A 125837-nucleotide genomic window follows, 5' to 3' on the forward strand; every position below is an offset into this window, starting at 1 on the left:
AGCGTTCCCCTTCTACCTGGGCTTCTCTCGATGGTGGCCTGGTGCAAAGCCCTTCTTCCTGCCACATTTTACTACCTTCCTTCTGTTTTGTAAATTTGTAAAACTGAAACGCACCGTTGCAGGAGCACCTGCTTCCCTCGCCGCTTCACTTCGATGCCAGAAGCAGCTCAAGTTTTCTGTTTCTTTTACTGCCTCTCTGCCATGTAACCTTCATTCCTTTCTCAAACTGCAGTGTGGGAAAGGGACAGATAATTAACTTTTGATAGGTGCATAATCTACACTCAGGTGAGCGTGGGTGGGAGCAACACAATCAATTAACTCTGGATAAGTGGATGATCTACTGTGTAGATTCTACACCAACTGCATTGGGAGGTGAGCTGACATTTCCGGATGTTATCTCATTCATGCTACTGCTGCAGCTAGAGGTATTGAATTGCCTTGCTCTGGCTGGACCAACGCAGAGGTGTGCATTTTGTCCACAGAGGTAGAAACGAGAACCAGGCACAATATAGTGCATTTGGGTCCCACAGGCTTTGTCAAACAACCTGGCCATCCTCTTGGGCCAGGAATAAGCTGCACAAGGGAGAAAACCTAAGCCTGCACTGAATATGAAGCAATGGCATAACCAGCAGTGGGAGTCCAGTACTACAGGTTATGGAGCAGAAGCTTGAGCAAAAGCATTAGCTAAGCATTAGGCACAAACCTCACCATTTGGAGGGGTAGCAAGGAATATTTTTCAGCTCGAAGACCACATTCCCTTCTGGATGGGCCACATGCCAGGGGTAGACAGAGCTAGAGGCAAACAAGGAAAGGAGCAATAAATGTAAATTTTACCTTTCTACCATGGTCTATGTTCTGCACACAGTCACTCCTTTCTGTCCTCCATACAGGCAAGCAAAAGGCATTGTTGTAGTTCAAGGACACATTCCAGCCAGGCAAAAACACTCAAGGATGGCACGGAGCAGAGACAGTGATGAATGTGGTTGGGGGAGAGGGATTGTGGCTGTGGAGGCAGTATGGCCAGGAAGGAGATGTCCTTTGATTCCGAATGGACAATAGTAGGTTACTTCTAATGCGTTGAGCTTCTAAGACTCCAATTCTAAAAGCCCTGTATTGGGAAGGTGTATTTTTTAAATAAATTTTATTTTCCATTTTTCAAAAGTTTACAATCGTACAAATTACAAACACACAAATCGCATACATTTCCAATACGGATATATGTTTGACTTCCCTCCCCTCCTTTTGTGGTTTCTTTTGAATTTTAATTTTTTTATACTGCATTTTCCACATTAATCCATTTTTAAGTTATTCTTTAGTTTCTCTTGATAATATGTTAAACGGCTTGTTTTACGTAAACCCTGCTAATGAACTTATTTGCATACAAGAATTCTTCAAATATCCCACAAATTTTCTCCAATCTTTAATAATTTTCTTCACTTCTTGGCTTCTTATTACACCTGTTAGTCTTGCCATTGCAGCATAAAATATCAGGAAGTTTTTAATGTTTGACTTTTATTTTTATTTTATTTTATTTTATTTTATTTTATTTTATTTTATTTTATTTTATATTTATTTTATTTTATTTTATTTTATTTTATTTTATTTTTTACTTTACTTTACTTTACTTTACTTTACTTTACTTTACTTTACTTTACTTTACTTTACTTTACTTTATTGCTGAAAGCTGCCCAGAGTGGCTGGGGAAACCCAGTCAGATGGGCAAGGTATGAATGTTGTTGTTGTTGTCATTTTAAGAGGAGTTAAAAACTAAATTAACTGCTTCTGCTTGGGAGAAAGACCTTGACAACAGTCTGAAAAACAAGCCATACTAGAGACAATCAGGAATGTGATGGAACATAACAAAAATATCCTGTCTCTGTGGAAAGCCATATGGAGATCTGTGGTTGTGCTCATCACATATTCAGAACTATGAACTCTTCTCATCACCCTGATCTCTAAAGGCTCACCTGGCACCTTCATTACATATCTTTAGGCACCAGGGGAAACCATTTCTCTTCAACCAGGTGTCCAGCTGATTAACATTCTGTGGTTTTTTAATATGCTTGTGGGAGGAGGGGTTATTGGCTCATGTTGTTGTTGTTGTTGTTTTATTATGCATTTTGTATTCTCATTTTGTATTTTTCTGGGATCTTTGGGTGAAGGATGGTGTATAAATTTAATAAATAATAATAGTTGTAGTAGTAAGAATAATGATAATAGTACTAAAGGATACCTTATAAATGCTTAAAAAGTACAGCGAACACCAACAAAGTTATTAGGGGTTTTCGAATGGCATCTATAAAAGGATCGAACTATGCATGTTGAGGAAAGATCTATTTGCTTAAATCTGAGTCTGCCCCAACTAAAGCCAAAGCCTTGTTTTTAAGAACAAATGCAGCACATTGGGTGAGGAAATCGGAATCTTCCCTTTCCCAGTGGTCTGTTTCCCCACAGTCTATCACTGAAATACCTCTCTTCTCCCCTAGCTAGGCTGTAAGTGATCTGAACCAGTGCCGTAGCGTGGGTTGTCAGCACCCGGGGCAAGGCAAGTAATTTGCGCCCCCTAACCCGTGGATTTGCGCCCCCTAACCTGTGGATTTGCGCCCCCTAACCCGTGGATTTGCCCTAACCCCCAGATATTGCGCCCGGTGCGGCCGGCCCCCCCTGCACCCCCCACGCTACGCCACTGATCTGAACCCACTGTGTTCATGCAGCACCACTCTCAGGCAGGCAGCTGGTTTTTGCACTATAAACAAGGGAGAAAAACTGAGCCTGCACTGGGTAGGAAGTGTTGCCATAACCAGCAATGGAAGCCCAGTGCTACTGGTTACTGAGCAGAAGCTTGAGCAAAAGTGTTGGCTGAGCATTCGGCACAAGCATCACCATTAGGAGCAGTGGTGAGGGATATTTTTCAGCTCAAGACCACATTCCCTCAGCTACCCATTTATCAGGTGATCACTAAGACGGGCAACAAGAAAAGTTATTGCCAAGATGAAACTCCATCGGGGACACCATTCCTAGGTCTAAAGAGCCCATGACTGAAAGACCACAGACCCAACTGGAAGGCGGGTGCAGAAGGCAAGAAATTGGAACCATATGGGGCTAAACTGGAGGCTCCTCTGAGCAATGAGTTGCCCAAATAGAGAAAATAGAGAGGGCCTTAGAGGATGTATAACAAGCTGGTTGACTCTCCCAGAATACAGTATCAGAAAGATACAGTTCATGGTATCTACCTACAATTCACTATTCCAAACAGCAGCCCGGGTACTGCAAGGAAAAAAGAATCAGTAACTGGTCCACATGGTTTTTCTGGTTTAAGACTCACGGTGCCCAACACCATTCTGCTTTGATACCCATCGTTATGGTTGTCCCGGACCTTCCCCACCTTTCAATGTGGGTTTTTTCAATCCTTGGGAAGTCCAAAACAACAACAAAACCCTCATTTAAAGGGGGGAAAGGTGAAATCATTGCACTGCATGTTTCCCAGATCCTGCTAGTTCCCCCCACCTGCCGCCCACAACCAGGAAAGGGCCTGGGCTTAAAATGTAATGTTGTTATCCTACACGTTTCTTGTTTTACTTGATGTTTGCAGAGCTTTCTGTGCTATTCTTCATATTGTCTAGTTCTGCCCTTGGACAGTTGCCAGGCAAAGAAGACTGGGCTAGCATATTCATGCGTGGGCCTGATCCAGTCTGGCATCTTCTGTTCCTAGGCCCACTTGTCACAATGGATGGGACATGGATGCTTAAAAAAAAAAATCATGGATAAACAAGAGGGAGTTTAAAGTAAACCTGAGTCGGAATGAGCTTGTTTTATTCTTTGCCATTGGAAGCCTACCCAGAGAACTTTCACAGTAGAAAGAGAAAAATAAAATATAAAAACCCAGAATGAATTGCCAGACCTTTCCTCAGAGACTCCAGTAGCGAAGTGAAGAGATAGATATGGCTGGTTGCCAAGGTGATGTTTTCCTTTTAAAATGTAGGCGGCGAGGGGGGGGGGGAGCTCACAGACTATTTAAAACAAAAACTCACACATTGCCCCTGAGATGCCTTGCAGATGTAAAGAAAATAAACCTATCTATACGCAATGAAGATCCAAGCGTAGACATGACATGGGGAGGCTCTGCATAAGGCCCTCTGGGCGTCTGTTCTGCCCCTGGTGCCGTACTTCTGAGGGGTGTATGATGTGTGTGTGTGTGTGTTATCCTAACATATTCCAAGCCCAGAGCAATCTGAACTTCTCTGCTTATTTCAGTAAAAAAAACCTGTGTTGGACCTATAGCGAATCTGACCACATTGCCATCTTTGTAGCTGCATTTCATTGTAATGCACCAAGACTTCTTACATGTCCTGTCCTAAGGCATGGCCACATCTGGCCGTGAAGCAGAGACTTCCTCAGCGCGCACATTTTTCTTTTCTTCTTTTGACTGCTAACGCAAAACACAATAAAAAATATGTTTCTCTACACAACAGGGGGATTCAAAGGTGCTTCAGATGCGATCCCTTTCTTATAGTTTATGAATAATTGTAATAGACATGCTGTCTCCATGGGAAATGCCATGAGAAAACACCGATGGTGTTAGTCCATGCCGGTGCTGCAATGTTGAAAGATGCTTTATCCATGCATGAGACCAAATGCAAGCTGTATTTCTACACACTGCTGCTTCTCCGACATGTGTACTAGCCAATATGTGGGCTAAGCTCCTCTTAGGATGCAATCCTGTGTACATTTTCCTGGGAGCTAGCCCCACTGCACACATTGTCTCTGAATCGGCACTTTAGGGATGTGCTATTAAACATTTGACCAGATGCATGGAATTATCCTACATGCTAGGGCTTTTCAGCAGTAAGGGATATAGGATGCATCATCTGTACTGCAATAGTGTATAGCAGTGGTGTAATGGTTAAGAGCAGTGGACTCGTAATCTGGTGAACCAGGTTCGCTTCCCCATTCCTCCACATGCAGCTGCTGGGTGACCTTGGGCTAGTCACACTTCTCTGAAGTTTCTCAGCCTCACTCACCTCACAGAGTGTTTGTTGTGGGGGAGGAAGGGAAAGGCGATTGTTAGCAGCCTTGAGACTCCTTAAGGGGAGTGAAAGGTGGGCTATCACATCCAAACTCTTCTTCTTCAGTCAAAGAGCCTTTGCCTGTGATTACTCAGGCTCAGATTCCCATTTCTCAACACACAGCCTTCTTGGTTGTGGTGCTTTGGGAAATGTCTTTTGTATAGTTTCCTTCCTACTCTCTTTTTCAAGGTGATTGGAGATGTCTTTTTTTTTGCAGAAGGGGCCTGACACAGCCTTCTGCTTGGTTTGTTGTTGCATGCTGGTTTAGATCTCGCTGCTGTTTAAGTTGCAATAATTTTGTTGGCCCTGTTTTATTGGCTCTGTTCTTGCTTATATTGTTCTTAGACTTGCACGCTGCTATGTTGTTGTTTTTATGAACAGCGCTGCAGAAATCATTAAATGAATAAATAAGCAAACGGAATGCACAAATCAGAGGCTGAGTTATATTTAGGGATCATTTTAACAAGATAAATGATTGTGTAAAGAGGTCCTTAGGAGTAAATTGACTGTAAAATCTTTTAATAACCCAGTCATCGGCACACCATCAGCTGAAAAGCTTTACAGGCAGCAGTTCTGCAACTTGGAAGAAACAGAACCTCTTTTGGTGAGTCAACTATGGAGCTCCCTGAAAGGGCACTGCTGTATTCATGAACATCTAACCTCATTCTCTGGCAGGCAGTCAATATTTGCTTACTTGCTCAGTGCCTTGGGGCCCTGATTTGCAACAAGCCAAGGTATGTTAGCAAGCTAGGGCTGTGCATTCTCCAGTTTCAACTCACCATCAAACCCTGAACCAGAACCACTTCTACACGAAGAGTTTTGAAATTCTCAGAGGAAATGCCATTGAGTATTTCTTTACTTTCACATAATGCAAGGATATTGAAGGGGGATGAAGGTGAGGAGATAGAACTGATTTGGTCTATGGCAACTTCTGGAGAAATTTTAGGACTACAACTCCCATCATCCCCGACCACTGGTCCTGTTAGCTAGGGATGATGGGAGATGTAGTCCCAAAACATCTGGAGGGCCGAGTTTGGGGATACCTGGTTTATGGTGAGGGTTTGTACCCATTCCCCAGAAACATCAATATCTGAAAGCAGGATAATGGTCTGAAATCAGGCATTTTAAGTAAGTGTTTCTTATTTTATGGTTCATTTTAACTTAGTTTGTTCTTTGCATCTCTTTTGTAACTTCATTGTATGCCACTTAGAAATGGCAGTGTTAGGCGGGATAGACATTGTTGAAATAAATAGGCTCAGCCTTCCACAACATTGGGTCCCCAGATGCTGTAGGACAACAAACCCCATCATCCCCAACCAGCATAGCCAATGGATGATGGAGGTTGTAGTCCAACAACCTCTGGAAATCCAAGGTTGGACTGTGGCATTGGGTCCTTCTGTGCCCATCTTCCTAATTATGAATGAACTAATTTAAAATGTCAGAATTTCAGTTGTGATACTAAGTGCTGGTATGCAATGTCTGCTTGGTTTGTAGGTTACTGTGCATAACTTTCCAGCATCTGTCATTCACACACACACACACACACACACACACACACATATATATATGGATGAGCTCATATTAATATCTAAAACTAAGCCAAAATCCACTGACATTTTGTACCGTTCATTAATTGTGAGTGAATGAATGACAAGATTAGCAGATGTGCTTCTTATTTAAAGCTATTTTCAAACATCTAAATTAGATCATTCTTTTGACATCCAAGCTGTGTTGATTTGCGATGCCATCTCTCCCTGCTCACTCACCTCTAAACTCATTTGGGCTTTTCAAGTGTTCAGTAGGCATGCAACTAGGTTGGGAGGGAGCTCAAGAGTCATCCAGTCCAACCCCCTGCAATGCAGGAATATTTTGCTCAACGTGGGGCTTGAACCCAACACCCTAAAATTGAGACTCATGCTCTACTGACTCAACTATCCTGGGAAAGGTGACAATTTTCTTGTGTAACGCCATGCCCATGTTGCCCTGGCAACCTCCCCCTCAGTTACCTGTAGGGTCTTTTGTCTTGTGGATGGCTTAATGGCAGGGCCAGCACTGAATAATCTTAATCTAGAGGGGGAAATGTGGAACCCAGGGATATGGGGGATCCCTGTCCCCCCACTAACCCATAATATTAGGTATTTTGGTGTTTTTATACTGTAAACTGCCCTGTGATCATCAGATGAAGGACAGTATAGAAATAATAGAAATAGAAATAGAAATATAGAAATAGAAGAAATTGAAGAAATTGAAGAAATTGAAATAATAGAAATAATAGAAATAATAATAGAAATAATAACACTTACGTTCTTATGTATTATTGCCAGGGTTTTCTTGTTTGATAAAATGAAAACTAATACATGGGTTGCATTTTTCTTTCTTTCTTTTCTCTCCCCCTCCCTATTTTTTACTGGAAAACTGATGAATTGAACATAAAAAAGAACAAGCTGTGACAGTTATTCTTTATTTAATAAGCTTTCCTGAGTAGCAAGCATCAACTATAGCAAGACTACAGAGTGCAGAAAGCATATAGAAAGCTATAATGTAATCTCAAGGAAATGTAAGGCATTGCTCTTTTAGGGTTTGGGTTTTTTTTGCATTAGGATGTGTGTATTCCCCCCCCCCCTCCTTCCTAGCAATTCCAGCTAAAAAATTTATGCAGTGTGTCCATTTATTTTTCTGCTGTAGGCTTTCACAGCCTGTACCTTCCCTGCCGCGCACTGTTGACACTTTATCTGTTTGCATTTCATTAATGTATTTGCATTGCTCTGCAGAAAGGAAGAGTCACATTTTTACCAAAACTGAATCTTGGGAAAGCTCAGATTTTTTTTCTGGATCCAAACTTACACACACACACACACACACACACACACACACACACACATTCATTTTTAAAAATATCAAACTTGAGGAGTGGCCTAAGATTTTTTGGGTGCTCTGGACAAATAGAATCCATACTTCTCCTTACCTATTATGTTTTGTTGTATGCTGATCGAGAGCAATAGCAGTAGCATATTAAGGAAACAAGAGCTGATCAAGATGCTCTTTTCTCATTTTCATTTTTTTATGTCTGTCACTTTACTCCCCCCCCCCCCTCCTTTAAAACTGTATTCCTATCAGTGGTTGGCCTGGCCATGGCATAGGCTGTGTGCACATTACTAGCTTAAAATGCAGATAGGTTGTTCTTTCTCTTCATTTGGATTGAAGCTGGTTTGCAGGAAAATGAATCTAAACACAGTATTTCATTAAAAAAACAACAACAATAGGACAGATAAAGGATAGATTGTGGCTAACTTCATTTGTTCAACCTCTTCCCAAACCAGTGGCAGGAGTGCATTAAATGCAGCATAGGAGAAATAGCTTGCAAAAAGTGTTATATTAGGCAAAATTGCATTCAAAATGTGTATATTAGGAGAAATGTGCACTTAAATGTCGGTAAGAACTTAAAAAATAAAATAAAAACTGATTTAGAAATGTAGAGAACTGAATGTAAAACTGGAAAAATGTGAAGAAATTTGCCCATCCTTACACACCCATCGTCCTCCGTCAAGGTAAGCAAGAGGCATTATCACAGTTCATGAACACTTTCCATCCTGATCGCAACACCTGAGGAGGGTGTGGAATGGGGCTCATGAGCAGCACAGCCAGGAGAGATGGTGTCACCTAGGAAGGCTCCTGAGGTCCAGATGTTGAGACCTATAGGGGTGTCTTTCATCCCCAGCCCTTAGGTTTCATTGAGTCTTTGAAGTATGGCTGCTCAGTCCAGATCTGCCCCCAAGGTTGACACTGCCATAGATATTGTTTCAAGTTGCGCGGGAGAGAAAAAATGTAGAAGAAACCAAAGTGAACATATCTACTAAACTGAACGGTTCAATCACACATGGCTTTGTTATAGCAGGTTAGCAAAGATCTGTTAAATTAAAATTCTTTTCTTTCTCTCCATTACAAATCAAGCCCCTTTTCTTCAGACATATCTACTTTCTGTCTCCCTTCCCAGCTGTGTATATAAAGTTCATTTGGTAATCACTGCAGTGCCTCAAAGCTCACTAAAACATTTTATCTTTATGTTTTTGATATAGATTTCCAAGATCTTCTGAAAACAATTTGTATGGCATTATCATGTTGAATGAATGAATGAATTTTATTATTTCAGTCACAGACTAGTTCCAGCCCACATACAATATCAAGGGAGTCATAAAACACGATAGGGATACATTTGAATTTGCAATTAGGTATAAGTGGGACAATACAGATATAGCAACAGTTTAAAAATATATAAATTAAAACATAGTCACTAACATATAATCTAAAATTATCATTTAAAACCTTAATCATTATGATAGCCCAGCTTGTTCCCTAAGTTTAATATGAACTCTGTGGCCATTCTTTTGGGTGAGTCCTTTACCATAACAAAGGAAAAAGACTGCGATTTTTTAGGGGCCTTGATGATCAGCAGCAAATAGTTACTGAAGCCTCTTCACCACAAATGGTAAGGCTCCTGCTTTAAATCATGATGAATCCCTCTGTTCCACTAATTTCATATAGCTTCCAAGCTGAAAGTCCAAAATTTAAACATCGTTTTTACATCAGTTCTCTCCTCATAAAACATAGACAGTTACATTCTTACAATGAGGAATGTGCATAAATCAAACAGTGCATAACTGAGGAAAAATCCTCCTATTTGTCAAACCTGCATTTGATTATCTATATAGCTTTTTGAATATCATAACTGAGGAAATCTGTATGCTTGCAACATATGGGGCTAAGTATTAGCAGGTACCAATGCACTGTTAAGTGACGCAGAATGCAGAAGTATATATTTCCCCCCAATCTGGTCGACTCCCTCCTGCCATGATTAAGGAATAACACTAAGCCATTTTGAGGTAAGTCTAAATCTGTGCCTCTGACAATTGTCTTGCATATTATTAGTTGCAGGAACACGCAGCAGTAGTGTGCTACATCTGATTTGTGTGAATTATCAGAAGCTTTCGCTGCAGCAAGTTGTGTGACCTTTCTTAACTATAAATGGAGTTAATTTCAGCTGGGTAGATATATTCCAATGTGCATTTAATGATGGGATGGAGGAGAGGCTGCTGTAACTGTTTTCTCAGGGCATAATTGCTTGTGGGGAAAGACCTATATCTCTGATTATTACAAGGAATTTTTAAAAAGGAACCACAAATGCACTGCTTTTGCAATTAAATCTGGATAAAAATGCCTTTGACCCCAACTGTGAAGATTTCCCTTGTTGAAATTTGAAATAGCTGTCCCTGCTTTAGAGTTGCCCTTTTGTTGCAGTAGGTGGCAAAACAGGAAATGTTTCTGATGCCACTTACTGACAGGAAATGGCCATAAATAACAGACTGAAATAAACTAAATTAGTGTCAGGTGCAATCTGCTCATCAAAAGGATTGATTGGCAGTTGGTGGTACCATTCCTTTACTGTCTTTTAAACCATTTTTTATGGTACAGACACTTTTCATATGCCACCTGATGCTTAAGCCCCTTTGAAAATGACAGTGTCTGACAGAAAGAGGCAATAAGAACTCTGCTTCTTTCCAACGGATAGAACAAACAGAAATAAACCTTCTCCTTGACAGATTTTCTCCAACAGCTCGTCTCTTAGAAGCACCAACATGGCGACAGGCACAGCAGTTAAGGAGAAGGCCTCTCTTCTATTCGGGGGGGACGGACCTCCATCATGGCCTCAAACAGCTCCATTTTTACCTCAGACACCTCTCAGGTAAGAAACACCTATGCAAACAAGGGGGTAGTAGTTTTGCTCCTGACTACAATCATGACACCTATAAGGAGCCTTATGTTTGTTCCCAAACCTACTTGCTGTCTGCAAACAATGAAAGCCCCTCACTATTATCTATTCTGCACCATCCAAATCCAATTTTAAAGCTTGCCTCTGCAGTTGAAGTGGCTCAGCAGGGTATATTGGACGTCAGTGGAGCAACCTTTCACTCAGCCAGCTCTGCCTGTGCCAGTTTGGCATGACAGCTGAGGAGAAGGCAAAGTAGTGTAGCAATATAGTGGAGCTGGGGATAGGTGGTGGAACAGATGTGTATTGCTTTGGGTCTTGTTCTATAGAGTGGGTGCTCCAAAGGGGATCAACTACTGATGACCCTCTTGCCATTTTTGTGTGAGATAAAGACACTATCCCACATTTTGGGATCCGCTGGAAATAGAAGGTTGTTTCCAATTAAGTCATACTCAGAGTAGACCCATGGAAATCAGAAGACCTAAGCTGGTTGTTTCTATTCATTTCAGTTAATCTACTTGGAACATAACTAACACTGTTTTCAAACCTACACACGTCTGCTGTGAGTGTTAAATTTAATAATTTCACAATTAATTATTATTTTAAAAATCTAACAGGATGAAAAGAGCATACACACACAGACTTCAATTACAGTGGTACCTTGGTTTTCGAACGGCTTGGCTCCTGAACAAATTGGCTCCCGAATGCCGCAACCCCAGAAGTGAGTGCTCTGGTTTGCGAACATTTTTTGAAAGCCGAACGTCCAACGCAGCTACCACTTGGACCGATTGAATGCAGGAAGCTCCTGCAGCCAATCAGAAGCCACACCTTGGTTTTCAAACGGTTCCAAGAGTCGAACCGACTCCCGGAACAGATTAAATTCGACAACTAAGGTACCACTGTACAATGAATGGGCTAGTTTCACCTAACAAACTGAATGTGTGATTAAGAGAGAGAAGAGTTTTTAGTGGAAATGAGGCTTTGGACTAGGGCAGGGGGTCCCTGCTGTTGCTTTGGGGGATCTGATATAGGTTCCCTTGCATGTTATTTAGGTGTCTGCAGACTCTGTCTAATATTTGGAAATACTAGTATGAACTCACCAGTCTGTTCTTGCATCTCAGAAAACTGTACACTTTAGTGCTGCTCCTAATCATCTCACCCCTCATGGCAGTGAGAGGATACTTGGGAAAGGGCTGCAGCTCAACAGTGGAACATCCCTGGCACCTCCAGGCGCAGGAGAGGATGTATTTATTAGATATTATCCTTCCTTCTCCACATTTGTGAGTTCAGCAGAGTGCCACCCATTTGCTTAAAGGGCAGCTTAGATAGGCTAGTTTTAGCCTTTAAGTAATCCAGAGTGCTTTAAGGCAGACTGGGTTTTCCTGGTATTCCCCACCCCCCCACCCCCTTAAAACAATAATCACACAAACAGTCTTGTAAAAAGTAAACATAACATTTACTCATTCAAAATACTTGTTGAAGAGTAACAGGTCGAGCAACTTTTTCCAGGCAGGCTTAAAATGGTAATTCATTTACAAGGACATACTGAAGTCTGGTTTAAGATGGAGTTTGAGCATGTCGCTCTGACTTAGCAGGTGTCTTCACATTGCTGGCAGAGCAGAAAGAGATGGAAAGAGAGGAAGAGGGTGAGCCCAGACAGGCAGGAGGATATATAGCTATGCCCTCCCGCTGTCAGGGCACAGTGGGAATGTCTCTCACAGAATTCTCTCTAACAAACTTACAGGGAAACTTGGTGAGCTTCAGCTCCTATCATGTTCCTCACTAGCAAAACATGAATTGTTGGTTTGACTGCACTTTAAAACCGTATTTTTCACTCCATAAGACGCACCTGACCATAAGGCGCACCTAGTTTTTAGAGGGGGAATGCAAGGGAAAAAATATTATTTAAAGGGAGTGCTGAGCAGAGCCTGTATGCATCCCAGGCTCTGCTCAGCGCTCCCTTTCACGAGCTGCGTTGAGCATGTGTGCGGTGCTTGCAGGCTGTTCCCCAAGGAGGGAGAAGGGATACTCCCCGTGCCCTGCGGAGGCTTCGTGCGAAGCTAGAACAGCTAGAGGGAGCGCTGTGCAGTGCTCCCTCTAGCTGTTCTGGCTTTGGGATACCCCCGCGAAGCCTCCGCAGGGCAGCAGGATGAAGGCTCCCCGTGCCCTGCAGAGGCTTCCCGCGGCTAAGCCAGAAGCTAGAACAGCAAGAAGGAGCGCTGTGCAGTGCTCCCTCTAGCTGTTCTGGCTTCTGGGATAGCCATGCAGCCTGCATTCGCTCCATAAGACACACACACATTTCCCCTTACTTTTTAGGAGGGAAAAAGTGCGTCTTATAGAGCGAAAAATACGGTAACCCACAAGCTGGGTGAGACCCCTCCCTGAAACCCTGGAGAGCTGTTGCCAGTTACTGTAGATAGTGGCCTGACTATGCGTAAGGCAGCTTCCTGTGTGTGTGCGCATGCGCAAACACATGTTCATTTAGATTCCATTGGGTAAGCATTTTTCTCTCCTATTAAGTAATATTTAATACCGAACAGGTGCACAGAAATTCTCATTTATCTCTTAATAAATCACACGGCTCTTTCAGACAGATTATACTTACTCATTTGCTTGTATAGCAATTGTTTTCTAAGAAACAGGGAGAAAGGCAATAATGGTAGAATGGATGGTTGTATTACTGGAGTTAAATATTCTGCGCAAAAATAACGGCAATGTATTTCCTTCGGAAATGGTGCTTTTTGTAGCCAGAAAGATTAATGAAATTGTTGTTTGTTGTGGAAAGCGTCAGGATCCATACATTTCAAATACAGTACATTGCTGAGTGTATTTAAACTAAGTATAAAAGCAAGAAACTGTATGCAAATTGGGAGGGGAATAGTTTGCTAATATATGTATATGTTTATGTTCATGTAGGCCACAAATAATTGAAAGACCACCTCCTCTATAGGCTCTCTCAGGTGTTAAGATTGGGAGGGGCTCCTCTTGGCAGTCCCATTGCCCTCAGAAGTTGTGGGGTGACAGCCTGTAGCAACCCCTAGCCCTTGGAATTCCCTCCCCACAGAGGTGCATCTGGAACCTTCATTATACTGTATATAGTTTTTGTTGTATGCTGAAGCCACATCTCCTTACCCTGGCCTCTGACACTTGAAATATATTTTTTGGAGCTACCCTCTTCTTCTTACTGTAAATTGTTTCAATGGGTTTTAATATTTAATATTGTATTTTTTATATTATTGCAACTCATCCATGGACCTTATGGTGAAAAGTGGTAAGAAATACAACAAGGACAACCAATAGATGCATATATATATATATATATATATATATATATATATATATGCTTTAAAAGTATAGGTGTTCACTGTCCAAAATTACATACTGCAGGGTATAGAAAAATACATAATAAATTTGATGTATTTTTGCTATCCTGCAATATATGTTAAGATTATGAATATTAAAAAATTGAAGATACATATTTCTACATATACATGTAATCTAGAAGCTAATGTTTCCTGTTAAAACAGCTTCCACTCAAATGCCAAGAAGCAGATTTTTAATGTATGGAAGAATCTTGGGGAAGTGATTAATTTCTCAGCCTCAGGTTCCCCATCTGTAAAATGAATAACTTATATAAGCTACTTTGTATACATTGGATACAATGTTTTCCAAACAACATTTAAGGGGGGTAGGATGCAAAAAATATTGCATGCTGACTGGGGGTGATGGGAGCTGTAGCCCCAAACATCAGGAATTTGGCAAAGACTGTTCTAAAAGGAATATCCCTTCCTGCCTCTAAGCCAGGCATAGGCAAGCTCGGCCCTCCAGATGTTTTTGGCCTACAACTCCCATGATCCCTAGCTAGCAGACCAGTGGTCAGGGATGATGGGAATTGTAGTCCCAAAACATCTGGAGGGCTGAGTTTGCCTATGCCTGCTCTAAGCATAATTAACAGGGCTGTTATACTATGGTCTACAAGCAAGAACATATTTATCAGAGAGAAAACATTTGAGGATTACTTTGACTAGTGGGTCGTCTCCAGTGGTCACCAATTTTGATGCCTTCTAAGGAACAAAAAATAAAGCACAGCATCTTAGACGAGTGCTGAGACATCAGTTTAAAACACCTCGGGTCAATATGCCTCACATTTATCTGGCTGTATTAAATATACATATATAGTGGGCAAGGAATTAATATTGTACCGTAAATATCTTTTGATACAAGCTGCTCCCAGAGCAAAGGTTCTTTCACACCTTCATCAGTTTGAAACCGGTATACCCCATGAGGCAGATAAGGTTATAATTCTGGCATGCCAAGCCTAGATAGAGACAGTGGCTGATCATTATCTACAAAGAGATGGACTTCTTTAAATATAAAAAGTAATTGTACAGCACTTTTAAGCTGTGCAGCCCAAGGAGCTGTGAGCGTTCATCTTTGTGGTGATTCTAAAAATAACTAGTTTGCCCTCTTTAAAAAAGAGAGAGAGAGGAAAGATTAAAAAATAAGGTGTCTTATTGCTTTGAAATCAGGATCATCCAAAGCATATTTGCCTTGCCCTCAAGACAGAAGTCACTGGAGCAACTGTTCTGGCATAAAATCAGTATGGCTATAGCCTCAATATTACTAATCGCAAGGTTTAAATGTATATTAATGTCACAGAATTGTAGAGTTGGAAAGGAACTCAAGGGTCATCTAGTCCAATCCCCTGCAATGCAGGAATCTCAACTCAACATCCATAACAGATGTCCATCCAATCTCTGCTTAAAAACCTCCAAGAAAGGGGAGTCTACTCTACCACATTCAAAGGGAGCCTGTTCCACTGTCGAACAGCTCTTACTGTCAGAAAGTTCTTCCTGCTGTTTAGTCGGAATCTCCTTTCTCATAACTTGAAGCCATTGGCTCAAGTCCTCCCTTCCTGAGCAGTAGAAAACAAGCATGGTCCATCTTCCATGTGACAATCCTTTGGATATTTGAAGATGGCTATCATATCTCCTCTCAGTCTTCTCTTTTCCAGGCTAAACATACCCACCTCCTAAACCATTCCTCATAAGGCTTAGTTTCCAGACCCTTGATCATCTTGGTTGCCCTCCTCTGCACACGTTCCAGCTTGTCAACATCCTTCTTAAATTGTGGCGCCCAGAATTGGACACAGTATTCCAAGTATGGTACTGCTATTTACCTTCATTTGGACACTATACTTCTGTTGATGCAACCTAGAATAGCATTAGCTTTCTATGCATTAAGTCCTTCTCCCTCACTGCAAATCAAAAAATTATATTGAATCCTCTCTTTACCCTTTTTCCATCGGGCGCTTCACACTTTAGAGGTCACATTTCCAAAAGCGTTTTTTTGTCTGCAGTTCTGCAGGGCAGAAAACTTTTGAATTCAAAATGAAAACTGAAACTCCTGTGCAAACCCATTCCAGCAGAAAGGAATCAAAGGAAAATGCTGTAAGAATCATACATTAATTACATTTAGTAGGGTGCTCCACCCTCTGCACCCATCACTGCACCATAATGGAAGAGAATGGGACTCACTGGAAGTGGGACCCCTCTAGACCATTCAGCCCCATTCTGTCTTGTGCAACTAGTGAAATACCTTCTTGCACACAGTGCAGTGACAGTGCATGGTGTGAGAAGCAGATATGGAGGTTGCGTCTTCCAACTCCCAAACAGCAGCCATCATCCCTGACAGAAGAAGACCCATTTTTGAGAGAGGTGTGCTGCTGTTACCTTCACTGTGTCGTTTTGCCAGTGCTCAGCATGCAGGTCCATAGCCCACAGCACAAATAAGAACTGGTCTGCTGCCCAGAAAGTCCCTTGTAGAGATGGATTGTGCTATGACTAGTAACACAGAATTGCTACCACTGTGTATATTTTAATTTGCGGCAGAGTCAAAAATATATTATTCAGACAAGTGTGTTCCTCTGATAGGCATCCATTTTCAGTATACGCAAGCAGGCCACAGCCACCCTGTAAATCCCAGGGTGCTACTGAAGTAGAATGATTAACAGAATGCCATTTCTAGAGAGTTGCAAAATGTGATTATGTGCAGCCCCTGATTTAAGAGCAAAGTAATGGTGTAATTTAGTAATTGGCTCACAAACACTTGCAGGTACAATTCCATCTCTGGCCATAAATCGTAAAACTGAATGTGTGGCCCCAGGTAATCCACACCACCTGTGTGCCTCAATGCCCTACTTTGTAATATATAGCTAACACTGGTGCGCCTCGTGGATTTTCCTTAATTGTCAACTAAGGCCCTATTTCCAATGTTTCTCTTCCTTGTAATGCTAACTTTCCATCAGGAAACTGCTGCTAAGTCCCAGTCTCATCAACACATAGTATAGCAAGCCTAGGTATGAGCTGATGGAATTGTAATGAGTCATCTGGTCTATGCACACGAATAACATGAAATATTATGTGTGTCTATATTAACAGTGCTGTGAACAACTCAGTCATGTCAATGAAACCTTAAAAAAAAAACCCTGAAGAATATGTAACCTGCGCAGAAAATCATGAACAATTCTGTAATGTCATATCTGGAGAAGTCTGCAAACGTCATGTTTGTGAGCTGGCTGGCAGGTAACTGGAGTTCTAATCAAATATTTTCATCCATTCTTGGAAATGAACTGCCTCGCCTCTGGTTCCTTTACACAGGAAGCCACCTCGTACCAAGAAAAACAGTCCATCACCATCAGTAGGCATTGTCTACACCCAGGGTGGGAACCTGTGGCCCTATGGAAGACGTTGGACTCCAACTCTCATCAGCCCTGGCCACATTGGCCCATGGTCAGGGATGATGGAAGCTGTAGTCTAGCAATATCTGAAAGTCCACAGGTTCCCTGTTCCCAGAATGCACTGACTAGCAGTAGCTCTCCAGGATTTCGGATAGGGTATTTTCCCAGCCCAACATAGAAAAGCCAGGAACTGAACCTGGGATATATATTTTTCTGCAACACTCACACTGTGTTTGACTGCTCAACTGCAGCCCTACTGCACATGAAGTGAATCCCATAATCTTCTAGCAAAGCATAATGTATCAGGTCACTGCAGCGCTGTGAACTTCATGCACTGAGCATCCACATGTCCAGGATATCGACCACAATACCGCTGGCATGGGCAAGGAAGACATGATATGGGAGGAAAGCTCTTGCCCATCAATGGATCTCTTTTCCTTGCATTCGCCTCTCTTTTACACCTTCCCTGTCTACATAAATCAGTTAAAAAGGAAGCAATTTACTGTTATTCTGGGATAATTCCTGTAGGGCGTGATTTCAGGTATCGTATCGTAATCAAACTTGTCATGCCCATGGGACCTCCTCTTCTTGGAGCCTGCGATGTGTATTGCAGAGGACTCAGGGAAGGTATGACTTTAGACAGCTAGCCTGCCAACTGTGTGTCTCTAAAGGGGAGAATGTCAATCAGCGAGACAAATGCTTATTCTCCAGCCTCCCTTAGGTATACAATTACATCTTTTGCAACAAGAATGCCGTTTCGCAACCATATCCAAAAATAGTTCTTTCACCATTAAGCCTAATGTGCCACCGATGATTCTTTTCCTGTTATATGTGTCTCTGTTTTGCTATTCGGTTGATGACGGGGTTCAATCCCGATGTAATGAAAATGTAACGAGTCCCAGCGCTGTGTGACAAAAGTGTGCGATACTAGCATATTCTATCGCTCTGGGGTGCTACAAATGTCGTATATTATATAGGTTAAACTACGGGGAAAACATGAAATACGTCACTGTAATGAACAGAGTTTCATGGAAAGGCTTTTCTCTTGCGACAGATCAGGTTGGTTTGGAAGATGATGCGCGTCTTCCTAGTTTCCCCTCTCTAAACCAGCCTGGGAGATGATTTTGTCCCGGACCTGGAGAAGGTAACCCGGGCAGGGCCCAGGATCAATTGTTAAAAGTAGTGGGAGGGGCGTAAAGTTTCCGGGTGACGTCAGCCGCCCGTGGCCCCACCCTTCTTGGGCGGGCCCTTGTCAGTTTCATCCTTTGTAACTTTCCCACTTGGAACTCAACTGAGATGCTCAACTTGCGAGGAGCCGCGGAGCACCGAGCGCTCTCGGCTCCATCTTCAGTCGACGGGATCCTACGGCGGATTCGGACGCCACATCTCGCCTTGCAACCCTGCAGCCACCCTCGCCCCGGGAAGAGCCGGGCGGGCTATTGAGGTGGGCCGATCACCACGGAGAGGGCGAGAAGTCCCCGCTGCGAGAAATAGGGCAGCTCCCCCCCCCCCCCGCCGCCGCCACCGGAACGCTTCCCAGCCCTCTGATCCCTTCCAGCGGCAGAGCAGATTTGCAGGTGGGTCTTGGCGCGGGGCCCCCGTGGCTTGCTGCAGTGAGGCGAGGGGAGGAGGGCCCCTGCTGGAGCCTCGGCGCCGGAGACGGCGGGGAAGACACCCGGGCATGTGCCTTAAGAAGCTCGGTCGGCAAGCTTTCCCTCGCGGGGTCCTGAGGCTGCGGCTGTAAGGGGGAAAGGTTGCGCGCTAGGAAGTAGCCGCCTGTCCCGCGGCGGAGCTTGGGGAGAAAGTGGCTTCCCTGCGGCGATCCAACCTGTGGGGTCGACCGGGCTGCGCGCGAACGCTCCCCTTCGTTGCCGCCGTGAATTGCTCGGAGTGTTTCTGCGCTGCACCTTCACTTCGGCAAAGTGACTCCGAGCTGAGTAATTGCGGATCTTCATTCCCGCACCCAACCACCCACCCACTCGCGCTGTCTTGATTTCCCCAGCCCGTGCAGTGAGCGCGCTCACACATTCAAATATTAATTGGAGGGGGGGTCCGCGCGCGAAAAGGGGGTTCAGAGTGGGACGGGGGCGGTGGAGTCAGGAGGCTGGCGGAGGGTTAAGAAAAGGAGCAAGCTCAGACCCCACGCGGAAGTCGATCTGCAGCTGCTGCAAAAGGAACGGGCTTCTGGTCCCTTTGCTGCTGATCGGGGAGTCTCGCTTGGGCCCGGGGCAGAAAGAGGCACGTCGCCCCCTGTGGGGCGGGAGGTGCTGTCGTCGTCTGCGCGCTTCTCATGGGAGAGACTCGGCGAGACTGGCTTCCCAGCCTTGCGCAGAGAGCCATGGAGGCGCGGCGCGGGGTAGGGGCAGCTCGGATTCGGGCTGGCCACGCGGCAGATGCGCGCGGGCGGGGGGGGGGTCTGCTTCCGAGTCAGGCGTCCCCTCCTCCCACTGAGACTCTTTCGGGGTCCTTCTCGCCTTCCTTTACTGCCGTGGCAGAGAGAGGAGGCAAAGCTTCCTCGGCTTCACTTTCCCCAGCAATCCATGCGCGCGCACGGGGCTGGTGGAAGCAACGTACAGGTTGCAGCTATGCGCTTGCAAGTTTCGTGCCTTGAGAAAGGATGGTGCTGCTGGCTAGTCCGGATGGGACAATCTGCGGAAGCCCAACTGGAGCTGGTGGCATTAGCCGGCATTAGCAACTGTAATTCCACACGCACACATCAACTCTTTCTCGCTGCCGCCCGCTCCCCCTCTCCCCGGGCAGATTCTGCTATTTTGATTTCCTTTTCCCCGCCCATCAACTCGCTCTCTCGCGCTTATTTCCATGACAACAGCGAATGTCACAACTAAAAGATTCTGTCTTAATTGCAGGTTGGAGAGTGCGGGGGGGGGTGTTGTTTTGAGAACAGGAGTTTTTATGCTTCGATTCAGATCCAGGCTAAAGATGCCTCTAAAAAGGGAACGATCTCCATAGACTAGAGGATCTGCGCTCAGACGGTGCTTGGGGAGGCATCTTGTAAGTTTAGCGGTTGTGTTTTGGCGCCCGGGTGGAGATGCTGCCCGCCTCCCCTGGCCTTGTGGGTGGGAAGCTCGACCTGCGTTTTCTCGCATGTGTGTTCCTCGGGCTACGGCGTGTCCCTCGCTTTCTTGTCCTTCGTTACAGAAACCCCCGGGGTTGGAGTGCGCAGCGCCACCAGCGTTCGCTGTGGTTCGCAGAAGAGCGCCCGCGGGGCTGCGTTAGCAAATGGAACTCATCCGCAAGGAAGGAGGCGCGCTCAACTCCTTTGCCCTGGCTGTGGGTTTCTCTGTGTTTTATTTAATCACCCGATAAGCTGAGATTCGAAGGGGTAGCTGCTGAGGCTTTTAAATACCCCCAATATGCTCTCATATCCAGTTAACATTATTAAGATCCGTACAGAACTTAGAGTTCATTTTTAATAACAGAGTAGCCTTTTTGACTGGGGCTCCAGAGCATGGATAAAACAACTCACCAAGAAAACCTCTTCTATAGATATATATTTGGAGTGGGGTGTGAATATCATCTGGCATTGTTTTGGACCAGCTCTGTAAATCTTTGCTTTTCACAACCATAAACATTGTGACTAGCCAAAATAAAAAATCCCGATTTTTTATTTTATTTTTTGTTTTAAACCCTCAAACTGATGCCTGTATTTGGGATATATTAAATTCGTTCGCAGTCAGTTAAAACCCATATAATCCCAGTGCAGGGTGGGAAGTATTTCAGAGCCCTCCTGCTTATATGGGCTTTTTCAGAGCCCTGTTGCCATATCCTAAAATCACATCCGCCTTAAACATACTGGATTACTTGATGTAGAACACCATGTCAAACTAGGGATACAAGAAGGGCTAATTAATACATGCCGAAGAGGGTGGATCTCACTTCATATGCCTGTTGGCACCCTGAAAGAGGAAACTATGCCGTCTGAAACAGAGATCTCTTTCCTGCCAATTCGAATTGGATTCCTTTCCCACCTTTGCTGTATTAGCATCATTTGACTGAGCTAGGGATATTGGAGTTGCAGAAGAAGACTCCTTCCACCTCTGTGCCTCCCCAAATGCTCAGGGACTCTGAGCAAACCTTGTAAACAAAAGTAAGAGAACTCCATTTGGGCTCACCCCTAGGCTTTGGGTTCCAGCAGCTGCAAATGACATGCACTGTTTTCATTATCAGTAGCCGTGTGAACCAATTAAAGGATTTTTAGTTGATTGATCACCTGCCTCTTTAATTAGCAGATTAACTATAGCTAGTTATAATGTGATTGAATTTTCATATTACAAAACATCATTAATAGGTGCCAAAGAGCTACCACTTGTTCTTAAAAAGACAGTCTTTAATATTTTTCTTGTGACTCTTAAAGGTATTAACAGGATGAGATGAGTTGCAGTTACATACTAGAACCAAAATATTCTCAAAAGTGGACAAGTGTGCCATTCATCTGAAGTCGCCTGATTAAAAATTACACTCTCTGGTTACAATTGGCTCCTGGAAGCTTTAGATAATTGGTCTACTTATTAAAGCATGTGGCCCTTGCTGTCACGTTTCACTTTCCACAGAGCTGCCAATGAGCCCCTTCTGATTCCTCCCTGTGGCCTATGCCCATTGTTGGTTATTCCCAGAACTATGTTGGATTTGCTGCCTTCACAGTGATTGTGTGCCCCAAAAGACACTTCAGCTCAGAATTCCTTAAACCAAAAGGATATATAGTGGGGGGGTTTAAGTAAACACTTTAATGGATCATCTATTAAGGACTGAGCTTAGAAAACAAAACAAAAAATGGCTGCACAGATGCACTTTTAAAATATAATATGTGGAGTCCAATCCTATGCATGTTTACTCAGAAGTTAGCCCTCTTTTGTGTGGTTCACTCTCTGAGAAGTGTGCATAGGAGTGCAGCTTTAAGAATTAGTTGTGCCACAGTAGCACCTTCCTGTGACAATGAATATGGATCTTACTGAAAAATCTGCCACATGGGTGCAGACTCATAACATACATAACCGGTTCATCCTCCCCACAGAATGTCCTTTCAGGTATATTTTATAAATGCTGGAAAGTTTCCGGAACCAAACCTTTCTTTGGCTTTCTGCTTCAGGACATCTGCTCCTTCTCCCTTACATTCTGAAAAGGAAAGATGGCTCACCTAGTCTTACTAAGTTAATTGAAAGTTGGGTGCAAATGAATACAAGTGCATCTGGGGTCAAGATAAGAGAGAATCCTATGTTGGATGGAAATCAGCTTTAAAAAAAAGTACAATGTTAGGCATAGCACCTTGTACACAGAGAGAGATGGGGAACCCTTGAGCCAGCAAGTGCCGTTGCAGCAAATACACACACAATTCCTGGAATGGTCTGCACGTTGCCCTTTCAGCTATCATCTATGACTTGGCAGAGCTAGAATTCCCCAAACCCACCTCCCAGCCTATCAACTCAAATCCAAACAGGCATGTGGAAAAACATGTCATCTTTCAAAATTCACATGTGTTTTATAAAGATTTGTGAACTGGAATGGGCAAGTCACCTGGTGGTGTGTGCCTTTTCTGCAAAATCTGCCTGGATCCTTCAAGTTGTGTTTTCACATGCATTTCTTCATTAAGGGGTTAAGCATTGCTATGAGCCACAGTGACTGCGTACTACTATCCAGTATCAGAGGTAGAATGCTTTTGAATTCCAGTTGTTGAAGTGCACAAGTGGGAAGAGTGGTGTTGCACTCATGTCCTGGTTTGCAGGCTTTTTGTAGGCAATTGGTTGGCCACGCTGGAAAGCAGGTTGCTCAACAAGATAGGCCTTGGGGTCTGATCCCACAGGGATCTTTTTGTGTTCTTATGATTCCATAGGATTGGTCCCTAGGTTCCATAGGTTTGGCTGCACATTTTTTTTTAATTCATGAGCTTTCTGATATAGCCCCTTCCTCCATCATCCTGCATTGTGAATGACAGTTGAGTTGTATTCATGCAGATGGATTGTGCAGTTGGCACATAAAATGGCTTCAATCACATGTGCAGATCAACTGATCTCCTACTGTGATGGAGGGTGAGGGGAGGACCTGTTCTGCCCCTCATTTATTTTAAAGCCCAAACCTGTAGCTCAGCTTCACAAACCTTGGTGTATTTTGCTTTCATGGCCCTGGGGTGCCTTCTTTCCCCCAAGGCGCTTAAGATAAATACTGCATACGGAGCTCTTGACGCATTTCACAGACAGAGTTCACTGTTGAGATGAAAAGCCTTCAGCTCAGGAATAGATTCAGGATGGAGACGGTCTTTCTTTCCGCAGTTGAAAGAGGTTTGAAATAAAGGTGGCTGCTTTTGGTGGGTACATTTCATCCCACTTCTGCAGCCACTAAAGAGATTTTGCAAGTTCCTGTATTGTTTTTTTAAAAAACCCCGACCAGAATTCAGAGTGAGTCAAAAGAAACGTGTGGGCAGCGCTTGCAATGGGAAGTGATGCCTCTCTAAAACCCATGCAAAACACTCTTTTAAAACAATTCCCTTTCTCCAACCTCAGTTGGATGTTGGCATCCCTTTGGGGTAGAGAAATGCACAGGTAGGGAGAGATATTTGCTCCACGTAGCTGCCAGCAGATTGACTTATGTGGGGATACAATCCTTGCATTAACTTGGTTCTTTTCCTAAGTGTCTGGGAACACAAGAACATAGGAAGCATCACAGGAAGTCAAACCAATGGCCTCTTGAGATCTGTCGTGTCTATACTGGCAAGAGGCTCTCGTATTGTTAAGGCCCATCTATAAACAGCAGTTTCCAGAAGATGTGTGAAAGAAGGCAGGGATGGTTCCTTGCAAAACTCTACAGGTAGAGAGTTCCAGCTGATCCTCAAGGGCTTGAGAAACACCAGAAGTTCTCCATCAGAGGATCTCAGTGGCAGAGGTGGAGCATAAGGAATCAGACGGTCCAATGTTGGGTCCAAGCTGTTGGGTCCAAGCTGTTTAGGGCTTTGTAAATTAACACAAGGACCTTAAACCTGGCATGATAGCAAATCAGCAAGCGGTGCATATCTCTTGGCAGAATAGCATGCTGCCCGTAATCTGCTCTTGTGAGCAGTCTGGCTGCTGCATCCTGCACTAGCTGCAGCTTCTGGACCCCATACAAGGGCAGCCCCATATAAAGGGCATTACAGGAGTCCAGTCTTGAGGTCACCAATGTATGGACCACTTGGGTCGGATTATTGCCCACCTCATCATTTTCCATTTAATGGAGAATCAAAGCCTTCAAGGAGAAGCAGAGGAAAGCCATCTTGGTGCCCAATCTGTGAACAGTTAATGTTGTGGGTCTGTTCAGATACTGCCAAGTCTGTGTGCTATCTCGGCACCTGGTGTGAAAACCACCAGCTCAGCCTGGCCTTGCTGGCATGCTTGAGTTCCTGACAGAGATAGGTCTTTGCCTAGGCAGGGGGAGAGCAAGGCAGAAGGGTTTGAAAAGACGTGGCTTGCGGAAGATACAGATATACATGCATGTCAGTAATCTGCATATCTGTCTGCTTGCCTGTTTTGTTATTAAGATGTTGGGGAAGGGTTAATTAATTAATTATATATGCTTCAACTTTGATCCATCCTGGTTTATTAATATGCAAGGAAACATGGTAAAGGGCTAAACGAAGGAGAACAGCCCATTTTTAAATGTCTAGGCAATTGCTCTTTATTTATATAGTCAGCCCACTTGAGAGAATCATGAAGCCCTGAGAATTTGGAATTTAGTAATGCTGTTGGCTTCCCTCCTCCTAGGGCAGTGGTTCTCAAGCTTTTTTCTCTGGGATGCATTTTCAGAATAAAAATTTGCTTGCGCCTCTCACTTAATTTTTTATTGATAAGAAATACATTGGAAAGCAAAAAGTAACAACTCCTCGCAGTGCTTGATTTATAACATAGAACACAACTACTTTATAATGCGATCATGGGACATGCAGAAAGTATAAAAACAATGCAGCTACATTAGATCATGAATCATTCCCAGTGAGAGGTGTGAGCTTGCTTTTGCCGGGTAATCTCATTTATATTAGGTCTAATTTGAGACAAACAAACTCTTGTCTCCTCATCAACACAAAGAAGCTCTTTTCTCTTTTCTGATCTTTCATATTTGTCAGAATTGAAAATCCCTGTTCAGAACAATATGTCATGGAGAACTGTAGAAGAATAGCCAATGTGCTTGAAGAGAGGTGTGGACATATTTAAAATTATTTTGAGACTATGCTATACTATACTATACTATACTATACTATACTATACTATACTATACTATACTATACTATACTATACTATACTATACTGACATGTTGAAATGTTTCTTTGATTGTCCTTGAATCTTACTGCCACACTTGCCATCTTCTCCTGCCACACCAATGTGGCGTGCCACACCGTTTGTGAACCACTGTTCTAGGGGAAAGCCATCACTCAGGGAGGGGGTCTGGGCCTCTGACACTTCACAATGAAACCTTTTGCTCCTATCTCTGAAACTGCAGTTTAACATTGGAACGGAACCTTAGATAAACAAAGTTCCCACTTAGGGTCAGCTCTACTAGGACATCAGGTGGCAGATTTTTGGGGTAATGGTACAGAAAAGCAAAATGTCAATCAATAACTTAGTTTGATATATTTCCCAAAATGGGATCACCACTTGGCTTTTCTGCCAGGCAGCAAAATGTCTCTAGTTATGATGACCAACAGCAAGCTTGCTCAGTAGCATGTTACATATTTGATGCCTTGCAGAGCCTCTTTCTTCATAAAGTCTATAGAAGTGGATTGTGCCTTTTCTTCTCGCCCGATCCTGGCAACAAAGAATGTAAAACTTAATCCACAGGACGACTCCTGCATGGAATGTGATGGGTGCATAAAGGTGACCATGTTTTGTTTGGAAAAAATTCCAGTGGGGTAGCGATATGACTTTTGTTACAGCAAAAAGAAATGCCTTATTAGATAAGGTGTCACAAGACACCTTGAGGAAATGTTTATTTTAGCTGAAAGGATAATTCACAAATCACAAGCATAATTCACAAGTGGACTTTATGTCCGTGGATTTCAGGATGCAGGCTGGAGTGCTTATGGTAGTTCAAGATCAAAAAGGTCTATTTGATTGCTCACCTCCCTGTAAAAAAATTATTTCCTGTGATACAGGATTCACACTTGTTCAAGGCTCTGGGTCTGGGAATTCTGGCTGCAGTGACTCATTACAACTTGTTAAAAGAGGTCCAAAGGGAAGCCAAATTTGCAAATCTAAGGGCATGCAGCTATTTGAAATGAAACAGTCAAACTTAAAGTGGCTTCTCTCTTGGGTACAGATAATTTATAAACATGGCTGAAGATCAAATGTGCCAGCCGGCATCTGATCTGATCTTAAGGAAAATATCCCCCTAAGAACTCCTTCATGAAGCACTCAGCCATTTAAATTCAATCAAAGTCAATATATTGGCATAATGAGTGGTACAAATGTTGGCGAAGTGTGACAGAATGCTACATTCGTCCCCCAAAAAAACCTGCGATGGGGAAACACGAAGTAGATAGGAACAACCTATACGCAACAGATTTAAATCCTTTTGCTGTGACCGGAATCTTTTGTGTGTGATTTAAGGAGGGTGGGCTCATTTATTCCACTTTGTAGCTTGTTTCGCTGATATACTCAACTGATTCTTGGAAAACTGATTCCATTTTAGGACTTTTATGTTCAGACTATAAATGTCAATTGCTTTGTTCAAGCTCATTTGTTCTCCTGAGGTACGTGATTCAGTTATGACTCGCATTACAAAGTATACTAGGTTGCCTGCCTGCTACCAATGTTTTGTTTTTGTACACTGCTCTGTTAAAAAAAAGGTTTTCATGTTCTTCCCTGAAGATAGACTGATTTATTTTCAAGTTAATTGAGAGCCAAAGTGATAACTCAGTTAAAGAGTGTTATAGATTTAAATCCCTGCTCAGCCATGAAGTTCACTGGGCAACCTGAGGCTAGTCACTATGGTTGCTCTACATACTTACACATTCTTATATGTCAGGGCTTTTTTCAAATAAACCTGAAAACCAGTTTGATGGGGCTGGGGGTGTTTCAGAGTCTCTGTGCAACCTTAGCTCCTCGGAGAAGGAGTGGAAGATGGATGCTTATTCTGAATAATTACTAGTGTTTTCTCAAACTGGGATGACGGGACATTTTCCCAGGGCTCAGGTTCAAGTGGAAGAGTGGGCAAAGGCCAGGCCTAAATGGTACCATCACTCCATGACATTTGGAGTTTTCACGCCATGCCTTTACTTGTCTGTAATGTGCATATCATGTGCGGGTGGTGTGTTGAGTCTCCCGCTTTCCAGCTCAGCATGGCATGCTGTTCTAATTGTGTGGGAAGTGAAACATCACGTGGCACATGGCATGGAAGGAATTTTTATTTGTCTGCCAGAGCGGTTTGTGCAGTGGCCAGAAGGCCAAGCTTATGAAAACAGTCTAGCCCTCTTGCTACCTATCATGGTCTGTAAAAGCACTTGCACAAAGGGAGGGAGTCCAAGGTCTGCCTGTGCAAGGTAGCTATATTAATTAAGGGAAGAGTCTATGGAAACAAAAGGCAACCTTTCAATGCTGCCTGTCTCTCTTGGTATATGATGCTTCCACACAACACACACACACACACACACACACACACACCACAGTAGACTACTGTGTAGCAGATATGGAGAGCCTGTGGCCTCCAGATGTTGTTCTCCAACACCTGCATCCCTAACACCAGGCCATGCTGGATGGGCCTGATTGAAGTTGGGAGCCCAGCAATATCTGAACGGCCATGGGTTCTCCATTCCTGATGCAGAGCAAACACCACACTTGTCAACATTACACTCCAGTTTCTAAACTGGCACCTAGCAATGCGGTAAGTGTAACATTTAGACCTAACTGAAGACCAGGTAGTATCTGGAGGATTGAGGGAACACAGTCAGGGCGTACTGTTCTTTCTTCCTCTCTGGCACAGCTGTTCGGCGCCAGGATCACTTGCTAAGCAGCTACTGCCAATTCCATCCTTTTCCCCAATCCTTGTATGTGGCAGTCATGCAGAAGGCGGGGGAAGGAAAGGCAAAGCCCAGAGAGAATTCTCTCAGCAACAATGAGAGCTAGGTGGGGGTAGGTGTGCCTCTTGCAGTTATTAATATTGCACATTTGGAGCAATAGGATGAATAAAAACCTGACTCTTCTTGGAATAAAAATTGTCCAGACCAAAAATATGGTTCCAAAGCTTTAATAACAGAACTTTCTTCAAAACAGACTTACAACAATAGTGATACGTTCAAATAGTTGCAAAAAATATGTGCTTGTCCAAACAAATGTACATCTTCTTAGAAATGTAAAATTACTCCAAACAGAACTGAAATCAAAGTTATTTCTCTCCATGCAGCCTGCATTCCAGCCTGAGGCTGTTCTCTCCAAGAGAGAATCATCAGTGCAAGGTGGCTTGAGAACAAAGACAACTCCCACAAAATGGAGATTTGCAACTGAATACCCCTCCCATGTAATCTAAGTTAAACAGCACATAAGAGAGTAGCAGAGATACATTCTCAGTTAATTATCAGCCTGTTTGGTGCTCAGAGAGCTTCACTGGAAATTTCCATGCTCCTTTTAGCAATACACATACAGAGATATTTTCCATTTACAATTAAACAATTACGCTTAACAGTGCCCCCCACAATTTGAGTTTTGAAACAGCAACCACAAATCTCCAGTGTGTGTGGTTACTAATTACACAGTACTTGTTAAAAGCCTATCCTCTGATGAAGTTCTCTGCTAATTCAGTAACTCTGTTAATGACTCATTTTTGTCTCCCCAAACCTGATGCCCTCCAGGTGTTTTGGACTACAATTTCCATCGGCCTCGGTTGACTGGGTCTGATGGGAGTTGTAGTCAAAAACACCTGGAGGGCACCTGGTTGAGGCACACTGGCCTATAGTGTGGTGCCAAAATAACTTGAACCAGCCCATTGCTAGAGCAGTGGTAATTCTCCTTGTATGCAATCATCTCTCCCCACATTGCCCTGATGACTCTCAGTGTTCCTGCTGCCTTTTCTCAGCATGTTCTCTTGCTGCTAAGCCCAGGGGAACAGTAACGGAAGGCAGTGTTTGAAGTAAGAACAAGCTGCTGATTTATAAAACAGCATCTTTCTGCTACTCCTCTCCTTAGTACTGCCTAGCATCCAACTTGGTGGTGTGGTTTTTTCCCCCTGTTGGCGCGCCTATGATTGATGTTAGCAATGCCATTAGATTCAGTCCAGGCTATTTTGGAGGGGTTCGTGTGTGTTCTGTCTCTGCCTCTTGCTATTTACCTCTGAACTCTCAGAGCAAAGTTAAGACAACAGCATGTGGATAGGATACCAGCAAGGAGCATCTGTTCAAAGAAACACAGTGAGGAAATTCCAGCATGGGGTCAGTGCTGGAGCCCCAAGCCTCTCTCTCCTCACCCCCCCCCCCCGCCTTCACTGATATGCCAAATTCATTGTTTACACTCACCTGCATACAGTGTACGCAATGTGTGCCTTCCCACGTGAGCAGATTTTAGGGCAATAAATGCACGTTTGTTTCTCACTTCTTACTCATCAGCCCAAAAAGTTAGTCACTCTTAAGGATATTTAATAATATTTAATAATAATAATAAATAATAATATTTAATAATATTTAATAATAATAATAATAATAATAATAATAATAATAATAATAATAGATATTTTCTTTTCATAGCACTATAATGGCAATATTTTGCAAAAAGGGGAGATGTGATCCTGTAGAAAAATCGCTTTTGTATACTCATTGGAGGTTTTATGAGATAAAGGTTTTGCTTTTATCTGAATTCACATTGTGGAATGTACAGAGTTAACTGTCTATATGCTACCTTTACTTGCTCCTAGGACATGTAAGAGGTAAAAAGTTTCCACAATAGGGCTGCAGTTGGCTGGACTGTGAGTTACATTCTGTCAAAGCAAGCACTGAGTTAAGAGTGGCCAGGATCATTAGCTAGAGGAAGAACTTAGTATCTCAGAATTATCTTTTTAACGTTAAAGCAACCTGGTAGAGTGAACAGTCTGATTTATAGTAAGAGCAGCCAAGTTAAGTTTATTATATATTAAATTTAAAGCTAAGCATGACCACCCATTTTTAATTATTTGTTGATCAAAGACAAAAGACATCTTACGTACATTGTTTTACTTAGAAGTGGTGCCTGTACTATTTTGTACCGTGCTTTGCCACAGCTATTAACGGGTGAATAGAGGTTTATCATTAACTTGCAATTTAAATATATGGTGGCAGTGAGGAAACAGGGTCAAACAAATAAGTAAAGGGGAGTAAGAGCTGGAGTGGAGTGGGATAACAGGAGTTAATCCTTGACAGTTTGGTGGCAGCAAACTAGGATTATAGTAAGAGTAGCTATAATAATCTTTTAACAAGTGGTGGCATCACTGTGGGATAATGAGGAATCCTTTACAGATTCTTCCTGGAGCTATTGCATTCATTGCTGCTGTGATGGCTGTGCTGGACCACATATGTTTGATGGTTTATTTGGGAGGGGAGGGTAAGATACGAGGGCCTAACTGTAGCATAGGCCCCCTACACAGTCTGTTGTTGCATCTGCACATAATAGAATATTTAGAGGATATTGCCAGGATCACTAAAATGGTACCCATGGATGCAGATGTGCCCATGGAAGCTTTCCTTGATGCCTGCAGGGTCCCCTTTCCCCCCTGAAATTAGACATGAAAGAAGCACTGTATTACAGCCAATATACTTGCTTGCAGTCTGTGCTTGGTTGCTGGTGTATGTGGTGCCCACAATAGTTTCTTTGATTTGCAAATCTGCACAGGGTAGAGGATGTTGGCATTAAAGCAGTGAACACTGCAACCCAGTGCATTTCTGCTCAGCGCTACGTCCCACTGTATTAAATGGAGCTTGCTCCCAGGCAAGTGAGGAATAGGACTACAGTCTTAGCAAAGGTACAATACAAAGAGTTACCTGCCATTTGGAGTACAATCAGAGCCAGCCCTCCCGTGAGGCAGGGTGAAGCAACCGCCTCAGGTGGTGGAAATGCAAGAGGCAGCGCCCCGCCCACCCCACTGCCTCTGGAGAAGCAACCCAGGTAAGGGAGGCTGAGGCAGAGTAGCACAGCATTCTGCCTCCCAGCTTTGCCACCGGTCTCCCCCCACTCCTAGGGGCAGAGAGGCACTGGCGGCAAAGCTCTGGGGAACGCCTCCCCTCTCGCTGAGCTGCCAAGGCAGGAGGCATTCTGCCACCCATCTTTGCTGCTGGGCAGGAAGGGAGATTCTGCCCAATCTTCCACGCTCAGCGACAAGGCTCTGCAAGGACTTTTCCTTGAGGGGGAGCCCTTGCAGAGCATCCCACAAGCACACCAATGCGGGGGTACTTTGCCTCAGGTGCCAAAACATCTCAGGCCACCCCTGAGTGCAGTTGGGCTGATCATTCTAAAGAAAGAGCCTTAGAGTTGAATGTTTTTTCATCCTTTCCCACCCATTTGTGTCTGAAATCCACCAGGTAGAGAGTGTGCCTTTCCCTTACATCCTCATGCTGATTAATCTCCCAGACTGACTGTAAAACTGAAAGACAGGACGCTGTTTTCCTGTCATGTGGTGAGAAGGGTCTCCATCTTATTGTGTTGCTAGCAAGAAGGCACGGATGTTCTTGCAGGCGGCTTGGAAATGGTTTTAGACAAAATCATTTCCATGTCTCTGAATTCCAGTTGCTTAGGTGCCACAGCACAGACCCGTGAACCAAATGTGCATGAAATTTGCATATGCTAATTTATATGTATGAATGCCTCTGAGAAATTGAGACGGTGGGTGCCACAAGCCCTGATCTAAAGTTTGACATGGGGGAAACAGACAAAGGAGAGGAAAATGGAGGGAGGGATAAACAGCCAGTGAATATGCCGCTATTTCCATTTGCGAGTGCTTAGGCTTTGTTACAGTAAGAGTTGCTGTAGAGAGCATAGGAACGAGTGGCGTTGGGTCAAAAGCTGCATGGACAAGGTGGTTGTGGAGGAGGGGGCATCTACAGGTGTTCTGGCAAGCTGCTCAAGGCACAAGGACATCAAAGGTGAAAGGGGGTGTTTGAGGGAGCAGGCGACCAAAGAGGAAAATTGCATCATCTGAAACAGGGATTCCCAAACTTGGGTCTCCAGTTGCTTTTGGACTACAATTTCCATCATCCCTGACCACTGGTCCTGCTAGCTAGGGATGATGGGAATTGTAGTCCAACAACAGCTGGAGACCCAAGTTTGAGAAACTGTGATCTAAAAGCAGAGGATACAGATTTGAAGAATGCAAACAAATTAGTTAAATTTAAATAGAGATACATCTCACTTAGCCTAATGAGGAAGACTGTGACCAGGTGACTCTGTGTGCCCACTCAGCCTTCTCCCCTGGTGCTAGTGCTGATGGGGAACTTCAAGATCCTCCTTCTTATGGTTCTTCATCTTTAAGGTGGACTTGAACTGGACAACCCTTCAAATGGAGGACTCGCTATTGTAAAGCACGTGGCCACCTTATGCAGGTGATGAAGCAGAGGAGCAAATGACATAAGAGCAGCCAGGTGATGGAGGGGCAAGGGAGGTATTTCAAGGTAAAGATGAGGAGCTCAGACTGGGTCCAGGAGGAGACAGGTAGCCTGAAGAGGGATGTCACAGTCTTCAGTAGATAGTCCTATGATCTCATCTGGGCTACAGCAAGACTTCTCCTCTATAAATATTTAGATTAGACTTCCACCGCCACCGATCATTTTTACAGCTCTGTCCCTCGATTTATCAGTGTCTTTCAGGAGAGGCAAGGCAGCATCGCAGCCCAGCTTCCCTGGTGAAATAGCTGTAGAGCTGTGTACAGCAGGGCTGATGCTTCACACATTCATGATGGAATGCTTCCGCGTTAGCAAAATGACACAGGCTGTTATTTTTCTTTTTTCAGCTATATTTCATCCCTGGAAATGCAAGCAGTGGATTTTTTTTCTTTTAAAGGATTCTAAGCAGTGCTGGGGAATTTTTAGCGCAGCAGCAGCAGCTGGGGATGGAGCAGGGAGTGGGTGGACCCTGACTGAAGCGGCAGAATCCAGACTTCCAAAGAAAACCAGACAAAGATGGGGCTTATTCACTCTTCCTCTGGTCCCGCTGCTCGTCCCCCCGGAGAAACGCTCAGTCGGAGCAAACAGCAATTCTAGTTTTCTCTGGATTGACGTTTGCTCCCATTTAGAGCTAAAGAAAAAGTTTTTCCAGGGAAAGCAGCAGGGAATTGGGAAAACTGCTCGGATCCATGCTTTCTAGGCAAGGGATAAGCGGAAGTGTTGGCGAGCCCATAGATGGATGAAGTACCTAACTGAGCAATCCTATGTGAATTAAAAGCAAATCACGCTTTAGGGCAATGGAAGACTGATTTCGGTCTTGCAGTCTATCATTTTACTGTCCCAGTGGTTCAACAATTGTCTTGGGCCAGATTCAATGAAATAGTTGAGCTAGCATGAGCCAGTACAATGCATCCTGCTAGAGCAGTGGGTCTTTCCCCCTCTCCCCAATGTGTCCTCTCCCCAAGTTGGTTCTGGGCTGTTGGGATAACCCCTAGAGCAGCATGGAGGGGGAGGAGAGGGGAGATAATTCCATCAGCAGAAGCAGAAATGCCGGCGCTAACAGAGAAGTTGGCCTAGTGCAAGAGTGAATTCTACCCCTTTGAATTTACAAAGCTAGAGTGTGTTCTCCAGATCAGGACCAACCCAAGGCAGTTTGTTGCCTGAGGCGAAAGACAAGATGGCACTCCTGACTGCTGCCACGCACACACAATCTAGATGGACCTGCTCTGCCTAATGCTGGGCTGCCCCTGTTCCAGATCTCCTAAAAGTAAACTTTTAACAATCTTACTGCTTAACAATCTTACTGAATTGGACAGATGTTCATCATATCCAACATCCTTTGGAATCCACAGGATGTGAACCTTCTTAGCCCTGTGTCATTTTTGCCGTTATTAATCAATCCTCCCATTTTGCACCATTGTCTGCCACACCCACTTGCTAAGTCTTGTTTCAAATAGAATGGTTAAATACTGAGGATAGATGGGGGGGTGAGAGAGAGAGGAGAGAGAGAGAGAGAGAGAGAGAGAGAGAGAGAGAAGTTGCTTATATAGGCAAAGTAGCTCTTCAAACATCAAACATATCCCTGGGCTTTTATACTGGCCGTTACAGAAGTGCACAAATTACCCCTACATATTGAGTCTTTTTCAATACAGTCGTACCTCGGAAGTCAAACGCCTTGCGAGTCAAACGGTTTGGCTCCTGAACGCCGCAAACCTGGAGGTGAGTGTTCCGGTTTGCAAACGTTCTTTGGAACCCGAACATCCTGCAGCCAATCGAAAGCAGCACCTTGGTTTCTGAACGTTTTGGAAGTCAAACAGACTTCTGGAATGGATTCCATTCGACTCCCCCAAAATAAGGGCCATAAGCAGACGTCCAGTCCAGATAAGATGGAAGTGCTGTGCATAGTGGTTTGTCTGCCCAGGGGAGTGATCCTACACTAGACAAAATTGCACTCCCCCTGAAGGAGCAGGTTTGCAGCTTGGGAGTTCTCCTTGATCCAACTTTTTTGTTAGAGCTACAAGTTGCTTCTGTGGCATGGAGTGCCTCTTACCAGCTTAGCTATGCCAGGTTTGACCCTACCTGGACGGAGATAGCCATGTGCCATTATTCATGCTTTGATAACTCCAGGTTGCACTCCTATAATGCACTGTACTTGGGGGCTGCCTCTGAACTATGCTTTCTGCTGCAGAATGCAGCTACTAGATTGCTGACTGGATATTATAATCGTAATATTATGATATTATGCCTGTGCTATGCCAACTGCACTGGCTCACACTCATTTCAGTTCAAAATGCTCTTTTTTCCTTTTTTTTACCTTTTGAAGCTCCTCATGGTTTCAGACCATCAGTCTCTATATTTGCCTTCCTATGGAGGCCCTTCTGTGAATGCTCTCTCCATCGAAAGTGAGTTGGGTGGATACCAGAGAGCCTTCTAAGTGGTGGTGCCCCAGTTCTGGAATACTCTTTCCAGAAGGTTTTCCTGGCACTTTTTTGTCATTTTCACTTTCTTGGTGTTATTAGATGTGGGGGGTTTTCCTTTCTTTTAGAATACAGCTCACTGTTGTATGCTGCTTTTATAAGGTTGTAGCTTTCAGCTGATTTTGTTGTAGTAGTTGTGTTTTAATTGTTCTTTTTCGTAAAACCGCACTGGGAATACGATTGAAGGATGGTATAAATATAAGAAAGGAATAAGTAATAAATACACACAACCCCCGAGTGATTCTTCTGGCAGCCTTTCTAGATCACTTCTCATCTCTTTTGGCCTTTTGAATACACTTGTATTTCTGCTAGTCCCTGTGCCTTCACATTTGGTCTTTGGCACAAATTGAATTAGTATGCCTCTCATGCCTGCTTCCCCATCCTTAATGAAGATGTTAATGGGGCTGGAGCTGAACCCTGATCTCTGCTAAAGTTCTTTTTCTTTAGTCTTATGCATCAATGCTAAGCATTATCCTGTAACCTTGGGGCTGTCCCTGGAGTCATGTCTGAGTTCAATGGAAGCAGAAAGCATTAACCTCTCATCAGAAACGAGTGTAGATAACATGCTGCATCTGGAGGAAACCCTATTCAAGCCAACACAATCAAATTCTGCAAGTGAGGCTCCCTTCAGATGCACTCAAAATGCTGTAATAAAATTCCGGTCTATTAAACCATCCTGCTTCTACTTGGCCACTAATTCTGTAATTACAGAAAAATAAAAGCTGTCAAATTCCCTGGCAAGATTTATTCCTGGTAATCTCCTTGTGCAAGTTTTGGCTTACGGTTCCATTATTCTCTAATAGCTCAGAGTCATTCTCCCCCCCCCCCCCATGTGCTTTCGGTAGGGTTGCTACATTAGATTTGCAGGGCATCAAATGGTCAAGGGTCAGTGTGCTTGAAAATCAATACCATATTTACTTAGATCTGATCCCGGATTAGGTCTTACTGAAAAAGTATGCTCCTGGGAGGTAGGGTGGGGGGTGGGTGGGACACAACCTTTCTTGAATAACACAATGTCGGGGTGGAGAACCTCCAGGCTGCAGTCCAAATCCAGACAGCCAGACGTCAGAATTTGAACAATTAAAATCTCTCTAGATCATGCCCTCCCGTGATGAAGTGGACCATAAGATTGTACCCTAAGTCTGTAGAAAGCCTAAACAGGTCCCTTTTGCCCTCTGTGTCCGCCTCTACCTACTGGAAATGCTTTGGTCACATTCATAACAGCCTCTCAAATGGAATATAAACCTTTCATGTGATGCTGAAACAACCCACCTTATATTTTTTCAGATGTTCCCATTTACGCACCCACAATTATTTATATATTCGCATTTATGAGAGATTTTGTTCCTCTCCTCCCCTCCCCATGCTGGATGCTTTCCTCTTATGCCTTACCTTCTAGTTGTTCTGTTACAAAATCTGTTTTGCTCTGGGCTCCATGGGATCTTATTGGGATATATCAAAAAGTTTGAATGAGAATTTTGGGATCATAGAATATATGCCAGGTATAGAGGAACAGAGGTGGCAGCTCCTCATCCAATTAACTTTTTTTCTTTATGGTGAATATTGCTAAAACAGAAAAGGGTGTTGGGATTTACTTGTGGACGTGTCTCTTGGCCCAAATCTAGAAAACAGTTAATTGTACTCGGGTTCTGCTAAAATCAATAAAAAATATATAGTCGAGTGAGAAATCAATTCATTTCAACCGTCATTGCATGCAGTTGACTTTCTATGGGTTGAGCTTATGTGCCTTCTTCTGCTAGGCTCAGAAAGTGAGATAATTATAGTCAGAAAGTCTCCATTTTTTGTGTACTCTAATATTATCTAGATCCCCCTCTGTTTTGACTAAATGCAACTATTGTTTATGCCCACTTCAGAATCAAAGCTGTCGGTGGAACAAAGATCACTGAGCAACCATAAAGTGTGCAGTTCAAGGGTTTATCTGTTGAGCCTACTGTAATCTGTGTAGCCCCACTTTGTGTTCCATTTCTTGGTTACACTAGAGCAGGCATAGCCAAACTTGGCCCTCTGGCTGTTTTTGGGACTACAACTCCCATCAACCCTAGCTAACAGGACCAGTGGTCAGGGATGATGGGAATTGTAGTCCCCAAACAGCTGGAGGGCCAAGTTTGGTCATGCCTGCACTAGAGATGCAGCCTAAGGATTGGCTCTTGTGGTAATCCAAGTCTCTGCACAAAAAGACACAGGAGAGGAGAGTTATCTGGTCCACTGACCACAGGCATCTTGGTTAGTCCAGCTGCAGTTCCCATTTGGGTTGTGGTGGTCACCACTTGAGATCATAATGCTGCTGCAGGTGTGACCAAGCCCATCAGCTGTCTGTCTTGATGCTTCTTCCCTAAAAGCTCCAAACAAAGCCTGTAGCATATTTTTAGTTTCTTTCCGAGACCAACATCCTGCCAATTACTTTCAGGGATTCTTCAGATTTGGAGGGCTATCTAGACCATTACTACAGCACACAATTATTACTAGGAGTCATAAGTCATTATTGTATTTATTCTTTCTTTCTTTTCCCAGTAAATGCCTGGCTCTCTCCATTAAAAAACGAAAACAAAAACAAGCCTTTCTCCCTGACCTTCATGTAACAACATTAATGCATTCCGCTAACATTAGCTTCTCTCTGCTGGAGATGCCACAGGCTTTACTTGCTTCTGACTTCCCATCTCACATACTGGTGTCACTTTCTAACCCTGGCTGTGTTCTCAGCCCCCATGTAACCATACAATCTGTCTCTCTTGGTTTCCCCCCCTTTGGAAGAATCTGAGCTTAGCTGCACTGTAATGAGGCTCCTCTCTAGAATGAACAGACTGCAGTTTAGCACTTCCTCCCACTGTTCTTTTTATTCACACGGTTTATTCTCAAAGCTTTCCAAAATTCCGGCTCCCTTACAGATTTGCTTTGTGCAACAACTCTGCGGGGCCTCTAGCGAAGCTGAGCTTCGTGTCCTTGCTCAAGAGGAGACACCATTTCTTCCCTCTCGGACATTATGCCGTCCGTGCCTGTGCTCTCATCTTAATACTGCCCAACAAGCAAAAATAAAGGAGGCAGTTAAGCATGTTGCTGCTGCAGAATAGGCTGGCCGAATGGGAAGATGAACAGGGCTTCTGTACTATTAATAGTGGCATGGGAAAGGGAATTTCAGCAGGTGCAGCTTATCATGCAAGAGGGAGAAAAGCAATTGGAATGTTCTCATCTGCTCAGCTATTTATGGTACATGTGTCTTATCCTCCTTCACATCTGGTCAACCTACTACTTAGCAGGAAGCGAGAACAAAAGTGCCAAATTGTTCATTTCCAGATGTTGGCCAAGGGTGGCTAAGTATACAGTGCTAACACCCATGACAACAATCTATCCATCTTATGAATTTTGTTTGTTCCAGAAAGACACATCCATCTCCATGTTTTTTGAGGTGGAAGAAAGCATAGGTAGACAAATTGACAGAAACATTGAAGTCCACACTTGGACAATGTCTAGGACCACCCAAAAATTTACAAAACAGGGGCAAGCTTCTGAGTTCTACAGAACTCTTCGTCATCAGGCAAAGATGTTACACAACACAGGAAGTAAGAGGATGTAGGCTTGGGGTTTATTTAAAAGAAGCCAAACGCCACATAATTAAGCTGGATGTTATAGCAATAAGGCCAGCTTTTAGGCTTGGTTCCTACATGCAGATTTCAAACTGACTAAGTATCTGCTAAGTTCTACAGGTATGAGGATTCTGGAAGCAAGAAGCAAGAAGCAATGGCTGTTCCCCACAGTGAAAGGTCAGCTGCTACCCAGATCCATCCCACGCTGTTCACATAGTTCTCCTGATGCCCTTTTGCCCTTCCTACACCTCCCTGTTTTCTCTTGAGGCTTAGTGTCTAAGCCTTACCCCTCCTTGTTCCCCAGCTACGTTGCTGTTCCATGATGGCACTTGCAGGCTTTCCTGACTCAGCTGTCACTGTCCTGCAGTCCTGCTTTATAGCTGGCTGTCTTCTTTGCAATGTGATATGGTGCGCTAGCACTTTTTGCCTGTGCGGCGTTGTCAACTGGACACATGATGCGAATGAATCAGCAAGACGGTTTACCCGTTGTGACCTCTAGTATTCTTGGCTCACAGCCCAAGATACTTCACACCTCCTTTTGGACTTCAGAGCTTCCCACAGTACTAGGTTCTAGGTCAGATCCTAGTGGTGGGCATTGCAGCCACAGTATAGAAGAGCGGTGGTTATTTTTTGTTGGCAATAGAAACCAGCAGGCAGCAAGTCCCCAGCCTCACTTCTCTGAGAGAAAGAGAGAGCTAGAGAACCTGATGTGCTTTCTTTTGAATTCTGATCTAAAACGCACCTGGCACGAACTTCTGTGAACTTCTCAGGCAGGAGAGGTGTGTTTTTATTGCTTCATAGAGAATTTCTGGAACTGATCATTTCAGCATGAGTATTTGCTGTAGCCACTGTGCACCCTCGTCCAAAAACTTAAGCATATGAACTGGACTTTATCTATTCTGTGCATTGGGAGCACACCACAAAATGAAAACTACCTTCGCAGTTTTTCTAGCGGTTGTGGTTATAGGGAAAGCTACTGAATATGCATCTTCAAGCTATTGTAGACTAAAGTGATAGAAGCAAAGGCCCACAGACCAGATTGTGGGGTGGTCTGGATGGGACAATGGGGCTTGATTTTGAGTTAGAGTGTCCCCTGCCAACATTCACCACACATATATGTACAGCAAATGATAAGAGTTATTCACTAAGTAATGATAAGGAGGAAGTGAGAAAACTTGAGTATTTTTCAAGACTGACGACATGACTCTATGCCATCATCCAATCTAATGAAAGTACTGTTAAGATGCAGGTTCTGCAGGGGTTTCAATGCAATGGGATAGTTCTTTGCCTGTGTATGGCTTGGAGGGCATCCCATTTTTCACCATATCCTAGCTGCACCTGAGCGTGGAATTTAAGAAATGAGTGTCAATTGCAATATGCTGTGAAAGAATCACAATCTACCCCAGCTAGGAGACCACATTTAATCCCTTTGTTTGTGTCAAGGGATAGAGCCAAAATTTATCAGCCCTAGGCAGTATGGCTTACAATTGTGGAAGAGCCCTTTCTGAGCTTTCAATCCAGGATCTTCCTTGGCCTGTTTTTTTCTTCTTCAATACTGTATTGATATTCACCACCAGCAAACCATCTGTCTGTAGCTGAGTTGCTGGTCAATAAAATAGCAAAATTCCAGCTTAATTAAGAGAGCGTGTGAGCATTTACCTTAACTAACTGAGCCTTGGTAAGCAGAGTAGAAAAGCAACCCTAAGTATCTGTAGCAGCACTGCATGGTAAGTTTTTAAAATGGGATTGTAGCACATCAGGCAGTAGGAGAGGGGCTGCATTTAGAATGTTCTCCTTTCTCCCCTCCCCAGAAACGCCCACACACACCACCTTGCATGTAGAAAACTAGTGTGTCAGGGAATGAAGGTCTCAGCCTTGCCTTCTTCCTGATATTTTAATGTGTGCAAGGTGGCTCTGCCAGCTCAGAATTCAGCACTACGTGTAACCACACCTTCCACTCTCTCACACGCTTGTGGGCTGAAGTGGCAAGGAGCAAAGGGCAAGGCAAGTGCTGTCAGGAGATTCTCCAGCTTTACTGACAGCTGGAACAAGGCTAATGTCGGAAGTGTCCCACGGCTGTGACATGGACTAGGGGAGCACTCAGTCTGCTGACAATGCATGGTGTGTTTGGGAGGCGAAAGAGAGAGACCACTCAGCAAGAAGAAGATGCAAGGTCTCAGAGCGAGATCTGTTTACTACAGTCACCAGGTCAGCATGGGAGGCTGAGCAGCTAATTCCAACTTCCTTGCCTCTTTATTAGCCCCATAAACTAGCCAAGCATTTCATTAAGGGGAAGGAAACAGTAGGCTATGCATGCCGAGATGGTTGTGCAACAACACCTGAGGGATGCATAACAACGGGCTGCTTTTCAGGAAGGCTTGTGCATCTGTCAGGAACTCAGGGCCGGACTAGCTGAACCAGCACATTTCTTGCCCTCAGATGGAGAGGGGAGGCTTAGAACACAAGAAACAGCCTTTTACTGTGTCAGACCACCGGACCACGCACCTCAGTATTATTATACACTAGGGGTAGGGAAGCTTCTTCAGCCTGAAGGCCATATTCCCTCATAGACAAGTTTCCATAGACAGTGCTAGAGACAAAAGAGGGGTAGAGGAGGTGTGACATGTGACGTTGGCACTGGGCTGTGGTCTGGGGAGAGTCTCAGGGGCCACATGTGGGGGGCTGGAGGAGCTGCATTTGCCTTTGGGGCCTGGGGTTCTCCATCCTGGTCTGTAGTGACTGCCAGCAGCTCTCTAGGATTTCAGACCAGAGTCTCTCTCATCCCCAACTGCAGTTGACAGAGATTGAACCAGGGACCTTCTGCAACCAAAGCATATGCTCTTCCTCTGAGCTACAGCCCTTCCCTGTTTGTGACATGAAAGAAGAAAGGTGGAGACAGGAATTGATATGGATAGAGCTGAAAGCAGTATGAGAGGAATCGCTTCCTCAGGTGTACTGTATTCACATTTTGTTTTACTGTCGATTCTGTGCAGGCAGGTTTTGGGGGAAAATATTTTTTAAAAACATATAAATCCTGTTTACTAGAGGTGGCAGGATGTACCCACCATCATGAACTTCTTTGAAACTGTCTTCTGGTCTCTTTTTAAAAAAAGAAAAAGCCAGCTCTTTGCAGGCTAAGTCCACTAAATTTTACATTGGTGCATAATCTGCAGTAGCTGTCACTACTCTGACTCCTATTTAGCCCTCAAGAAAGAAGTACCTGGTTACCATATTGCATTGTATCTGGGGAATTTGTGTGAAGTCTAGGCAAGCTCTCTCGATGTTTGCATTGAAAAAGAAGATGCATATAGATCATTTTGCCGTTCATTAACCCAACAATTACCCATTCTCAGCACTGTTGTTTGCCTTCACGAGGGTAAGCATAGTTAATACGTTTTGACATCACCACCACAGGACCGGGTTTGTCTTCTCCATGAGATACCCATCTTCTCTGTTAGGATAAAATGTGTATTTCTGCAGCAGCCAGAGCAGCTTTTAGAGAAAATAAATTCCAACAGTGTTTTCCACAATCCCCTTTAGATAATAGCCCTAGAGAGCTAATACAGTGTAATGGCTGAGACATTGCACTACAAATCTCCAGTTCACAACTTGCCTCTGCCATGAGTTCATGGCAGTCTCAGGTAGACACTGCAATATGGGGGTTTTATTTGCCATATAAGATTCAAACTATATATTTAAAGCAGGGATAGGCAACCCTGCAGATGTTGTTGTACTACAACACCCATCACTCATGGCTATTGGCCATGCTGGCCTGGGCTGATGGGTGTGGGAGTCCAGAAGGACCACAGATTTCTCATGCATGCTCTAAAGTCTAAACTGCTACTATTACTATCAGGAATATCATAATCAGATCAATCCTTCATTGCTTGTGTTTTCCTTTTCCAATGCTTCTTGACATATATACACATCTTCCCTTAGTTCTTTTCCATGATCATTGCTCCCATCTTAAGGAATATTATAGTGCAAGACAAGCACAAAAGCTTAATGAAAGGCAAATCCAGGGCAAAATGGGTTGCCTTAAAAATTGTATTTATTTAAGAAATAAGAATACAAATACAGCATATATGAAAATGCATACAATAACTTTAAACTGGTGGCAGAAAATGCAATGGCTGAATATGATGCACAGAGTTTTGATTAGGAGTGCAACTTGATTAAATCAAATTAAATTATTTGTTAATCAAATAATTAATTGTGTATGTACTTAGCACATGAGCATTGGGTGGGCGGGCCTTTTAAAAGGCATTCTTTCTTTGTTTTTAGATTGTGTATGCCATAGAATCATAGGGTTGGAAGAGACCTTGGGAGTCATCTGGTCCAAACCCCAACACAGTGAAGGATGTAAACACAGAATCCCTTCCAGCTGGCTGTGCAGCCTCCACTTCAGTATCTCCAGAAAAACATAACCTCTGAAGGCAGCATGTCCCACTGCCCACCATCAGGAGGTTCCTCCTAATCATGTTTATCTGAAATCTGCTTCCCTGATATTTCTAGCCATTGGCCTGCCCTCTGGAGCCAAAGAGCAAGTCTCCAACTTCTTTGCGACAGACCTCCAGATATTTCAAGATTGTTAGTTAATCTTCTTTAATATGGCATTCCATCCTTTGCGAGAGTCAAGGGGGAATACCTCCTTTAAGACAATGTCTGCCATCTGTTGTTTTATAAAGTACTAAATTATTATAACATTTCTTTTTTAAAAAAAAAGTTGCCCAGCTAATGAAGGATGCCCTTTAATCAACTGAGAACCTCTCTAATAGACTACATCCAACTCATTAATTGATGAAAGGTTGAAAACCTGTTTGTAATTGTTCTTCGGGAAATTACAGTACTACTGCAAATATTCCAAATGTCAGCACAAGCTTTCCTGCCACACTTGACAAGCTGGAATCCAAACAAGCTACCACATTACTGCTTTCCCCATAAAAAAACCCCTAGCCCTCGCCCACGCATATTCCAGAATGATTATCTGAGTCTTGCAACGTTAAACTTTTCCTCTGAAATCTTTGTGCTTTGGTGGAGAAAAATACCAGAACAGATGTACAGTCCATCATCATATAGCCTATCTCCACTACCATTATGATTTTTACTCTGAGCCCGTAAATCAGGGCTGTCCAATGGGGTGCCTTCTGGATGTTGCTGAACTGCAACTTTTATCATTCCTTACCATTGGACATGCTAGCTGCTGGAAATTGGAGTCCCAGCAAAATCAGGAGGGCACCACGTTGGCTACCCCTGCTATTAACAATGCCTTTATTGGTTTCTTATGATATATGCCTAATTAGTTTGCTGAGACTTGCCTTATCACCAAACCAGCACAAGATTGTGATTTATAGAAGAAAAATCTATTTGCTTCATACTCTCTCTCTCTCTCTCTCTCTCTCTCTCTCTCTCTCTCTCTCTCTTGTGTACATAGCAGACTTGCTTGTCTGCAAAGGAGAGGAAACAAAGGGGGGGTGTAATGGAACACACACACACACACACACACACACACACACACACTTTGTATTATATGCCTAGGAGGAAAATCTGTACTGGCTACTGTTCCTGGCTCTCTAGCTCTTGATATTTGCTGGATGAGTCACTTTTGATGACAAATACATTAAACAGTATATTTAACCCTGCTTTCCAATCATTCTTCTTTTGTGCAAAATACAGCACAGTATAGTCACAGCTGCTGTGGCATCATTTGCAATATACAAATCAATTGTACATTAAGCTCTTGTCTGAAACATGATGGGTCCAAGCCAGAACACTCCCCAGGACAATTTCACTGTATACGAGCTTAAATCCTGTCAACACACTTTTCTTCCAACTGAACTTGAAGATTTGTGGCTATGATGAATGATATTCTGAGAGGTGTTTTCTCCCACTGGTCTGTCAAACCAGATCAACAATAGCTGTTCTGTTTGTCCTGTTAGAAATGTTTTCTTAATTTTTAAAAAATGACAAAGAGACTTTTTCCATGTTAGGTAACAGACAAGACACTGACACACAGGACCAGTGAAATTGGCCAGAACATTACTTAAGCCCAGAAGTCTCATATTACATAACCTCTAGGGTAGGTATATGAGAGAGCACAAAAAAAATATAGGCAAATCTTGTGTGAACATGAAGGTGTCATTCTACTTCAAGCTAATAGGATCAGGTTTCTTATTCCAAAAGGGAAGATATTTGGTGATAGCAGCAGTAGCTGCAAAAAAGAAAATGGCGGGTGGTGCATGCACTATGACCCTTGTCCAAGTGTGAGTCTCATGCCATTCAAAGTAAGTAGAATGGTGCAGAACCCTTTCAGTGCAGCCTGCCCTCCCATTTTCCTTTGTAAAACAACTGCGAAGTGGAAATCTATCCCATATGATAGAAGCCCATCAAATATTATTCAGTACCAGCTCTCCTGACCTCATCCTTTAGGACCAAAGCAGCCTGGTTCTTGGTTTTGTTTAAGGTCTTGTTTCTCTTTCTTTCCTGCTACTTGTAATCAAAAATATCTCTTTTTTTGTCTACATAATGACTAGCAATAAGAAGACTCCTTGATCCATTCTACAAATGACATTCACTGATCACAATGGAAATTGATCAAAATACCAGAGGAAGGCAGCATGCAGCTCCTGAAACCCTTTTGTGCATACATGGTTTCCTTTCCTGTTGTTTGCCCTCACCATCTGGAATTCAGAAAGAGAGGGGTCTATTTATGTTATTATCTCTAAGGCTTGGGAAAAAAATCTTCTTTACCTCTTTTTCTCTCTCAAGCTTAAGTGTAATGCTCCCATTTCTAAAATGGGCAGATTTTTCTGGATGGTCTTCTACGTGCTTGGTGATACAATGCACATTCTGTGTGGCTCGACTGTCTTGTCAACTTTGCACATAAGGCATTTTCCACCTGTGGCTCAAGAGTACTCTGAGAGGCAGACCCAGATGGGAGATTCCTATCCTGCTTAGTTTAACATCAAAATGGAAAAGTCAGTACAGTGGTACCTCAGGTTACACACACTTCAGGTTACATACACTTCAGGTTACAGACTCCGCTAACCCAGAAATAGTGCTTCAGGTTAAGAACTTTGCTTCAGGATGAGAATGGAAATTGTGCTCCGGCAGCACGGCAGCAGCAGGAGGCCCCATTAGCTAAAGTGGTGCTTCAGGTTAAGAACAGTTTCAGGTTAAGAACAGATCTCTGGAACAAATTAAGTACTTAACCTGAGGTACCACTGTAATCCAAATGATGGCACCATGTTGCACAGGAGTTGGAAAAAAATATCCCATGGACTGTGCACCCCCAAATCTCCTTCTCTTCTACCTCAGACATATTAATAGTTAAGAATACACTAAATTTATTTTATCTTCAAAGTGCTCTGCAAACATTAGTCAATTAATTCTCAGAGCTTGCCTGTGAGTCACTATTATTCCTGCATGTGTTTCCAGCATCTGCGTGATTTGCTGTCCACTCTGAGCTTTCTCCGCAGTTTAGCTTCCCAGGGACTCTCTGTGGATTACTTTCCTCTCAGATATCTACTTGCTGCCATTGGCAGTTGTCATCTTCCGCCAGCATTCCTCCATCCATATCCCTTGCTCCCTGTTTCTCTGCTGTGGCTGAAGCTTACAGCTCTTTCCATTAAAGAAATCTCCAGAGTGGAGGAGTCATTAGTCTTGACAAAATGAAAGTGTGTGGGGATGGGTGGGGGGGGGGGAGAGAACCACAGAAAGAGACCAAAGATGAGGAAAATAAATATTTCCCAAAGAGTTAATGAGCTCTCTGTGGGATTTGAACTCAAGACCCTCAGTACTGCTGCTCAGATCTGTACCATATTCACTTAAGCAGTAACTCTGTTAGCAGACTTGAATAGTTTCAGTTTCTGAGTAACAAAATTGTTTGATTCCCTGGTATATTTGCCTCACCCTGTTTAAAATCCCTGGGGCTCCCAGCTCCTACTGCAGTCAGTGAATTAGGCAAACTGACTCAGTTGACGTAAGGATTACATCTGAGATACTTACAGTTCTCTTCTTGAAGAGATCTAAATTGATTTAAGGCAGGACCAGCTTAGTCCTCAAAGGAAATTCAGATCTTCTTAATGTAGCTCGATGCTTTTTTGCTTAGTACCAAACTTTTTAAAACTCTGGTGTTTTAAGAATTTAAACTCAGAGATCATCGTGTACATTTTGAACGCATTTAGTGCCATGTTTGACATTCCCTCGCCTACCGTAGTGTTTTCATGAACTTAGTCGCTACAACTATACATTAGGCTCAATTAATATCAAGGGCTTTTGAAGTGGAACATGCTACATACAAGCATGCTGAATTAAGATTATGACTGCATGGCATCAGAGCATAGCAGGTGGATGCATTCAGAGATTCCTGGTCCCAGCAACTTTATTATTTATTACCTTATTTTCTCCTCAGAAATCTCCTTCACAAATCTGGATTTCATACATCTAAATCAAACACCAACCACTGCAAATTACTGGATTTCACATGATGATCTCCCTGGGCTGCCACCCCAGAAACGTACCCAAAACTTCCAGATTCACTGTCCCCAAAGATATGTTATTTCATCCCTTCTGTGTATAACTAGAAGTGTGAACTGTGCAGAATCAACAGCTCTTCAGCGTGTTGAATGTGGGTATTTCATACACCCCAGAGCATGAGATGCTGGTGGAGCTTGAAATGGACTCCCACACTTTGGGGGACTTCTAATAATAAAAATGAGGAGGGGGGAGGATGAAACATGGACTGGGAGATCAAGGGTGTGAAAGGCTGGTGCCTGGGGATGGCTGCCTTTGGGTAGATACTGGGTGTGGGGGAGAGAGAACTGGATTTTGGGGGATTTGGGTTGCAGTCCCAGAGACTGCTTTGCTGAGGACAGCAAGAATAATGGTAAATGGACTATATTATTGTTTAAAAGCATACCAGCGTGAGTAGATAAATAGGTACCGCTGCGGCGGGAAGGTAAACGTTTCCCTGCGCTGTGGCACTCGTCCTGGTGTCCCATTGTGCCAGAAGTGGTTTAGTCATGATGGCCACATGACCCAGAAAGTTGCCTGCAGACAAACGACGGCTTCCTCGGCCTGAAAGTGGAGATGAGCGCCGCACCCCATAGTCAAATTCAACTTGACTTAATCATCCAGCCATCCTTTACCTTTACCTTTACCTTTCTTGATATTATTATAAATATTTTGTAACTTTAGCATCTTGCATTGTATTTTCGGTTGTACTTAAGGTAAAAGGTAAAGGACCCCTGACAGTTAAATCTAGTCGTGAACGACTCTGGGGTGGTGGCACTCATCTCACTTTACAGGCCAAGGGAGCCGGTGTTTGTCCGCTTCTGCAGACAGTTTTTCCGGGTCATGTAGCCAGCATGACTAAGCCGCTTCTGACGAAACCAGAGCAGCGCACGGAAACACCGTTTACCTTCCCGCCGGAGTGGTACCTATTTATCTACTTGCAGTTTGACATGCTTTCGAACTGCTAGGTTGGCAGGAGCTGGGACCGAGCAACAGGAGCTCACCCCATCGCGGGGATTCGAACCGCCGACCTTCTGATCAGCAAGTCCTAGATTCTGTGGTTTAAACCACAGCGCCACCCGCGTCCCTAAGAATAATGGTAGAATAATGATACCTATTTATCTACTTGCACTTTGACGTGCTTTCGGACTGCTAGGTTGGCAGGAGCAGGGACCGAGCAATGGGAGCTCACCTCGTTGCGGGGAGCCAGTGTGGTGTAGCGGTTAAGAGCGGTAGTCTCGTAATCTGGGGAACCAGGTTCGCGTCTCCGCTCCTCCACATGCAGCTGCTGGGTGACCTTGGGCCAGTCACACTTCTTTGAAGTCTCTCAGCCCCACTCACCTCACAGAGTGTTTGTTGTGGGGGAGGAAGGGAAAGGAGATTGTTAGCCGCTTTGAGACTCCTGAAGGGGAGTGAAAGGCGGGATATCAAATCCAAACTCTTCTTCTTCTTCTTCAAATCACCAACCTTCTGATTGGCAAGCCCTAGGCTCAGTGGCTCAAACCTAAGCTATCTCCCAGGAGAACAACCATCTCTGATGCAACTGAAGTGCATAGATATCAGTGTGACTGTTATAGGAACTCATCCGGTAGTGCCATTATGTGAAAATAGGCACTCTGTCATATGCCTGCAATAATTTTAGAACTATTTTTGAATAAATAGAAACTTTCTGAAATGAACTTGAAAGGTTCAAGATGAAAGCACACAGATCTACATAAGTACATGAAAGGACAAGTGCAATCACTTCCTCTCAGCGATGTTCTACCATCCAAGTCCGTTCCTTTTTTCCTTGACTAAAGAAATTGACCAAACTAGAAGCTGCTTCTGATCTGATCCGGTTAATTTCAACATCTTATTAACTGCCATGGGACATGGGGAAGTAACTGTAAGGAGGAATTGGGATAGGAATCAACATACTTTCTCCTCATATGTCCTTTCATCTATAATGCTTGTAACCATGCTGTATCAGGGCTGGTACTGCTTAACAGTACTATTATGGGGGTTGTAATTCACTTTACTCTTCAGAAGCAATCACATGTACATAGCCATACCCATTTCACAGGTTGCAGAAAGACTGCATGGTAGAGCTCCAGACAGGAAGAAATTTGCATTAAGTACATGCATACTAAGGGACGTGGGTGGCACTGTAGGTTAAACCACAGAGCCTAGGACTTGCCGATCAGGTAGGTAGTTCGAATCCCCGTGACTGGGTGAGCTCCCGTTGCTCGGTCCCTGCTCCTGCCAACCTAGCAGTTCGAAAGCACATCAAAGTGCAAGTAGATAAATAGGTACCGCTCCGGCGGGAAGGTAAACGGTGTTTCCGTGCGCTGCTCTGGTTTGCCAGAAGCGGCTTAGTCATGCTGGCCACATGACCCGGAAGCTGTACGCCGGCTCCCTCGGCCAATAAAGCAAGATGAGTGCCCCAACTCCAGAGTCGGTCACAACTGGACCTAATGGTCAGGGGTCCCTTTACCTTTACCTTTACCTTTACATGCATACTATCACAGGAAGGAGCATTTGTCCTTTTGGACATTTAACCAAACCCAACCACAGCCTCTCCATTTTAGTAGTTTGTAGTGGAATAGTTAAAAGTTACATTCAAACAAATGACTTGCCACGTGGAGTTCCCTCCACACATTTCTTTCAAGTGTTTGCCCATGTGACTTCAATATACAAATCATGGATAAATTATTTAGAAATTATTTACTGACTGGGAATAAGCAAGAGTTTACCTTGCTGGTATATCTTTTTAAAGAAATGCATGCTATCTGAAATATTTAAATCTCCTATGTCTTTACTATAAAATTACTTTAATGTCGTAAAATTGTTTTATATTATATTGTTATGTCTGCTTTGTATCTCAGTATTGTGTGTTTAATAATGGTTGTTATCCACCCTGAGGCTGTGAATAATGTATGTCATCTGAGTAAGTAAGTCATCATCCACTGCGAAGGTGCATTCTGAACTCTCGGCTGTGTAATTTCTCTCCATTTTGCTGTGCGTGTGGTGTGATCTGCAGAGGGGGGGAAATCTGAGTATAAATCCAAGGAGATGTTTCTGTGAAATTTCTCCAGCAGATTCCATCTGACACTTTAGGAGGGAGCAAAACATTTGAAAGTTACCACTTTCAAAGTATCCCCCAGATATCCAGTTTTTGGGAGCCTCCAGACATGGATAGCTTAGTATAGACTATTATTGCTATATAGAAATTTGAAGGGCTAGAAAAAAAGTAAAAATAAAAATAAAATGAGGGACCCATCCCATTCCACCTTTGATTTTCCCATTTCTCCCCTTCAACTTCCCTGGGTTTTTTTGGGGGGGGTTGTTGTTTAGTCGTTTAGTCGTGTCCGACTCTTCGTGACCCCATGGACCAGAGCACGCCAGGCACTTCTGTCTTCCACTGCCTCCCGCAGTTTGGTCAGACTCATGTTTGTAGCTTCGAAGACACTATCCAACCATCTCGTCCTCTGTCGTCCCCTTCTCCTTGTGCCCTCCATCTTTCCCAACATCAGGGTCTTTTCCAGGGAGTCTTCTCTTCTCATGAGGTGGCCAAAGTATTGGAGCCTCAGCTTCACGATCTGTCCTTCCAGTGAGCACTCAGGGCTGATTTCCTGAAGAATGGATAGGTTTGATCTTCTTGCAGTCCATGGGACTCTCAAGAGTCTCCTCCAGCACTATAATTCAAAAGCATCAATTCTTCAGCGATCAGCCTTCTTTATGGTCCAGTTCTCACTTCCCCCCTTTTTTTGGGGGGGGGGGCCTTCATATCTGTAGTTCTGTGTTAAACTGCAGGTGGAATAGCAATGGCGCTTCCAGCTTTTTGTAAGTCCTCTCACCTCTATATCGGTGGGCAGTGTTGCACATAGACAGCCGTGCCTCAAGGTCTTCCAGCGTGGAGGGAGGTACACTACCTCACCCCTACATCATAGCCAATTGTGTCATTGGCATTGCATGGCAGCCCCAGCCAATCAGCTTGCCGAGTGGGTGTGGCTACAGGCCATTTGAACTTGGCACCGCCAGCTGGCTCCCTCTTCCTGCCTTTTTGTCGGATCACCCCACCCACCCACCCTCTTATCATGCTTTGCTTTGCTATGACCTTGCTATAGCAGTTGTCGGTCGCCTGGTTGTTGGGCCGGGTAGGAATTTTTTCCACTTGGCAAATTGGCACCGTCCATTTGGTTTTCGCCTACCTAGTAGCAATCGTCACAACCTTTGTGCAGTTAGGCATTGGGTAAGCCTTTGTTTGGTTGGAGGGGAGGTTGTTGCCCTGCCTGACCCTCCTCAGTAAGGGTATCCTGTTAAAGCAGCGGTTCTCAACCTGTAGGTCCCCAGATGTTGTTGGACTACAAATCCCATCATCCCTGAGCTCTGGCCTTGCTAGCTATGGGTGATGGGAATTGTAGTCCAACAACATCTGGGGACCCACAGGTTGAGAAAGGCTGTGTTAAAGGGATCCAAGGTGTGAATCCTGTCCGAAGCCTGGGTGTGGGCTAGGGCCCACAGTCCCTCTGGGGACCCCTCGCAGTGCCACTATCTGATGTAAGTTATAGGTCACCCCCTTTCGGTGGTTTACCCTTCCGTGGACTCCCTGCAGACGGGCAGGAGTCAAGATATAGCCTGGCTTCACCCCAATGCCTAAGCCAGGCTTCCTCAACCTCAGCTCTCCAGATGTTTTTGGCCTACAACTCCCATGATCCCTAGCTAGCAGGACCAGTGGTTAGGGATGATGGGAATTGTAGTCTCAAAACATCTGGAGGGCCAAGGTTGAGGGAGCCTGGCCTAAGCCAAACTGCTCACATCTGTAACCAATAAAGTTGTGGCCTATTTGAAGCCATAAACCAAATATTCCATGTCAGTGCGACTTCTTGTTCTCCTGGAACTTTGTGGCTTGGGTGCCTCAGGGCGCAATTCAAATAATGTCATGCAGCCATTAGCAACCCCAAATGTTGTGGGGTGGGGCACAGTTTTCATTGGAACCATGATGTGGGATGGACAGGGTTAAATCCCACACACACCTGCACTACGCTTCTGAAACATGATTCTTTCCCAGCAGCAAAGGGGGGGGGAGCTATAAAGACGATGAGGTTCAGAAAGGAAAGAGTTAAACTGATAATAGCCCGGATTCCCAGAGATGGGAGATGGACCATAAAAATGGAAATTGTTAAAGCAATCTATAATGATTGTAAGAAGTACTTCCTTTTGCATGTTCTGAATCTCCCAGTGTTCAGCTTCATTGGATAGTCATAAATTCAAGTATTATCAGATAGAGAGAAATGGGAACTTATCCCTATGCGCTTTCCCCATGCGCAATCTTGTACCTTTCTACCATGCCCCCTGCACTGTTACTCACCTTTGTTCTGAACTTAAGTATGTTCCGGGAGCAACAACAGGAGATAGATATTATTACCTTCCTGCCCTATTTGTAGCCCTCCCACAGGCATCTTCTTGTAGCATGTGAGATCTGGTTGTGGACAACACAATTCTGTGCTGCATGGGCCTCTGGTCTGATTCATCAGGACTCTTAGGTTCATTTCCAAATCTTGGTTCAGCAGACTCTGGGCTATGCACACCACTGCCATTAAATCACTGAAATTGTGGTTCATCTAGATACATTTTATATAATATTTTTATGGGCTCATGGACCAGAAAAAAAATGTTTTGCCATTTTGTTCTGTTACTAGACCAAAATTAGCATAATTTCAGTTTCTGCCAAGTCAATGAATAATGATGAACTGCTGAAAAATTGTTTGGGGATTATAAGAACTGGTCTTTGCAGATACAAACGGTCAAAATAAAAAATAATTTTTAAACCTTATATTCCGTCCTTCATTGCAACACACGGAAACTGGGGCAAGAGGCTACCACAAACGGAGCATGGCTAAAGTTTCTGTTGGGTTTGTCTGTCCATGAGTTTTCTACTTAGGGAATTAAGCAACACTAATTTAGGCTAGAATCCCATGTGCAGTTACTTCCGTGTAGACATTAAGCGGTCAGTACAACTCTCACAGACTTATGTGAAGTTCAAGGACACATGCAGACCACTAGGCCCTGCATGCCTCCAGAGCACTCCCTTAGATCTGTAAGAAGCACAGAGGGGTTATTGCCCAAAGTTGGTTTTAGGGGGTCAGCCACAAAGTTGTTGATCTTTTTTGGAAAACATTGCCAAAACTTCCTACAGCCCCTCATAGATTCCCTGTGGTACCCAATGCATCCTGCCCTAGCCTTCATTTTCTTCTGCATGCAGGTCTGAGCTGGGGTGCAAAAATCTCCCAAGAAATCTGTGTCCAATTATCTGTTTAAGGTTGTGAATTTAGACAAGAGCTGGGAGCTGAGCGGTAGGAGAAATGGCAAGGGTAGTATGAAGGTAGACTGCTGGAGGCTATGGAGTGCATGACGTGTGTGCGTGTAGCGACATGCATGTAGTGAGATCAAACGCAGGAGAAGCTTCCCACCCTTCTCACACCGTGTGGCACAAATGCATGCATTTTTTTTCACCCTTCCTCCTCTCCTCACCCTCATTCTGGACACTTTGAGTACTTGGGTCCCATAAAATGTAGTACCGTATTGGCCTGAATATAAGCCTCACTTCCCCCCCCCCCCAAATTCCGACCGTGAAAAGTTCAAGTGCGGCTTATATCCGCGACCTTACGGTATGCAGCCAGGAGCATGGGGCAAACAGCGCCAGGAGCACAGCAAAGGGGTGCCCGCCCTGTGCGTAGTCCCCCATCCTCTTCCCAAAGGCAGGGAAGGGAAAGAGCGAGGAAAGGGAAAGGCCGCTGGCAACACAGCACAGCTTCCCACCCCCCCACCCCCGGTATGCAGCCAGGAGCTGTGAGGAGGAATGGAGCGACATATTCATTCCCCCCCCCCCAATTTTAAAGGTGTGGTTTATATTCAGGCCAGCACATTGATTTCTAATGTGGCTATTGAGGTAAAGTGATTGGGGGGGGGGTGCCAAGGCTGCAACGGACCCTAGGTATTCCATGTCCCAGTTTGCACAGTAGAAAGATTTGCAAAGGCAGAGCCACAAGGTCTCCTCTGCGATGACCCCCAACATCTGGAATGTGCTTCCCCTAACCTGTAGGCCGGAGGATCCTTAGGCTGAGGGGCCAGGCCTCTAAAACCAGCCCTCATGACTCCCCTCATTGGCCTCAAATGAGGCCCTCATTTTGTCTGAAACCTTAGCACCCTCACCAAACTGCACTTCTCAGAAAGCTATGACAATATAAAGCTGAAATAGGCTCATGATGTAGAAATACCCCCATAGAAAATAAGTAGTTCATCTAGCCCAGCAGAATATCTCTGGCAATAGTCAATGTCCTATTTTCCGGGAGACAAGGCACCAATAAAGAATCCCATTCCTTGTTGGGTTCCACAAACTTTGCTAGGTCTCTTTGAAACCTACATACTGTTAGCCATTACAGTGGTACCTTGGGTTAAGAACTTAATTTGTTCTGGAGGTCCGTTCTTAACCTGAAACTGTTCTTAACCTGAGGTACCACTTTAGTTAATGGGGCCTCTCACTGCTGCCGCCGCACGATTTCTGTTCTCATCCTGAAGCAGAGTTCTTAACCCAAGGTACTATTTCTGGGTTAGTGGAGTCTGTAACCTGAAGTGTCTGTAACCTGAAGCGTCTGTAACCTGAGGTACCACTGTACGTAGCTTTCCTGAATGCTAATAAGTTACAAGAATGAGATGTATTCTGTTTGTGGTTCATTTGTAAATTATACACTTTCTATATTGTCTCTCCTCGACCCATACATTATTTTACTATGCCTGTATTATAACATCTTAGCTGCTGCCTTTCAAAGTTTTATCCTTTCTGAGACCGGATGCTTCATTATTTTCTAATATGGAGATATGAATCCCCTTTAGCATGGTTTGCCTTTTTGATAGTCCCGTCTCTAGCTGTCTCGAGAGCTCCTCCTCAAATGCTGGTTGCCAATTCTGGACGCAGTAAAGTGGAAGTACCATTGGGCTTTAATTCTTCTTAGCATGCGTCACTTTACATTTACCAACGTTTAATTTCACCTGCCATTTCCTTGCCCTTTCTCTCAACACTATGAGATCCTTCTGTAAATCCTCACAGCACTGCTTTAGACTTAACTGTGTTGAATAATTTAGCATCATTTGGAAATTTAGTCACTTCGCTTGTTCGTTTTCCAGGTCATTAATGTTCTGTAAAGAGCAAGTATCACACAGATTTTGGGGCACCGTCTTAATCTCTATTTATTTTATTGTATTTATATTCCACCTTTTCTCCAAGGAGCTCAAGGCGGTGTACAAAGTTATCCCCCTCATTTCATCCTCATTTCATCCTTATTTAATCCCTACAGCAACCCTGTGAGGTAGGTTAGACTGGGAGGCAGTGACTGGCCCACGGTCACCCAGTGAGCTTCTTGGCTATTTGGGCCCTTGTCTCTCAGGCCTTAGTCTTAACTACTACACCTACCCTGACATCTCAAATCTTTGCAGTGAGAACTGGCCATTTGTGCCCCAGCTAGTTTATCTCTTTCAGCCAGTGTCTAATACAGAAAAGGATGCCACAACATCTACATTTTCATGACACGGTTTTGTTATCATTACATTCTCTTTAAACCTGGAGGGATGATGGTGGGCTCTCTCTTGCTGGGGGGTTTTAAGCAGATGCTGAAGAACTATCTGTTGGAGATGCTCTGCTCTGGATTTCCTACAGCCAGCAGAGAGTTGGACTAGGTGGCCTAGGAGGTCCTACCTGACGCAATGATTCTGTTTGTAAAGTTAAAACCAGTTTTTTTAATATATTTTAGGTCAAATAGGCAGAGTTTTGTGACTGCAGTTCTAGCTGTCTTATCCAAAAAGCAGCCAGTTGGTGGGGGCCAGCTTATATCTGGATCACAGCACAGAGGAGGGATGTCAACAACTTCAGTGATGGGGATCCTACATTTTCAGAAGGGAGGGGAGGGAAGAGAAGTTCCATTGTGGAAGCAGAAGTCTGTCATGCACAGAGCAACACTGTTAGATGCAGCCCAGTGTCGAGAAGTATTCTCCAGTAGAGGAAGAAGGCTTAGCAACCACAGGGTCAGGCTTGCCAGTGGCACAGCTATGTAAAGGGCAGAGGGAAATGACACACCACACCACACATAGACACAAAAACCAATTATTGTAGACTGAAGCTGGAGTTTACAGAAACCACTAGCTATGGCTGTGGTGACCTCATGCCAGTTAAAACAGGAGGTCGAGATAGATTGGTGGGTGGGAAAAACTGCTCGAGATTACTAGAAGTTTAAAATTCCGTATTACTGAAGAGAAGAAAATATTCATTATTATTTTTTGTCTCTACAGAACACTCTACTGAAACTCCGCTCATATTCTGCCTCTAGCTGGTGTGTGTGTGTGTGTGTGTGTGTGGTGTGTGAAGGCAAGGTAGCTTATAAATAAATATTTGAGGAGCTGGAGCTTCAATAGTTTTTCAGAAAGCTGGCTTTTTACCATATTTCATTGGGATATTTCTTGCGGATGGATGCTGTGTGCTGCCCAGAATTGCCAGCACTGAATATGCATTCTTTGACTGTTGCTTCGAGGGTTGTAAATGTTTTATTATTTTGGTTCTAATTTCCCCGCATACAACTTTATACGCTTGCGGTGGCCTGCATAATGTTTCTATGTCCACTGTTATCCTTTTTGAAAAGCTTCTCAGACTTCACAAATACTGGTGTATGTATATTAATGTATATTTTACATCCGGTATAATACTTATCACCCCCTTTAAGGAGAGATGTGGTTTCCTGTTATGTAGACACTGTTTCTCGCTGTTCCTCCACACTCCAATCAAAAGTGGCCATGTGCCTCTTTGAGTGTTACACTTAAAAATGATTGTTTCGATTCTTTTTGTCACCGTTTTCCAGTTCCCCAAAGGTGGACCCAGATGGCAACAATTCTCCTTTATTCCCTAGCCAGGCAAGCACACATGAATCACATACATACAATGTGGCCAATAATTTGCATTGCAGCGACCTCTGGTGGCCAAGAGTCCTTTCCGCTCCTGGGCTCTGCCTGAAGTCACTCTTCTAGGTGCCAGATTAAATATTGTGTATATTTGTGTGTAATTTTCCCTAGTTCTTGCTATGTTTTTTTTTAAATAAAAATACAAAATGCCATGGGAAGCTGTCACTTCCAGCACAAAGTGGTTAGGATGTTTAACCCATTCTCCTATGGACAACCTTCTACTCAAAATATCTCCTCTTTCTGGCTGTTTTTCCTGTATTTTCTAAAGTGGGTATAAAAGCAATTGGGTGGAACAGTTTTTTTACAGGGAAAAAAATAGCAGGCAGGGAAAGGGCTAAGTATCTCCTCCCCAGTGTCAACATAGGGAAAGGCCATAGCTCAGTGCTAGAGCATCTGCTTTTCATGCAGAAAAGGTAAAAAGTAAGCCCTCTATGTTCAGTCCCCAGCATCTTCAGGTAGAAATGGAGGAGAATCCTGCATAAAATTCTGGAGATCTGCTGCCCATCCGTGTAGACAGTACTGAATGAGATGGACCTGTGGTCTGTCTCTGCAGCTCCTTATATTCCTAATTGCAGGCTCCAAGTAACTGAGTTGTGTGTTATTCTTAAAAATAAAATTTTAAAGTCCAGGGAGAGTAGCGCATGAGTGCATGTAGCCAGTACCTTGGCCTGATGTCGCAGCAAATAATTGCCTGGTTAGCAACCACCATGGATTTCACAATGTGACTTGCGTGAGTCACTGTGAGCTGTGCCGATCTCCTTTGCTGGCATTTGTTGCTGCTTTTCTTTCTTTGCTACTTAGGCGATAAAGTAAGGTGGGGTAAATTTGACTGCATGCCATCTTTGGACCAAAAGGTCCCCAAAGTAGCATACAAAATGTATGCCTAAACTATGAAATATACCTACAGCATAAGGATCAAAGAGTAACCCCCCCCCCCAAAAAAACCCAACCCCAACTGTATTTGAAAGACAAAAAAAATAGCATAGGCACCAGAATAACAAAATGAAACCCTTGTTATTAAAAGCCTGATCTTCACCATTTCTTTGGAGGAGAATGAGGGAGCCAATCTCAGCTCTAAAGGGAGGGAGTTTCGAGAAGATGTGTAAGTAGCAAAACATCTGCCTTGCATGCAGGAAACCCCAGGTTCAATCAATCCCAGGTAGTGCTGGGAGAGACCTGCCTGAAACCCTGGAGAGCTGCTGCCAGTCAGTGTAGGCAGTACTAAGCTAGATGGTTCCACAGGTCTGACTCCGTGTAAGCAGCTTTCTATGCCCCTATGTTCCAATGCCTGGGCCCCACAACACAGAAGGCCATGGCTCACATGCTCACTGGCCTCACAGCAGACAATGATGGGATGCATAACAGGCATGTGCAAAAAGGTTCACAATCCTTGTGACAACCCTGTGAGTCAAGCCCCTATAAATCCTCTAGGGACCTGGGTGGTGCTGTGGTCTAAAGCACTGAGCCTCTTGGGCTTGCCAATCAAAAGGTTGACGGTTCGAATCCCTAGGACAGAGTGAGCTCCCATTGCTCTGTCCCAGCTCCTGCCGACCTAGCAATTTGAAAGCACACCAGTGCAAGTAGATAAATAGGTACCACTGCGGCGGGAAGGTAAACGGCGTTTCCATGTGCTCTGGCGTCCGTCATGGTGTTCCGTTGTGCCAGAAGCGGTTTAGTCAAGCTGGCCACATGACCCGGAAAGCTGTCTGTGGACAAACGCCAGCTTCCTCAGCCTGAAAGTGAGATGAGCGACGCAACCCCAGTGCCTTTGACTGGACTTAACCGTCCAGGGGTCCTTTACCTTACCTTTAAATCCTCTAAGGCTGGGATGAGAGGATGGGGGGGCCCTCTGGTGCAACACAAACACTGCAAGTTCTTAAGCAAGGAGGAGATTCAAGTACACATCCTTTCCTTTCCTATGCCCAACAATATTAACTTTTGGTGTGTGGTTCATCCATTCTCTTATCCATTCCTGTCCCCTGAAAAGTGTGCTTTTACACAACAGTAGGAGCTAGCAACCCTGGCTGACTGGTCACACATGCATCTTTCTCTCTTGGCAGTAAGAAACACAAAGCAAAAGAGTGCAAGGGCCATCTGAGCTCGAACACCTGGTGCAAATGTTTAATCTGTTTTGCAATATTTTTCACTGGGGGCAGTTAGCTCATTCAGCTGGTAGCCTTCATGCTGAGTATTGAGAAATCAGCTGAAGAGAGCTATCCACACAGTACTTAATTCTAGATGGGGATGTCAGCACTTCTGTCTATTCCCATTTCATATATTCCAGGCTCTGTAAACAGAAGCCAAAGCTGGAGCTGTGGCACAAATCATACCTATATGGATGAGCATTTTATGTAATGGTTCATGTCCCAGTTCAGTGTCCGGGAGTCTATCATGCTTAGCATTATTTATTTCATGTTGTTTGTGTTATTAAAAATGCTTCTGTCCCACATATTCACCCATGAGTCCCCAAGGCAGCTAAGGATATAAAACAAACACAGCAAGATTAAGCAACAGACAAGCAATCAAATAAACAGTAAGCAATCAAAGATGTGCTCTGAAAGCACAAATGCTAAAACAGTCTTCTGCAACTGTGTCACCAGATGTTTTTGATCTTCAGCTTTCATCATCCCCAATCATAGGTCATGCTGTAGTCCATGTTTAGCCGTAATCCAACAATGTCTAGGGACCAAAGTTTGGGGGAGGCTGTACAAATGCCACAATAACTGCAAGCAGAAACACTGAGCAGTAGTTAATCGCTAACATAGCCCACAATGTATTTTTCATAGCAAGATGCTGGGCTCGCTCTCAGTGTGGCGTAGTGGACGTACACCAGGGAGACCCAGATTCAAATCCTCCCTGAGCCATGAAACTCACTTGCTGACCTTGGCCAGCCGCTGACTTTCAGCCCAACTCTCAGCCTAACCAACCTCACAGGGTTGTTCTGAGGATAAAATTAATAAGGGAGAACCATGCACTCTGCACTTTTAACACCTTGGAGGAAGGCAGGGTGTAAGTTTGGTAAATATATAAGTAAACTTTTCTTCCAGCTGTCGCCGTCCTATTTTTTTAACCTCTTTTCTCATGTGGAATGGACACTGCAAGACACAATCCCAATACCCAGCCCAAACTCAGTGGTGGTAGCAATCAGTGGGAGCTACTAAGCCTCCACATTAGAAGAGGTGATCATAGGTCCCATGTAACTGTGTACCTTACATAAATGGAGTCTCACTAGAGTTGCCAGGCTTCCTGAGTAGAAAACTGGGCCAGTATTGCATAATATAGCATTGAAGTGGAGTTAATGAAAGTGTCCAAGGCATTTCACATGCATTTATTCAGTAAGTCTCACATCAACCTTGCATAAGGTAGGTCAGTATCATGGTCCCCATATTGCAGGGGAGGGGCTGATGAGGCTGATAGTGGCTTTCCGACGTCTATCTCATGACTCAGTTTTGATGTAGGAACGTATTGGTTCACATCTGGTTCTCTTTGCCATTGTGCCACAGTACCTCTGCATGCAGGCCATTAGGCGCAAGCCATCTGCGTAGCTTTCTGCAGCTTTGATCCATCCACTTGATGTGGAATTAAAGAATGGCAGCTTAGAGAAGGAAGTGGCAATCTCCGACACCACCCTGGACCCCTTTATCTAATTGCTTCAGTTTTCATTGCAAGAGAAACAGGACAACAGCGAGCTCCCAGTGGAAGCTTATCAAAGTGACAAGGGCCTTTGCTGCTTCAAAAGCATAGTCACAAAGGAGTGAGGGCTGCTGGAGATGACAAGGCTGCAGAAAGTAGGCTTCCAGGGGCGGTGAGGGCAACAGAATTCCTTAGAACAGGGGCGGGGTGTTGTCTTCCAGATGTTGCCAGGCTACAGCTTCCATCATCCCTGGACATTGCTCAGGCTGGCTGGGACTGGTGAAAATCAAAATCCAACAATGTTTGGCCACAGACTTCCCCACCCTACCTTAGAGTAAGAAACACTGCATTGCAGGGAGAAATGAGCTCTTGGGATAGTCAAGTTTGAAGATTCCTGCTACAGACTTTTCCCCCTTTCGTTTTTCAGTTGTGCAAACTCCACCAAAACAGAGAGGCATCAACTCAAGGATTTTGATGGAAGGTTTCAGTAACAGCAGAGCGCTGTTTCGTCATACTGTTACATCTGCTTTGGATGTAAGGGTCTCCCAATCAAAAATGAAAAGCAAGCACTTTGGTATCTGCCGCCTGAGTTGTCGTTTGTGGGGAGGTGTGTAAGCCATAAAGTATCATGCTAAGGGTTGGGGGAAAGAAAGCGTGCACAAAAACAAAACAAAACCCACCTTCATTTTTTCCATACATTTTAGTGCTTGCTCAGTGCTTTTGTAAGCCCAACCAATCCTGGATCACACAGTTAAGATGAGGATATCACAGCACCACATAGCCAATCAGATTTGGCTGTGTGACAACGTGGAGAGTAAACAAAGTCCTCTTGTTGCCCCATGACTGCCTGGTGGAGAGGAAATTGGTCAGTGTTCTTGCCCAGCCACCACTCCCTGGCTGCATTCAGAAGTCATGTCAAAGTAATGATTTGTCATTAAGAACCATGGATACCTTCAGTCATATGTGCTCCCTCCTCTTTCATGCATGTGGAGTTTATACGCTTCTGCTTCTTATTGACAGAAAACCATAGTTTGCCATTTCATCCAAATGTGGCAAATCATGGTTTGCACAAACCATACCTTGCAATCAAATCAGGCGTCCACACCACAGTTTGATCCTGGTTTGGGACCCTCATTTCCCCAATACTTACATGTTTGCTTCTGGTATTGTGGGTAGGCTCAAAACCTACCTGGAAACTGTATTCTCTCCCTCCTGAAAGCACCACCCCGGTTCATAGCTTACCGGGTGCAGAAGGCAACACATTCTGAAAGATACCTTGAGCTTTGAGCAGCATCACTTTGTGGAATGTCAGTCACTACTGCAGTTCAGTGGCGTAGCGTGGGGGGTGCAAGGGGGGCCGGCCGCACCGGGCGCAACATCTGGGGTTAGGGCAAATCCATGGGTTAGGGGGCGCAAATCCACGGGTTAGGGGGCGCAAATCCACGGGTTAGGGGGCGCAAATTACTTGCCTTGCCCCGGGTGCTGACAACCCACGCTACGCCACTGCTGCAGTTATTTGAGATGGAGAACCTGGGGGTTGTGATAAACCTCTGGATTACAGGCACCTCCATCCATCCCCTTTCCCCTCTTCTTCTACCAGTTCTGCCAAAAGTTACAAGTATGAATGTGGTATCAAGATTGTCAGCACGGTGGGGAGCCTGATTGATTTTGCTTGGCTGAGCATATTAAGAATTGGATTTTTCGGCATTTCTATGCCATTGGGAGTGCGAGAAGAGGTTTGCTTTTGTTTTGTGAGGATCGTGTGATTTCGGTACACTTTCGAGCTCTTTTAAAAAGAAGGAAACTGAATATGGCAGTTCTCGATTTGTGATGGATAGGAGCGTGATTACTGGGGTTTCTGCTCTGAGCTTATTGCACTGCTGGCTAATTACACTTGCTGGAGATGCGTTAATGATACACCTGTCACTATCACTGTGTGACAACCCAAAGGCAAGGAGCTGCCTGATGAGTAATCCCAGCATTGACCTGGGTATATTATCTTGTGCTTCATTTTTGTGTCAAGCTGTATTTCCAGAATCTTGAGATTCACACACAAGACGAGGCCTATGACACCACAGATGGGAGGGGCAGCAGCTGTTCCCCCACCCACCCAGCATTCATATATGTATTTGTGCAGGATGCTTGCAAAACATTTTTATTCGGGGCTGCTCCACACATGGATGGATATTACTTCCATGTAGGAAAGTCATAGAATCATAGAATCATAGAGTTGGAAGAGACCACAAGGGCCATCGAGTCCAACCCCCTGCCAAGCAGGAAACACCATCAGAGCACTCCTGACATATGGTTGTCAAGCCTCTGCTTAAAGACCTCCAAAGAAGGAGACTCCGCCACACTCCTTGGCAGCAAATTCCACTGTCAAACAGCTCTTACTGTCAGGAAGTTCTTCCTAATGTTTAGGTGGAATCTTCTTTCTTGTAGTTTGGATCCATTGCTCCGTGTCCGCTTCTCTGGAGCAGCAGAAAACAACCTTTCTCCCTCCTCTATGTGACATCCTTTTATATATTTGAACATGGCTATCATATCACCCCTTAACCTCCTCTTCTCCAGGCTAAACATGCCCAGCACATTACCACTTGTGGCAAATAGACACATGCTGAGACACTGCGAGTGGCAGCAGGGTTCCATCATGTGTGTGATGGATTCAGCCCATTAGGTTTGACCTAAAGGACTACAGGAAACAGAAAGTAGTCGCTCGTCCTCTACTGCAGTCTTTCATCTGAGCTTCCACACGTCTTTTTGAGCAGTATTATGAAGATAGGCTCCATGGCAATTCTCATGTGTGAGAAAAGCGGGACTAAATCTAAAGCAATGCAATATTCAATTTAAGGTGAGCCTTTCTGTGAGTAGCTACCAACTGCATGCTGGAGTATTCCTAAATCCTTCTCTGTAGTGTTTTTTTGGGGGGAAATGAGACTAGTTTTCTACCTCTAATAGAGAAAGTGAATCTACTGTATGTGTCCATTAACATTTGTTTAATGGAGCAGAGCCAATTTAGCTAGGCTGATCGACTATCATAGATGCAGAGGATCATCAGACATATGAATCTGTCATATGGTTTCTCTCCATGGAATATTTTTGTGGCTCTTGGCCAATTACAGAAAGACGTGTTTTGTTTTTAAAGGTAGGAGGTGTTTCTGATCAGGAAAAAAAATAATAACACGACTCTCTTAGCAACTACCCACGTTAATATTTGCTATATGGATTCCACACTGTATAACCACAAGATATTAGTTTTGTAATAATTGTTCAGGTTCTGTACCGTTTTAAACTATAGAATTTGTTTTTATGAACTGGCATTTTTGCCAGTGCTGGCCTACAGGATGGTCACTGACACATATTCCACTATCAGCATATGGAATTGCATCATGGATTGCAAAAGTCTAAAATGCATTCCTGTCGAAGATCTTTTGAAATGGGTTATGTGCGTTATTATGAGCTATTGTGTTTTTATGAGGCTCATATATAGAATAATTGCAAACTTTACAACCTTTAGAAGACATCTGAAGTCAGCCATCTATTAGGAAGTTTTTAATGTTCAATGTTTTATTGTTTTTGTATATGCTTGAAGCCACCCAGAGTGGCTGAGGGCAACCCAGTCAGATGGGTGGTGTACAATAATAATAATAATAATAATAATAATTCCTGTGAGAAAAAGCCATATATTTTCCTTATCTATATATGCATATCTAGCTCAATTGCATATCATTACATAAACTTTGGCATATATGGAGCCAATAATAATTAGAATAATAATAGTAATTGTTTTATTTTTATTTTTCTTAGATTTGTATAGTGCCCTATACCCGTAGATCTCAGGGCAGTTTACATCTTACAATATAAAAACACAAAATACATAATAAAAATAAGAACAGAAACAGAGCAATAATCAGCCCTTCCACAACACATTTAAAAGGGCATCCTTTTAGTGTGTCACTAATCGGTTGGGGCAGCCACACACAAAATAAGTGGAGGACAAGATGGCTGGATTTTAATTGGCAGAAAAATGATGCAGGTGAAAAGGTGAAAATCCCTCTGCATCACGGCCGTGTTCCAAAGAGGGACCTCCCACCACTGCTTTCAACTTAAAAAAACAAACAGGATATCCCATTCACAGAACTCCAATGCCATAACAAGTCTGGCTCTAACATAGCCAGAAAAAGAGTTTGAAATGACTGGCTATAAATGGATGAGCATAGTGGATATTGCAACTGCACCCGAGTGACTGAAGTCCCTTATTCTGACCTAAGTAGGTGATGGTTCCTTGATTGTGGCTTCCCCATTGACTTGGTTATAATGAGAGCGAAATGCACGACTGCTCTGTGGTGCAGTGGCTGGTGTACCTTCAAATATCCCTGATCACTATGCCTGAAACTACCTGAATCCAAGGGTGATGACCTAAAGCTTTTTATTCTCTTGTATTTCAGCACCAAACTTGGCAATGCCGTTTGGATGCGTTACCCTGGGCGATAAGAAGGATTATAACCAGCCATCTGAGGTGACTGACAGATATGACCTAGGGCAGGTCATCAAAACGTAAGTCTTTGCTCCTCCTTGCTTTCAAAGCTCCTTCCAACTCTATGCATCCTATACAAATGGCATTGGTTGCCAGTTGGGTACTTGTCATGTGAAAGGGTAGTTTCCATTGCAATGACTCCATTTGTCAATTGCAGTCAACAGACAAAGCTAAGACTTAGGTCTGCCCCTCTGTCACTAAGAGCCAGCCAGGTCCACGGGAGTGGTAAAGCTTGAATGAAGCACAATGTAAGATATACAATACCATATCTATATTGCCTAAATAATTTGTCTGTTTAGGCCATGGCCCTGAACAGCAGCAATTCACTGGCATTTTGGAGCTTAAGTGAACATAGAAACTGAAAGGGTTCTTTTTTGTTAATAGAATTCTACAAACAGGTATCTAAACTGCTGCTTATTGCAGACGTAGGATTGCTGACCAAGGCAGCTCCCCACATCACGTTCTCCCCTCTCTTCTGCCCCACATCTTTGTTGCTGGCAGGGAATAGGAAAACACACAATTTGAGCTTGCATTACACATTAAGTGCAGCCAAACAATATGGGGAGAGAGGGCTATTTTCAGTGGCCACGCATGTCTCCTGTAATGGGTCACTTAGCGCACACAGTAATAGTAATTTTCCGTACTTAGACAGCACATAGTTCTGCTGGTTAGGCTTTGTGGATTAAGCCAATAACCACCCATCCCAGACCAGGAGGTGAGGACTCATGTTGAAAATGCAGTGGCTTGCCTAGAATGGCATACGGGCTGCTCACACAATCCCACATGCATACAACAAATGTGTTTAGGAGGGAGTGGAATCGCAGTGGCAAGCCCTAGTCACATATTTTTGTACATTTTTGAGGTACCTATGGATGCAGACGCGGGTGGCGCTGTGGGTAAAACCTCAGTGCCTAGGACTTGCCAATCGTATGGTCGGCGGTTCGAATCCCCGCGGCAGGGTGAGCTCCCGTCTTTCGGTCCCAGCTCCTGCCCACCTAGCAGTTTGAAAGCACCCCTAAGTGCAAGTAGATAAATAGGTACCGCTTTATAGCGGGAAGGTAAACGGCGTTTCCGTGTGCTGCGCTGGTGCTGGCTCGCCAGAGCAGCTTCGTCACACTGGCCACGTGACCCGGAAGTGTCTCCGGACAGCGCTGGCTCCCGGCCTCTTAAGTGAGATGAGCGCACAACCCTAGAGTCGGACACGACTGGCCCGTACGGACAGGGGTACCTTTACCTTTACCTTATGGATGCAGACTCATACACAGAAGTTGAGACTGTGTTTATCCCCTGCCACTTGTACAAATCTCTACATGTACAGTTTATAAATTTATACACATGTGGGCAAATGTATGTGCACATGGTAGGGGCAGAGCTTGTTGATGCGATCCTGCTCCTTTTTATGTGCACGCATTATAAACATGAGCCTACTAGACTCATGATGAGTTTAAATTGAGATTTGAACAAGGGATTTCCTGGCTTGCAGCTCACATACTTTTTTCAGAAGATATTATCCAGGGCCAACATATATGGGTACTAAAAGGCTTTGCTTGCACTCTCTCATCAAGGTTCTTTTCAGCATCCCCCCAGGTACTTGTTGACTTTAGGTCTAGTGCCAGTATTTAGCCTTCGATGGAGTTTACCACCCTCTTTGGACTGCATTGCCAAACAACCCAGTTCTGAGAAGACCTGGTCCTGGTGCATCAAGAGACTCTAGCGGCCTCACACCAGCCATGGATGGGAAGGGCTGCAGCTCAGTGATAAAGCAACTGCTTTGCATGCAGAAGATCCCGGGTTCAACCCCTGGTGTCTCCTGGTTGTACTGGGAGGAAACCTTGGAGAGCAGCTGCCGGTTAGCATAGACAATACAGAGCTCCATGGGCCAATGGGTCTGACTCAGTAAAAGGCAGCTTCCTATGTTCCTCCACTGAACATGAAAGGAAGTAGTGTGAACCATTTGGCCAAGCTCACCATTTCTTATGTTAGCACAGGCTTATAGGACGGTTGCTCCTCCTTAGCTTTCTTCCTACCCCTACCCCATGCCTGGAGATTTTGGTGGGACCTGGGATAGAGTGCTTGAATTTGGCATGCATCTGTTAGACAATATGGTAGATGGATGTATACATCGCTCTTGAGAGGGTGGGTGACTCATGAAGTTAAGGTATACGTGGTCCCTCTTGGGCTGCTCCAGCTGCTGGGCATGGACTGCTTAAATCTGAAGGTGGATGTTCTTTCACCAGAGAGGAGTTCTGTGAGATATTCCGTGCCAAGGAGAAATCAACAGGGAAGCTCTATACATGCAAGAAGTTTCTGAAAAGAGATGGGCGCAAAGTGCGGAAGGCAGCAAAGAATGAGATCATCATCCTGAAAATGTGAGTTGTAAATGTCTACACTGATTGATACATTGGTCTCTGCTTTTTTCAGCTGCTGTGTTGCTATCTTTTTACTAATTGTGGTAGATAATCATAGTGTGTCCACATCCACTACAGCAAGATATTATCTGGACTTTCTCTGATTCTCCAGAACGGCTCCTACATTGACCCAGGCATTGCCAATATTTTCAGGAGGAACTGGATGTGCATTGATTGGCCAGCCCATGCGGCAAACACAAAGCCACATTCCTCACTCTCCCCTCCTCAAAGCAGGGTCCTCAAATGGAGTCACAAAGCCACACAAAGCCAATTCTTGAAATAGGTTCTGAAATGTAAAAAAAAATGTAAAAACACCTTAAAGATTAAATACCAGCCAGATGTTTGGGCAGAGAAAACAAACAAGCTATACTAGTGCCATGACAAGAGCAAAACTGGCAAGGAAGCACAACACAACTCACAGCTAAAACAACAAACAGCAGAACGCCTATTCCTATTTGAAAGCTCATCTTTACACAGTGTAAATAGCTCTTTAAAAAAACAACAACTATTGGCATTGTACACTGGCACATCTGATCCCAGATCATGTGCCAGATAGCTTATCCTGCCTATAGGTGATATACAGTGTTAGAGTAAACTCACTGGGTGGAATTCAACATCACACTATTACAAAAGCTCCATCTGTGCAGGAATATCAGCTTGCCAGATAGAATGAACCCCCCTCGCCCCCCCCCACTGTCCTGAGGCTTCTTCTGACACACACACACACACACCCCGAGCCAGGAATGGGGGCAAGTCCCATTGCACAAGCAAGAGCCCTTGTGCAGGGCTTCTGCTAATGGGGTTCATTAGGTAACTCTTGCCCACTGAAGCCCAATAACATAAGTTTATTGCTTTCAATGGCTCTGCTCTACAAATGACAAACTTTGCATGTCACTCTGTATGAGTGATAGGGAACCTTTATCAGAATGAGGGATATACTTCCTTCCAAGCAACCTTGCCTGTAGTGGGCCCTGCCGTCGTTGCAGTCAGAAATAGGGAGGGGGTGTTGCCTGCTACTCTCAGTGAGAAACTACCATGGGTGCCCATGGGAAGTATCTGGAGTACTGTGGCCACTGATGATCCATGAAGGATGCTGACAAACAGAAAAAAAGATTTAGGGGAGAGCTTCAGGAATGATGGAGGCTTTTGAAGGCTAATCCAGTGCTGAAGGAATGTGGTGCATTCTGTCTCAAAAGGAGATTGTTAATCTATCCCAGGCATAGGCAAACTCCGGCCCTCCAGAAGTTTGGGACTACAATTCCCATCATCCCTAGCTAACAGGACCAGTGGTCAGGGATGATGGGAATTGTAGTCCCAAACATCTGGAGGGCCGGAGTTTGCCTAATCATGATCTATCCATTAAAGAGTCCTTATTTACCACATCCACTGAGGGAAGAACAAGGACTCAGATTTAAATGATAGGGAACCAGATTTAGGTTAGAATGTACTTCCAAATTATGGAAGCAGCAAACGACTGGAATACGTTACAAATAAAGGTGACAGCATTCCCCATGGAAGTTTTCGAGTAAAAGTTGAGCAGGTACCTGCCAGAAATACTTTGGCGACAGGATCTATGCCATACGCCAGCAGGTCTCTTCCAACCCCTAGCTTTTCTCTTCCTTTCCTTTCCCTACAGGGTGAAACACCCCAATATTCTGCAGTTGGTGGATGTGTATGTTACCCGGAAAGAGTACTTCCTCTTCTTGGAGCTGTAAGTAGTTGTTACCCAGAACTCCCAAGATGTTGCATCCATAGTGGCTTCTCCCTTTTGCTTTGTTGGGGCCTTGGACTGCTCTACTGTGCCTGCTCAGCTGCAGACCATCTTGTCGGCAATTCACAGGATGCCTTCCCAAAGAGTGATTAGAAGCTTCTTCAGGAGACCATCCATTAAGAGAAATATGGAGGGCATGAATATTTATTTACTCTTCACTTGTTCTCCGTACCATTCATGAATTTCTGTTCATTTGAGGGAACAGTTGTAAAACATCTGCTTTGCATGTAGAAGGTCCCAGGTCCAATCCCCGGCTAGGAAAGGCCACCCTCTGAAACCCTGGAGAGCTTCTGCCGCTCAGTGTCGACAATACTGAGTAAAGGCAGTTGCGTGTCGAGACCCCAAAGCCACCCCCTCGTTGAGAAATAACACACACAAGGACACAGATATTAAGTTAATGTTACTGGGCAAATTTAAGCCACAACTTTATTGATAACAGAATGTGAGCAGTATTGGCTAAGGCATTGAATGGACCTGACTATATCTGACTCCTGCCCGATGCGCAGGGAGTCCGGTAAGGGTAAACCACCGGAAAGGGGAGCCCCGTCGATGCATACCAACTTGAGCTCCCCCTGGTGTTCCCATGTTGATGTTGAGGAATCATTGCTTCAACACTGGTGATCTTTGCTTCTTCCAGTACACTGGCATTAGTTCACCTGTCTTCCCAAGTGATGTGTAAAAAATTTCAGTCGTGGTTTATATGACCGGTTTAGCAAAATTGTGGTGAACGTGCTTCTCTGTCCATGGTGTGGCAACCCTTGCCTTGCAGGTTACACAATTTCACGTCCGCCCTTGCCACTATCTCTCTCTTCTCTCATCTGCAGGGCTACTGGCCGAGAGGTATTTGATTGGATCTTGGACCAGGGTTACTACTCTGAGCGTGACACCAGTAATGTCATCAGGCAGGTGCTGGAGGCTGTGGCATACCTGCATTCACTCAAGATTGTACATAGGAACCTCAAGGCAAGTCCGTCCATCCTGCTGCTAGCCTTTGCTGCACAAATGTCTGAGCCAATTATCCATCCCATCCTCATGGGCTCTCGCTTCCCCTAAGAAGCAGACATAAGCAAATATAATAATGCTGCCCTTCCTATTCCGTTCTTTCTCACTGTTTTCTGTGGCTTACTGGCAAATCCCATTCATGTTTCTATATACAGAAATAGAAGCAAACCCATCCTAAATACCTTACTTTGCCCAGAATAATTTACGTATATATATATTCTGTCCTTAAACGAGAATTCAAATAAAGGTGTCATAAAAAATTCCAACAGCAGCAGTGATTCATAGAATCAAGCAATCAGCAAGGGAAAAACTTTAACATAGCACATGGGAGGCAAAATGAAGAAGCTAAAAGCTGATTGTTTAAGAAGGCTTTTAACTAGGCACCTTAAAATATACAGGGTCAGTGCTTGATGGCTCTCATCTGGAAGGGCCCTCGCGTGGCACAGCACTGTGGGCAGGAGGGAGCCATTCAGCAGTTTTGCCAGGGGAATTCCTTTCTCATTCATCTCTTCCCCCACCCCTTTCCTGCTGTGTCCCTGCAGCTAGAGAATCTAGTGTATTACAACCGCCTGAAGAACTCAAAGATTGTGATCAGTGACTTTCACCTGGCCAAGCTGGAGAATGGGCTCATCAAGGAACCCTGTGGGACCCCTGAGTATCTAGGTAAGAGATGGCACAGTCAGCACAACCAGATGATGTTTTCATGGAAGGACCCAGTGGGGGGGGGGATTATACACATATAGTATAAAGTCCACCAGGGACTTGCCATCTCAGACACAAATGCCTTGTGCAGGCAGATGAAATGCAGTAGGTGCTCATTTCTCCAGGAAACTCACGCCTTTGAGATTAGCTTGTAAGGTTTCATGATGGAAAAGGTAGAACCAGCCACAGCTAATTTCATATTCCATCAAAAATAACATTCCTGCTCTCCACAATTCTCACACAAGAGACACTCATTCATTCAAAGCCATAACTGCTGTCTGATGAGACATCAAGTGCAATTCCCCGAGACTCCCAGCGAGAGGGGAGTGAGGGTGGCTCACTCATGACATGGGTGTTAAATGCTCCTGAAATGCTGAGATCTTTGGGGACAGTTTTATCTCTTATTAAAACAACAACAACCCAGTTCGACCTCTCTAAACCTGCAGCACATGGGATGTTGTCTGTCAGGGCGCACTAGTTCTGTTTGCAGGGAAGTATTATAGGTTCAAATACACAGTCCTTGCAGCTGCTTTCAGAAGTAGTATAGTCCCAAAGATGACTGCACCAGGTCATATTTTATCAGTGTTGATTTCCAGTCCGATCAAGGCAAAGTTTCTGAAATCCTATGTCCCGGAGTTGTGTTTCATTGCCCTATACGCTCATGGGAGCAGCACTTGCCATCTGTTCTTATCCTTGCAGCTCCTGAGGTGGTCGGGCGCCAGCGGTATGGACGGCCTGTGGACTGCTGGGCTATTGGTGTGATCATGTATATTCTGTAAGTAAGGAGCAATGAAGAATACTGGAGTCCTCAGCCTATCATGCTGGTGACTGGGGTGGGGGATGCAGGAGGGTCAGAAAACAGGATATGAGGAGGCTGGTGGCTAAAGAGAAGGAACTAAAAACTGTACGCCTACCATTTCATATGACTGTCAGTGCAATCAGTTAGATCTGCAGGCGTGACAGGGCCTTTTTGGTAGTAGCCCCATGAGTTTTAAGTTGAGGGGTGCATTTGCAGGCTTTAGGCAGACATTAAAAATTCATCTATTTCAGATGGCTTTTTCATAAAATACATTGCGGTCTCCTGCAGTTTTTATAAGGTTTTTAAGGCAGCAGTTTGATTTCATCCCTGTAGGCGCACTCCATTGTCTCTTGAGACTGACAGGATGCCAATGACGAAAAGGCTTAGCTTGTTTTACATGGTCTTTTTTATTAAAAAAAAAATCCTTTATTTTATTTTAAATTAATTCACGTTACATGTTAATTGTCATATACATTCAACATTGTACATAACATATAATATATTATTTCTACAAATTCCCCATACCTAACCCTATAATCACCTCCCCTTTTACCCAAATACCCATGTGACTTCCTTCACCCACATGCGTGATATCCAACTTGTTACTTAAAAAAACACCTCTAACATTGTGTTCATTTTTGTTCATTAGAATAATCATCTATTAAAAACATAGCTTCTTAACTTAATGGGTTCAATCTATACTTATCCAGAGATTTCTAATAAAATGATTTTGTACCATATATTCTTCAACACATTTCCATTCCTTTCTTAATTTTTCTTTATTATGGTGATTTTATGGTTTTTATTTTTGGTATCGCATAATGTTTTTATTTTGTTTTTAGCAGTATGTCTGTTTTTATTAAGTTTTATATGGAAGACAGCTTGTTGCCCTAAAAGGCAGCTTATAAACCCTTTCAATAAATAAATCTCTTGCAGCTGATCTTCCTTCTATAGCTAATTTCCCCTCCTACCGCTGTGCTACAGGTTGTCAGGAAACCCACCATTCTATGAGGAAATGGATGAGGATGATTATGAAAACCATGATAAGAACCTGTTCCGTAAGATCCTGGCAGGCGACTATGAGTTTGATCCTCCCTACTGGGATGACATCTCTCAGGCAGGTAAGGTTCTATGAATACTGGAGAGAAGGAAAACACATGCTGTTACTTGTACGAGGTACACCCACAAACCATGAAGGGAAATGCAGTGTCTACGGTTCCTTTATCCAATCGACAGCATTCCCACCTAGCAGCTGCCCTGCAACAATAAACTCCTACCTGATTCTCCCAGTCATGTAAGTCTCAACAAATGTCAGTGCCATTCTAGGGCAGGTAACTGTGATCTCTTCCTTGGCTGATATGTGCCCCCGTGCCTCCCTCGTAAAGGACCGAATTAGGTATTCGGCAAGAAAAATCACAGGAGCCTTCCAGTTTCATCTGATGAATGGTGGTGAGAGAGGGCACTACATCCTTTTCTTCTTTGTTTCTCCAGCCAAGGACTTGGTGGCCCGTCTAATGGAGGTAGACCAAGACCAGAGGATTACAGCAGAGGAGGCTATTTCTCATGAATGGTGAGTGCCAAATAGCTGTTCCTGGTAAAATAAGGGTTTCCTATCAAAAGAAGGACTTAGGACCAAGGAGAATGGGAGGAAACACAGAGAGATAAGGTGTGTAAGGTCTTTATACTCTTAAATTGTCTTCACGCCCTAGAAAAGACACTGAAAATCCTTAGCAGGGATAGCCAACCTCCAGGTGTTTGGGGTACAACTCCTACTGGTCCCAGCCACCACAGCCAATGGTCAGGGGCAGTGGGGATATTAGTCCAACCACATCATCTAGAGGGCACCATGTTGGCCAGCTTCTGCTATTGAATAAAATAAGCAGAAGCTGGTGAAGGGAGAAGAAACAAGGTGTTTCAGATGTTATAAGCACTGAAAATCTAGATGTGTTTGAGCAGAGGCCAGAGCATTCATGGTAATTGTTGGCGTGGAAAGTTGTCTTCCCATTTAAGCCCCAACAGTACAGGCCCGTGAGCAAACCTAAGGAAGGAAATTAGGCTAAGGAAGGGTAATTGCCAAGAGACACAACTCATTGTCATATTTTTTCTGTTCTCAGGATTTCTGGCAATGCAGCTTCGGACAAGAACATAAAGGATGGAGTATGTGCTCAGATTGAGAAAAACTTTGCCAGGGCAAAATGGAAGGTAAGGTCCCACGTACTTGGTGCTGCCAGCAAGAATCCTCTTTTGCACTTGAGGAAGTTTGAGATCGCCTCAAGAGAGGGGACACATCCCGGACTTTCCCAGTCTGTCTCCAAATCTCCCCTACTTTGTCAACCCTTATGGGCATTGGTTTTATTTGCATAAGGCCGCACAAATATGCAAAGAATTAAGGCTAGCCTCACTGCAGCTTGGTAGGAAACAGAAATGCCATTGTCCATTCCTCACTACATTTATAGTAGTGGTAGAGCAACTAGAGTGTTGAGGATGGCTAGAACGATTTCAAAAGGGAAAACCCAGACTCAAATCCCCTTTCAGCCATGAAGTTTGCTAAGTGGCCTTGAACACACCCGTCACACAATTAGTAACTGAATGGCTTTTCAACAATAAATTGCAGCCATGGGCCCCATCCACATCATAACTTTTCGCCCCCTGTTGAAGTCCCAGTCAGGATGCAGCTGCAATTTGCATGGAAAGTGGGATGCACCCATTGGGGTGAATGCTAATTACATGAATGGACCTTGTCTAATTTTACCCTCAGTTAAACTGACACTTTGTTAGACTTAAGGAATGGCAGGAAGCAATTAATAATTTCTGCCAGAGTTGTAATCTATTAACTAACTATTGGAAGAGGCCTTACTACCAAAATATTGATCAGGAGACTTTGATTTCATGAATATTGTATAGACTTTTGCGAGTGATATGTTTGTGTTGTGCTGAAGAATATATTGGTAGAACCTGAAGAATCTATATTAGCTCAAATACTGATAAGATGTTAATATTTTGAATAACTTTAATACTTTATAAGTACTTTATTAATTGCATTTTACATTATTAATTTTCATGTAATATTCATCTGTAGCTTAATTATTTTTTATAAACCTTTTTATTCTTTGACATCTTAATCTTCCGTGAAATTTTGCCTTTAAATCCTCTATTAATAATATTTATTAACTCTATGGCTTATGACTTTTATATATATGGTACAATGTTCTATCTATCTTTAAAAAGAAACTTTAGCGATTTGGATGAGGAAAGTTGTGTATCCCACTTGGGTTCTTCTTCCTTGATGGTAATGGCACATGAAGAGTCAGTTTCCCACTGGATATTCTGGAATTTTTACTTCTCAGTGAGAAAGGATGCTTCACTGAGGACTAGACCACCCACCACCACCTCTGCCTTCTCCTGCCCAAATGTACTTTTTTAAAAAAAAAAATTGGGCAGGGAAGCAGGAGGCAACATACACGGGCTTTTGGGAAGTATACAACTGGAATACTCAGAAAGACTTGACCTTTCTCAGGGACATTCCCATAGAAAACATTGCCATCGCTAAAATGTAAAGTGGATGTTATCCCTTGCCCCAACATTTTTTTTTATTTGAGGCAGGGGAGGAGTAGCATTCAGAGACCACCTCTAGTTTTTCTAGAATTCAGAAGATTTTGTGAACTGAAGAAAAAAAAGTAAATTGGTTAACTTCCGTTTCTGAATACTGCTAGCCTTCAGTAATATGGTCAAGAAGTCATACAATTGGATCGGTCATCATGAAATGAAATGAAGCTCACAGTACATTTTGGGGCCTAGCTGCTTGCTTTCTCATGCTTTAGCCTTGAGCTGCCGTTATAGACAGTGTCTCTTCTCAAGTTTTGTCTGCAGTCACAAGAACTGAAAGCACACTTATAAATAAAGCTGAGATTCTCCAGTGTGAACATGTTATAATTATATATAATTTTGTGTGTGTGCGTGTGTGTGTGTGTGTGTGTGTGTGTGTGTACACACACACACACACACAAGCCAAGGGTTTCATAAGATTTTGAATTAGTGACATCAAATTATAGAGGGTGGGGTGCAAAGGAAGCAGGATGGAGGTGTTGCTCCTATTCTTTCTCCCCACAATAAAACTGTGAGAGGCCATGAATCGTTACCAGCGAACAACCACCTTTCTCTCGCCAACCTGCAGAAAGCCGTTCGAGTGACCACAATGATGAAGAGACTCCGAGCACCGGAGCACACGGATGCAGCGAAACCAGCAACTCCTGCCGCTGCCACGACAGACAGTGCTTCCCCAACAGAGACCACCAGCGCCCCACAGGCAAAAGCGGAGGCAGACAGCACGGCTTCAGCCACAACAGCCGAAGCAGCCCCAGCGACAACAATGGCAGCGCCAGCTGCCGCTGCAGGAGCAGCAGCAGCGAGCCCAGAGGAAACGACATCAACAGCTCCAGCAACTATGGCAGAAACTCCGGCGACAACACCGGCAGCCCCCACTACGTGTAACGGGGGAGAAACTGCCGCCCCCAGTGCCACCCCAGAGTCCTGGAATGAGGAGACTGGCTGAGTCAGAGGGGAGCAGGGCAAGGGCAAGGGCAGGGCTGTACCTCTCTTTGTTGTATTTCTCTTTGTAAATAGTCACTGGCATGGTACCCCCACCCCCCCAACTGTCCTGGCTTCCCAACCAACCCCTCTGCGTGTGGCTGTCAGTTTGTCTGACTTCTATGTGTCTCCAGCTAGGTGCCAGCAGAGTTTCTATTTTTTATGTGACAGAGTACAGAGAGACCCCGTTGGGCCCAGGTAAACAACAAGTGGTTGTAGAGGCCTAGCCCATTGCATGAAATTCTCTCTCTTTCTCTCTTTCTCTCTCTTCCCCGCTCCCTCTTTTCCTCTGTTGCTTTCCTTTTCTTTGTCCCATTTCTCGATTTGTTTTCTTACTACTCTCTCTCGGTCACTTGACTTGCTGCTTGACTCCCTGAGGCTGGTTGGGAGAAGCTGGAGCAATCAGATCAGACACAGTAGCCATACTTTTCAGCCGACTGGTTTGTTATATACCACGGAGGTATGAGGAATGGGACGCAGGTCCAGGTCAGGTTGGAGGATAAAGAGGGCCACACACTGTCATGGCAGAGCTCTCAAATTAGTCATACTCATTGGAGATGCATGTGGAATTCATCTGTTCAGCTGCTGGCAAGATCTTCTGTAGCAATTTACCTCTATGTCCAACATATGGTTGTGTGTGAACAAAGCTAATGCAAAATCCATGTGAGAGTGTGTGTGCATTTGCTTGACTTTTCACTGAACTGTCGATACTGAACTGTCAACACAACTGGGGTGTAGCTATCCATATACTTGTGCAGAAGCAATTTTCCCTTGGGGACAGGAGACAACCCTAAACTGGAAAACAAGCCAACTGTGAACAAGCAGGGGCAAGGAAGATAAAAGACAGGTGGAAAGCTGTTTTTTTTTTATTTATTTATTTATTTATTTATTTATTTATTTATTTATTTATTTGCAGGGGGTTGGATTAGATGACCCTCTGTGTCTCTTACAACTCCATGATTCTATGATTTTAAGCACTCAGGGCAGAATTTTTTTTTTTAAATTATTATTGTTGTTGTTGTTGTTGTTGTTGTTGTAGGTTATGGGAACCTTGCAGAGAGACCTCTAAATTATCAACAGTAGTTGTTGGAAAACAATGTGACAGAAGAAGCAAATGAGCAAATGATCTCCAGAGCAACACTGTAGAGCAGACAGGTGAATCCTACACTGTGGCAAAATCCTGTACATGGATTCTGCAGGTGATTTATCTTAGTGGAAATCTGTAGAAGCCTTGTTTAGGTATTTACATTCCTGCAACTTTACTGCAAGGTTAAGTGACCAGATGAAAAGACCATCGGCTTCTGTACCTTTAATGGGTAGAAGAGGGGATTTTTGCAGGTGTAACTCATTATGCAAAAGTGAAAAAGCTGTATACCTATCCGAATTCCCTCTCTGACACTACTTAAGGCATTCAGCTGGGAGGAAACCTTTGCATTTAAGGTGGAATAGACTTCAAAAGCAAGTTAGGGTTGCAAGAGGGTAGAGTAAAGTAGTAAGCAACTTGTAGAATAGGATCAGCAGAAAGTGTGTGCGCACTAACAGCTCGATCATGTGCTTCCTTCCCTATCTGCAGTGGCAAGAAGCTCATCTTTCAGTAAAAATGAAATAATGTTCTCCCTCACCCTGAAATACACACTTTATTCCAATAGCTAGCATTCCTGAGCCTATGTAATAAACATTGCAGTCACCATTTTTGTCATTATTCTATACTGCCATCCCCCCTCCCATAAAACAGAGATGAAAATGTCTCTCTGCTTCCAGACATACTGTGAAGATAAACGTACTTTACACACTAGGAAATTTAGTAATTCTATATTTCTTACAGGATTTGGTTGGCATGCTATAAAAGAGGACCAGAGCCAAACAAAAAATGTTTATGAACAGTTGTTTCAAAACTCTTTCAAGGAAAGGTTGCGAACAAAAGTGATAAATCAGGTAATCAAGGACTGTGCTATAGCATATATAAAAGCAGACAAATAGCACAATCCTATGCATGTTTATTGTTAAGTCCCAATGAGTTCAATATGGCTTACAAGTAGGGAGGCATAAAATCAAAATTCAACAACACAAGGATGGAGAACTTGTGACCCTACGGATGTTGTTGGATTCAACTCCAAGGGGGATGGGGCAGAGGCTTAGTGGTAGAATACATGCATTGCATGCAGAAGGCTGCAAGTTCAGGTATGGCTAGGAAAGATTCCTGGCCTGAAACCCTAGAGAACCACTGCCAGTCAGTGTAGACAATATTGAGCTAGATGGATCAATATTCTGACACATAAGGTAGAACTCTATGTTCTTAACAGGTAGGTATAGGAACCTGGATTAATATTTCATATCTGAAGTGGTGTTCAGAGAGAATGTGGTTTTAAGGGGAGAAGTAGGGGAGGTATGTTACTTTATTCCCCAGCTGCTTCACCCAGATGGGGTTCCCAAATGTGTTTTCTGCAACACATTGTTTGCAGATAAGAGAAAACCAACTGAGAGAGGATGCTGCAGAAGAGAAGCAGCAGGTGGGGGTTGAGCCCCACAGCCAACCTTTTCCTCCTCAAATCATGCTCTCTCTGTGTCGCCATTCAGCTGTTTGGCTGCAGACTCCCATGTGCAAAGCCAGGCCACTGCCGAACATAACAGTTCCAGTTTAGGTTCAGTTTGCATGGCCTACAACTATGGGATTGTTTGGCACATTTAAATACGCAGCATAGCTATTCCTCCATGAAGCTGCCAATGGGCCATTCCATATTTTCATCCCTGTCTGACAGGACAACTTTCAGGAGCTATAATGAAAAGATTTCAACTGCACTGCATGGTGTGTGATACAATACAATACAGCCTCCTCTTTAATCCAGATATTTGGGCAGATTCTGGATCTGGGTTTGGACTTTTCAAGTACAGTTCAGTCTAACCCTATGAATGGAGTCAAGGCACCAGCCGACTCCTGCTACCTACGTGAGGACACCCTAACCATAGGTGGCATACACACCTAAGACTTTAGGACATCTTCCATGGAAACTGAATGCTGGGCTGGGGTGCCAGTAGCATATATTAGGCCAGATTGGGTCCTTCAAATATAATCGATACTGACTCCTTGATGGAGAAAGCAAGACTGTAGCTCCTGTTGTACGCATTACATTTTGGTGCTTGCATGTGAACTATATATATGTACCCCCAAACAAAAGCCTGATTCCCCCCCCCAAAAAAAAAAAATTCTGGCACAGATAGCAAGTATTATTATTTTTTTGTCAATTGTTTTGTGATATAGAAACACAGATTCTTACAGCCATAGGCTACATTCCTTAAAAGGAAGAGAACTATTAGCACCTTGATTATATTCGAAAGCTTAACTCCAGAGTAGTATTTTTCAACAACAAAAAGGACTGCTGGGATCAGAAGGGGTTTATGTCACAGAAGGAGCAGCCCTCAAGTTGAGAAGTCTCACCAGTTTCTATCTATTAATCTGCCACTATACACCCCTAAGTAGTCAAGGACTAGAAATTTTTATTCCTGCTTCAAGTTGGTTCCTGAGCCCCTCTCCACAGGTGTTTTGTCCAAAGGAGAGTGTGAGGCCTGCATATGGCTGCTGGTATGAGCAGCCAAAACGGTTCCTCACAGTAGCAGAAAAGCTTGGCTCTGGGAAAGGAAATGCTGCGGACTGGGTGTATTTAGTATGTGTGCAGCGCATAAAATAAACAAGGTATGTGTGAGATTAATACAACACCCCTAGTATGGTTTGTGATTGTCACGTGCGCATGATAAACAGAAGGCAGTCTATGATTTGAAGTATGTACTTTCTGGACTGTTCTGTCAGCACATTCATGTCTCGCCTTGAAGCTACTACTGTATGTGCAACCTATGTACAGCACTATAAGGTAGACCTATAGATTATGTGGTCACCTCTTCAGAGCACGAAAACACCAGGCTCCTGAGGCGGCCCATGTTCATTTTAAAATGACATGTTGTGACTAGGTTATTAGAAGAGCAGCTGTGCTGCTGTTGCGGTGGTTCGCACCAGCTCCTTTGTCTTTAAGCAAAGTAGTTCTGTTGTACTTGGAGGGCTTGCTTCTCCTGGGCCACTCTAGTTCTCTAATCACAACTGAAAATGTCACCTAAAGCAGGCCTGCTCCTAATATGTCCTGTGTGCAACCGTTTTGAAGATTAAATGGTGTAGTCAGATGTTTATTTCTGCTGGTGAAATACAAAAATCCTTCTTTACGGCTAAAGTTTTTCTTATTTTCCAACATGGATTTTTCTGCTCCATGTGATGAGTGATTCCCCACCACCACCCCAATACAAATTGTGCCCTTTTCACTCAAGATTCTAGATTGGAGGTCAACAACTTTTGCCCATGAGCACATCTGGATCTTTGAGCAAACACTGTGAGCACCAAACTCCCTAATCGCTTCTCTCCCCCTCCTCAAAGAGAGAGAAAGGAGGCACTTAGCTTTTCCAAGGGATCTGGATAAAAATCAGATCAAGAAGAATTAATCCTGAAAAAAACATAGAACTGAAAAGTGGGAAAGAGTGTTACCCTTCCAACTCCTTCCTTCAGCTTTATGTACTGTATTTACACAGATCTAATGCTCACCTTCTTTGGCCAAATTACATTGTGAAAATTAAGGTGTGCATCAGATTTGATGGCACATTTACATTCGCCAGCAAATAATTTCTTTGGTTTCAAGGTTCTGAAAACTGAGGTGCACATTAGATTTGATAGGGCATTAGACTCGAGTAAATACAGTACTTTTCAAGGGAGAAAAAGGTAATAGCTATTACCACCTCATGACAAAGGAAATAGTGAAGAGGGGGCCTCTGAGGCTTCATGGATGTCAGGGAAAGGCCACAGGGATGCCACTGAGTTCATGGGCTGCACCATGGCAACCCCCTTTTCTGAATTACTCTCAAGGCAAGCCCCTGCATAGAGTTAGAAGTGAATGCATTTACCAGTACCTGTTTTTGCTAACTAAAAAATGTGAAATATACTTCATCTATTCAGTTTTTTTTAAAAAAAAAATATAGACTAGTATAAACAAGAATGCTCTAGATCAGGCAAGTACTAAAATTGCTACAAGTGCAAAGATATTTTTTGCCCATTTAAGCATTAGATTGACAGTACAGGCCTTCTCAGAGTTCAGTGGAACCTACTCCCAGGTCAAGTGTCAATCATATACTCACTTACCTGAAAGTAAATACCATTGAACTATTTTAAACAGAAGTTATGGCTTTGGGACAGACTGAGGTTAGGAAGGAGCTGTTTCTTTTGGTGTGAAAGGACCTTGGCTTCTCGTAAGCAGCTCAGATAACTTTATTTTATGGAGCGGCATAGAAATGTTGTGAATGATTAACTTGACACAAGTTAAGCACAACAACTCAAATAGGAGCACCTAGGTTATAAGTCAATTAGCACAGAAGCTTGAGATTCATGCACAGCTATTAATTATTGTAAAATCCCACATATTCTACACTCTTGGGGAGAGAAAGACCCACCTCAGCTGTGTCCAACATAAAGTTTGAATCAAGTTGCCATTTTCTTTCCCAAAGGAGGTCCATTACCAACAGCATAGTATGCTGAAATCATACAGCTATGCTATATCCATCACTGCATCTTGAAGCTGACAGAAGAGTTCCCTGTCTGTCGCACACCTGTTGAAGGCAGACCCCCTGTCAAACCCTCCACATGAACCACAAGCACCCTCATTTCCCATAACTGGGTCTTGATATCCCAGGTTCAGTCCCACATAAGGAACACAGAGAAGCCTGGCTCTTGTTGTGAACAGCCTACTACGTAGTAGACTTCAAGGCCTTCTCAGCCACCTGCCTGCCTCAGTTACTGACTCCAGCATTTCTTAGCCTTTCTCCTCCCTCACAAGCAGCTGCATGTTTGTAAGTTTGAGTTTAGTCTATGAAATTGTTTTATTTAAACTACAACCACCCAGAAATTCCTGTGTAATTGCCGCACTGTACCACTGGAAAAAAAAATAAAGTCCCTTCTAAGGGTAAACTGAGAGAGCACCTGCTAGTGCATTGTCTGTCTCTGTGTCTTCACTGTACACACAATCCTGCTAGGGGCTGTCTTTTTCCAACTAATGCCAGGGCTGTGAATAATGCTGGTCCATCTTTATACAATATAGATATAATTTGGAAAGTGGCCTGAGATAGGAAGGGGGACACAACTATGCCATGATTTTATACCTGCTTTAAAACCAATTTAAGCCCTCCGCTTTGGAACTGGGAGGAAACCCTGTCAATTAAGCCTAATATGAGGCCAGTATAATATGTTAGAGTAGACATGTCTTGTTTTCTCTTCCACCTTCCACTCCCCACCGTCAAGGCCCTACATAAAATTCCTGTTTCAGCCTGGGGAAGAGGTCCTGTTGCACAATCTTGCATTCTTCAAGCAAGAAACCTAACTTACTGATGTCCTCAAGATGCACAACATGGCCACCTAGAGAGTACACACATGTTCACTGATTCCTTATCTAATTTATGGCATGTTTGGGGAACCTATGGCCTTCCGGCAGTAGTTACTAGATCAGGAAGCCCAACCAGTCAACTAATAGCAGCAACCAGAATCTTGTCATTTTGTGCTTTACAATTTACAACAGCTTTCTTGCCTCCGTATTTGTATACTAGCTCGTGGCACTGCAAGAGGAACAAGGAGATGCAATTTCATGTCCCACCACATACCCTCCCCAGAAATGTATCCTTAGCAGAACCTCTGCTAGGGAATTCTGTTACAATTTGCAGGAGAAAATGGTTTTCCAGATTAGAGATGACAGGAAAGTGGAACAAGCTATCATGGTAAAGCTGAGGTCAAAAACACACAAGCATTTTGAAGCACTTTAATGATCACTTGGGAATCATACCCAACTTCAGTTAATGCACATAAAAAGTTATGCTTTGTTTTAAATAGCACCACGCCAGCAAATGCAGAAAACATTACCCCAGTTAAGTTCCCCAAATGCTCGTCCATTCAGCCCTGTGACTACTCAACTGCAATGCCACCATGAGCTTAGAAAATATGATGAAAGGTAGGCATGACAGAGTCATAAAATACATTGCATGGGGGAAAATGAAGGTTTTTCTTTCACTCATAACACTAGAACATGGAGTCATGCAATTAGACTCATAACACACAAAATAAAAAATATTTCACAAGCATGCAATTAATTTATGGAATTTGCTGGCACAATAATTGAATGGTCACTGTCTTAGGCAGCATTCAAATGGGATTTAGCCAATTCATGAATGATAAATCTACCAACAACTATTAGCCATTGTACCTTTTGGAATCACAGAAGCAACATGCCTCTGATGATCAGTAACAGAGGGACAAACACCGAAGAAGGGCTGCTATCTTTAGTTTCTGCCATGCCTGTGGAATTCTTTGAAGCATCTCTTGGGCCATTGGACGAAACATAATACTGGACTAATGGGCCTCATCTGATTCAGCAAGGCTTTTTGATGTTCTCAATGGTGACAAAAGAGACATTTCAATGCAAGTAGGCAAGCTTAAAATATGAAATATGTACAACTATATGGGGGGAATGGAGGGCTGGAAGGTTATATATTTCAAGGCAGAATACATCTGTTCTCAGGTGACGCAGGAAATAGAAGACGGTATAAACGCAACTGTAAATCCACCTTCATACCTGGTCCTTAACTGATTTTCAAAAGGTGGTACAGGTGCATTTAAAACTACAGTGGTACCTCGGGTTACATATGCTTCAGGTTACACACTCCGCTAACCCAGAAATAGTGCATCAGGTTAAGAACTTTGCTTCAGGATAAGAACAGAAATCGGGCTCCGGCGGCGCAGCAGCAGCAAGAGGTGCTTCAGGTTAAGAACAGTTTCAGGTTAAGAATGGACCTCCGGAACGAATTAAGTACTTAATCCGAGGTACCACTGTATTCTATATAACAGGAGGCTCAAAAGCCCTCTGAGCAATACATGTCACATCTATCCCAACCAATGATGCAAGTGTTGCCAGACCCGTCATGTCATCCAGCTGCATACAGTTGTGTAAGCTAGTAAATATTTTATATATCTCTACAAAGCTAAGTTAATCTCTTTGTTCTGCACAAAACAGAAGGCTGGAAATAATCCATTCGCAGTGTCAAATATCACCAGAAAAGTTTTCTTTTCCAGGTTTCACAACCAAAATGACAAGTTTAAGACCTTTATGCAATGTGTGACAGCCTGCAGTTGCATTTAATGAAGCACAAATGGTGTTGGATTTTTAATTCCCACAGAAATATCTTCACCAGCTTCAACCCACCAAATTGTTTTGCCTTTGTTTCTAGATACCATATTATTTCTGTTTAGCAAAGCCCAACAAGGGAGTCTTATTATAGAAATTGTACAATGAGTTCTTCTGTGAGAAACCCTGCTATGTCAAACTGTAGATTTTCCTAAGATTTGTACATTGTTGTTATTAGATATGACACAGATGGGATGTGAACTTACTGTTTCCATGCTTTGAAAATAAGCAACAGCGCCAGCAGTCCCTGGATTCATTTACAACTTGAGGTGCTGCTCCACTGGGGAAATTGCAGCGAAAAAGGAAGCACCAAAATACACTCAGTTAAAAGCCCCCAGAGCCATTCTCAAATCTGAAGGGAAATGTGCCGAAAACTGGCTTAGGCAAATCTGGGAGGTTGGGTGTGGAAATGTCTTCATGTGGGGTTAAAGAAGACGACGAAAGAAGGATGATAAATAACTGCATTTCCTCAATAACATATATTTTATATTGTTTTGTTGTTGTTCAACATGCAGCTTGCCTGACCCAAGGAATACTTAGTCAGAAGTTAGAAACACAGCATTCAAAGGGTCCAGTCTGAAACATTACCTAGGAAGTAAATCTCATTACACTGGATTCAACTAAATTGTCATATGCATTGAATGAGGTCACCTTGTACAACAGGCCTTTCCCCTCCTCCCCAACACCTCCAAGACAGATTTGGGGAAGTCTCATCGCAGGAAAACCGTGTTCTATACACAGATACCCCACCTAGCACTGAATTCCACTCACTGTATTTAGTGGTACTTCTAACCAAGCATGCTTAGAATTGCACAGATGCAATCCTAAGCATACTTACCCAAACAGAAACAAATACCACCATGGATTTGTATCCAATTCTACTTTGAATAAGAACCACTGGAATTAATGCACTTAAACTGTCAAATCTGTTAATTTCAAGGAGTCTGCTCTAACATTAGACGCAACCCATAAACTATTTCCAAATAACCATGGTTAGGATGCAAGGGTCCAATTCTGTGCACACTTAATTTGCAATACATACTATTTTATTAATTCTGAGAGTTGTAACTTCAAAAAATAATAGTCCCCTCAAGCAACAGTAGACACTGGATTCAAGACAGGACATTATTCCTACACTTTTTAATAGCTCTGTAGAAATGGCAATCATTGCAGGTTTTCCAGCTCATCCCCTGTTCAGCCCATTTTCGATTATCACTTCCATATAAGAATTGCATCCTTTAGGCAAAACTGCATATAAGCTTCATCCCATATTGAATATAGCAGCCGTAATGGTCCGTGACTCCACCCATCCAGGACTATGGATGTCCGGCCACTCGCTCTGAAGAAGCTTGGTGTGGCAGGAGGAGTGTCTGAATTCCCTGGCAGGTAAGGAAATAAATAGCCTGTAGCCAGAAGCAACCTCGTGTGTATTATGGGCATCATGTCATCAAATCTTATGACTTCTGTAACATTTCCCCAATCCTTGTACAAAATCCTTGTACAAAAAGTTCATATTAATACACAGATAGATAGATAGATAGATATGCCTGTTGTCTTTGTTCATGGAGTCTGGTCCATGGGGTCACAGAGTCGGGCATGACTAAACAACTATATATATATATATATATATGAATGATCCATTATACCGACACCAACACAGACAACACTCACAAAACAAACACAACAAGATACTACAACTACAAATGCAAAGCAGGTGTTACAGATACTGTACATCCCTAATTCTTATTCATTTCTATTTGACTTCCTTCATCCTCAACACAGGACAGGTCCGGTTGTATACTTAGTAAACTGTTTCTTTCTCAATTCCTCTTCTCTATTTTGCTCTTTATCTTACATTCTTACACCATAATTTGTTTTGCGGAAATTAGTCAAGACAAGTCCAGTATTAATCTGAATGCAGTTTTTTCAGATACTCACTATATTTTCCCCATTCTTCTTGAAATGTATGTTTGGATTGATCTCTAATTGCCTCTGTCAATTTAGATTATTACGTATATTTTTAATACCCCGCCTTTCGCCCTGACGGGACGCAAGACCATAGGCGTAGCCAAGGGGGGGCAGGGGGCAAATAACTCAATAAAAATACTCAATTGAGGCTCTTCCCATCCCCCAACATAAATCCTGGCTACGTCCATGTTCAAGGCAGCTTTTTCTAGAACTAAATGTAATAAAAAGTCCGATTACAGATGCCGTATCCCTTTCTAATTCTAAGAGCGCCGCCCCGATGCAGGACGGCTTTGCCTTTTGCAGCACCCATTTCCCCTTTAGCCACGCGCTCCGGGAGGGGCGCGAGCACTTATTAGCCCCGCCCCGCAAAAGGGGCAGCCGCAGTGTCGGAAGCTTTAAAAAAAAACAGGAGGGGGAGCTTTTTCCTTGTTTTGCTCCCGCGCCTTAATTAAAAACGTCATTTCCGTTCCCTTCCGGAAATCACTGAGATAGGAACCAAATTTGAATCCGGCAACCAAGTGAGGCTTGAAGTGGAAACCAAGAGGTTCATCGTTGGGCCTGATAGCGGCGGCTGCGGGGAGAGAGCGCTCCTTCCAGGGAAGCTTCCCGGGTTCAGGGCGGGGGAAGGAAGCTGGAGGACAAGAGCTCGAGACGGGCGGGGAAGCTTCGCGGGTCACCTCGAGAGAAGTCTCTCCCTGGAGCTGGGCGAGAGGACTGGCCCGTGGGCTCCCTCTTTCTCTTTCTCTTTGGTCACGGCTGCCAGCCTTTTATAGGCAGAGGCTCTGTGAGTTTGGGAAGCTGCCTAACTGTACATTTTTATTCTTCTTCTGTTCAGCCCCCGCAACCAAAGCTTCTTTCCCCACCCCTTAGGCTCGTGAGGCTGGTGATTTTGGAGACACTGCCTAGCCCAAGGTAGAGATTTAAAGGAGGGGTTCTTAACCTGTGGACTTCAGCAGGTTTGTGGAGTTGGGGGGGAATTATTATTATTATTATTATTATTATTATTATTTATTTACCCTCTTCATTTCCTTCCTGTTGTTTTGAAAACGGTCTTCAGAGAAGGGGAATCTGAGGAAGAGTTTGCAGCTTTCATCAAATTCTGAAAGCGGTCTGTGCTTGTTGAATCCTCCTTTTGATAAGGGGCAGTACAGTGGTACCTCAGGTTACATACACTTCAGGTTACAGACTCCCAGAAATAGTACCTCGGGTTAAGAACTTTGCTTCAGGATGAGAACAGAAATTACGCGGCAGTGGAGTGGCAGCCCCATTAGCTAAAGTGGTACCTCAGGTTAAGAACAGTTTCAGGTTAAGAACGGACCTGCAGTGGACTATATGGAATTGGCGGAAATGACTGGCAGAATCCGAGACTTGGGAGAAGAGGTGATGGAGGAAGACTGGAAGAAATTTAAAGACTATCTTCAGAAATATTGTAAAATTAATGAATGTTAAAATTATGTTCGGATTGGCAATAAGTGGTATTCAGCAACAAAAGTTAATAAGAATATGCAAAAATGAATTGATAAATGGATGAAAAGATAGAGTCATAATATGTTAGGATATAGAGTTAAGATAAATGAAAGAGGGTAAGGATTTGCTGAATTGATTATGTAAATGGGAATGCAAAAAGGGGAGGTGTGAGGAGGTCAAGGAAACAAGCAAATGAGCTTAAAAATATCAAAAAATGGATTTGTTTTTTGTATTTTCCTTTTTTTCTTTTTTATGTATTTTTGAATTTTTCTTTTTCTTGGTTTTTCTTTTATTCTGTGAACCTTTGTTTTTGTAAAACTCTAATAAATATCTTATAAAAAAAAAAAGAACGGACCTGCAGAACGAATTAAGTTCTTAACCCGAGGTACCACTGTACTTTGTCCTAATGTTTTGCTAATACTTTGTTTGCAATGAATATCTGACCTATATCTTGCTGGCTAGTGGTAGTTGACGTACTGAACATCCCATATTACAGCTGGTGTTGCCCAGTTAAGTAACTGGCTGTGACAATGAAAGAGCTTCGGAGGGGAGTGTAAGGTGTTTTCACTGGCTGTTTGGGACTATAGAGCAAAACCAGAAATGCAGGAAGGAATGCTTTCCCCTCTGGATTTGCTGCTGTTATTTTTGTCTAAGTTTTCAGTAACCTGGAATGTAGTGCAGGGCACAGAGAGATCATCAAGTGCAAATTCAGTTCTTCAGTGTACGGGTGGGGAAAGGGAAGCAGCATTCAGGATATGCCCTTGTGGCTGTTTTCTTATTGGGCAGAACCTCTTTTAAGTTTGGTGTTTCTTTTTGCAGAGAGGCTGTTCCACATCTGAGTTTTTGCATCTTTTCCTTGATTTTGCAGTTGTAAAGGATGCCTATCCGTGCCCATTGTACCATCTGCTCAGATTTCTTTGATAATGAGAGGGATGTGGCAGCTATTCACTGTGGACATACTTTCCACCATTTATGGTGAGTACTGTATAAACAAATGGCAAAATTGGTGGAGGAAAGTTATTTAAGAACCTAAGCAACTCTCTTTTTTTTTTTTACACATCAACTTTTCATTACGTCTTATTTGTGAAATAATACTTGGAAACATCTTATTTTTTACTATTTATTCATTAAGAGCATTTTTAACCTGCCCTTGTTCAAATGATTCCAAGGCAGGTTACAAAGGGAGCAAAAATAAGAGTAAGTGTAAGTAAAATATACAGAATTTGAAAAATCCAACATGAAAACACAATGAGTTATAACAATGAGCAAACATCTGGGCAAATAGAAGTTTCTAGCTGGCTCCCAATTGTCAGCAATATTGGTGCCTGCCATACTTCAGAGGAGTAGGCTATTCTATAACAGGGGCACCTCCACAAAGGGTGCCATATCTCATGCCACTGCAGGATGGTGAGACAATGAAAAGGGCTTGTTCCTCCATATCTAAGGGTCCAGGCAGGCTGATATTATAGTTGTAGGTACAATAGAAAAAAGCATTAAGGCAAGTTTTTGTTGTTGGCTGGTGTCTTTGTGGTTTAGGGGGGGGGATGGATATGTTGATCATCAAAAAACTGCAGTTATAGAAACTGTGCTGGTTAGGAGTAGGACAATAATTTTTCTCTGCCTGATAAAATAGGTCTGTAACTCATTTCCTCAGTTTGTTGTGTCCTGCTTTTCCTTCTGTGTCACGGATGCCTGTCAAAATATTTGAGGACTGAAGGACCAGGTTCACAGTGGTACTGAGCCATTTCTAGCCTAATGCACTGTGTGCATATTTTGTGCTACAGTGGTGCCTCGGGTTACAGATGCTTCAGGTTACAGACTCTGCTAACCCAGAAATAGAACATCGGGTTAAGAACCTTGCTTCATGATTAGAACAGAAATCGCGCAGCAACAGGAGGCCCCATTAGCTAAAGTAGTACCTCAGGTTAAGAACAGTTTCAGGTTAAGAACGGACCTCCAGAATGAATTAAGTTCTTAACTCGAGGTACCACTGTATTTCCTATATTGAAGATATGTCCAAATGAGTGTTTCAAGACAAACTCTATATATTCCTAAGACATATCCATATCCTATTCATTTATCACGATTTGTATCACTTTATAATCATATCACAAGCGAGCCTGCATGCCTTGTACCACTCATTGTCTACCAAGCTAAATACTGTCCCAGTGGCAACGGCAATAATACTTTAGATGTTCAGCACTGTGATGTTGCAAACTGAAATTTCAGCAAAACTGCTTTATTTTAAATGGGAGTTGAAATGTGTGAAACTTGCATGGAAATAAATCTCAGGGTAGTAAGTGTGCACAGGATTGCAGCCCTGTGTATTACAGGGTGTTGGCCCTGTGGCAGAATTAATTCTAAAACTGTCTGTCTCAAGACTAGATGAGTTTTGTTTGTAACTGATAATACCTGCGTGTAGTGAGGTGAGCATATTCTCCAGAGAATATTCTCTACAAACTGTAAATTCTAATGTAAGAACCAATTTTACAACCCACATTTAAAAAACATAGTAAATAATAAGTCAGGCTATGATAGTGCCAGTGTAAGTAATGAATAATGATTTTTTTGAACCAGTTACATTACTGGGCATTGTGTCATTCACCATTGACAGTTCTGAAATGTGAGCTACAGAAAACATTTTTAAAACAAAATGCTATTCATTTAATTTGATGAACATTTGAATTCATTTGTATTTCAACTACTGTATATGTAATAGCCTTTTTTCTATTTTGGTGTGACCTTATTTTTAGCAATTCTATACCCTTGGCCATACAGTGTGATTATTTTTTTTTACAGAAAGTAGCTTTAATGCTTTATACACTTAAAGTATCTAGGCCTATACAATAATGTGTAACAGCATGTGAGGTGGCCTTGATTTAAACAGTTAACATTTGTATATTTTTATTTAAAAAACTGGTTTTTGCAGTGCTATTCAATGGTACAAGGTGTCATTTACCTGAGACTGACATACTGAAATATATTATCATATAATGATAATACATTTAATGTTAATGGCTTCTTTTTTATATGCATGCATATAGATTTGTTTATCAAGCTATGTTTTAGTCACCAACACAGTTATTAAGTGTTAGAGCTATTAGAAGCACAAGATAGCCTATTACTGAATTTACTTGTATCAAACCTTAACATGCCAATTTTCAATTTCAAGTTTGGTGCAAAAAATCAAAGAATGTGAATTCACTGCATTGCCCCATTGAATAAAAGTATCTGTACAGTTTCTGGTTGCCATCTGTACAAGTTTACCCATGAATAAACATGTATGTTAACTAATTATATCATTTTCAATGCATTAAAATGAATATTCTCCTATTTTAAATGAGAATTCTCTAATATTCTCATTAATTGAGAATATTCTCGAGAATTTAACATCACTACCTGTGTTAAGAAGCACCATTTGTCAACAATCACTTTGTCATCTCTTCCCCTCTAGCCTCATCCAGTGGTTTGACACAGCACCTAGTCGGACTTGTCCACAATGCAGAATCCAGGTGAGTCTTCAGCCTATGCTCACTGAAATAATCTGTCATATTTCATCGTCTTTACCATATGAGTACTTTGCCTTCCAAGGCTGAGGAGTTCTGTTTCAGTAACGACCTGTCCAGACTGGGTGGAGGGGTGTGGTCAGAAGAGAACGAAAGACTACCCAAATGAGAGAAGGTAACTTTGGAGAAGGGGCCCATCAACCTTGCTTCCTTGAAGCATAAGGTCATGGAATTACTATAAAGGTTTTATGGGGGGGGGGGCACTCCTGCGCTCTCTCTCTCTCTATATATGCTATTGGATTGAATCTTACCATTGCTTTGCTTTTACCAAAGCTTAGCATGTACTGGGAAGTGTCTGCTAGATCATATCTCTTCAGTTAGAAGGTTCATTGCTTTCACTTTAAGTACTGTAAGTTCAGCATTCAACTGATTTAGAATTCATCTTTTATTGGCAGAGGATTTTGATGGCCTCAGCACAGAGGTCCAAATCTGGAGAAAGTTGATTATGTTTGGGGCCCACTAAAATCAATAGGACAAGTTAGCTGTGATTGGTTGATTGATTGATTTTCAGTTAATTTCAGTGAGATTTATTTATCTGTTTTAGAATATTTTAATCTGACTTTATAGCATTGAGACACTCTCAAAGCAGCTTAGAAAATATTCTCGCAATAAAAATCACATTCAGGTCTGGTATCAGGATTAGAAATAACACGGTGTCTCCATGGTGCCAGGGTTATTCGGGTGGCATTTCCTGCTCTGATCCTTGGTGTTGCTCTTTGGTTTTTGCCTACTAAGCAGCAGCTTCCATTTATGTCCTCTGGGAGTGCGACTAAGCAGCTGGACCTCAATGAGCCCATGATAGAGGAAGGTCTTCCATTGCAGATAGTCTTGAGTATGAGTAGCTTTCTTCAGCTTCTTCTTCAGAGCCCCTTCTCTTTGAAATTACTAAATCTAAGCCACTAGTTAGCTAGCTGTACAAGTAGCTGCAGTTAGTTTTTGACTTCTGTTTCTTGAACATCCCTTTGTGGATAATGGAAATAGGAATGGGGATGCTGCAGATACAAGGAAAAATCAAAAGTCCTGCCGCGTATACATGAGCTGTTATATGTAAATGAGCTTTTGGGATGGTGGCCATAAGTGTGGTGTACCCTGTTAATATGGCAATAATTAGAGTCGAGACCTTTGGTATTTGGCTGTTACAATGTTATTTATTAGCTTCAAAGGAACACCAGTGTGCAGGTGCCAAGCTGCATGTTGCCTTCTTATTTGTCTTTTTCAGTCCTTGCCAGGTCTTAGCCCTTGTTGCTCTTCTGACTTGTTGATTCCCTCTGTTCTTTGCCGCCTCTCGCATCTTTGGGTTACCATGGAGCTATCGTGAAATAACATCTTATGTAGCTGTAACTATGCAATTAGCTGGTGTCATGACTGTATATAATACTTAAAACACAAAGCGGTAGCTGCATGGGGGAGGTGGAGAGAGCTATGAAATTCAATTTCAGTAATATTTTTTTCCTCATAAAGCAAGCAGCACGTACTTGGATTTGGCACAGCGTGAGCTTAGCCTCAGCTGCTGAGCTAAAGCTGCCAGAGAACAAATTGCACTTGGTTCCAAGGTGCTTGAATTGTTTTGTCAAAATTCCAAAATTTTGTGCTGGAATAATGGCTCCACACTTGGAAAGTCTGTTACTGGAATTCTGAGCCAAAGAATTTCATAGCGGCAGTAGCGATGTGAAGTGCATCATATGCCACATTGCAATATGCTAGACAGGTCACATTAATATCCCTGATGCTGTGCCTGATGCCCAACAGAACTGTCTTTCCTCCAAGCCCTGTGCTATAGAATATGGTTTCTAGTAAACACAAGCAATCATCCTGATTCAAGGTCAAGGGGTGTGTGGGTGTGGGTGTATTAGATTAGATGTGTCTTCTGAAATCTCAATATTTATATTGTCTTGAAACATCATTTCCCATCTTATTGCAACAGGCACCTCCTTTTTCACAGTCATGTCCTTATTCTTTCACATGTTACGTGTAGGTTGGCAAAAGACACATAATCAACAAACTGTTCTTTGATGTTGCCCTGGAGGAACAGACAGGACTGGATGCAGAAAGTCTACAGGTATGTATGTGCAACAGCTTGCTCCCATCATCTAGGTTTTAAAAAAATCTCCCCTGTAAATATTTGCTGTCATTGGCTAGACATAGGATCAAAGGTGAATCTGCTTCTGCACTTGTTTCTGCTTCTGGAGGCCCACCTCACTTAGACTCTACATGACCTCAGATCTTCGGGTTTAAAAATGCTTTCATTTTAAGAGCAAGTTGACATGAAAGGAATTATATTAATTTCTTCCAATTTTCTGCCATTCAGACTCCTTTCAAAGAGCACGGCCTTCTTAATTATGTTTGTTTTTGTTAGCCTCTTCCTATTATCCTCGGATATTGTGCAGATCAGGAGTAACACAGCTATGTTAAAGTCTGGAGGCTGAATGGAATGTTGTTCTAGTTGCCTGTAGGAACAAGCGAAGAGAGGATAGTTTGCAATCTTTGCAATGCTCATTTGGTGGAAGCTGTTAAAAGAATACGGTCTGTTTATAGTCTTCATCTGACAACTCGGCACATAGTTACATTTTTACTGTTCCTCAGTGTTATCAGTTAGCTTCCTCTGTGAGATCTTTTGATCCACAATAAGAGAAAGAGACATTTAAAAAAATAATACAAAAATTAGATTGCACAGTGTGTATGGGTGTAGGATATATAATAATGTTACAAGACTTGGAAAAACATAGGCTATAATCTTATGATACATACTGTGTTACGAATAAATATTTAAGACAAGCTTCATCTGGGAAGGTACATCAATTATAGTGCAATCCTATATGTGTTTACTTTGAAATAAACCCAATTAGGTTAGAACCAATGGAACCTACTCTAAGGTGAATGTCTGTGGGATTGCAGCCTTAACATGTTTGAGATCACTACTGTGCTGGCAATGAGAAATCCTGAATGCAAAATCATGGCGCTAAAGCGCTGTGTACTCTCAACAATAATTTAGCCTTGGCAAAATGCTATTTCCTCTGTATCTTAGTCATTTAAAAAGTCTCCATTGACCTTGATATAATAGGACTCTTCTACCCTCTTGTGTTTAAAGTTAGCATGTGCTATGGTTGTCATAATTAGAATTTCCATGACAACACGTTTTGTGTCTGTGTGCCTAATTCCCTGATATAGGTAACAGTTCCATCAGAAATAAAGCTGTCATATTCACAGAAAAGAGACTAAAAGCAACCTGATAAATGTGCTCAGTAAACAAGGTAGTTGTATAGATTCAAAAATAACTTGATGCACATAAAAGCTCTCTTTATATTTACTAGGATTTCTTTAAGCATATTATTCAGTAGGTGCACTATTCAACAAAGGAAAGTTATTACAGATAAGGATGACTGAGAATTAAATGTGTTCCTGTCATAGCAACAACATATCTTGAGTACCTTAAGTAACAGTTCAGCCAATCGGCAAAGTGAATACTGAAACACTTCTAAAAGAAAATGGCTTATGCTAGCACACCTAGAGAGCCATAGAAAGCATTAGTTCACTTGAATGAAGCAGCAGTGGTTTGCCAGGTGTTACTCTTGAGCTGCAAAATACTGAAAACCACATTTTTTTTCCAGAGTAGGATGGCATGGCAATAAAGAGAAACACCATCTCTTGGTTTGCTTCCTGTTATAACAAGAACATTCTTGCCTATAAGTTGGCAGCTGCTAATAGTTATTAGCATATATAGCACTAATGTTAGTTTTGTATTGTGGATGCTACGAGTCCATGGAATTGAGGGGGGTCAACTATCTTGCTCCAATATTTAGAGGGGTAGATGTGTTGGTCTGTTGCAGCAATTGGTCTGTTGTGACACCTTAGACTGACAAATTTAGTATGGTATAAGTTTTTTGTGGGCTAAAGTCCACTTATTTGCGACCCTTTAAGGTGCCCCAAGTCTCTCATTGCCCCCCCCCAACTTGTCACTGGCATAAATTTTTTAGCCATTAATGTATGTACAAATAGCCCATGCCTTGCCCAGTTTCCCTTAAATAAAAATGATCCACATTCTAAATTAGTTATGGGCTGGTGTACCACCATAAAGGCTCCTTCTACCTTCACTGCTTCCTTTCTCTGCTTCCAAACTTAGCATTCGCACCAGGTTTCTTCATAATTCCACATAGCTGATTTCCTTTCCCTGATATGCTTCCCGAACGTGAAATGAACCCTGGGCTGCCTCTTTCGTTGCACTTTCTGGATCCCAGTTGACTTGGTAGAGACCTCATTCCCTTTCTTCTGTCACATCAAACTTGGCAACACTTTCTCCTACATGTTTTATTCTAGGATCAGCCCTTCCTCTTGTCCCATTTTGATATAAAGGGAAAGGGACCCCTGACCATTAGGTCCAGTCGCGGATGACTCTGGGGTTGCAGCGCTCATCTCGCTTTATTGGCCGAGGGAGCCGGCGTGTGGCCAGCATGTCTAAACCGCTTCTGGCGAACCAGAGCAGCGCACGGAAACGCCGTTTACCTTCCCGCTGGAGCTATACCTATTTATCTACTTGCACTTCGTGCTTTCGAACTGCTAGGTTGGCAGGAGCAGGAACCGAGCAACAGGAGCTCACCCCGTCACGGGGATTCGAACCGCCGACCTTCTGATCAGAAAGCCCTAGGCTCTGTGGTTTAATACATGGCACCACCTGCATCCCTCCCATTTTAATATAGGTACATACAAATGGAGGGCAGGCATAAGCCCTCTTCATCTCTGCCCTAAGCTTCCCTTATCAACCTCCAGGCAGTCTACTGATCTGCATCATTGAGAATCCTATAAAACACATCTCTTCTTTACTTCAGTGGAAGAAAAAGGAAGCCTTAGTGTACATATTGCTGTCAAATAAGGGAAGAGGGATACTTTGGCTTCTACCCTGCCCATACAAGCTGTGTGTGTACAATCATATTTCACTCCGTATTATGTTGTCAGCTTGTGTTTTCTATTGAATCAATGCCTTCTGATTTATTTATTTAGTTTCCTAACCATTTTATTTCAACAACATATTTTCCATGAGATTCTAATAATCCATACAATATACTGCAGTGCACCATGAATGACATGCTTGGTGACCTTATTTAATTAATTATTTTATTAAATTAATATAGACATGATGTCTTTGCATGAATAGTTTCAGTAACATGCTGTGTTTGGTGGGGGGGTGAGGGTGCTGTCATACTACATTTCACTCAATGCCCAGCTTATTGTCTGCTATGTCCTGCGGGCCTAATTCAGCCTTTATGCTTTCTAGGGTTTGCAGACTCTCATCAGATTCCACCCCCCCCACCTGATATATCAGATTTCCCTTTTTCTTTTTAAAGTAGAAATATGAGCATGAAGTAGATCCTTGTTGGCATCACTAAGTACTGTAAATTCTGGCTATGTGCCATGTATTTTCTTTTTTCAGTATTAAATACTGCCAGCTGTTACAAAGCTCCTTTGGGTGTTCATTTGGCACCTCCTCAACCTACTTGGTGCCAGCCAGTTCATTGCTGCCCTTTCATCCAGCTGCTGTTCTGTGTCGCTATCAATTTCCAAGCTCATTTGAATGAGCATTAAACAAGCTTTTGGTTTGACTCATTGTGCCTCTATCCAGATGCATTCATAAATTGCTTGTTGGACTCTGTCCAAACACTAGTTTTGTAACACTATTGCACTCCAGCTAATTATCCATTGATTACAAATATTAGTTAAAAATATTTGGGACTCAAATTCTTTCTGGCAGGATCTGTGCTTGGCTGGCTTGTTAAGTTAAAATAGTGTTGAAATACTTCTTCGTCGTTGTTTTTCCCATTTGAGATTTCTGAAGCTGTTTGACAAAAGCAAAATGACAGTGTGAGAAATAGGGCGGCAAGTGGTAAGACAATCGCTCTTGATGTTTTTTTCAGTTCTGAGCTCCAGCCCTCTGCCCACTTCTAAAATAATCCTAGGATATAGGTTATTAATAAAGCTTCGACAGTTGTGACTATTTTCTGTATAACTTGGTCCGTGTGAGTGTGAATAGTGTTTGGGTAGATATCCTAAAATCACTCTGACACACCTTTTAAAGCTCTGGTGTGGGCTTGTATGTTGTGCTGCCACCTAATTTGTTTTTTTATGTGTTATATTTCAGAATGAATTGGATAGGATGAAAGCCCAGTTAGCCATGAAAGGTGAGTTGAAAAATAGAAGAGGAAGAGGTTTGCCCTTTAGTAAAGTATTTATGTGTCCCAGTAAAGTATTAACTTTACTGAAGACTTTACTGAGATACGGTTGGCACTGTGGTCTAAACTACAGAGCCTAGGGCTTGCCAGTCAGAAGGTCGGCGGTTCGAATCCCTGCGACGGGGTGAGCTCTCGTTGCTCTGTCCCAGCTTCTGCCAACCTAGCAGTTTGAAAGCACGTCAAAGTGCAAGTAGATAAATAGGTACCGCTCCCGCGGGAAGGTAAACAGCGTTTCTGTGCACTGCTCTGGTTTCACCAGAAGCGGCTTAGTCATGCTGGCCACATGACCCAGAAAAACTGTCTGCGGACAAACGTCGGCTCCCTCGGCCAGTAAAGCGAGATGAGCACCGCAACCCCAGAGTCGTCCGCGACGGGACTTAGCTGTCAGGGGTCCTTTACCCCCCCCCTTTTTTTTAAAAAGTATTAACAAGGTTTGCATGATGACTTAAAGCTGTGTTTAAAACTGACTCCAATTCCAAACACATATATACATGAAATGCTTTGGGTCACTTGTTGACCAGAGTTTAAAGACTCTGCTCAGCCACAGGGATTTGGCATGACACAGTTGAGCTTGGTGAAAAACTTCAGTGAGACTATTCAGATAAACTTAAGGTAAATGCCTCCTTGTTACGAAACTTGTACCTGGCTAATGTCAGTGGTTTTGTAGTGAAAAAATGCAGAGGTGTTGCATATAATTGAGAAACCAAATAGAAGTGGGAAACGGAGGAGGGGAGAGGATTTTGTCAGCTATCTGAATGATGGTCCATGTGTCTGGTTCCTCATGTGATTCCATTTCCCCATTGCTTTAAAGAGCATTATAACTTTAATTTTAGAAATGCTTTATGGAGACAGTTAAGTGAAAGCCTTGGAGACTTTGTTGATGGCTTTTAAAGCATTGTCTGTAGGCAGCTGTGAGTCATAGGCAGTGAAGGGAAAATGTCACTCAAAATGAATGACAGAAATTCCAAAACATGAGAATGCAGTAAAGTGAAGAGATTTTAAATGAGCAACCAGGGAGGGTTCTTCTGTTTCTAACGAGCTGTCTTTTCCCATTGGACTGTTTGCCTTCCTCTACAATTACAAATTAAGGAGCCAAAAATAAGCTACATCTCTCCCTGAGATGAACAACTTCCCTCATAGCTTGCATACTGAGACAGGAGCAACTGCTATATCGAACACAAGGGTGGCTTGTAGCACTGTACCTTGCTTGGTTAAGAAACACATTGAAGCTTTGACACACTTTAGGTGCTCTTTGGAGGGGAATAAAAGGTGATTATCTGCCTAATCAGTTTTGCAGGCCTGCCATATCTCTAATATAAATGTGTCTTTTATGAAGTCTTGATGGCCCTGTAACTTTTGCAGATGCACAAACTGGGACAATGTGTTTTGTTCCAGGAATTAAACGAAGTATGTTACATTTAAATTTCTTGCTCAGGGCGCAAAGTGTGGTGAAAATAAATAAGTTAGAATAGGAATGTAACAATACAGTAACATAATTGTTCTGTGTGTCATCGTTGTCTCACTATTCACAGCAACAGCTGAAATCTTGCCTAAGCATGTACCCAACACACAAGGGTTCACACCAAAAACAGAATACAGAAGTCAGACATCAAAATTTCATGGTTTTGTAAATGTTATGTTTATGAATAATGCTGACTCCCTGCACAGTACTTAGTTGTACCGGAGCTTGTTTTGATGCTTGGGAGGGTGGGAGCTGATGGCTACCATATTGGCATTGCCAACTGAACAGGTTCTGAAGAGAGCATGCTGTTACTCTTGTTCTAAAGAAACCTTGAAGCTTAGTAGAGCTTGTAACAAGGATTATTTGAAGTGGCACATGGTTCTTGCAGAACAGATTCAGTAATGGCCATCCAATTGTTCCAAGCAATTTCTAGACCAAAGGTGGCTAAATTGGATCCCTCCAGAAGTTGCTGGACTACAGCTCCTGTCATTCATGATCATTGGCCACAGTGGCTGGAGCTGATAATAGTTGGAGCCCTAACAGCAACTGGAGGGCCACAGGTTAGCCACCCCTGTTTTATGCCTTTGAAAGTTCCCCTTGCTTTGCTTGTCGTTCGTCACGTTCCTGCCCCAAGTCCAAAGACCTAAAGAACTTGGGGAGATTTGTTTGAAGCACTGTAATTGTGTTTTTTTGTTTCAGAGAAGGAGAAACGGGATATCCAAAATATTGTGAATTCACTAAGGGAGACCCTGGATTTGCGCAATGCCACCATTGAATCACTCCAGAAATCTGTGACTCAGATGACAATGTTGTGTGCTACTCTCAAGGTATGTTCAAAATGGTCTGGGTCTGTACTGTAATATGATAAGATTCTCTTCTAGTTACCATATATCTGAAGGTAAAAAGAAGAAGAAGTGTGAGATTGTGTGTTTGCGTATAAGATGCCATCGTACTGTAAAATCATTTAACCTTCCTGATTTCAACCATACACAGTTGAAGGTGAGCTGATTGGAATTGTGGGACTTAAATCCAAGTAAGGTGAAGTGCTTACAACCCCCTTTTATGCCAGGTTTTCCCAGTGCAGAAAGAGTTTTTAAGCTCTCTGCCTTGGTTGGGGGGCCTAATGTGTGCTCAGTGCACTGGCTTGCATGGAGGCAGTTTGAGTATACGTGCTTCCATGTATACATTGAACCCTTGAAAATGAGCCGCCACATAGGATGTGATTGTCCTGTATCTTAAATACATCTCATGGTATGACTTGAAAGTTTTAATGTACAACATCCAGCATCCTAAGGTAAAAAGTCCTTTTAGACTTAGCAGGAGAGACAAAAGATGAAGCAAGTATAAACCAGGCAGGTGAGACTTCCATCGTGGAGTACCAGATGATTCTAAATCTAAGGTTTTGGCATTTGCTTCCCTTTGCCTTTATCTTATAAAAGCCCAAATGCAGGATGTAACACTTTCTTGATTTTGCTGGTTTGGTGTTCGCTCAGGGGTGGGAAAACAGGCTGTTTGGCAGGTGAGGCTGGCTTGGCCCAATCACCTGATGTCATGTATGATTTTAGGTGCGATCCAAGTAACTAAACAGCTGGGTCATAAGGACTTCTGAAATGCTTTAGAAACTCTGGGCACAAGTCCCAACAATCGGGATTTATGGTGCTTCAGAAGCACTATAAATCAGAAGCCCCACATGCAGTGCTTCTGAAGTGCCAATAGTCAACAGATCATTGGGACTTGAAAGCACAGCACTGTACTCCTTACAAGCCTCTTGCAAAGAGCCCATTGTCAGGGCATCAAAGAGTTTCATAGCCTGACGTCAAACTGGCCTAGAGGCGGTAGGGGATCAGAAACTGGCCTTCCGGCCAAATGCATTTCCCTACCCTGTGCTAAACTGTCCCTGTAAAAAAGTGACATTCATGCTTATCAAGGGGTTGAAATGGGAAGAAAGTATGTACGTCACCAGTGTTCTCCACTAGCATGTAAAGGTAGCTGTAGTGAGTCTGGTCTGTTTTGAGAATGAATATCTCCTCCTGCATTGCTTAGGAATACACCAAGTGGGGTCTGGGAGGGTCCACCTCTGTATGTGTGGATAAATGATATGATATAGATGTGATAAAGAACCTTATAGTTATTCCCTCTCTTTTCTCTTTCTTTTCTATATCTTGGTTTTTTATTCTTGTTCTGTAGACTAGGCTGATTTTAATGGTATTTTATGCCGAAAATTTTCATTATTTTTTTAAAAGGAATATGACCTTGGCATCTGCTGAAGACAAATGTTTGTTGATTTGGTTTTAGACTACTAGCCACATCCTCTTCCATCCCATCCAAAAATAATGCCTAAGTAAATTGACTTTTACCATAATTCCTGATATGATGTCCTCATGAGTGATAGGTCCATGGGTCAAATATTATGCCTTGAGAAAAGAGGCTAAGCTGAAAACACAGTTTGGCTGTGTGATAGTGGAAGACATTTTAAGTGAGAACTTCCATGTCAAGATGCGTTTCTGGAAATGATGTGAGTTAGACGGGTTATAACGACTTGCTTCTGCCTTTTAGATCTCTGTTGATATGAATGCAGTTTTATGAGTTGGCAAGCGGAAAGGGGTTGTTTCTCTTGGTACTCAACAGATGTCGCATTTTAGGCTGCACTTTTAACGTGACATGATCAGAAGGAAGCTGAGATACACAAATCATTCATGCTATCTTTTCATTGCTCTTCCATATTCTGACTTCTCCCAGGACAGTTGATGTTTCAGTGAGGTGTACTTTATTCGCTGCTTTTTCTAATCATGCAGACCCTGCAGCTGCTCTAAGACACTGGGGCTAAGCCTATTAATTATATAATCTGAGGCAACCGCACCCCACCCCAGATTTGGAGACAGCTTTCAAACTTTGTATGCATTTTCTGTCTAGAGCTTAGAATTTCTTCCCCATTCTGAAAAACAGAATTGCAACTGAAGCTGTCTCCAAGCATGCTATCAATGTGCGGCAAGTGCCAAACGGGTGAGCTTTGCTTTTCCTTCTTGGCTGTGCTGGAGAAAGCCTCTCTAGCAACAGCAGAAGCTAAATCCACTGTGCCCTTCCTGTTCTGGCCATTAAATGCATTAGCATTACCAGCTAGATGCTGCTGAGGAGTTAAAAAGCTAAACTGGAAGCGTTGGGAAGAGTTGTAAAAACGGGGGATTAACGAAGACTGGGTGAGCTCTCATCAGCCAGCCAGCATTTTAGGCATTCATTTCTGTAAGTACATGAGGTAGGGAAGTAGTATGTTGGCAAATACATCTAGAATATTTCACCTTCTGTATGGAGTAAAGCTTAATATCATCTTGTAGATATTCTAGTCTTTGACCAGTCTTTTCTCTGAAGTATGATCAAACAGCATTGCTTCTTCCCTGGCTTTCAGTTCAGAGGGAAAGTAGGCAGGATCCTTTGAAGTTTGTGCCAAGCTGACCAACCCAATCAAAGCCTAGAAATCTCAAGTGTATTGAAGGAGGTTTATTTTCTTTAAATCTGCTGAGGAAGCTCCCTAAACACACACTGCATTGATCCTGTGCAGGTCACTCTATATTCAAGGAAGCTGTGCATTTTAATATAAGTATAGAAGCTGTTACAATATGATGGTTAAAGGTGGGGTAGACTTTCGGTGGTGGTCTCATGAGAGCAGAGTAAAATGAAAGGAAGGAATTTGTGAGATATTTTCCTGCTCACAAAAGAGAAATCATGATATTGCACAAGTTTGTTTCTACCACGTTGCACTTAACTGTATCATGCATGTGGTCTAATTTATCTACAGATCATGAACAAGTTGCCATGAAGCATTCGTGTGGCACTTTAAAAAAAAAATGCATTGCAAGAGTGGAAACAAGAAGTATTTAAGGGGGGGGGATGTTTTTTTCCTGGAATTAAGTACTTCTCTCATTTGTAAGCAATGACCTCAATCTGTAAATATTATTATTAGATAAGTTATGATCCATGGATATGCCAGACACCTGAAATGTAGACTGTGGGCTATTGAAGTAGCAAGAGCTTTGGAAATGGCTTGATGTTAAGTCCAAATTTTGCTTCCATGGGGATTCCTCTTAAACAAAAATAGTGCTTTTTTTCTCAGAAACAAATGAAGTATCTGGAGCAACAGCAAGATGATGCGAAGAGTGCAAAAGAGGAGGCCCGAAGGCTGAGAAACAGACTGAAAACATTGGAGGGGTGAGAAAACAAGCTTTGGCTCTGTACATACATCTTCTGGTTCTGTTAGCAGACTGCTCAGCAACCTCACATTTCTAGAAGACATCATTGGACCAGAAGACCTTTGAGGCCTCTTCCAACTCTGAGTCTGTAACTTTACAGTAGAAACACTTATTGAATTTACTCCTGTATTGCACACGTGTTTTGCCAAATATGTTGCAAAAATTAGGGTGTGCATTAGATTCGAGGGCGCATTACATTCGAGAAAATACGGTACTTAGGGTTTCAGGGCACACTAGCATGCAGTGTCTTAGGTCTCCCATGACCAAGCCTTCCTCTTGAATTTAATCTTTCTGGGGAGGGCAAAAGATTTACAGTGATTTGTCAGGGGATACTCTCCCTTCCTTTTTGGTTTAAGGTGGTGGGGGGGGAGAGTGAAGTAAGCAGCAGCAGTAAGAAGGAGCTGTCAGCCTGCTTGTGTGTAGAGCCTTGGCCACCCTGTTTCCTGGTCTTCTGCTCCCTGAACCCAGTGGCAGTCCTTACTGCACTACTCTGCTCTGTTCCTCCTTCTCAACTCCTTCATCTCTCCCTCTTGCTCTTTCTTGCTCTCCAGCCCAGATCACGGCTGCTCTCCTTCTTTGTTCCCTTCCTTCCTCTTTTTCCTTCCTTCCGCCTGTATCCGCCTCTCCTTTCCATTCCGGACACCCTTGAGGGTCAAAGGTTCTGCTCTGCCTTGCACCAGCTAATCAGAGAGAAGGGAAGAGGGATCAGATGGAAGAAGGAATGTAATGTGCACCTTTCTTTGCCAAATTACATTACAAAAATTAGATTCAATGGCCCATTACATTCGAGTAAATATGGTAAGTGTTTCCAACATGAGCCTTGCCCCTTTATCATGTGCTTGTCTGATAATAATTGATGCTCAACTTTCTTACAAATGGCCATGCTTCTGAGTTCGTTTGCTAGAGGAAATTTAATACTGGTAACTCCTGATTTTGTTATTTATAATATTTACATACCATCTAATATGTGAAATCACCAAGTGGTTTACATAAAATACAGTAAGATCATTTGGGGTGGGGGGGAATGCAGCAGTATAATTCCCATTCAACTGAAGCACACTAGTGTGCATATGAATCCAGCTATGTTGGGGGGAAAATCATTGCTAGTGTGAAATACAGGATGTGTCTCTTCCAGGATTAACTGTTTCTGTGTTTTTATAACATGGACAAGCTGCCACTGAACAAAAAGCAACAACCCACCTGTAATCTACCTTCCTTCGTACCAGGATTGAGACACTGCTGCAAAGTCAACGTCCCGAGGTAGAAAAGATGATCCGTGAAATGGGAACAGGTCAGGCTGCAGTGGAACAGCTTGCCGTCTATTGTATCTCACTGAAAAAGTAGGTGTATTAAATGCAGTAGCTTATTGACTTGGATTGGGTTTGTGTGGTACCCCCTAAAGGAATCGGTGGAAAAGTTAATCACAATAGGTGCTCTGGCAGAACGTTAGTTGCAATGCTAAGCCTTGGTGAATATAATTGAGGTGGCATAGATGGAAGATTTCAACACTGCAAGTATGCTATTGTTGCATTAGTGACACATCCATTGCTATGGAAACCACCTTCAGAGCTTTGCCAGAGTGCTCAGGAGGTGATTGTTTGATGAGAACGGAGGGGAGGAATTATTGTCATGATTCTGAGTAAGGCAGCATGGCCCCTGAATATCTCCCTGGTGCTGAGCAGAGTGCTTTACACTGCTGTGACATTAAGTATGCTGTAGTCGCCAGTCCCTACTGTGTGCACTAGAGGCCTTTTTATTTATACCGTTTATAATTCACAGCTTCTGCAGGCAATGTCAGATAGCAAATGGGTAATCACAACTTTTAATAATGAGCTACCAGCGTGAAGTGTACCTGCATTGTAATCAGGAACTTCAGCACTGTTTTATAATCGTATTAAATTGCTTTTAGAACCTTGAACTTAAAAATAAAAATCGAATTGTTGCATCTCGTTTCATTAATGAGAATGTAAAATACCGCACACGACTCAAGATTGTTTAAACATCCTATGCATTTTGACATGGAATATACTCTTCTGCCATTCTGCTGCTTGTCCCGGCCCAAACCAAGTAGTGCTGTCCCCCTGAAAGCATGTTTTCTCGCCTACACTGTAGTGTATCAGTGTTTTAACACTGTTCAAGTCAGTGTTGGCTTGTTCAGTGCTGTCTTCTCCCTGGAAGTTCTTGTATATATAACAGAAACTTCTGCAGGCACTTAAGCTGTGAAACGAAAATCTTCAGTCTAAATTTGGTTACTGGCTTTATCTAAGAGCTGTTTGCTTGAAAGCATGTTCAACAGATGGACTAATTTGGGCCCTCTCCAGGGAATATGAAAATCTGAAGGAGTCTCAGAAAGCATCAAACGATACAAAAGAGAAGCTGAGAAAGGAGTTGTTTTCTGCTAATCACAAGGTAAAAGATGTGTTGATGCTCCTGCAGACACGTTGCAGAGGTATTTATGTGCAGCTCTTTATCAGTACCGCTACCGAAATAAAGCAAAATACGTTTTAATTAGGTATGTATTTGTTTAACACAATTATTGTCCAGGCACTTACATTGACCATGTTGGCAGCTATCTTAAGCTGAGAAGTTCAGCTGTAGGTTCCGTAAGATTCCTCAATATGTCTGCATAACATTTATTAGTCTGCCTCAGTATTCTTTCTGCTTCTGCATAACAAGAATTGAAAAAAACTTCTAATAAAGCATTGTGTTATACATATATAACTGCACGAAGACAGTTTATAGTTTTAAAGTCAAAATGCACAACTGTCTCTTGAAAATCCCTCTGGATTAATATCAGGAAGGGTCTTAATTTGTACTGTAAACACAGGTGTAGGGAGGAAGGGTGGGAGAGGGTTTCTCTCTTGAGAATATACTGGGAATGGCAAGAGTTTATTGTACCTTTATTATAAATGCCTACTTACAAGCACACTGAATTACTTTGAGCAAACTAGTACAGTGGTACCTCGGGTTAAGTATTTAATTCATTCCGGAGGTCCGTTCTTAACCTGAAACTGTTCTTAACCTGAAGCACCACTTTAGCTAATGGGGCCTCCTGCTGCTGCTGCACCACCGGAGCACGATTTCTGTTCTCATCCTGAAGCAAAGTTCTTAACCCGAGGCACTATTTCTGGGTTAGCAGAGTCTGTAACCTGAAGCGTATGTAACCCGAGGTACCACTGTACCGCTGCCCTCAGCAGCTTCTCATTGACACCTGAAGAGATGAGCCACATTGGAGCTCCCTCTGCAGGAGCCTTGAAAGAATAAGAATCTGTTTCCATTTAGGACATCTTTATTTACAATACACTAAATTATTTTATCCTGAAGTCTAAGAACGTGCATTTGTAAAACATAAACCACTGTAGTTCTTTTGAGCGCTTAGAAGCTTGACGTACTGCTGTACTAGACTTCCAACATACGGTTTTAAATCTATAGTTACAGAAGACAGTTCTAGAGTTGGAGAAAACAACAGAAGAGGTGAAGAGCACCCAGACTGATCTGAGAAATGCAGATAATGAGATAATGGTGAGAACATTCTTTTAACCTGCTGATAATTATTGTGGCCCTACAGCCTTCGTAGTGTATAGTCCAAATACTGTTCTAAATTCTACCCTGATTCAAAATGGCTGGGAGGCACCCTCAACTTCAGGATGCCTGTATCTTTGCAAGAGGGGATGTAGAAATCTTGGCTTTTGGTAGGATTTCTGACATGTATTAATTGCTGCTCTTTCTTTCCACAGAGTTTGAAAAAGAAGATAAGAGTGATGCAAGATACCATTAAAGTGTCATCATTAAGCAATGAAGCACTTGGCCGGCTTGTCTCTGAAAGGTTGGTTTAGAGAAATTCTGTGGATATTGATGTAGCAGAGTTACTGTACCAGAGATTTTGTCCAATATAAGCATTGCATACCTTCCTGAGCTGTCCAAAAGCACATCATAAGATGCCTTACATATAGTCAGGCTATTTGTCCAACTAGCCCAGTACTGCCTACTGTGACGGGGAGTGGCTCTCCAGGGTCTTTCCCACCACCTGCTACCTGACCCTTTTCATTAGAGTTCAGTATTTTGTCATTTGCTACAGCACCATCCATACCAGCTCAGAATAACACTAGTGCAAGTGTTTCTTCTGCCACTATTACATCAAACTTTTCACAAGGGCCAACATTGATGCCGAAATCCAGCATCGCCTGAGCTCTGCGAGTGCAGCTTTCTCCCGATTGAAGAGTGCAGAGTGTTGAGGACCGGGACATTTGCAGGGAAATCAAAATGCTTATTTACAAAGCTATTGTACTACCAACCTTGCTGTAAACTTGTGAAACATGGACCACTTATAAATGTCATCTCCAACTCCTTGAAAGATTCCATCAACGGTGTCTCCAAAAAATTTTACGCATCACTTGGGAAGAAAGGCGAACTAATATCAGTGTACTGGAAAAAGCAAAGATCACCAGTGTTGAAGAAATGATTCTTCAAGACACAAGATTTACCCACCCTGGAAGAGTGGCAGATGAAGGTGATGGACTATATGGAATTGGCGGAAATGACTGGCAGAATCCGAGATCTGGGAGAAGAGTTGGTGGAAGAAGATTGGAAGAAATTTAAAGACTATTTGCAGAAACACTGTAAAATTAATGAATGTTAAAATGATGTTGGATTAAAAATAAGTGGTATTAGCAACAAAGTTAATAAGAATATGCAAAAATGGATTGATAATGGATGAAAATATAGAGTTATAATATGCTAAGATATAGAGTTAAGATAAAGGAAAGAGGGAAAGGATTTGCTGATTTGATTATGTAAATGGGAACACAAAAAGGGGAGGTGCGAGGAGGTCAAGGAAACAAGCTAATGAGTTCAAAGATACAAAAAATGGATTGGTTTTTAATTTTTTCTTACTTATTTGTTTTTTGTACTTTGTATGTTTATTTTTCCTTTTTCTTTTTTCTATTTTATGTACTTTTGTATGTTTTCTTTTTATTTATCTCTTTTTATATGTTTTCTTTCTATTTTGTAAACCTTTGTTTTTTGTAAAATCTCAATAAATATTTAAAAAAAGAAAAAAAAGAAATGATTCTTCAACATCAACTTCGTTGGACTGGTCATGTTGTGCGGCTGTCTGATGATCGTCTTCCATAGCAACTACTCTATTACAAACTTAAAAATGGAAAACGTAATGCTGCTGGTCAACAATAGAAGTTTAAAGACTGTCTCAAGGCAAATCTTTAAAAATGTAGTATAAACACTGACAACTGGGAAACACTGGCCTGTGAGCGCTCCAGTTGGAGAACAGCCTTTACCAAAGGTGTCATGGGTTTTGAAGACACTCAAACTCAGGACGCAAGGGAGAAACGTGCTAAGAGGAAGGCATGCTTGGCAAATCCACACCGTGATCAACTCCCGCCCGGAAACCAATGTCCCCACTGTGGAAGGACGTGTGGATCCAAAATTGGCCTCCACAGTCACTTACGGACTCACTGTTAAAACCATGTTTATGGAAGACAATCTTACTCGGCTATGAGTGATCACCAAAGAAGAAAGAAGAAGATTATATCAAACAGTAACCTAACCTTCCTATATAAATGTAGGGCTTCCTGTAACAGGCCAGTTTTACAGTACACTAACATGAATGGGATGTGAAGACCCCAGGCAACCTGGCAGTCATTTTGGTAATTTTGAACACTTTGCACATGTTGCTAGAAAGCAGAAGGAAGTTCTCTCTCTGAATTTAGTTCTACCGTATCCGTATTATATACTGTCATTGCCTTCCACCATCAGGAATGAGTACGAATAGGAAGCTAGTATTTAGATGGTACAACATGTGGTGTGGGCTGGAAACTGAGACAGTTTACCTGTCTGACAGTGTAATGTTGTGTTGTGATATTTGTACAATTTTGCCTTACAGCCCTGCTCCTCTAGAATTGTTAACCCCAAAGCTCCATCGACCAGCTCACAGTGATGAGATTGACCTGAATGATACTTTTGATGTACAGACACCAAAGAATGATACCTTTGATGTACAGACACCAAAGCATCCACCTCACAAGAGCATCTCTGCTCCTGCAAAAAAACTTAAACTGGATAAAAAGTTGTGAGTCACAGTTGCTTCCCTTTTTACTGGGTGTATGTGTGCTCTTGATCTGTCTGGTATTCTCACTTCTGCATGCACTGTAAGCAATTTTCCAGCCATCTTAATTCTTTTAATTTGTATACTGCCTTTCTATATTACTATACAGAAGGCGGTTTACAAGCTGAAGAAATAACAAATTGTACAACAAAGATCACATTTTGTTCTCATGGCTTTTGATGGAAATATCTCATTTTAAAGCTTTTGTTCACTGCTGAAGACTGTCACAACATATCTTACCTGTTGTGAGAGTAAAGTGAGACTTTGCCCCCAAAGTTGCCTATCTTATTGTCCATTATCTTTCTCAAATATCTAATTAAGAAGTCTCAATAACTAGGTGCTACTCTAACAGGGTAATTCCTAACCTGCATCCTTGCAATCTAAGACAGACAGAACTGCTTCAGGAAGAGGAAGGGAGAGCACAAACCCAAGCTACATAATTTGCGTAATAAGGAAACTTTAGTTTGTAGATTTCTTAAATAAGCACCCCTCATTTGTGTTACTTCTAACAAGTGCTTTATCTCTGCTCCCGTTGAATCCTAGAGATAATGAAGAATGACTTTCCTACTTGTATAAAGACTTTGGGGTAGGGTAGGGGTGGGAACCTCAGGTGCAGGGGCCAAATGTGGCTCTCCAAGCCTCTCTCTGGCTCTTGGGACTCTCCTCAGCCACACACCCTCACCAGACCTGCTTCACATCCTCCTTGTGCGATTCTGCCTGGCTGGAATGTGCCCTTGCACTCTGATAATGCCTCTTGCTTTTGTCTGGATGGAAGATAAGAGAAGGATATATACAAACTAGTGTAGTGTACAAAGGTAATAATTACATTTGTTTTTGTTTTTTTAAGAAATATTTATTAAGATTTTACAAAGACAAATATACAAAAACGCATAATAAAAAAGTAAAAAAAAATAAGTAAACATACAGAAAAAATAAGAAAAATTAAAAACAATTATTTTTCATAACTTAAAACTCGTTTGCTTGTTTCTTTGACTTCCTCACACCTCCCCTTCTTGTATTCCCATTTAAATAATCAAATCAGCAAATCCTTACCCTCTTTCAATTATCTTATCTCTATAACTTAACATTTTATAACTCAGTATTTTCATCCATTATCAATTCATTTTTGCATATTCTTATTAACTTTGTTGCTAATACCACTTATTTCCAATCCAACACCATTTTAGTTATTGTTTTACCTATTTCTACCCTTCTTCCATATTCTTAAAGCATTACAGCTGGAAACCACTTAATTTCTATCCAACATCATTCTAACATTCATTAATTTTACAATATTTCTGTAGATAGTCTTTAAATTTCTTCCAATCTTCTTCCACCGTCTTTTCTCCCTGGTCTCGGATTCTGCCAGTCATTTCTGCCAATCCCATATAATCCATCACCTTCATCTGCCATTCTTCCAAAGTGGGTAAATCTTGTGTCTTCCAATACTTTGCAATAAGTATTCTTGCTGCTGTTGTAGCATACATAAAAAAAGTTCTGTCCTTCTTTGGCACCATTTGGCCGACAATGCCCAGAAGGAAGGCCTCTGGTTTCTTCAGGAAGGTATATTTAAATACCTTTTTCATTTCATTATAGATCATTTCCCAGAAAGCCTTAATCTTTGGGCACGTCCACCAAAGGTGAAAGAATGTACCTTCATTTTCTTTACATTTCCAACATTTATTATCGGGCAAATGATAGATTTTTGCAAGCTTGACTGGTGTCATGTACCACCTGTAAATCATTTTCATAATATTCTCTCTTAAGGCATTACATGCCGTAAATTTCATACCGGTGGTCCACAACTGTTCCCAGTCAGCAAACATAATGTTATGTCCAACATCTTGTGCCCATTTAATCATAGCAGATTTCACCATTTCATCCTGTGTATTCCATTTCAACAGCAAGTTATACATCCTTGACAAAATTTTAGTTTTGGGTTCTAGCAGTTCTGTTTCTAATTTTGATTTTTCCACCTGGAAACCAATTTTCTTGTCCAAATTATATGCCTCCATTATCTGATAGTAATGAAGCCAATCTCGCACTTTGTTTTTTAGTTTCTCAAAACTCTGCAGTTTCAGTCTATCTCCCTCTTGTTCCAAAATTTCCCAATATTTTGGCCATTTGGCCTCCATATTGAGCTTTTTCTGGGCTTTTGCTTCCATTGGTGACAGCCACCTTGGGGTTTTATTTTCCAATAAATCCTTATATCTTATCCAAACATTGAACAAAGCTTTCCTGACAATATGGTTCTTAAATGCTTTATGTGCTTTAACCTTGTCGTACCACAAGTATGCATGCCACCCGAAGACATTGTTAAAACCTTCTAAATCCAAAATGTCTGTGTTCTCAAGAAGCAGCCAGTTTTTCAACCAGCAGAATGCTGCTGATTCATAGAATAATTACATTTGTTACTTTGCCCACTTTTTCTGGCCCCACCCACCACTGGCATGGTGGCCCCTAGAAAGAATACGGCCGTCTGGCTGAAAAAGGTTCCCCATCCCTGAGTTAGGGCTTCAGCGAAATGATAACAATGGCAGCGAGGCAAAAGTAATGAAAGATCTACCACGTTTGCCTGTTGATCAGACCAGAGGCTTTTATCTTAGTGGTCAGAACAAAGAGAAGGGAGGAGAAGAGAACATTATAGTTGCATTTTATTATTATTTTAATTGAGACATAAGAAGCCTATACTTTTGTAGTATGACCACTGCTAACAGCTGCTGGAGTCATAGTCCATAGGGTACCAGGTTGGCAAAGCCTGTTTTAGGTGTTGGCTTATGATCTGGGCCACATTGTGAAAATTCATGTATGAATTCAAACTGGTGCCTCCAACTCTAAAGGGATATATTGAGCAATTTACTACTTTGTGGTGCGTAATCTAAATTGTGTGTCGGTTTGTTTGTTTTTTCCAGTGCACCTGTGACAAGTTTATCAAGAGTTCTGAAAGAAACAGTGGAGGTATTGTAACGGATGACCTGAGTAGCAACTATAACCTCTTCAATCCACTATCTTTAGAGCTATTTTGAAAGCCATCTTTTCTCCAGACAGCCAAATTCTGCATGGATTTTAAAATAATACATTTTTATGTGTTATAGAAAATAGTAAATATTACAGGTAACCCTGAGAGGTGTGCGAGTCAGCTTCCCACTGCTATGTATTCTGAATTATCTGGAGCAGGGTGCCCGTACTGTTGTCATCTGTTGATCTATCAGCTGGCACCAGAGCCCAGTGACTTTCGAACTTCCATTCCTCTCTAAGAATGTTTTAAAAATCTGCTTTTGCAGAAATGGCCATTTCCTTTCGCACAATACTGTAATGGATTACATGGATTCTAGCAGTGCTGCTTGTGTTTGGTTGCAAATATGAGTATTTTAGTTTAACTCTCCTACTTCTTCAAATACGGTTCAGAGCTGCTCAGCTGACACAGATGATGAGCATCTGGAAGATCTTCTGCCTGCTTTCATTAGAAACTCTGTTATGTCCAAGAGGCCACCTGCAAGCAACATGCTTGTACCACAGAGGAACACAGGAATAGTGAGTACAAGTGGGATGCGCATCAGAGTTTTGCAGTGTGGAGTGTTCCTGCTTAATCTGCCAACCAGCAGCCAGCAAAACCCTGTTCCTGGACATGCCTTCTCATGTCCTCGTCTACAAATCTTACAAATTCAATATGCTCTGTGCTTTTTATTGCTGGTGGACCTGCTTAAACACCTGATCATGGAGCACATACCTAGCATATTCTGATCACCAAATCCTCTAGTGTGTTATGTGCCCTTTTACCCACTACAATCCTTTTTCTATTTCATAACAACTTCCTCCATGGGAGTCATATGCTTTTGCATTTTTAACTACTGGATTCTCTTCCTTGTAGGTGAGAACTGGGTATGATGGCTTAGGAGGCAGAACCAAATTCATTCAGCCTGTATCCTTTCCTAAGATCTGTCCTGCAGAAGCTATGCTGATATCCAGCAGCACTGAATCTATGGTGATCAATGACACAAAAGACTAAGAAGAAACAGTGGCATTTACTAAGCCATCAAGCAATGTTCCAGTTGGAACAATGACATTCTGGCTTAAATTCAAAGTGAGGAGAAGCTGAAATAATGGAATATATTTGGGGAATATATCCCTCTAAAATCAATCCGAATATACATTGTATGTATTCTTGGCTACAGTGTTCTACATTTACAGTCGTAACTTTGTTTTTCAAATAGCCTAGTTCTCAAACGTTTTGGCTCCTGGACGATTGAAACCCGGAAGTGACTGTTCTGGTTTTCAAATGTTCTTTTGGAAGCCAAACGTCCGACAGGGCTTCTGTGGCTTCCGATTGGCTGCAGGAGCTTCCTGCAGCCAATCAGAAACTGTGCTTTGGAAGTCGAATGCTTTGGCGGTCAAACGGACTTCCTGAACAGATTCCATTCAACTTCCAAGGTACGACGGTACTGGGAAAAGAAGTGGCCCCAGGAAACCTGGATCAGGATCTTGGTCAAATCCCACTTGTGAATCTATGGCTGAGTTTACTTCTGCTGTAGAGATCAAAGAAATGCACTGTTTAAATTATGTAAATATATACACTTTCGTTCCCTGAAAACTGGAAAACCTATATAAGTTGGTTCTTGTTCCAGTTTTTGCCGGTGGTAAAGTATTTCAAGACACATTTTGCAGCAAATGCTACATTTTTCAGAGAATACCATGAACGTTTCTAGATCCATTGGTGTTTCTAGCATATCTGTGTTCACATTCAGCTTAATGTTCCTTTCCCTCCGCTTGTGCAGAGTTAAGAGGTCAGTAATCCAATATTTGTCATCAAAAGCCTGTTTGTAATGAGCTGTTGATGGTTATTGTTTTGAAGCTTATGTAGCAGTAAAACACTGCTAGGAGAGGGATCTGTCTGCTACCATCTCTTGGTCAGCCTTTGACTGGGTGATGGGAATAAAAACGTTTGACTCCATGATCAGCTAAAACATGACCTTTCCTCTCTCACTTGGGAGTTTGGGGAAAAAATGACCCTGAAGGAGGGACTCAGGGGGAGAGAAAATAATTTAGCCCCCAGATATAATGATTTATACATGTCAGATATGTATGGGAATGTAAAACCTTTCTTTTAAATATTTGGCCACTATTTTCCTTGACGTGTCTCATTTCAGAGTATATCAACCGAGATTCGCCCCCTGCCTTTGAGGTGCAAGAAAAGAAGTGTTTCTAAGCAACCAACAGCAGCCGCTTCTGGCATCAGTCAGACTAAACTAGACAACTTCCTTAAGTAACTATGGATCTCTCTAGCTTAGACATAGATAATCAGAGGCCAGGAATTATCTTCTACAGCAGACAGAACAGCATGGACCTCAGTGAGCCAGGACAACTCCACAGTGGCACAGCAGCTGCGCTCTCCCTGGCTTTTGTTCATCTGACTCTCCCATCCCCCACCGATTGAACATGGCTTTGCTGTGCTACCAGACTTAAGGGGAGAAAAGGACTGAGTAGTTTCTGTTCCAGAATGCCTTCTCTTTCTGCTGTCTTGGAGTACTGTATTTTAATCCTGGTAAGCCAAGGAAGCCTTGGCTCCTGTAACTTTGACAGTGGGGAATACTGCATCTGAAGAAAATATGGCTTGAGAAGTGTCTCCTCAGTAAAATGCTGCTATGTTAGCATCTGTGACATGGAAATCTTCATATAAGAAGAGAATTATTATTTGCAACTGTCAAGTTGCATTGATGTCTTGAGTGATTGGATGGCATACACAAGAAAAGAATTTATGTAATTGATCTTCTAACATCAGGGAGCAAGGTCATGTCTTTGCCAGACATGTCTGCTAGATCTGTTAGCTCTTGATCCTCATCTTTGGTGGCAGTACTTAATGCTCAGTTAATGCTGAATTTCTCCATTCTTCTCACTGATTTGGGATATTCCCACCCCCCCCCCTTTTAGGCTGATACTTTTTTGGGAACTGTTTACATGTTTTTTGTCTCAAAGAATGTCCTGCTTCTGAAGTTGAACAGATTCTGTTGTTTTTATGTAATCATGCAAAATTGATAGCCTGTCCCTAAGCCTGCAGATATTAATGTTTCTTACTTGAACACCCATTTCCTCAATCTCTTACATGCCTAAAGTGTTCAAACTAATTTCAAGCATTCTGTAGCTTCACAAAAGCAAATGTTGCCTCACATATCTGGCATTCAGTTGTCACCTTTTTCTCCTTGAGTTAACAGTGTACTGTGTTTGAGAGATGAATATTTTTGGAGGGAACTTGCAATATTTAGATCTGTATCTTACTTTGATTTTTGTCCTAGACATTTCTCCTCTCCCCCCCCCCACAAACTGTTGATGCTATTTGTCTCCGAATTTTTTGTTTCCTGCCTTCAAGGAGGGTTTTATAGAGCATATGGGTATTGTTCTTCCAGAGTTAGACTTCTGATTTCCTGATGGAATAGCAAAATTCAACTATTGTTTGTGGTTACTGCTGAGTCTAGGCTTAAAGTGGGTTTGCCCCCAAAGTTTTAAGGATTCAATCCATAAAATGGGGATTAAAAATATTGCTTATCTGAAGCAAATGTCCACTTGTTTCCTTAAAGAGATTCAGGCAGAAGGGACCTTCTGAGTTGGCGTTACCCTGATGTTTTGAGTTGCAGGGAAATCTGGTAAAAAGCTTTTGCTGAATATCTCCACTTTAACGCCAAAGTTAAGTTGCAAGCTTACCCAAGACATAAATCAATCAATGAATGAACTTGTACTTAAAATTCATAATTGTATTTATTTTGAATAAATGCTGTATGTGCCCCATCTGTTAAAATGTTACACAGTATTAAGAATGATCACTCTGTTGCTGCAGTAAGAGGCTATAATGGCACAAATTGCTAACTGTACATCTGGGAGGGAGGGTCAAAGCCCCTCCAGGCGAGGATTCTAGATATGATAAAACCAGAATGTTTGGGTATAACATAAGGACAGCCTTGCTGAATCAGAACAAAAGTCTACCTAGTTTAGTGTTCTGCTTGCAAGTAGCCAACCAGATAGATGCCCACGTAAATCCTTCAAACAGGACATGAGGGCAAGCAACCTTTCCAGCTGTTGTTCCTCAGTGACTTATACTGATGCTCCTTGTTGATCCTGGAGGTAGAATATAGCCATTATTACTGATACCCATACTGGAATTATCTGCATTCTTTTTCTACTGATGTCACTGCTTAGTTTCCCACCTCCAACTCAGGATAGCCATGTATCTGATGAAGTGGGCTGTAGTCCAACTAAACCTTAAGCTATGATAATGCTTTATTTTTAAAGTGTCACAATACTCCTTTTTTTTCTTTTTTCCTATGTCCCTTGGAAGCAATTCCTACTTATCACAGGCCCACAAGTGAATTACTGTTTGTTATCATTGATACTGTTTATTTTATCCTGCCCTCCCTTAAAGGAGTTCAGGGCAGCATACACAGAAATGGTGCTGTGTCACTCTCAACATCCCATCCTGATGTATGTTGGGTTGAGTTACAGTGATTGGCTCAAGGACATCAAGTGATCTTCATGGCTGAACAGGGATTTTAAGCTGCTACTTCCCAGTTTTAAGTAAGCAGTGGAAATATCTATGCACCATGAAGCAGAAAGACAATTGATAAATAGCCCTCAAGGACAGTGTGAGTATCTTGAAGAATGTCTTAAATTTTAGTTGATCCCATGTATTTTCCCTAAAGGGGAAGGGTGATCAGCAAAGCATAAATCTGTGGCTTCAGAAATTGTTGGTATGACCTTAAGAATTCTGAGTTTCCATACCTGACCCACAAATTCTAAGTTTCCCTCCAGGTTGTCAATATTTTGTTGGAGCGATTCAATTATATAACAGCAAACTTTTTTTAAAAAATCAGGGGTCTTCCAGTAAGGAAAATGCACCAGAAAGTGTGGGATGGTGACTGATGCATGAGAATAATCTGATTACATTGTAGATTATAAAGTAAGAGTCAATATTTATCATTTCCACACCTCCAAAAGCTTCCTGAAACATTCATGTTCTAGTTCTGTTTGCTTTATACAATAACAGTTCAGAACTGTTTAAGGAAATTTGTAGCCACTTCCTCTTACTAATACAGTGGTATCTCAGGTTACATATGCTTCAGGTTATAGACTCCGCTAACCCAGAAATATTACCTCGGATTAAGAACTTTGCTTCAGAATGAGAACAGAAATTGTGCTCCGGCGGCGCGGCAGCAGCAGGAGGCCCCATTAGCTAAAGTGATGCTTCAGGTTAAGAACAGTTTCAGGTTAAGAACGGACCTCCGGAACAAATTAAGTACTTAACCTGAGGTACCACTGTACAGATCATGGGTGCTATAAAAAGACTGCTTTTATGAGAGGCCTTATCTCTGCCTTGTTGATAATGTACATCTACCTCAATGAGGTCTCAGTCAGGCTTAAAACAATAGTTTTTTGACAAAATCCATGTGCACATTGCTTCTATTCTGGACACTTCATCTTTTTCTTCAGCTACTGGGCAGTAAGGAGGTATTGTAGCATAAAGGTGAACTGAAATAAAACGATCATGAGTGAAATGGGATATTCAGAGAGATGATGCTGTTTCTTAAGTCAACTACCAGAGGCATTTTCTACTGCAATTAAATTACTAAGACAAGGGCAGGCCCAGTTTTCACTTCCAGTAAGTTCTTACTATCTTTTTTCCAGACTTGCATGCTTTTCTCAGTATTGACTCATCTCTCCTAAGGGGAAACTGTCAACTCCCATTTGGCCTCGAAGCTTAAATTTGGCAATAACCAATTTTTACAGAGCTGAGAGAAATCATAGTTTGGGAGGAGGGAGGATTAACACTGTTTACTCAAGCATTTGCCTGTGGTATTTATTTACTGAATCTTTAAGGCTTTAGAGGTCAAGGAGGCGAATCTGATCAATTCTTTGACTAAAACTGGATAAATTGCACAGGATGTACATCACCTTACTCTTAAATAGTTAAAAGTTAATATAGAGGGTTGTAAAAGGGCAGGCTGAAGCATTGCTTTACGTCACACTATCCTGAACTTGGTACTGCCAAGTATTCAACATAACAGGCTTCTGCAACAGAATTTCTGTTTGTGCTTCATATATCCTATGAGGGAGCAAGGACACCTGTCTCCTACCTCTTGGAACTACCTTTCTGGCCCAGGTGAAAGAGGTATTATCAGAAAGTCAGAGGGACAAGTTCATAGTTTTCAGGTGACCTAATGCATCAGAGCAGTGGGAGGAACCTGACCGGTGCCCATGCTGATGGGTTGGAGTCTAGCAACAGCTGGAGGCCATATGCTAAGCTAACCCACATCTAAAGAAATCTGTGCACCTTCGCCAGCCCATCTGCCCTGTGAAGAAGGAAAGCGAGGAAGGCAGGCAGAGACAACATCGGGGCCTGCTCCAGTTGCGTTGTCCCCCTCTTCTCCACCCTGGCCAAGAATGGATAAGACCTGTTGGAACAGGCCAAGGGTCCATCAATTTCAGCATCCAGTTTCTAAGATAAGTCAACCCAGATGTTTCCCAAGAAGTTCAAGAACAGGAAGACAAACCCTGATTCTTTACAAGAACCTCGCTCACTTTCCATTTTGGGGCTAACAGAACACGGGCCACTGTTGTTAAATACATAAAACTTTTCTAAAACAACAAATTCTGGACCAGGTTACTTATAACACTACATTATTCTGTATATAACTATATGATCAATTACATCATCTAGGTATTTGTGTGACCGCACTTTACAAAATGTCATAGGGCGGTGATCTGAAAACGGGTACTTCTGCTTGAAATGGGCAAATCTGATAATTTCCATTTTTGGGTAACAACATGGGTTGCTGTTGTTGCATACATAAACAAACTTTTCTGGCACCTGGGGATTTCTGTCCGGGTTATTCCCAACGAAAAGGACTCTGGCTTTTTGGGGAAGGTAAATTTAAGCATTTTTTTTCAACTCATCATAAATCATTTCCCAATATTATTTTACCTTTCGACATGTCCACCACATAAAAAAAGGTTCCTCCCATTTCTTTACATTTCCAGCCCATCTTATTCTGCTTTATGAATCTTAGCCAACCTACTCGGAGTTAAATAACATCTATGAATCATTTTCAAATAGTTCTCTTTCAGAGAATAACACGGTAAATTTAAAATTACTTTTCCAAGGTTTCTCCCAGAGGTTGCAATCTATATTGTGTCCTGTATCTATTGCCCAGTGTGTCATTGGTGCTATAATTAGCTCATCTTTTGTTTCCCATTCTAATAAAAAAATTATACATTTTAGACAGGAGTTTATCCTTCTTTTGTCTACCTTAAACATATATTTGGTGTTATTGTAACCAATCCATAACTTGGCCCCTTAAGTTCTCCATAGGTTTCACTCCGAGTTCGCCCCCTGTAAGGCACCCATTATCTGTCCTCTTAATTGCAATTGCTCCAATGGGGGATAACCATAAAAATGTTTTTCTTTCTAGAAGATTTTTATATTTTTCCCAGACTCTATACAAATTCTTCCCAAGAACGTGGTTCATAGAACTCTTATAAATTTTTGCTTTCCCATACTAAAGACATGCATGCCAGCTGAATTTTAAGTCATCAGTCACTTAAGCTTTTCAACTTGACCATCCTAACCGCTTCCTTTATTTCTGATGGCAGACTTCTATTGTTACCTTGATTTCTTCAAACAGCTTGTTCCCATGCAGGGCAGCAACCATTTCTGGAGAAGACTCCCTTTTTGTTCTCCAGTCAATATACCAAATAGATATGAGTGTGCTTGTTGGGAGTTCGCTCTGGTTGCCACAGGACCCCTCAATGTCCCGGTCGTCCCCAGGACCTCCTTCAGCGTGCTTGTTGCCTCTGAAATACTCCAAAAAAGCAGCAGCTGGGTCATTGCAATAGTGGTGCCAGCTTCCTTCTCCCCTTGCGGCGGCAAACCAGAAGTCCACATCAAAATTTCTTTTGATTCGTTTGCATACAGCCATCTTTCCCATAGGGCTTGGTTGTGTGTCACACCAGGGTGCCAGCCTCTCAGGGGCACCCCCAACAAGTGGGGGAGCTACATGGCTTTGCCAGCGGCCTCCCCTTTCTCTGCATGCCCGCCAGCTGCGCCCCGCCAACCATATGGCTGGTGGGTGCACAGCTTCCCTCCCAAGCCTCTGCGGGGATCTCTCTCCTCCCGCGGAGGCTTGGAAGGGCGCAAATTCTCTCCCAAGCCTCTGCAAGGATCGCTCTCCTGCAGTGGCATGGGGGATAGTTGTGTCCCCCCCCCCCAGATGGCTGGCAGTGCATAGCTACAGCCACCCCACCCCCCACTATCCGTGGTAATTTGGGGGCGCTGGGCAGATATTTGCACCCCGGCGTCGCATCTGCTAAAGACGGCCCTGTTTGCATATAATTTTGGACCTCTGATATAGAAATGCAGTAGCATTCGCTGTTTGATATCCTGCTAAATTATATGTCCATGTTTGACTTGAGCAGAGTCTTCACCATAGGGAGAAGTTTACTGTAAGGCTCTGGAGAACAGTCATGAGAATATGTTGAATTATGAAGCAATTAGCTTTCTTTTAATCATCCACTGGGGAGAACCATGAAACATTAGTAAGCTCAAAAGGTGCATCATTGCAGTGTGGGGTGGGGGAAGTACTGCATGATCCATGGCCTTTTAAATGATGAGGTGCTGGTGCCATCCAGTGGTTTCTCTAGGAAGTAGTTTCTGTATATGGTATACAGCCAAATGAAACAATAAGAAACGTCTCCATGGGGCCAGTTCTGTAATACATTTAAGAAGAGCATCTATGGGAACTAAAGCCCCATTTGCACTATACACTTAAAGCAGTAGCATACCACAAAAAATCTTGAGAACTGTAGTTTGTTAAGGGTGCCGAGTTAGGAAGTGCCTGCTCCCCTCACAGGTCTAGTTTCCAGAGCAGTTTAACAGACCTTTCCCCCACAAGGAACCGAGTTAGATCAATAAATTTAAACTGATCAAACTACTGTGAGAGTGTCTTACAATGAATTTCAAGCTCTTTGTCTGAATTAATCAAACCATCACCCCCACTGTAGTTTTCTATTTAATGTAGCAAGTCTACTCCTCAACCAGTGCTGCCAATTTCACTGGAGGTATACAGTGGTACCTCGGGTTAAGAACTTAATTCGTTCTGGAGGTCTGTTCTTAACCTGAAACTGTTCTTAACCTGAGGTACCACTTTAGCTAATGGGGCTCCCCCTGCCGCCACGCCACCGCCACACAATTTCTGCTCTCATCCTGAGGTACTATTTCTGGGTTAGCGGAGTCTGTAACCTGAAGCATCCGTAACCTGAAGCATCTGTAACCTGAGGTACCACTGTATAGAGTTGGAAGCAGGACATCTTGTAATATACTCCCTCCCCTATCAGTAGTTATTTTCATTATGAACCCCCTAATGAACCATTTTACACTTTCTGTCACTACAGGGGTACCTCTGGATAAGAACGCTTCTGGTTGCGCACACTTCGGGTTACGAGCTCTGCTAACCCGGAAGTACAGTAGTAGCTCCCGGTTGCGAACTTTGCCCTGGGACATGAGCAGGAGGCACGCGCACAGTGGGAGGCGCCACTGGCGAAAGCACGCCTCAGGATAAGAACAGTTTCAACTTAAGAATGGACCCCCGGAATGAATTAAGTTCGTAACCAGAGGTACCACTGTATTTTTATTGCTATGAGAATTGTTGCTCTGTATCCAAGACAGGAATACCCCTGAGCAAGTTGCAGCAATTTCACTTTTACTCTCTTAAGTAAAATATATCCTGGCAATCGTTTTCAGCAGAGTTCAGGAACCATTGTCACTCTTGAGGGCCACATTCCCTCCTGGGCAATGTGCCAGAAGGGACAGAGGCAAAAGTGGGCAGAGTAACCAATAAGATATTTTACCCTTCATACAATAAGGTAGAAAGGGTAAACATACACTCACACATACCCTATCATCCATCCAGACATGCAAGAACCATTATGGGTGTTTAGGGACACATTCCACAGGCAATGTTTGTAAATAGAAGGGCAGGGTAAGTTACAAGATTTGGGGCTTATTTTTCTATATTTTCTGTCAGAAAACAGATTCTGCTTGAAATTAACTGCAAATAATTAGCTTACTAAAATTCACTCATAGTTTTGCTGGTTTCCCCAGCTGAAGCATATATACAATTGACTAATAAAATTAAAAGACATAAGACATAAGAGCCAAACACTAATTCATTTTTTGTTAACACATTCCCTAATTTCCTATCACTTTCATATTATACACAAATTCTAACCAGCTTGATCTTCAATGCTGTGTGTGCAGTAGAGCTGAAGAGCATAAATAAACATGCACAGAGAACATTTTATAATAAATGGAATATACATTATAGCTGCAGGCCAAAGTTGATATTAACATTTATTGTTTGGTGTACAAAACTTGATTCCTGCTGTGTTTCTTTTCAAAGAAGATCATCAAAGGCTGTAAAAAGCCAGTACTGCTTTTATTATAAACTCCCACTTGATAACTATAATCATTATTTCGAGCAAGCATTGCAGAGACACCTTGCTTGTGTAATAGCATATAATATTTTCTCTCAAATTCTAGAAAAGGTATTTCAATGGGGTGGCTGTTGAAAGAAATGTTAAAACTGTCTATATTTCAGTGGTGTACAACCTGCTTTTCATGCAGAAGGTTCTGGATTCAGTCCCCACCATCTCCAGGTAGGTCTGGATAATCCCTGCCCCAAACCCTAAGGCAGACATCCCCAAACTAGGCCCTCCAGCTGTTTTGTGACGACAACTCCCATCATCTCTAGCTAACAGAACCAGTGGTCAGGGGTGATGGGAATTGTAGTCCCAAAACAGCTTCAGGGCCGAGTTTGGGGATGCCTGCCCTAAGGAGCTGCTAGCAGCAGGTGAAGGTAAGGATTGAGGAACTATTTTGAGGACTGCATTCCTCTCATTCAACTTTCTGGGGGTAAACATGCAAAAGTGGACAGAGACACATAAGTGAATTTTACCTTTGTAAAGTAAGACATTTTACACATGCACACACCTCTCTTTCATCAAGGCAAGCTGGAGAAATTATCAAAGTTCAGGGACACATTCGAGTCAAGGAGAGTGCCAAGTGGGGTTCGAGAAAGATGTAGTACAGGAAAGAGCCCATTTGGCCCGGGGCCTAAAGTTGCTCATCCTGATCCCTGGTACAGGCAGTGGTCTGAATTTCTCTATGGCAGTTTCCTATGACTTTCACTGTAAATAACTCTGGTGAACTCGCTTTATATTCCACGGGAGAGGGGGCAGGACAAGTTGCCAGGTGGAGAGAGGGGTCCAGGACTAAGCTTTTTGCAGGGTTTCGAAGATGGGCGAGGACAACAAAGCCAACATCCCTTGTGGCGGGCAACCATTCCGCAGTTATCTTCTAGGGAAGTTTGATGTTTTATCACTTTTTATTTTTTTTTTTTTTTTATAATATATTTATTGAAGTTTTCAAATAAAGCATATATTAGATAAGCACAACTTATCATTGTCCATTTAACATCTCTCAATTGTTACATGGGACTCCCCCACACCTCCCGCATACACTTACATCATTATTAAATTAATTTCAAACAAATTATCATTTAACTCATCTTAATTAATAATCTTAATTTGGTTTGACATATAATTCAGCCTTAAATCTAATTTAATGGTAGACAATTGTCTGCACTGGCATCCAATTCAACACTCAACCAAATTACAATATTTTTGTAAATAAATCTTAAATTTCCTCCAGTCTTCTTCCATCCTTTCTTCTCCCTGGTCTCGAATTCTGCCGGTCATCTCGGCTAATTGCATATAGTCCATCAGTTGCATCTGCCATTCTTCCACAGTGGGTAGCTCCTGAGTTTTCCAATTCTTGGCAATTAATATTCTTGCTGCTGTTGTTGCGTACAAAAAGAATGTTCTGTCCTTTTTTAACACACTCTGGCCGACAATACCCAGGAGAAAGGCCTCTGGTTTCTTAGTAAAGGTGTATTTAAACACCTTTTTTAATTCATTATATATCTTCTCCCAAAAGGCCTTCACTCTAGGGCAGGTCCACCAGAGGTGAAAAAATGTTCCTTCATTTTCCTTACATTTCCGTTTTATCACTTTTTATTATTACTATTAATATTCTGTTGGAAGCCACCCAGCGTGACTGGGGTATAAATAATAAATTATTATTATTGTTATTATCATTATCATCGGCAGAAGGGGTTCCAGGTTTTTGTAGTGATTTAAGACCAAACAAGAACAAAAGGCAAACGAAGAGGAACGCCCGACCTTTGAAGAACTCTCTTCCCTCTCGCCGTGGGGCAACTTGTTTCTTTCCCCCCACCCACCCCCGTTGTGGGGC

At 42.7% G+C, this 125837-nt stretch overlaps 2 protein-coding genes across 8 annotated transcripts; both read left to right on the forward strand.

Annotated features, from left to right (window-relative positions):
• The first annotated feature begins 18831 nt into the window (after positions 1-18831).
• CAMKV (CaM kinase like vesicle associated) lies at positions 18832-80370 on the forward strand. Of its 2 annotated transcripts, none has more exons than XM_083603489.1 (11): positions 18832-19146; positions 65824-65932; positions 68150-68281; positions 69957-70031; positions 70916-71058; positions 71640-71756; positions 72495-72570; positions 73579-73715; positions 74086-74164; positions 74709-74796; positions 76769-80370. In XM_083603489.1, exons 2-11 carry the CDS (start codon positions 65838-65840, stop codon positions 77144-77146), a joined length of 1320 nt encoding a protein of 439 aa, XP_083459615.1. In that variant the 5' UTR covers positions 18832-19146; positions 65824-65837; the 3' UTR covers positions 77147-80370. The 2 variants fall into 2 exon arrangements, with proteins under 2 accessions (XP_083459615.1, XP_083459614.1); XM_083603488.1 differs by lacking the exon at positions 18832-19146 and adding an exon at positions 20468-20581.
• A 7504-nt stretch (positions 80371-87874) lies between these two features.
• Positions 87875-117287, forward strand: TRAIP (TRAF interacting protein). Of its 6 annotated transcripts, none has more exons than XM_083603447.1 (16): positions 87875-88283; positions 89740-89846; positions 92326-92383; positions 94413-94496; positions 98568-98607; positions 100820-100947; positions 104229-104323; positions 105591-105704; positions 106686-106773; positions 107797-107886; positions 108102-108190; positions 110264-110449; positions 113398-113443; positions 113894-114019; positions 114357-114407; positions 115633-117287. In XM_083603447.1, the coding sequence occupies exons 2-16, from the start codon at positions 89749-89751 to the stop codon at positions 115750-115752; spliced, it is 1413 nt and encodes a 470-aa protein (XP_083459573.1). In that variant the 5' UTR covers positions 87875-88283; positions 89740-89748; the 3' UTR covers positions 115753-117287. The 6 variants fall into 6 exon arrangements, with proteins under 6 accessions (XP_083459573.1, XP_083459574.1, XP_083459572.1 ...); XM_083603448.1 differs by having other exon boundaries at positions 87892-88188; XM_083603446.1 differs by lacking the exons at positions 114357-114407; positions 115633-117287 and having other exon boundaries at positions 87892-87922; positions 89691-89846; positions 113894-114349.
• The last annotated feature ends 8550 nt before the right edge of the window (positions 117288-125837 follow it).

This window comes from Podarcis filfolensis (genome assembly GCF_964270895.1).
Source record: "Podarcis filfolensis genome assembly, chromosome: 2".
Classification (NCBI taxonomy): domain Eukaryota; kingdom Metazoa; phylum Chordata; class Lepidosauria; order Squamata; family Lacertidae; genus Podarcis; species Podarcis filfolensis.

Excerpts from the sequence above, each read along its gene's own strand:
- TRAIP (XM_083603446.1), top strand. The coding sequence starts at position 89,749 with ATGCCTATCCGTGCCCATTGTACCATCTGCTCAGATTTCTTTGATAAT. Across the intron at positions 89,847-92,325 it reads CATACTTTCCACCATTTATG|CCTCATCCAGTGGTTTGACA; the intron begins GTGAGTACTGTA and ends CTTCCCCTCTAG. Across the intron at positions 100,948-104,228 it reads TGTTGTGTGCTACTCTCAAG|AAACAAATGAAGTATCTGGA; the intron begins GTATGTTCAAAA and ends TTTTTTTCTCAG.
- CAMKV (XM_083603489.1), top strand. The coding sequence starts at position 65,838 with ATGCCGTTTGGATGCGTTACCCTGGGCGATAAGAAGGATTATAACCAG. Across the intron at positions 70,032-70,915 it reads TACTTCCTCTTCTTGGAGCT|GGCTACTGGCCGAGAGGTAT; the intron begins GTAAGTAGTTGT and ends TCTCATCTGCAG. Across the intron at positions 74,165-74,708 it reads GAGGCTATTTCTCATGAATG|GATTTCTGGCAATGCAGCTT; the intron begins GTGAGTGCCAAA and ends TTCTGTTCTCAG.